We start from the raw sequence: 115,606 nt of genomic DNA, 5'->3' as shown, positions 1-115,606 counted from the left end.
GCAAATTATGGATGACGGAAATCAAGCAAAAAAAGTATTGGGCCGTCGCCGATCCAGAACCTTTCAATAACATCGACGGAGGCTCAGGACACAAACACATGGATGACATTCATCAGCTGTACGAGCCCGGTGGGTACATCAAACTCGCCTGGGTGTTCTTGTTCAAGAAACCGATGCCAACAGTGGACCTCTCCAGCTCCCAGATACCCAGCTTGTGTGGATATCTGGACCGAGAAGCACTTCTTAGGCTGCTACACAGATGCAGTGTGTTCAAAATCCCTGCTGAGAAAAGACCATCGATTGAATACGTATGTCATAAAAGACACATCTTTTTTATGTGGCAATGAGGCTAGTAAATAATTAGGCCCAATATTAACTACGCCGACAAATCACGATTTGTCCCCAAATTCTTTTCAAATTCAAACAAAAGCTGATGACATAAGCTTAATTGTGTGTCTCAAACATATTGTATTTTTCCTGAAGTTTGGAAGTGGGGGTACCGGGGCATATGGCAGTTTGTTTATTGGTCTGCAACCTTTGTGACTGAAGATGAAACAGTAAGATAAACGATTGATCTTCTAGAGACATGAATTTTACTCTTACATGGATTTTGTGCCACATATTCAATTCAATTGAAGTGTCCGAACATGTCCGTAATATTTCCCGCCAATCAAGGCAGAGTGTTGCTGTAGTAACAGCTGATGTGATAGGCACGCTGTTTGTACAAACGACATGACGAAACTTGCGGAAGCTCTTTGAAAAACAATCCTTGTTGCATTATCGTTCATTGGCAGACTGTCATAATTTGTGTATTTTTCTACAAAGAAAGCCGCAGAACAGAGAATAAACAAAGAAAAACTTTCCCGATTGTGGCAAGGATGATGTTGTAGCACAAGCAAAACTGAAGTAAATCAGTGTCTATACTTGTATCACTGTTTGATCATGGATATGGAAAATATTAACATAAAATTTAAACGACTTATATAGAAATGGCAATATATAGAACATATTCAACATAATGGTACATTTCATAGGTTCCATTTTCAGCATGTATTCGCTCCACAATAACAACAGAAACAAACAAAAAGAAAAAGAGTATACAAGTGCAAACAGCAGCAACTTTTTGAGGAAAATGTCAAACGTATTGTTTGTTTAGGTATAGGGAGGGTCAGCACTATCTCCTACTTAAGTTTTTATTTTCTTCTTCAATTCATTAAAGGGAATATACATGATTTGCTTTTGCTGTAATTTTCAGAAATGGATGGAATTGGGGGGTTGGAAATATATAGCAAATATAGTTACACTGACTTTTCAAGTTTTGGGTTCGAAAATGCTATAAAAACCAAGAAAAACAATCATTTTCCTGCAGTCTGGTTCCCTGACTCCATTTAAGAAGAAACAGAGAAGTTTACATATATTGGGGAATTGTAAGGTCAGGGAACCAGTCTAGCTGGCTTGTACCCGTTGATAGGTGTGTAATCGATTGCAAACAAGTGCGGTGGTCAACTGGGGCCAGTATTTGAAAAAAGCCAGTTTTTTTTTGGTAGTTATTTTTTTTTATGTTTGCAAATGTTGTATTTTCCCTTTAAGCTACGCGACGCTCGCAACAAGGTGGCCCATATTCCAGTGGAACTGACTGCTGAACAGCAGGAGAAATTTCTTGCTGATGTTGTCGAGAAGGTGGTGGGAGGTTGCTATGGCTTACTCACTTTACCGAAGTGGGAGTCACTACTTCAACTAATCAGAGAGGTGAAAACTCGACATCAATCACGTTACTGCGAAAACTGCCTCAGCCAAAGATCAGTCATGCCAATTTGTAAAACTATATGCACAACACGTGCCTTGATTGTTTCCGTATAACCTAAACATACTGAACGACTTAAAATGTAGTGTTTGGAATAACAATGCTATAATGAAATTTTATAAAATTCTCCCAAGTTTGTAAAACTTTACGTCAAAATCATTTTTTTCAGCTCTGAAAAAGGAACATTGGAGCAAAATGATGTATTTTGTTTATTTGCTTATATACGCATATTATTTTATCTTAACCCTAACCCTAATCCCCAAACTAACATGTTTCCAAAACATCCTACAAATATAAGTCGACGAATTCGAACCTTTACAGAGTACAATAGGCTATATAAAAAACAATCCAGATTAATGTTTCAGCCTCTGTAAAAAGAAGAAGAAATGTTTCTATCCAAAGTGATTAACTTAACAACTTTATCAGTCACATTTGGAATGAGCAAGTTTGTTTTACCCTTCTTAATTAATAATTAGGTGAGGGATCAGCATACCACGGTCAGAGTAACCAATGAAGGAAGACAGCGGGACAGTCCAGATGAAGGAGCCTTCAACGATGTTCTTACAAGACTCGCGGGTCTCAACATGTGAGACGGAGTTGCTGGGACCAATGGTGACAGTCATCCGAAGTAATTGATCGGGGTTTATATGGACCCGTACGCGAGTTTTCTTTTCCCAAACGAATCGGATTTCTTATATTTTTATTTGTCTGTTACATTTATATCTCATGTTTTGTTCTGGTAACGCAAACCCATCTCTGGTGTGTGTTGTGGGTTACAGACGGCATCAAGTCGTCGCCGCGTGAGGAGGACCGAAAACATGACTTTTATTTTCAAAGTTAAAATGTTGCAGTCTATCCCATATGCATTATTGCAGTGGGAGGTTTTTTAGGAGTGATGTTACAATTCACATTCAAAAATATATAAGACAGTTCACCCATTCCTTATAGTCGAGAGCCCGTCACGTGACCGGTTTTAAATAAGGGAATAAATGTGTGCTCCGGAGGTTTTTATCACTCTGTTTAATACCACTTAGAGTCGGGGTGCTGATAATTACCCGAGCCGGAGGCGAGGGTAATTATCAGCACCCAGACTCTAAGTGGTCTTAAACAGAGTGATAAATACCGACGGAGTACATATTTATTCCCATTCATAAATACCTTTTCGGTAAAAAAAAATCATATAATTCGTTCAAAACATCCCGATTTTGTTCAACAAATTCACTTTATGCTTTTTGAAACATCCCTCCTGCAAAATAATGGAGTGTTCAGCTGGCGAGTAAGATGAAAACAACCCTTTTATGGAGATTGACGCGCGCGTATCATGTTCTACGCGATGTCGCGCAGAACGCACCTGGCGCGTTGCGTTTTGAATTTAGAACTATAAAATTCTAACTCCCTGGTAGTGTTGCGCATGCCTACGTGAGGATTGTGAACGTTCAACCAATGAAACGATAAGAGGCACTGGATTTTTAGGAGTCCACATTTTATTGTGACACTGGAAAAGTGTTTAAGACCAGCTAGCCATGTCTTTATCATCCGTTTAATACCGGCCACGTGACGGGCTCTCGACCAATAGGAATGGCTAAACTGTCTGAGGTATTTATGAATGGTCGATAAAAACAGGCTGGCAGGTCTTAAACACTTTTCCAGTGTCGCATGAATTTTGGACTCCTATATGAAAGCCGGTGCCTTTTACCCTTTATTGGTTGAACGTTCACAATCCTCGGTTAGTCATGCGCAATACTACCAATGATAATATAAGTCCGTACTTCATAGTTCTAAATTCACACTACATGTGCACCAGCACAGCTGCGTTCTGCGCAACATCGCGCAGTACGATGCGCGCGCCAATCTCCATATAAGGAGTTGTTAACGACTTTTCGCGATATAGACACACCATAATATAGCTAGAGTGGGTTTCGAAAACATAAAGTAAAATATAGTAACCCATGCAAGAAAGCCATGTTCCAGACGCGCGCGTCATATGCCAACGTTGCGTGTCGGACACCGTGCCTGTGATTGGTCCAAAACACCATAGGGTGGATAATTTTAAGGATCGGCCCATCAAATGAATGCATATTTTAACTTAATTAACCGGAAATCCCTTAGGTTAGGTTGGTAGTTTAAAACGTTATTCACATTTCTGGCTTCAACAATGCAAATGTACCAGTACTAATTGCGCCCTTAGAACAATTTGCATATTTTCAGGCAAATCAAATCTTGAACAATTTTAACTTTCATACTTTATTTGAAAAACTACCATGCTTGTAAATAGAGCTCTACATATACAGAAAAAAGTAACTAAATTTACGTGCTTACCAATCATCTATTTTTACATTTTTAGTAAAAAGTAAATCATTGTAAATAACTGAGCTCTTGAAATTTATTTTACAATGTATATTGCTTGAGGATCATAAGCAATTTATTGTACTTTTATAACGATTCAAATGATGAGCATCTGTACTTTTATAACGAATTTGAAAACCTACCATGTTTGTCAAATAACTACAAAACTAGGATACAGGAAGCGCGTTTCCCACCTAGGGATGCTATTTGAAACGAGGTTGCAAATAAAGTGACCCAAGAAAGCCATGTTCCAGTCGCGCGCGTCATATGCAAATGTTGCGTGTCGGACACGTGTCTGTGATTGGCCCAAAACACCATAGGGTGGATTATTTTATGGACCGGCCCATCAAATGAATGCATATTTTAACTTAATTAACCGGAAATCCCTTAGGTTAGGTTGGTAGTTAAAAACGTAATTCACATCTCTGGCTTCAACAATGCAAATGTACCAGTACTAATAATGCCCTTAGAACAATTTGCATATTTTCAGGCAAATCAAATCTTGAACAATTTTTACTTTTATACTTAATTTGAAAAAAACTACCATGCTTGTAAATAGAGCTCTACATATACAGAAAGAAGTAACTAAATTTACGTGCTTACCAATTATCTATTTTTACATTTTTAGTAAAAAATAAATCATTGTAAATAAATGAGCTCCTGAAATTTATTTTACAAAGTATATTGCTTGAGGAGCATGAGCAATTTATTGTACTTTTATAACGAATCAAATGATGAGCATCTGTACTTTTATAACGAATTTAAAAACCTACCATGTTTGTCAAATAACTACAAAACTAGGATACAGGAAGCGCGTTTCCCACCTTGGGATGCTATTTGAAACGAGGTTGCAAATAAAGTAACCCAAGAAAGCCATGTTCCAGACGCGCGCGTCATATGCAAATGTTGCGTGTCGGACACGTGTCTGTGATTGGCCCAACACACCATAGGGTGGATTATTTTATGGACTGGCCCATCAAATGAATGCATATTTTAACTTAATTAACCGGAAATCCCTTAGGTTAGGTTGGTAGTTAAAAACGTAATTCACATCTCTGGCGTCAACAATGCAAATGTACCAGTACTAATAATGCCCTTAGAACAATTTGCATATTTTCAGGCAAATCAAATCTTGAACAATTTTTACTTTTATGCTTAATTTGAAAAACTACCATGCTTGTAAATATAGAGCTCTACATATACAGAAAAAGTAACTAAATTTACGTGCTTACCATTATCTATTTTTACATTTTTAGTAAAAAGTAAATCATTGTAAATAAATGAGCTCCTGAAATTTATTTTACAAAGTATATTGCTTGAGGATCATAAGCAATTTATTGTACTTTTATAACGATTAAAATGATGAGCATCTGTACTTTTATAACGAATTTGAAAACCTACCATGTTTGTCACATAGAAAATCGAGTGACTAAATTGCGTGCTTAATTTTTTTGGTTTTTTATGCTAATGAAAATGTACTTGTTAATGAGCATCGTGATGTCATTCTGGGCAGAAACCTCAATGTTACAGCTATTTCAGAAAAAAACTGTTGCTAGAATTTTGGATATTTTGCTGTCATGAATTTCCTTTTCTTTGGTGATTCGTTGTCGTGTAAAAAATGACAGTAAGCCGATGAGCAACCCCTTCTAAATTTTTTTCAATGAGCAAATTTTTGAATAGCTATTTGAACAAAAAAAACCCCTAAACTGAACAGTGTCTTCTTGAAATGATATTACAGCAACAGCGCCCTCAATCGTCAGAACTTAAAAAGCATGGAACTAAAGAAGTGCACTTTTCAATGAAATTAACCAAAAAGGGATGTCAAACAGTTTCCATACATTTCAGAGGAGTAGCAAGTTGCACAAGATGTGTTTTTCAAGATAAATCACTGTATGCACCCTAGAAAACTTTTGCCTATAAATGCCTCTAGCAAAACCTGAACTCACTGAGAATTCAGGTTTCCAAAATTATGCACCCGCTGTCCCGACTGTGCACAAACCAACAGTCAGTAAATGGCTGTGCTAGCCGTGGGGCCAATATTGCGCGGAAAATGGAAATTCCCAGATGAAGACCATCAACATTATTAATTTACTAATTTTAGAACACCAACATTTTTTTTCTGGTATACGTTTCCGCCAACCAATGATATTCAAAGTCTGAGTCGACGATGGAAGGACTGGGAACTAGTCTAGTCGGATTGGAAATAATTGAGACGGCATACACTGAGAGAGAGTCTATAGCTCACCGGAGACAACAATAGTTGCGAGTCGGTGCCATGGCAACTACTGACTGCTGTTTTGTCAGTTGCTATGTAGGGTCATGTGGGGATGTGAAGGACACACGGGTCCAAAATTTAACAAAAAGAAAAATCAATACACAAATCATTCGCATGAATTGAATGGTACGTATCTGCGTTATACACTACCCGAACACAATATGCAGACCTCACACGAGGTTTTCCAGTCAGTACAGTGCAGACACGATTACTTCCAAATGCAAGTTACAAAGTCTCTGGTATATAATTTGACTGTTGTTTGTGATTCTAAAAACAATTTTAATTCAACAACATCACTTAAAGGGGCATTATGGCCTGAAATCCCCTAAAATTTCATGTTTCGGATTGTTTACTTATCCTTTTTCAAAGGTCTGGTTTAAAGGAAACCAACCTAATGTCTTAACCATTCCCGAGAAAACAAAAGCCAAAGAAAACGCGATTGTTTACATCAGACGCAGCCGACATTTTGTGGCATATACACATTTTCAGAATGCGATGCACTGTGCAGCAGGCGAATTCCAAAATTAGCACTCTACAGCTGGAATTTTACCCTCGAAATTCGTTCTCGCATGAATAACCCCAAAAAACACCCACCCCAAACAACAACAAACGCCCAGTCTTTAAAGGTGGTTGTGTCGACGTTTATATCCTAATTTGAAATGCTCTTTCCAATTAACATCATTTCGTTTATACGCGTTTTGTATCCCTTAAAAAAAACACCTTTAGCCTATGATGTTTTTTAATTTTTTAATCAAAAAATGGTTGGGAGGCGGAAACATTTGCATGACTTAAAAACCGAACCTAGTGTGCACACCTATTGATGGTGGAATCAGAGATTTTATGTGGCAAAGATTACGCTATATACGCGGCGCTGTAGGTTTACGGTCTCTGCGTCTTTGCACGCGGAGAAATTGTGTGAAATGTCGCGACAGTCATGCAGGGGCAAGTTAGTAATTTTTGACAGTGTATTGTATGGTGGATCTAAAGAAACATACTTAAACGTCATTTATTTTACGACATTGAGTTTTTTTTTCTCACGTAAAAATTGCAGTTCTGAGAGAAGAAAATGGGATCAAGTAAAAGTGTTCGCTATGTCTTGAAATGTGCGATGGCAGGAAACAAAATGGCAGTGTACTGAAAGCTTTGCGATAACATGAAAACAATCACAATTAACGTGTGTATTTCCGGTCTGAGCCACCGTAGCATATTTCCGTATACAATACCACAGCGGGAGACATATTTTACCACTTTGGTTTTCGATACCATACGGTTATGACATCACCATGGCGATGGCTGACAAAAATGATGTAGCGTTGCTTTACCACGATGAAAAACATGACGAAAGCATGAAAGCGAAGATGCTGCGAGAAGCTCTAGTAACCAATCACAATTTGACAGTCCAATGCTACGACGATTCGAAGTTAGGGCAGTATCGTCAGAAGAGTATTATTTAATTTTTATTTAATTTTATTTAAATTTATCCACATCCAACAGCAGAACAAACCGCCAATTACAGGACTGGATAAAAAATATTATACAAGTATTAAAAAAAAAAAAAAATATATATATATATATATACACAAATATGATCAAAAAGAATCATTATAAAAAATATATATTGATGATATATAAAAACAAACTAAAAACAAATTATATGTATATAGGGATGAAACGAGCACTGTGAATTATGTGATAGGAGATGATTTCATTGGATATGCATATATAGATATATAAAATGCTAAAAAGTAATGGATAAAAAAAAAAACCAGAAGACACAACGCACATATACTTGAGACAAACACAAAGACAACAACAAAACAAACAAAACAAAATAACAACAAGAAGAGAAAAAAGGAGAGTAAAACAAAACAACAAACGTAAGAAAACAAAAACAAAAACAAGACAAAACAAGGAAAACAAAGTAAAACAAAAACAAACGGAGCAAGACAGAACAAAACAAAACAAAAATCCAAACCAAGCAGAACAGAACAAAACTGACCAAAGGAAAACAGAGCAAAAAAGTAAGAAAAAAAATACACTATCTAAGAAAAAACAGGATAGCAAGAGTTTTGTTACAGAAATAAAAATAATAAAAACAAATCACATGAAAGAAAATAAATTTGGAGAGAAGTGATGACGGTATAAAAATATTAAAAGGAGTTGCAAAAAACGGATGGTAATACATATATTTGAAGTAATCGATGACAATTCATTCAAGTGAGTTAAAAATGAAAGCAACAATGCATTAAAAAAGTAAAACATTCATTCATTAACCACTTGAAAGAGCACGGGACACCTGTCTACGAAAAGAATGAAGAGACGGTGCACCGAACACATCGCATTTCCCATGGAGCCCATTGTAGGTGGTAGAGATCCTAGAAACAAATCCACGCTTTGTCACTTCAACGCGACTCCATGGGACATGGAAGATGTGTTCGTGTGCATGCCTTGTCCGTCGTGCTGGAGCGTGTAACTTGTATGGGTTGGCATCTGTAATATTATAACAGTTATGGAAATGTTTATATAGAAACATACAATCATTGACATCTCTTTTATGCTTCAGGGTAGGGAGTATATACAGGTCGCATAAATCAGGATAATCCAGGTTATTAACGGAGCTCATCAAACGAAGTTGGTGTGCGGTGGTGATCCTGACGGATTGCTTTCTCGAAGACGCAGACAAAGTGCGTGAGCTTTACACTGCCCTCGAAAGCAGCACCAAAACCGGTCTCCATAAAATCTTCCTGGTCGATTATCTTAAAGAAAAGAAGCTGCCTGATGAATTAGAATTAGAGAAGATAGACGGCAGCAAAATGCCTCGGCCTGAAGATCAAGCTGCAAAAATTTACCAAGGTGAACAAAGAATCAAACAGGTAGGTTAGTTTAAACATTCCATGGCCAAAAAAATGATGTTCTTTTGACTAATCACAGTGTTAAAATGCTGTCATGCAGTATTGACATGATTTTAAATTATACGTGACATTGGTAAGAGCCCCCCCCCCAAAAAAAGAATGATTTGTGGATTCTGTTTAGAGGCAAAGATATTTGTTTTGTTTTAATTATCAGAAGAGTTAAGACGATTTTTAATCGATCCTTTGGATTTTCCTCATCCGCTTTACGTCTGCAGATTCATGAAAAGAAAGAAATTAAGGAAAAATGAGGATCCCGCTTTTCGAATGGTCTATGCTTCAGGTCCAAAGTTTCCAAACAAATATTTTATTGTTTTTTTTAATTCAAGACGTTTAGAGAATTTGTTTGTTTTCGCTTGTTACTGTTGTTGTAGGAGAGGTTCTCTGCGGATGCCTCTGTGCGAATTGAAGTCAAGGAGTATGTGATAAAAGCTCTGCAAATTCTCCACCTGGCCACGACGTCTCTCGAAAAGCATTATAAAATTGACGAGAAAATGAGGGATCTTCATGAGAAAATGAAAGGTGTGGTTGACTCGCAAATCTCCGACGACTCCCCTGATCAGGAGACCGACAGCGGATGCTCGTGTCGCAGAGGCGAACTCTGGAAAAAAAGAAATCAGTAAGCAGGAGTATTGGGTCGGACGCCCACGGCCATACGAAGGTAACATAAAGAAACATAAAGCAGACCCGAGTAACAAGCACACGGATGATGTCCACAAGCTTTACATGCTAGGTGGGTATATCAAACTCGCTTCTGTGTTCCTGTACAACAAGCCTCGATCACGAGACCTATTCCACATTCAGAACATCCTAGAATGTCTGGATAGTAATGGCATTCTACAACTTCTTAAAAGATGCAAGGTGTTCGAAACCGGAGAGGAACCACAGATCCGCCTGGCAAAAATACGTGAGGTATATTAAAGTTAAATTATTGTTTGCTTTAATTTATCCATTTCTATTGGTCGAGAGCGCGCCTCGTGGTCGGTTTTGAAAGGTTGACTATGATGATGATGGCTATTCTTAAAGGTAAGTCAATCAGTTGCTTTGCAGCTATTGTTGAAGCTTACTTGATTTAAATATTCTTTCTATCGACTACAAAAGCTGTCCTCAAAATCCGATATTCATTTCACTGGTTTTAAATTTAGTACTTTTTGTGTGAGTCCAAAAGCCTAAAGAGGATAGTTGCTCTATTATAATACAACGAGGCCCGTAACCGTACACAATCACCTTGATTGTTTTTTAAGATGTATCGTATTCGCAACAAGTTGGCCCATATTCCCCATCTTGGCTTGTCGACGGAGGCACAGCAGCGGGAACTACTCGATTCTGTTGCCGACGGGGTAAAGAGTGCTCTGCACACATTACTGTCATCTGAACTCTACGAGGATCTGAGAAAAAGTATTCACAAGGTAGGTGGGGATATGTACTACTTTAAATTTTGTAAGTCCAGACGTTCGTATGGTATAATATTAAGGCCACTATACGCGGCGTGATATCTGTTTCTACGCGGCGTGATGACATGTGTCTCTACCAAGGGCAAAGAGGGCCATGCCCCCCCCCCAAAAAAAAACGAATCAACTTCTTCTTTTTTTGTGACTGCGCAATAAAGGCAGGCAATGAGTACACCTCCATCCGTTTCTTCAAAAAAACATTGGTTAAAGTGGTCAGAGATTGCCTCAGCTCGCACCACAGTGCATCTAGAATCCAATTATTTCGGGGCCCTTAAGCGGGCCCCGAACCCCACGCCGTATTTTTTGTGGACACACTTTTGGGGGACCAAATTTTTTTTTTGGCCCCTCCCCAAAAATATTGTGTTCTGGATCCGCCCTTGGTCTCTACGCGGCGTGATGTCTGTCCTTACGCGGCGTGATGTCTGTCCCTACGCGGCGTGATGTGTCGCTACGAGGCTTGATGTCTGACCTTAAGCGGCGTGGTGTGTCTCTACGCGGCTTGATGTCGGCGTGAAGGACAGCATATCACGCTGCGTAGAGATACACACCACGTACCCCCCGTAACTCGGACAGACATCACGCCCTGTAGAGACACACACACCACGCCTAGTGACAGACACCAAGCCGCGTATTGTGTCCTTAATAGTACACCATAGAATCGGCTATATTCATTGTGTAAGTTGCCTGATAATGCTTATGGCGGAGCGTCACGAGCGTGCAAAGAGCGAATAACGTTCAAGTTATTTTTTTTTTCCGGAGAGAACCCTTAATTCGCGTACCACAATATCTAAGATGATTCATTGTGGTACTAGTGAGTTCAACCTTTTATGAGGTAAAAAGCCTGATGTATATTTATAGACAAACAGAGCTTAATAATAGAACACGACTTTTAAAGATGCGTTGTAAATAGATTGTTTGTTTTTTTCTTTTTTGCTTTTAAGCAACGTTTTTCACTTTTGAATGAGACACTGGAAAAAAACCAGCCCACTGTCATTTAAGTTATCTATTTAATTTTCCCCGGCTTACCTGGCTTAAGCAGGTTGCGGATGCTTTGCAGCTGTCCCTTGCCCTTGACGGAGGAGGTTGGAGGACACTGCGATGGTCAAGTGCAGCAGTAGAGTAGTAGTATTTAATTTTCTTCACTACTGCAATTCGAAAAATTGGCAGCAGGACAATAATTCGACTCTCGCAGGTCGGGTTATTATTTTGTACACAACGTCAAAGCCCCCGTTCAAACATAACATACAAATTGAAAATTCGTTAGGAGAGAAGAAAATCTATGATCACAAACGAGTGTAAAGATGTCATGTTCACTTGTTCTTGAATGATGTCTCTCCTCTATGATGATCTACATTATCTTGGCGGAAATTGGTGACTTTTAAAAATTTATTGATGTAGAAATTGACCCAACATGAACATTCTTGGTTGGTAATCATGTTTTGTTTAACTCTCCCTGCTTTGCCTTTTCAGGTGATGGAGGCGACAGTTACCGTCGAGTATAGCAGATTGGAGAAGAAGGAGGCGGGAACCACAAAAGGTCCTGATTTCCAAACTGTGTTGAAAAACTTTAAGAATCTCTAGATTTGTGGCCCCGATGCCGCGATGATGGCGCTATTCAAAATTATTATATTCCAGGTAGCAAATTTTAAGTCAACTTTCGGCCATAATTTAAAGATAGAAATACATCACCGCCCACTGACGTGTTTTTCGAACTAGAAATGGAATTTCCCAACAACTTAATGCCAGAGAATTATGAAAATACTATACACCCCAAACTGAAGCCAGAACATCACTCATAGCCATATCGGAGTGGAATTCCTCTCTCACTAAAGCTCAAGTCCATACTTTAGAGAAAGTGCAAAAGAAAGCATGCAAAATCATGTTAGGCAAAAATTATGTTTCATATAAAGATGCAGTTAATGAGTGTGGAATCGAAACTCTTTCTGATCGTAGACATGCCCATCAAGGGCGGATCCAGAACACAATTTTGGGGGGGGGCCAAAAAAAAATTTGGTCCCCCTAAAAAGTGGGTCTAAAAAATTACGGCGTGGGGTTCGGGGCCCGCTAGGGCCCCGAAAATTTTTTGGATTCTAGATGCTCTGTGGTGCGATCTGAGGCAATTTCTGACCACTTTAACCAATTTTTTTTGAGGAAAAGATGGTGGTGTACTCATTGCCTGCCTTTATTGCGATGTCACATTAAAAAAAAAAAAAAATTGGTTTCGTTTTGGGGGGGGGGCCATGGCCCCCTTTGGCCCCCCCCCTGGATCCGCCCTTGATGCCCATTGCCACAAATTTGCTCAGACTTTGGCCAATTGCAAGCAAACAGAAAACCTCATCCCCTTCCAGGAAAAACACACATGTAAGACTTTCATGCAAGATGGCCAGAGCTTCCTGTGCACTCGCACTTGTTTCAAGCAACTTTATGATTTCACCATTTTTATTTCTCAGCGGTTTGAGTTGCAGTACTTGTGCGGGTAACTTTTGGATACTTCCATGGACAAGGTGTTTTTTCAAGCCTCCCATAGTCCGAAAAGACAAGATTTGCCCCCAGAAATGAACATCATAAAGAAGAACTTTTGCTCATGTATCAACCCTGATATTACAGCATAGAGAGGCAAATCGATGCACATAATTTAATATGCTATTAATCTAAGTCCAGTCTTCAAGCATGGAGCTCTCTTTAGCTACATGCTTCAAACTCAGACTAGCTGACCAGTGGAGTGTCACGGCCTAGCGGTTAAGAGTATCGGACTCATGTTCTGGTGTTTCAGAGGCAACAGTTACGTGGGTTCGAGCCCGCCAGCGGACACTTTTGCCCTTAAGCAAGGCACTTAACCATTCTTAAAGCCGTAGTTTCCGTGTGTTGTATAATTCACGTTGAAGAACCCAGTAACACTTGTCGCAAAGAGAAGGGGTTTGCCCCGGTGTCCTGGCAGTGGCCGCAGCACCTTGTACACCCTTATAAGGTGCTATATAATGGGTCTCATATTTCTCATGTACTTCATTCATCTAATAATAGACATAACCTCCAGTGCCTTGAGTATATACTCCGTTGCGATAATGCCTGAATAGGTTTCTGCAACGTAACCATACAGAAACAGATACAGATAACGTGCTTGATTGTTACGAGGTACAATTATTAAAACTGTTTCATCTTTCAGGTGTCGCATTGGAGATTGCCAGCAAGACACAGCTCCAGACACCCAGGACCCCGGCCCGTCAATGCTCGGCAGCCTGAGTTTTACCGTAGGAGAAATGGCTCTAGGAGAAATGGCACCGTAAGTCATTCAGGAGTGATCAGGGTTGGCGATTTTTTTGATTTCTTTAAAAAAATAAAAAGAATCGGCTTTATTTGATTTAAATCAGATTTATTAAAATTTAAATCAGTTTGTGTTATTTTTTATCTTTCAAGATATTGAAACGTCTAAAAACGTGTCTAAATCTCACCATGCACCCTTACATCCATCACTTAAAGTCTACAGGTATAATACCCATCATCCACAAATCTCCATATAAATTGATAAATGCTTTTGAAAAAAATTGTAATGAGTCAGTGATTAACAAAAGTCGCTGATTTTATCTACAGTACCGGTTGTCAACCTCAATTGTCCAACTCTCATTGGTTTTGTACACGAATCTCAATCGTGGACCTTTTGTCAATCGTGGACCCTCTGTTGTTCAAGGTCCACGATTTGAATGCGTATGTTCACTATCTATTGAGACCAGGAATGGAACAATAGAGCCTGAAAGTACGCACGGGGTTGCCCTTGCTCTAGCCATAACTTTTGACGGATTGATTTCTAACCGTAATCACCCCAAGAAACATTCATGTTGGCATTTTATCTTGGCATTCCTCAAGAAAAAAGATGAGAAATCAGTTGGAGATGGGTATACTCGAACGAGTTTTGCTCACGACCTTTCACATCCGGCATTTTCGTACCCAGGTCTCCTTGTTTATTCACGCTTATTTTCACATCGCGTATACTGACTTGCTTGAGAACGAAAATGTCGGGTTGGCTTTAATACAGTTCTTATCAACGGTCATTTTAGATTTGTTTGTAAAGGAGAATTAGTCCTTCAAGATTATTAAAAAAATTGGGTGTCTCAAAAGACATTTTATTCTCCTTTTTAAATTTCAGTTTTCACCCAATGACCGCCACAAAATTATTTCATTAAATGTCATCTTTGTACGAGTGTGCCACGTTCAACTGGTCTGCATGCATTTCAGATTTTCTAAATTTTATTTTGGCACGATATTTCTCTTTCACGTCATGCCGATTTTTCAGTTTTCATAAATTGAGAAGATTGTAACAGTTTTAAAAGGCCTTTTCCGAGTGAGATTTTGTACCAAAAATAATTGTAAAAACTCTGACCTTTACACGCTACTTTACTTTTCTTATTCGAGGGGTCCGGAAGCGCGCCACATGGGGTCAAATTTCAGGCGCTGAACCTGTAAACAGTCAGAGAGATGATCAATCCACAGAACAAGGATGTAAAACTTAACACAGAGAGTTTTACCTACAATCAAAGCTCTGAGGGTTTTTCATTCGCTCATCTTAATGGAAGAAGTATACATGTATATCATAAATACATTTTCAAACTAAATATTAATGTACAGAAACACGTTTAATATCATATGTTTATTATGATACGTTTTGCGATGGTTCAATCGCCGACAATGAGAATGAGATCACCTACCCAATAACTCCATTGTGAGGAAAGACAGGAACCGGCATGGTGGTAAGGTTGCCATGTATATCCGAAACAGTTTGATTTTCATTCGTCGTGAGGATCTCCAAACAGATGATATCGAATGCATATGGGTTGAAATCATTTATAAACAAAGGCAGTCTGCTCTTATCAGTTCTATTTTAGACTACCTTCAAGCCGTGTTGAATTTATAGATAAAGTCGGATAAAGCCTCCTTTGAATGTAAAAAAACTATTGTATGATGTTTCGGAAAATGATGATTGTGTAAATTGGGACCCAATTACATCTGACCTTAATTTGTTTCAAATGACGCAACCCAACCTGGGTTACTGAACCCACAAACTACAATCTCATTTTCAGCTCCCAAAAGACTATGGCATGGTGTTTTACCAGTTCTAATAAGTGACCACTTGTTGATGGCCCACAAACACAATGTAGTTGGAAAGCTTTGCCCATGAATCTTTTCACACCACTCACACAGATTCGTGAAACAAGACAATCAACTATAAGGCATTGAAAGTCCATTTCGCCAAAAAGAATGCTATGCCAAAAGTTTCGCTGTGAGTGGTGCAAATAATTATATGGAATAATTTACATGAACAACTGAGAACTATGGATTGCTTACGTACATTCAAATCAACTAAGCAAAGCCGTCAGTAAGTGATATTACTGCCAATAAAAACCACACATGTACAAAATGCGCTGATCTACGGAGTTATACACTTGGTTGCCAACTTGACTTTATAAATTTGGAGCCGGATTGGGAATTTCCCCGTGTTTTTTTTCCCCAAAGGGTTTGTGTGGGGTTTTCGCCCATCCCGTGATCAGTAAATCATGTCTTAATTGTACTGGAATGTTTAAAATGAACTAGTGTGGTGCATATAGCTTTATTTCTGTAAGATTTCTGAAATATTGTACTTGTAATCTATTTGTTATTTTTTCATTGTATATAAACCATATGCACTTGTCCTTAAAAGTTTAACTTTACTTAACGTTATTGAATAATTTGTAATGTTTAATGTATGCAGGGCCCAAATGGAAACTAGTTTTTAAACTGTTTGGGCATACCCTGGGTAAAGAAATTGAATAAATAAAGAGTAATTCCGACTCCGCTCTTTCAGATATGAGTGAGCTTTGAAAGCAACACTCGTAGTCACATAAAGAACCTTCATGCGAGGTAATATAGAGGGCGTGGTCGAATAACATGAGTAGGTTTTTAACAACCTGATGTTGATTAGTTTCCTTTTCTTCAAAATCTTGAACAACTATAATTTCATATTTAATTTGAAAAAACTACCATGCTTGTAGAATATCTACAAAAAGAACTAAATTTACATGCCAACCAATTTCTACTTTTAATGTTTGTAGTAAAAATGAATCATTGTACACCAATCATGTCCCGAAATTTTACTTTAGACAATATTGTTTAAGGAATTTGCAGATTTTTTAGTTTTATATAAAGGCAGCGCCAATAAAAGAATTGTTATTTCAAACAAGAATGCTTCCAAAATATTCCTTAACTAACCATCACTTCTGGTAGTCTGAGTATCACCCGTTATCCACAGAGCCCAGTCCCCTGCCTAACGTCTGATATATCAAACACGCAAATTTATGCGATCTCGCGCCTCAGCCAATCGGAGTCGACTTTACTAAATCGTGACGTCATTTCATTCCCAAATCAGGACTAAGTATTTGATTGGTCAATTCGAATGCAGTGTTTTGTAATAAAACAACAGCCGGGCTTGTATGTATCGCGTAGCATAATACAGAGCGCGTGGCCACAGCCTTTGTTGCTTTGTCTAGTTTTTTTCCTGTCCATACGTTTATGATGCAACAACGGGCGAATGACCGAAGACCCGACATTTTGATTGGGGTATACTTCGTGAATAAATTTCCCAAGTTCACAAAATCCGGCCCAAGTTCCTTTGGTATAGGGCAAATGTGACTTGTGACGTCATCATTGTGTTCGGTTGATTTAGCGCATACGCCAACTCCACACCCACATCCCATTCAATACTTCAATAATTGATAGGGGCTACATAATTTGGTTATAATATGAATTAATGTTGATGAACTTGGGGTGGAGGACCCGTGTGTCCTTCATATCCCCACAATGATCCTGCGCGCACATCTGACGAAACAGCAGTACAATGGCATGGACTCGCACCTTCTATAGCCAGTGTGCTAGTAGTCTCCAGTCCCTACTTCGTCGATTCAGATTTCGATTATTTTATTGGAAAGTCGTCTCAGTTGGAATTTCCCTGATAATTCACGGAAATGCGGAAAGCGGATGATCACTTTAACTAAATGCATTCTTCGTGCTATTTCGAGTTTCCCCTCGACTTGTGTTTTTCAATTTCTGTTTTACTAAGGGAATAACAGTGTGAGGAGCCGGTCTTCACTGCGTGATAATGACCGGGTGTGGGGTGACCGCTGTTAATGGACCGAGACGAAGTCCATTAACAGCGGTCACCCCCACACCCGGTCATTATCACGCAGTGAAGACCGGATCCTCACACTGTTATTCCCATTAATAAATACCTTTTTAACGAAATAAACAGTTAAAATGCTCCAATTTTGTGACTTTCTTTCGGCGATATTTCCAGACTTTTTGTGTTCATGTTCATGGGCCATATTTAAGCTTAACAGCTATAACGACGTAAACTCAACAGAAACTGCTGCCATAGCGAAACAAATTACAACACTGTTTTCATATCTTTACCTGATGGAGGAAGCTGAAATCTCGTTTACACATTCCTTGTGTCCGGAATTACAAAGATGCTTGGTTCAGGAAAGGTAAATATGTCGGTGGGTGAAGTGTTCAAAGAAAATAAATCGTAGATCTACGCTTTCGTCGTAAACATCCTCAGTATATACTGCACTGCTGTACGATGTCGTTTCAAAACTTCCTTACGTGCGCGTACGCACGCATCCCTAGCAACTGCGTTGCGTACGCGCGCGTCAGTCTCACGCGATGGGGGTTGAGCGCATGTGCAGTGTTCTATTGTTACAAGCTACCGCAGGACTGTTACTATATTTTGACCAATCATTGACTTGCATGGGGCTGAACGGGGCTGGATCAATGCTGGTTCAGGGGCCATTTATTCGCTTGCTCTTTGAAGCCGGTCCATTATCGCCGTTAATGCCCGGCCAAGTGATCGAGTCTCGACCAATCAGAAACCATCAACTCTCCAGGGTATTTATTAATAGTCATTCATAAATACCTCGGACAGTTTAGCTATTCCTATTGGTCGAGAGCCCGTCACGTGCCGGTCCTAAACGGATGATAAAGACATGGCTAGCGGTCTTAAACACTTTTCCAGTGTCACAATAAAATGTGGACTCCTAAAATCCAGTGCCTCTTACCGTTTCATTGGTTGAACGTTCACAATCCTCACGTAGGCATGCGCAACACTACAAGCGAGACAGAATTTTTGTCTGAGGCAAACGCGCCAGAATATAGCCTAGAACTCCGCGCAATGATGTTCTTTTCAATTGTTTACGTCATGTAAAAGCAAGAGCGCGCGTGCTCAATATGACGCAAACAATGCAAAACGGACGGGCACATTGTAGGGCGATAGGATAGCACTGCACACCATGTCTTCGTACTTACATAAAATACGTGAGTGGCATGTACGGGCACATGCATTTTGTAGTCAACTGAGCAACCATCACTGTACTGTATGTAGGCGGTCGACTGAGCAACTCGAATAGAATATGGTATCGCCCTACAACTACGCCCAACAGTTGAAGGGCGATACCATATTGTCCAGTAGGGGTAAATATCAGTGCCGGGGGTGACGACATTTTGTGCGTTTAACTTGCGAGTGTGCGTTCACACCATTGAATAATGTGCGTTATTTGCACGAGCTGCAGTTCTCAACTGCCCCTTCCGAACACGCACATTTTCGACTGGCCCTGCACTAGTAGTTCTAAATTCAAAACGCAACGCCCCAGGTGCGTTCTGCGTGACATCGCGCAGAACATGCTACGCGCGCGTCAATCTCCATAAATGGGTTGTTTACATCTTACTCGCCAGGGATTTTTTGAACGAATTATTTGATATTTTTTTACGGATAAGGTATTTATGAATGGGAATAAATATGTGCTCGGTCGGTATTTATCACTCTGTTTAATACCGCTTAGGTTCTTGGTGCTGATAATTACCCTCGCCTACGGCTCGGGTAATTATCAGCACCCAGACTATAAGGCCAAAAAAAAAGTCTCCGGTTTCTGGTATGCGCGCGCGTCGCCGTAGCCATGCGCGTCGGCAAAATGAATTTTTTTTTTTCAATACAAAATGATGTTTCAAGACCGCCAAACTCACTGGTTTGACTGGAATTCTGCTGCTGCACAATTTTAACGTGTTTTTAGATGGGATTATGATCGAGAATAAGATTTATGTGGCCTCTCTGGACTCCCATATATTTGCACTAAGTTTAGTCGGGCACCATTTGCAGTCATCAGCCGACATTTGAAGCCAAAAAAAAAAAAAAAAAGGTAAAAAAAAAAAAAAAGCCGCGTCGCCGCACCACTTTTGGGGCAAGCTCCATACCAGAAACCGGAGACTTTTATTTTTGGCCTAAGCGGTATTAAACGAGTGACAAAAACCCCTCGAGCACACATTTATTCCCTTATTAATCATTCCATTTTGTATGAGATTAGTTATTGATTTCTTTACATGGCGGGAAAGGCAAAGTTCAACGAAATTCACTGACAAACCAAATTGAATTGTCTACGAATAATGATGTCGACGACGAACATGTCTTGTTTGTTGATCACGTTTGTGAATATACAAAAAAAAAACTGGCGCATAGCATGAACCCGCCATGAATTCTTGTTTCGCAAGCCCTTCCCATCGTAATTTTTTCCTCTTAAAAACAACAATAGGTTTTCCCGGCTATTTTCAAACGTAAATCATTCAAAATCACTTTGTTTAATATTCAAATTTGTCCATCAACATCGATTTAGTACTCTTCCAATGTTTAATATCGTCTTCTGTCAGACAATTTCAAATTCAGTTCTAGCAGATTCAAACAAATAAGCACACGTTTTTGTCCCGGCGTATTAATTCACATTCATCTCGTCTACGCCAAACCCTGTTATATTCAGCAATCAAATCAATCTAAGTGATTGATATAAAGACGAATTCTATCACTGAATGCTGCCGTTCGGCAACAGCTTAGACGAATTTGATCTGTAATGACGAATATTCTCGACCCGGTGACTAAAGAGGATGACATGCTTTGAAATTGAATTGGGAATGACTAAATTGACTGTCTTAAAAACGTGTGATTTTTTTCGTGGCCGAAATTGAATGATAGAGTTTGTGAAATTGAATGAAAAATCTTTTTAAATAGCCGGGAAAACCTATATTATGTTCTTTATTAAAATGTAGATGCCACAGGCTGGCAGTAGACGTACGTACGTAGCCGTATAGTTCCAGAAGACGTTTACGTATTTTTTTTTCTCGGTAGCATACGTCGTATTTTATCCAATCACATCACGCACCCCTACATGAATATTTATCCAACTGGGTCATGGAAGACATTTCTCTTAGTGTTTTCCTTTAATTAAACTTATTTTCCAACGGACAAAAATATTCAATGAATATGCACATATAGGCACATGACACGAACATAGATCTTGCGATCCATATAGTTCATTCCACTGTCCACTATAGGCCACTGTGGCAGCTCGACGAAAGCCGTTCTTTGAAATGCTTTAATGTAGGCCTACATGCAGACATGCATAACTGACTATGATAGCAATGGTGTGACGTCATTGTTATTTTCTTATGAATAAATATCGTCTAGCTGAATAATCATGATCCATTGACGATGTGTGCTGCAATAAAACACCGCAGCCCTTTCCGACACGGCACCGTTTAACTTTGAACTTTGAATTGCGCATGTTCGCACCTATTTATGCCCGACATGCAACTGATGGTATGGTATTAATGCGTGACCGTATATCCTGTTCGTGTTTCGTGAAGAATCACAGGTGGCATATCTGAAGATACCGATGTGAGAAGGCATTACAATCTAGATTTTCGTCGTGAAGCTCATCATCATTCGCCGTATGAGTTCATTATAATTGCCCGTGCGAATTACAGCAGAACCACACGCGGAAGTAATCATGCCTGGCAGCAAAGAAAACGACGTGTGTTTGTTTTACAATGAGGCTGATGAAGACAAAGCCAATGGCATCAGAAGCGAACTTGAGAAACTGAACATGAAGGTCCAATCGTATGGAGAACTCATAGCCGGCCAAAGCAAGCTGAAATCTCGCACATCGCTCATACTAAACTCCTGGACCGTCGTCTTGATTGTCACCGATGCCTTCGTCGACAATGGCATGAATGACTATGAAACTGAAATGACACTTATGGTGAAAATCGAGAAAGAAAAACGGCCCATGGTTGTCCCGGTGAAGTATTGCAACACGTCAATTTTTCCTTCTTCCCTTGGAGTATACAACGAAATAGAGGGAATCTCGAGGACAGGTGATCTGAAAGCATTTGACACCATCGCAAAAGAAATACAAAGGAACGTTGAATACAACAAAAATCAGGTACAGTACCCATTCGAATTCTCTCTTTAAAGTGTATTTCAGTTTGAAATTGTATAGCAGTACATGGTGTACATTATGTAGGTATATATAGTACAATAAGAGATTTCACCCAAATTGCCTGTGTGTCTCATTTTCCATAGGCTGCCAAAACGGCACAGGACAACCCTTTGCCGGATGGAGCTCGTAAAATGCTGAAGTCCACTTCTAAAGCACTGATTAAGTACTTCGAAATGGATCAGAAGCTGATAGATCTCCACAAAACATTGAAAGAAAAAATGGAAAACAATGCTGCAGGTGGTGCCGATCGACAGGCCCGTTGGATTGAGCTCATCAATGTGAATATTAAAGGGGATTGGAAACAAGGCCGTAGCAAAGGCTTATATTTTGAAAAAAATGTGAGCTCAACGATGAAAGATAAACATCCCGAGGTGGTGGACGGTCTCGATGGACCAAAGGGATACCTCTGTCTCGCCTTCTTGGATGATTTCAATAAGTGCGCCAACTTGGCTGAGTATCTAGACCCCGATGCCATCTTGGAGCTTCTGAAAAGATGCCCTGTCTTCCCTCGCTGGAATGATTCGCAGAGGAAGGCATTCGATGATGTAAGTGTTCTGATGTACCAACCAGCATTGGTGCATTTTATGAGAGATTTTAATGTTTTACGAGCGAGAATCGTCCAAGACATTGTCAGAGCTACAGAGTGGATCAGTCAGCCCATAGCTAGCCTTCTGAGCGGTGGCTCTTGTTTTTTTTAACTAAAAAATTGGCATTTTTTAAAAACTGTACTTTAGTTAGAAGTTGTAAGAGCACATGATGAAAGAATTTGTAATGAAAAAAAAAGCAGAAAGTTATTAAGATAACAGAAAGAACGGCTTTAAAATTAGACCCATTTCGACTTCGGGGTGGGTCGGTCCACAGATCTATAGAATAGTTGGTGTACCCCTCCACTGGTTACGAGCTGGTTTACGCAGACTTGCTGTTTCTCTCTTCTTTTTTTAAGCTGAAGAATGACCGTATTCAAGATGCGCACCGATCGGTGAGCGAGCCAGCTGAGAGAGAACAGAAACTGATCAACAGCACTGCTGACTCGGCGTTGAACGTTTTCGAGGAACTTTTGCGGTCTCCTTTCCAGGCGGAAATTGAAGAGGTAATTTGGAAGTTATGTTGTTTGTCAAATTATCTCTCGTGTTTCTCGAGATTGACCTCAAGCAGCCAAAAAATTTAAAACACTATAATTTTAGTTTGAAACGATTTCAAACAGAATCAATCCGGTCGAAACTCGAGCAAAAACTCGATCCATTAGATAATTAATGTCACTCTACTAAAGTCTTGTCTAGTTTCAGTAGAATAGAGTGAAATGATTTTCTTCGGAAATATGATAACCTTGATATACATCTTGCATGTAGGTACAGTTTTCAACCAGATCCCCCCCCCAAAAAAAATAGGCCCTAAATAAACAAAAATGGAACTTTACAAAACTATGACATTCTGTTCATACATTGTCTTTTTTATGGTATAAGTAAAGCCTGTATATACCTGTTCATCTTCACGGTTCGTACAAAATCAACTAGTGACTACTTCAGATATTCACCAGAAGTTTTAACCATGAACCGCACACTATTGGGACTGGATTCCTGTGAGGACCTCATAATTCTGGCGGTGGAATTGTTCTTGTAAATAATTTTGTTTTGCTCGTAGTTTTAAACGTTCTGGCGATTGAACTTGCTACAGCGAAGTGTATCATCAAAAATTATGTATTATCGGATAATTTGAGCAGCATTGTTGCTTCAAACGAAAACTAGAAAAGCAAATGATCACATGAACCTAAACGTGATGTCTGGAATTCATGATGTTAATGAATTGTCATTTTCAGCTGAAGGGGGCGCCCCAAGCACAAAATCAGTCCGATGCACCAGAGGATCAACAAGATGACACCAGGCGCGGTTCTAGAACCAATATTTTTGGGGGGCTAGCACGGTGGATCCAGATTTTTTTCAGGGAGGCGTTCTACCGGTTATTTTTTCCAGACACTATTATCTATATTTTCAATGGAGAGCGCCTATAAAATCCTAAAATCATTCACACTATATTAACTAATGCACCCTTGCCACGGCTATTTCTTCTTTAGGGGGAGACCGTTCGCATGTACATTACAATCCTTCTTTTTGCTAATGCAATTTTTTTTTACGGAATTTATTTTTGGGGGGCTAGACAAAAAATGTGGGGGGGGGGATACAGCCCCCCCGCCAGCCCCCCCCCCCCCCCCCCCGTAGAACCGCGCCTGCCGCATCTTAATTTGAAGGTTCTACTCCTGGACTCCGCTCCGATCCAGTCATCAGGTAACAACACGCATGCGTAAAACGCATCACGTGTGGTAATCTCGTCGCATTTATTCATTATTAAAAAAAAAAAATTATACCCCCCAAAAAGAGCCAAACATATTTTTATTTCATAGAACGAATTGATTATGGTGACTAATTAGGGAAAATATTCTTATGGATTTTAGAGGTGGATGCAGGAGTTTCAAATGGAGTGGTTATAAAATGCTAAAGTCTAGGATTTTTAAGGGTTATTACTTTATTTAGTGTAAATCTTAGTTGCTTCGGACAGTACATAAAGACAAAAGAATCAGTAGAAACAACATTGTAATCAATGGCTGTATTTTACCGTTGTTTGAACGTTAGATAGATTCGGCTTCTCTCATTACTTATTTTAATTAAGTGTATCTGTTAAAATCATCTGTATCTGTTAAAATCATCAGCAAAATCAGCTGGCCTAACATTTTGGTTGTATGTTATTTCGGTTGTGTAAAAATCAAACCGTTGTGTACTATATGAATCTAGCAACCTGTTGTGTAAACTGTTGTTTACACAACTTGTGTAAAATATTACACAACTTGTGTAAAATATTACACAACTTGTGTAAAATATTATACAACTTGTTATTTTTTTTTTTTACACAACTGGTTGCTAGGTTCATATACATGTAGTACACAACCGAAATAATATGTAAGACCGTTCTTAAAGACAAACGTTCAAAGAAACAAAATGACAGTGGTACAGAAACAACCGTGTAGGGGAAAGTGAACAAAAGCTTGCAAGCCCAAAAAGGAGAAAAACACAAAAGAGGGATTAAACAGGGCAAGGTATCAGAGAATCAGAGTGGCGCCGATATGTGAGGGAATAACGCAAGATAAACTGGTAAAGGGTGATAGGGAAAGTGTGGCCCGAACAGTCAAATGTGTGACAATACCAATGTGGAGTATTCGCACAGAATTCCCAGGAGAGGGGAACAATCCAAGCTCGACCAACTCAAAAATGTTAGAGGCTTGAAAATTGCAGATTTAAATGTGCAAAGCCTCTTTCCAAAAATTGAACACTTGTGTCTCCTTTTAGCAGAGAACCCTATCCATCTACTCACCCTTAGCGAAACTTGGCTCCATAGTGGTTATCGATGATGCTGAAATTAGCATCGAAGCTTACACTGTAACTCGTAATGATCGTAAGGGATGGAGTTACATGTTACATCTCTAACTCCATTGCTTAATTATCACAATGATGTCACAAATTCACAGCGTCATCGAATCTTGCTGGATAGATGTTTAAACAGAAAAACTGTAACCCGATTGTTTAAGGTGTTATTTACCTCCAAACAAACGTTGTGAACATCTGCTAAATCTTAAAAAGGTGATGAATCAAAGTAATTTTGGGAATCAGGAATTGCTCATAGTTGTGACTTTAACCTTAATATATTCGATTATGTAGAGCGTTCACAAATTGACGATTTCTGTTGTGAATTTCAAGTTGAGCAACTGATATTGGCAGTCCAACAAGAGTCACACCAACCTCCAGCACAAGTATTGATCTTGTTTCTTCCTCACAACTCAAGGCAAAATAAATGTCTCTAATGTCATTCCTCTCGGGCTAAGTGATCACTCGATGGTTTTCCTTAACAGGACAACATATGTACACGATGTACTTCAATAGTATTTTATGGACAGTGTTTGTGGCTTTGTTGGTTAAACTTCAATTTTTCCAAACTGCAGTTTATGTACTAATTATTTGTTTTATCTCAATCGTGTACATGTGTGCCTAAATTTCATATGCCATGGACTTCTTGCAGTTTAATTTTTATGAATGTATCTTAAATCACTGTATTTTTATGAATGTAGAGGTCACAGTGAAAATGAGCTGATGTTAGCTTATTCGTGTTATCCTCGACAATGCCTCGGATTATATAGTTTTTTGTGACCCTTATATTTCAAGTTCGTAGCACCAGTGGAATTAATCATTGCTGTTCTAATTTTGAGTTAAACATCAACGAAGAACAAAAAAGTTGCCCTGAAGTTGCCATAAATTGCCATGAAAGAATTGTTTGCGACCCAACAATAATTCAGTCCTTTTTGTGTTTGCAAACCACCCCAGCATAAAACTATTTTTTCCCCAGATGATTGCAGACGCAGAATACATGTATAGAGATTCATAATTTTTTTACATTGAGAATTCGGAAGAAAAAACAAAACAACATCAAAGACAAACATGAGCTTGTGCGCATAGTGGTTTTATTTGACTGCAACATATATCAATAGCTCAAAAATATCAAGGGGTTAAAGTCCAAATTTGCTCAAAACACCACACTGCATTAATACACCAGAAAATGTATGTTAATTTATTCGACCAGGAAGAAGCGTTAGAATAAACATGAACATGTCGCAAAAACTGCAGGTACATTTTGCATTCCTTTTTGGGGAAATTTTACTGTATATATATAGTTTATACTAATTCACCATGAATTTTGATCGGTGATTTTAAAGGGCCCATGCAATGAGTAATGTATTTTATGCGATTCTTAAAAATGCACTTTTGTGTCCCATTTGTATTTTTTGTTTTGCCATTTCCAAGGGTATTCACGTGCCCTGATGTCAGTTCAGGCTAAAACCTCACTGCTACAGCTAATTAGCACCAAAAATTGCCAGAATTTTAGATGTTTGCTGTCGTATATTTGTTCTTTGGTTGTCATGACATGGCAGTTTATCCAATGAGCAAACGTTTCTCACAAATGTTTTCAATGAGCAAATTTTGGTTTCACAATTTGAACAGAAAACCCCTAAAGTGAACAGTGTCTTCCTGAAATGACATCACAGCAACAGCGCCCTCAGCTGTCCAGAAAAGCATGGACAATTTTTAAATGTTTAACTATAGAAGTGCACTTTTCAATAAAATTAACCAAAAAGGGATGTTGAAAGTTTTCATACTTTTAAAAGCAGTAGAAAGTTGCACAAAATGTGTTCCCAAGAAAAATTCATCTCATGGCCCCTTCAAAATGTATTCGGAAATGGTTTCATTATGTAACCAGTACTAAAAGTGCCTTTTGGGTATTTCAAGTGAACCAAATTATTAACAATTGTACTTTTATAATGAACTTGACAAACTACCATGCTTGTAAACTAACTACAAAATGAAGTCACTAAATTACATGTTTACTAATTTTCTACTTTTAAGTATTTGTAGTAAAACTGAATCATTGAAAATAAATCATCTTCCGAAATTTTATTTTAGAAAATATTGCTTGAGGATTATCTGAGTTTTTTCTATTTTATAAAAAGCGGCAATAAAAGATTTCTGTTATTTTTTACTTCAAGCAAGAATACAAATATTCCTTAACCAAACATCACCTATGGTAGCATGCTTCAATAAATTCCATTTTCCCCACACACTGTCGAGTGTAAATTTCAATGATTTTCCGTAATGACTTCCCTGAATATCTAGGAAACTTGTTCCTATGTCTCCAACAGGAAACCTGAAGTCAGAATTTTCACATTCCCAAATTATAAGTACCTCTTTCCCAAACACTCTTCCCAAATTTGAATATTATGGGAAATTTCAAACATCCTCCATGTGTGTTTGTGCTTCTTTTAATGTAAACATCAAGTTCCTATAATTAGTTTTCCAATTTTTTTTTGAAAGTCAAGAAATTCTTTCCTTAGTTCCAAACAGAAAACCCCACCTATTTTTCCCGGAAGACTCAATACTAGTTTTCCAATTACAAGGTGACCCCCAAGAAAGTTGTGCAAGCGGACATCTTTAAATTTCTCAAAATGTATCCAACATCAGCATTTCATGTTGATGGAGTATATTGTTTGTACTCTTGTGTATAATCACAGCAAAAATGTGATGAAAATCTATTCATGCAAACCAGAAATAGAATAGATTATAAATGGCAATGTGTTTATCACCCGCTCCAATGTGATTTACAGAGTTAATGAAAAGAGTGTGATTTCTAATGCAATGTGTACTTCCCATTGGAATGGTATCCTTTTATAATCTGTTACAGCTCTGGTTTGCATGAATGGGTTTCCATGGAATTTTCACTGATTATACACAAGAGTATAATAAGCTTTTTCGGATTTCCAACCGCGCGCATTCGTAACCTGTGACAACGCACATTGTTTGTCTCAAATGCCCTTTGACAGTACCCACAATGCACAAACAGCCTTTTTGTAAAGTCAGTGGCGCGATGTTGTCAAAGGCCATTTGAGACAAACAATGCGCGTTGTCACAGGTTACGAATGCGCAGTTGGAACTCCGAAAAGGCTTATTAATATGCTCCATCAAAATGAAATACTCATGTTAGGTACTTTTTGAGATATTTAAAGATATCTGCTTGCACAACTTTTGGAGGGCCACCCTGTATTTTCTCCCCAGTTTATATGAAGGAGTTCTACCCATCCCCTGCCAATTTTCCAATGATTTTTCACAATGAATAAAGAAAACATTCTTACAGGAAACCTCATCAAAGTATGTTAACTTCCCAAATACATATCAATTTCCCCTGGCTTTTCCCCAAAAATGTCCTCTCTATCCAAAGTATGTTTTAACTTCTGCAAATTTCCATGATTTTTCCCAATGAAAGTCTGGGATTTATTATTTTTTCCCGTGCCTCTAATGGGAAAACCTCATCTCCGGCATGTAGCCTAGTTTTTCCGTGCCTCTGATATAGGAAACCCGCTATCCAAATTTTACATCTGCAATCTTCAATGATTTTCCCAATGAAAGTCTGGGAATCAGTATTTTTTCCTGCGCCTCTAATAGGAAAACCTCATCTCCGGCGTGTAGCCTAGTTTTTCCAGGTTAGGCATGCAGGCGTAGTTGATCATGGGCGGCGGTCCACACATCAGGATGAGGGTGTCGCTGCTGGGTGGAGGCATGTGATCCCGTAGCATTTCCTCATTGACGAATCCCCCGCTGTACTTCCAGCCTATGGGAAAAAGTATCGGAAAAAAAGGCCATTTCTCAAACTGCGGATGAGTCACCAGCTGTGGCTTCCTTGCTTAGCAAATTCGTGAGGCGTTCTGGCAAAATGAGGCAAAACTGGGCACAGGTCATAGTGCAGAAAAATGCAAAAGAAAAACTGAATGGGGGTGACTTTTTTGGATTTTCAGATTTATTGATATTTGTAATCTTTGATGTCCACTACACATATTTTTTAAAAATAGTACAAAATATGCAGAATAACAGTGTTTTTAAGAAAAACAAATTTTAATTTTCACCACTACAAAACTTGACACTTTAAAGGCCGTTTTCTCAGTACAAATGCATTTTACTTTTCTGACATTTCTACAAGCCAGGAGGCCCAAAACAAAGTCTCCGGTTTCTGGTATGGAGCTTGCCCCAAAAGTGGTGCGGCAACACATGTTTCCCCCCCCCCCCCATACTTTTTTCTTCTTCAAATGTCGGCTGATGTTGCAGATGACGCTTTGATCCCCTTAAATCTGTCACAAATATCCTTTAGGGTGGAGCTTGAGGTGACCTCAGTAAGGCCTGAGAATTTTGCACCCACTTACAATCTCGACCAACACGAACATTCTTTGGGAAATTTGGATAGTCAAGACAAAAATAAGTAATGTCAGACCATACAGCGACATCGAGATCGTGCATGTGCTGCCAGGCTGGTCATTAGTCTGCTCCCTTACATATTGCACTAATTACAAAGCATTTACAGACGACCATCGCTCCCTCAGTCTGGCTTCTAGATGCACAATTACAAAATTACAACACCGTCTGCAAATGGTGCCCGATTAAATTTGGTGCAAAATATATGGGAGCCCAGAAAAACATGCTAAAATTGTGCAGCAGCAGGATTCCAGTCAAACTAGTGAGTTTGGCGGTTTTGAGACATCATCTTACATTGAACATTTTTTTTTAAAAATTTGCCGACGCGCATGGCTACGGCAATGCGTGCGCAGACTAGAAACCGGAGACTTTTTTTGGGGGGGGGGGGGCCTAACTTGTCAACGAAATGTCCGTTTGAATATTTATGTGCTAAGCAATAACGAGCAGGGACAATGACATGTGATCAAGGCCCCACCAATCGAATGACGGGGTTTTTTACCTTCCTCCGGCCTGTCCAGTGTGTACCACAGCTTGAAGCGGTCGCCATGTTCCTGACTGATCTCCTCCAACTCAGGCCGCAGCAGGATATCCTTCTCAGTCTGCCCAAGAAATCAATTCAAGACATCCGATTGGTTAAAGAGTAATTCCCAAAAGAGACACAAAACCAAGGGTTTTTGTTTTAATAAAATAATGTTAAAGGTGCGCTCCCCTGCTATTATCGAGTTCCATCCTGAAAAACAGATTCCTTTTCTAAATTGCTTTTTTTCTAGCAATACAAAAGGTATTCACTTATGAATAAGACATTGGGGGTGGGGTGCAGAGGGGATATTTAAGACTTTTCTCTATTGAGTCTAAACAGTCTGAAACCATCTTAAAAAAATAGGGTTTTTTTGTTTTATGCCTGCATCAAGTGCTGCCGGGTGGGGGTGGGGTGGGGGAGTGGGCAACCACAGGGGCGTAGCATGGTCATTTTGATTGGGGGTTAAATTTTTTTTGAAAAGGGCACTTGCACATCCACTTATTACAAAATATTGGGGGGGGGGGGTTAAACGTTGTTGAAAAAAAGGGCATGTGAATGGAAAAAGGCAGTCTTTAAAAAATATTGGGGGGGGGGGTTAAATATCCCCCCCCCTCACTGCTCCATCCAATATATTACTGATGTAAACTAAACAGTAATCAGGACAACATAGTCACATTTTTTGGCCTGTCAAAAAAACCCAAATAATTCCTGGTACCCTGCATCATTGGTTCTCATTGCCTTACCTGGTTGGCAAACAGCAGCCATAGTTGACTCTTATCATCAGGGTCCTTCAGGACTTGACGGACCAGCTGCAGCATCGGGGTAATCCCTGGATACAAACAGAAATAACTTGTGATGCGATCAAGCTAAATGAGTCGTTTGTCAGAAATTTTTGTGTGGAGATACAGACCAAAATAGGGCCACTTCATCACATCACTTCATCACATCTCTTGGTGTTTCGACTTCCGTAGTTTTTGAACTAAAGATGGTATCAGCATGCGGTTTTCACAGCAGTAATGCTGAGATCGTGCTCTTTTGAAATCAGTAAAAAAAAAAATTAAAAAAATTAACCAGGGTCCACAAACGACTTATGTAGCTTGATCGCAACACAATTTTGATTTAATAATTTACAATTACTCCATCATTTTTTTGGGTACATTTTCACACAGTTCCCTGTTGAAACATTGCCGAATAGCGTGGTGAATTCCCCTTTATAGACCTTTATCATGCTGCCACCATTTCAGTCATGTTCCCTGTATCCAATATCGGTACTGAATGATAATGCGCAAAAAGGAACCAGACTATTTTTCCTTTCAGCCTCGCTTTGGTTACATTGATTTGAAAGGGAAAAAATCAAGATGGCCGCAACATGATAATGGTCTATAGCCTGGGCTGAACTCTTGACCCAGATTTAAGACCCAAATTCCAGACCCCTGTCAATTTCATCTCCTATAGGATTTGTATTGTAATTGGTAATACCACAAGGCCTAGCCCTTCCTTTCACGAGACTGGTCCCTGAGTGCATACATATTTTATTTGATTCAAAATGGCTATTCATGGGAAATCTGTTCATGCATGTGGTCTACTAGTGTAGGGTTGACGTTATGGTTTGATACGCAATAACCTGCCGCCGTGATAACCTGCCGCCGTGATAACCAGCCGCTGCGAGAGAGCAACAGGGAGGTTTCGCAAGCGAACGGATACGCTTACACTTATACGTTTAGCTATCCGTATCCGTTTTTTACTTACGTGTAGCAAGCGAGATATGCGTGTCGTCTGCACGTTTAGCGGATAGTGAGTGGCGTATGACGTAACTGATGACGTATCCGTCGCACTCAACGTATCCGTTTGCATGCGAAACCTCTCTAATATCACCCATGAACCGGTCACGAACAGCATCTAGGGAAATTCATAAAATCTCTCTCCCCCCCGAAAAATGGGGAAACTAGTGTGCATGCGCTACTTCTGCAGGCAATTACGGTCCATTTTCAGTCCCACACGCACACTACACACATTAAAAGAGCTGACTTGCACAAAAGTCTTGCATCTTTTATACTACTGGAAGAAATTTAACAGATTGGTTCGGAACTACAATGAAATGTTTTGAATGCGCGCTGCATATATTAGGCCAAATGCGCGCGCATTACACAGCCAGTACGAATTGGCCTAGACCTTGTTCCTGACAGATTCATGGGTGATATTGGTTGGTTGTGATAACGCCCTCTCGCGGTGGCGGGTAATTGCGGCGATGGGTTATAACGTATCAAACCATAACAAACGTCTAGCCTCTAGACTAGTGGTCTACACAATGGGTCGGATTTAGCCCATTCATTGGTGTTACAAGGTAATCCTATATGATAGCACTGCCCGGTTCACAAGTGACAGTCAGTCAATGAGTCAAGTCAGTGAGAAATGTGCAAAGTGGACACTACGCTGGCCCTCTGGGATCCACCAAATTGCCACTGATAATTGGCCCAACTTCGATGTCAATATCTTTTGTTGTTATCAAAAGAGGGCGCTATAATGCGCTTACCTGTTCCGCCAGCGATCATCCCTATCTGCTTGGCATTCCTGGTCACAGGCGCTGCCTTCTTGTCTTCCCTGATGCTGAACTTGCCTGCAGTCAATGCACCGAAACAAAAAATCTCAAATGTGGAACAATTTGATAAATTCGGACTGGAACGTGAGCCCCAATGACATGAAAAACGGGGGTGAACATTTCTTGAAATGTACTGCAAGGGTAGACCCAAGAGGGATGATTGGGATGGATATCCCCCCCCCCCTCCACATCCCCCCTCCCCCCTCCACATCCCCCCTCCCAGGACTGAGAATGATGGACGCCACTTACCGCATCCATCGTACACTAGGAGCCCATTAGGCCCTCGTACGTCGATGGCATCTCCGATGGCCATGTTGTCCAGATACTGAGACATCTTACCCCCCTCAGGGAACTTGGGATGGACGTTCTTGAAGTACACCTAGTGGTGAGTAGTGAGTAACAGGAAGTGAGTATTGAGTAACCCTAACCCAAACCCTAACCCTATAACATCACCGATGGCCATGTTGTCCAGATACTGAGACATCTTACCCCCCTCAGGGAACTTGGGATGGACGTCCTTGAAGTACACCTAGTGGTGAGTAGTGAGTAACAGGAAGTGAGTAATGAGTAACCCTAACCCAAACCCTAACCCTATAACATCATCGATGGCCATGTTGTCCAGATACTGAGACATCTTACCCCCCTCAGGAACTTGGGATGGACGTTCTTGAAGTACACCTAGCGGTGAGTAGTGAGTGACAGGCAGGAAGTGAGTAATGAGTAACAGGAAATGAGAGTTGGATCCGAGAGCTCAATCAATCTGAACCTCGCGAGTCACACTGATTCATAGCATAGAGCAAGTTCGGGCGCGAACTATAGTTAAAGGCAGGGTAGATATTTGTCATATGTGAATTTTGTTTACGTTTGAAGCAACAAAACTGCTCAAAGTCTATAGACGGATGCTTAACAACTAGCTTAATGAAGTTTTAGCTCAGCGAATGCTGTATATTCTGAGAAAACAATATCCTAGGATCTCAATTTCAATTCAAAGTTACCAAGTCATGTTTTGAATTGCACCCAAAATCGGGATACAGAACACATTTTCATTCAGCTAATTGCAGGGACGGGATGTCACGCACCGAATCGATAAAAGCAACCGCGCGTGCGTGCTCCCATTCACAGATTTGCCAAATTACAAATAGAATTTGACGTCGTGAAATATTCGTTGAAAAGTTTGAAATATATTCGACTTTTGAAAATTCGTAGTACGAAAACATGACATGACGTCACAAATTCACATTTTCGATTGCGCGGAGTATGATCAGCGGCCTTTTACCTGGTTGCTGGCTATACCACTTAAATCACTTATCTCCTTGTAAAAAATCTGGATAGCCCGATATCTGTTAGAAATGAAGTCATTGTCCACCATATTACCATTTCATTATAGATTTTTAAAGAAGATGTTACATGTATATAACTGACATGTTCACTTTTTTACTCAAAATATTATTTTCTTGTAATCAAACAAATTAAAATGGCAAAAAATTTATTTCATATAAATTTTCTGTTTAGAAATATAATGTTTCGTATGCTGCAATACGGTTCCATTTCAATTTGTTTTTAAACAGTGGGAGTGGTTCAAACTGGTTCCCTCTCCACATTTGAATGGAGGAATCGGTTGGGAACCAGTACGTAGCTTCACTTGTTTGTACAGCTAGGGGCAAGTTCGCGCAAGGACTATAGTTAACCATTGGTCGACTAACGCTTGCCCAAACTCTGTCTAGTCGACGATGGTTAACTACGCTAGTCGACTACTTGGAACCAACCTACTGGGGTTGGTTGCTTCGCTGGTAACCATAGCCGCGCGCGTTCATAACGTACAGCAGGGAGCCAGGATCTAGACGTTTTGCAATGACATTTTGACCAGCGTTTGACTAGAGACGTTCGCACGTTGCTATTAGTGCGCAGGCGTAAGGTACGTCACAAATCAACCACTAGTCGACTAATGGTCCTTGCCCGAACTTGGCCTTGGAATGGCTAATGAGCTATGCAGATGTTTGACATGGAGATCATCAGATGGCTATACCTTGATAACAAGGTCCATGTATCCTTTATCATCATCGCTAGTCACCGGAGTGTAGGGTCGGATGACCAGCTTTCCATCGATGCGACACGTCAGATAGATGTGCTGACCTGCGGGTCAATTCAGCAAATAAAGGAAGACATAACTGATTTTTCAATCTTAACTCTTAGTCTTAGGAATTTGTATTAAATTGTTTGACACTGTACTGACTCCTACATGAACTACTGAAACCAAAGAGTGCGAGGCGATTTGAGGCGGACTTAGGAATAGCAGGCAGCTTGGTTTGGGGTGGTATGAAGACCAATGGGTTAAATCCTTTTGTGTAAAAACAAAATCAAAAACCAACCAAGGGGAGGAGTCATGACAGGTGCGGTTCTAAGGGGGGGGGGGGGGGACTTTAGCCTCCCCCAAAAACGAGGGGCCTTGTAGCCGAGTGGTTAGAGCGTGGAGCTATGGAGTGGAAGGTTGGCGGTTCGAATCCCATCCGTTGGCGGTTCGAATCCCATTCGGACCAAAAACTGGAAAACTCTCTCTGACAACCCAACAGTAAAATGGGTACCTGATTCGTTCAGGGATGGTAAGACGGCGAGAGGAGAGGACTGGGCCCCGCCACTCATATGCCGCGCCCAAGACACAGTGGACCTCTAACATCCCACTGCCCCTACGGCCAGTAATGGCTATGGGACCTTTACCTTTTTAAAAAGTTGTTAAGCCCCCCCCCCCCCAATAAAAAAATCCCTTAAAAAATATGGTAGTGGCATTTGATTGATTTTCGGAGGCCTAATAAGTGTCCCAAGAAAAAAAACTGTCTACATTTCAGCACGCCTTCCTGCACAAATTTCTGGATCCACCCCAGCTAGCCCCCAAAAATATAGGCTCTAGAACCGCGCCTGAGTCATGAGCCGTTGGATTGAAACAATACAGTCACTCTTTTGAACTAGCTTGTACTTTGATACAGGATGATGCTATCGTGACTTCACACAAGTATGCATGCACATCTCTGTTTCAGGGTTGATGCTCATACAAAGTTTGAAGTTCATGCATTGCTCCTTTTCAAAGAAAAGCTGCGGACAATTGTTGTCCACTAACTGCCCACAAACACAACAAAGTAAGAACAAAGACCAACTAAAGCGTGATAGGGGTTGATCCCCATCATTACAAAATGGGGAGGAGTCAGATCCCTTTGACCCCACCCAAAATCAGCAAGTGTAAAGTTTCAGATCACCCTCTGTACATGTATTTTTGCATAGAGTTGACAACCAATTGGGTATTTTAGAAACCTTGGTTTCGTCTGCAGCTTTTGCTAAATGCCAGGCTTCAAGAATCATAGACGCCTTTAATGACAAAAATGAAACTGCTCTAAATGTTGGCCTCGTGTTTGGCCTCATCAAATTTGCGGATTTACTGTTTCTGGAGCAGGACGTGGACATCTACTCAATAGACCAATCCATTAACCCCCGCCCACTAAGTTGATCTGCAATGCCAAAGCGCATGTTCCAGCTATGCGCGCCATTCAGGCATGTCAGACTTCATGTGCACACATGCTGGACATTATAACGGCTGTTATTAATAATAAGGAACATTTGTAAAGTGCCGGCATCCGCCTAAAAAAGGTACTCATGGCGCTTGAGGAGAAAGTCAAGTAAGGATTGTGTGTTGTGAGAGTAAGCTTGTTTGTACAGGTGAGATTTTATGTTTGTCTTAAATGTGATGGATGGAGATGATCTGATAGCCAGAGGGAGTTGGTTCCACACTCGGGTTGACGCTGCAGCAAAGGATCTGTCACCCCAAAGAGTGGAGGTCCTGGGCTCGTGAAGCATCATGAGCTCACTGGAGCGGAGTCCGGTGCGTGCTGTTGAGTACGGGTGGATGAGGTCGATGAGATACTCCGGTGCATTGTTGTGGAGGATTTTGAACACGAATAGGCCAAGTTTGTATTTGATTCTGTATAATACTGGAAGCCAGTGGAGATCTGCTAGTACAGGAGTGATGTGAGAATGTTTACTAGTGAGAGAGATTAGTCTGGCACTGATGTTTTGTAGTCGCTGCAAACGGTTTAGTTGATTTAGGTTAATGCCATACAATAGTGAATTGCCCATGTCAATTTTGGATGTGATGAAAGCGTGATCAAGTATTTCAGTTGTGTGTTTGTCAAGATATTTTCGTATGTGTCCGATGTTACGGATCGACATGCAGACTGATCTAGAGATTGATGTAAGGTGAGGTTCCATGGATAGAGATGAATCAAAGATAATGCCGAGATTTCTGACTTGTTTAGATGGCAGGATGGTCGAACCACCAACCCTTATGGATGGAACATGAACTTTACACGATTGCTGCTTTGAACCAAAGCACCATTAGGCAGGGCTTAGATCGGTGTATTAAGTTGCCTTTACTGCCTGAGTCAAGGGCCTTAACATTTCCTGAAGCCAAACCTGGAGAACAAAGCCCAAATTTCAACAATGTTGACTCACCGACTGGAAGACCCAGGATGTGATCTTTGGAAGGCAAGGCAAAGCGGAAGCGTCTGGTATCATGACTCACAATCTGACAATTGAAAGAGATAAATGCAAAGGTGTCTGACTACAAACCAACAAAGGCCATTTTCAAAAACTCGGCTGCACATGTGGCTTCGGCTTGTTACCAGTTCCATAGGAGATTTTCATTCTTACACTGAATAGGCATACTTTAACATTGGATTTCACACTATAATAACAATTTGATATTCAGCAAGTATCAGAATATGGACCCAATACTGAGATTGTGTCCTATGACAGGTGCCTAAAATTATTAAAAACTGGGCCTAAAACCACAGCTGGAAATGAAGCCAAGATTTTGTAAACCCCAATAAATTCAAAGTTGGGAATGCACCTGATGGTACATACACTCGAAAAAAATAAACCAGTTATTGTCCCCGCCGCTTCTTTTTTTCCGGTCAACTTTTATTTTTTGAATCGTCCATTATCAATATCTTTTGTCTTTTTATTTGATTCCAGCAAAATTGTAGCTATGATGTATGCAAGTTCAGAATCATGGTAGAAAGGGCCACGGCTCCCTTGGACACAAACGTATCCGGAAAAGAGTCGAGAAAATGCAAGAATCCATCTGCTATCTTGAAAAATGCCATTTAAGAACAAAAAAAGGGCTGCCTTCTTCCTTTCTCCAAAACACCCGGATGAGAAGCTATTTTTTTTTTACTTCCTTTTCATTTAATTGTTCATTCAATTGTACATAGATTCTACACTGTATGTGTGTGTATATTGGATAGTTGTGCTATGGCATGGATGTCTACGTGACTCAGACTCCATGGAGGCCAACGATCCTAATCTTTTTTTAACTCTTTTTATCTGCAGTATTTCCACCAAGTACTTGTTGATCTAAATATACGACAAAAACCTGATAAGGAAAATATTTTTAAATACCAGCAGATTTTTATTAGGCATTAACTTTAATAAAATCAATATATGTGAGTGGTGAGACGACCTCTAAGCCCCAAAACGCTCAGATTGGGCAATTCCAGCGTTAAAATGAAGTGTAATGTCCATGACAGAGCCAATTAACCATGATATCTAGTTCATGATTCAGAGAAATGATCCAAACTCCTAGTCTGTAATTTCCTTGACCATTACTAGATGATGGATGTATCAGATTTGTAAAATGCATTTTCAGATTTATTCATTGAGCTCTTAAAAGCTGTCATGGATATTACATAATGCTGGATTGCCCAAATGTTATCATTCCTATCAGCAAAAATCACACCACAAAAAGGCTGAGAGCGTTATTCTTTATCTAATCCCTCCTTCCTCCCCGACTAAAAAATTGCAAACAAAAATGTTTCCAACTCCATTTGCCATTAATGTCTTACCTCCTTGTCGACCAACTCAAATGGGAACTTTGTCTCTGGGTCTTTCAGGGCTCTTGGCGGGCCGGCCGGCTTCCGTTTACCCCCCAGGAAATATTTGCCGATGATGATGGTGGCGGCGAGAACACCGAGGCCCACCAACACTGGCACACCGAACTGCAACAAAATGCACATGAATGAACCAAAAAAGGAATGGAATAGCAAATCTGTGCTCTGGTGAAATAAAAAATGGTATACAAATAATGAATGTTTATGAGTGCAGTGGTGAGAATTATTTTATGAGAAGACAGATGCATTTGCCCTCGTGGTATGCAACATTCCACCTGTCACGAATGAAATTATTCTTTCCATTGCACGAATCTGAACCATTCATTACTTGTTTTATACAACACCTGAATAAATCCTCGTTATCTGTTTGGTCAGAGCCACAGGTCCGTTTACCATTTTTGCAGTGCGGTCAGGCCATGGGTTTGAATGAATAATTCAATGACATGTGATCAATGACCCACCAATCAGATGACGGGGATTCATTCAGGTGTTGTATAAAAAAGAACCATTTCATAAATGAAGTTATACCATTGCACTCATAAACATTCGCTCTTCGTATGTAACATAATGCAACAAATTTGGATATAAAATAGCTCCTAAACTGAAGTCAGAAAGTGGCTGGGTGCCAGTAAAACTGCCCTATAAGCCTATATGTTACAGACCAGTAAATAAACTTCCATAGACCCCAATGGTAAATGCTCCCACTTCAGAAATTCGGGGAAAAAACACAACTCTCCAAGGTGTTCGAGACACACATCAAATTAAAGCTTATTTCATCATTTTTCATTTTCTTTTCAATTTTCGGGGTCAACTAATGACTTTTAGGATCAAATTTCCATCCGAAGATGATCACCCCTGAAAATAGTCCTGAAGCCCATTGCCATTTTGAAAAACGATGCCTACACTCCATTGCAAAATAGAGCGCTTTAAGGGCCCCAATTTCATCCAAATTGAACGGAACTACAAGCTCACAGTCCTGTGCACGGCTTCCACCCATATTTTTTACAAACCCTCAAGTTCATGGCCCACAGCATGCTCAAATACTGAAGATTTTGAGGGCATGCAAATCGTGATTTGGCCGGCGTAGGCAATTTCGGACCAGTATTAAATATCAGCTAAATTCTGGCAAGTACAGGGTGCCAGCCTATCTGCTTCCTCTCGGATGACCAGCATGTTCAGCTATGCCTGACAAAGTTAATGAGGCAGTTTCAAGTTGAGCATGTTTGTCATTTATCTGACTGAACAATGCAAGATCCACATGGCATCTATTTGTTGAGGTTCACTCAACTCACTCAAGCATACTACGGGAGTTTGAGCAATTTTTTTGTTGCTAAAACCCCCCAAAATGCAACGACAATAAAAAATATATAAAAAAAAAATTATGATTCTCAAATGTACCATTTCTTTAAGTAAATTTTTTTTTTTTACAGAAATTAATCCTAACCCTCCTGATGAATCTGTAGTTAAATGCAAGAAACCAATAACACAGTCTTTATTCTTTCAAAGGGATTCAGTCCGCTGGGCTCTACCTTTTTTTCAATCTTACAAAATCTTACAGAATTCGGTGGAATTTGATGGATATCTTTTCATTTTCGAGGGTTGCAGGCCAGTAAAAAGACCCGAAATTGCCTACGCTGGCCAAATCGCAATTTGTTTTGCTATTAGAGCATTTAATGGACCATGAACTTGCAGGTTTGTAAAAAAAAAGTGGATGCTGTTAATAGGGCTGCCAGCTCATATTTTTGGAGAAATTTGGACGAAATTGGGAGCTAAATTTACTCTATTTTGCAATGGAGCACAGGCATCATTTTTTCAAAATGGCGATGGGCTACAGTACTACTTTTATGGGTGATCATTTTTGGATGAAATTTTCTTCCAAAATCTTTGTTTAACCATAAAGAAAATTGAACAGAAAATGAAAGATGAAAATAAAAAATAATATTTCATTTGATGTGTGTCTCAAACACTTTGGAGAGTTGTGAGTATTTTTTCCTGAATTTCGGAAGTGGACGAATTCATCACTGTGGTCTGTGGCAGTTTATTTACTACTGTACTAGTCTGCAACCTAAATAAGGGGGTACATGTACTATGAAATCCACAAGGATACAACCAAATGTACGGTAGTTGCATTACATGTTGGAAAATTTATAGCCATGAGAGTAAACCATAAATGCGTAGAGCTGGAGTCAACTTCATGGCGCTGCTTAACAGTTAGCAGAAAAGTTGTGCTTACTTATCATGCTTAGAGCAGAAAATTGTGCTAACATTAGCACTCATGGCATGGATGTGCTGACGGTAATTGGGTACGCATAGAGATATCTATTGTTTAGTCACTGATTTCTGAGCAACTTTTTCCTCTGAGGTAACGAGCCTTTTGCCGTGCTTACTGCTTACAGTCTCCGTGAAATAGACAGACGCTCTGTTAGCAGAAAATCATGTGCTTATGATAGCAGTGAGAAAGGGTCATTTGTAAAATCTAGGCTCAGTCTTCAGCTATGGCTTCAGGCATCATTCTCATAGCATCATGTCCTTGACATTTCAAACTTTGACTCACATCAGGTCCATTTATTACAACAGGAAAGCCTAACTGTACCAATGGACCGATCCAGTAGGCACCGCCCCATGGTGTTCAGGCCAATCACAGCCGTCATTTAGGTCCGACGTGCGTGCACAAAAGTCCGACATGCGTGCACGCGCGTATGATGCGCGCAGCAGGAAAATGCAGTGTGGCATTGGAGAGGAGCACGTGTTCATTTGCCCAGTGCGCAGCGGGCGGGGCTTACTGGATCGGTCCATTGAATCCAAAGTGTGGAGTACTTCTGTTTTAGTTCAAAAATGAAAGGATATGTACCAATGGACCTGGGACAGAGATAAAAACCGAAGCTGAGAGCAAGGCCAAGGTTTCAGAAATGGCATGGGTATGGGCCTACCTTCTGTGCAGATGGTGATTGTTTGCATTCAGGATGGAACCAGGGTTGTATTGGGATGTATTGGCACAAACAGCATGCACGTGGACAGCGAGGAAGCATGGAGGTGGAAAAAAGACTTGATATTAATCTATTACGCAATAATTTAGCACTAATTTAAGGCCAAATAAAAAAACCAAACATGTTTAGCATCCCCGCCCGCTTTCTTTTTTATTATATTTCTTTTTTGAAAAAGAAATTGAAGAAATGATAAATTTGAAAAAATTGACTTCATTTTGGCCTCTTTGTCTATTGCATCTAGCCGGTGGCCATTAAAAAATAAAATCTGGCGGCCATCTTGAAAAATAGCCCGACCGGTCGTTTTTGAAAAAAAAAAAAACCCTCCTTCCTTTTGTTTCAAAAAGGCAGGACTCTAAACATGTTCTTTTTTTTATTTGGCCTATTGATTGGGACCTTCATTCTCTACAGAAAAAAGGGCACAGTTTTACTCATTAGGCTGAGTAAACAAATAAAAAGAGTTTCTCGTCCAGGTTTTCCGAAAAAATGAAGGAGGCGGTTGCTTTTAATTATTAATTTTTTTCCAAGATGGCCGATTTTCCAAGATAGCAGATGAAATGAATTCTTCCATTTTCTCGCCTCTTTTGCTGATAAAAATTGTGTCCAAAGGGTCTGTAACCCTTTCTTTACAGCTACAATTTTGTTGAAAACAAATAAAAAGACAACATGTTGATATTTGCAAAAAATGTATTGCAAATATACGAATTAAAAAAAAAAAGATGCAGGTGGGAAAGAAAGAAGCAAGCAGGGACGAGAACCATGTTTATATTTTTTACCTGCCTTATTTTCAACCAACAAAATTCTTCAAAATAAGGCAAAATTGAGGTATGACAAAATGCGTTTCAGACTCATTCCAGCTAAAGAGAGTTTTGGGCGAATGCATCATTGCATGAACAAAACACTGACAAGTGACACAGTAACGCTGATGTGTGATTTTCAAAGAAAAAGCTTGATACATTGTAATTTGTATGTTGTCAAAACTGGTGATGGGGGAATGTGGGGTTAACAAGGGATTACCAAAATAAGGAAACATTTCGACAATGAAATGGAAAGTTTAAAAAATATCTGAAAATTAACACATTCCCTAAATTTTTAAAGGAAATAAAACAAGTATTTCATGTATTGCAGTGATGAAAAACAATGAAAACAAAGAACTTGCTAAATGATTAATAAATTTTAGGGCATAAAAATATTTAAAATATGAAGTGGGAAAGAATGTTCATGATGTTGCTTGCAACCTAACTGCTTTTTTCTTCAAATATCATCTCAATGAAGGTCAGTCATTGCAAGAATAACGATAAGACATGAAGCTGGGACTGAGAAATATTTCCAGTTTTGTTAGGAAATACTTTAAAAATGTTCTTGACTACTCCATCGACTTTGTACACATGCAACCGCTGAAGCAGCGTCAGGTTGCAACATTCTTTAAGTTAAATTCTAATTCTCCATGATGCAAAAGAAAAGATGTCCAAGTCTCTACTAAGTACTATTACTAGTAAAATGGCTATGCAGTCATGCAGTCATGCAATAACTCCAGCTCTAATGCGATAGGCATTAGAGCTGGAGTTACTCAAATTAAGCTAAAAAGTGCAGAGCAGAGTGGCCGGCCGGCCTACGTGCATTTCCAGCTAGCTAGCGACCTTGCCAGCGCTCTTTTTGTACTCGTCTTCTCTTCTCAATTTCAGCAAAATTTTTGGTCTGAAAATTACGAGTTCATGCACCAATGCTACTTGCAAAATCAATACATTTTAACCACTAAACTATAATGAGAATAAATAACAAACTATTCACAAGAAATGTACAAAAATGATCGGAATTTTGGCTCACCAAAGACTCGTCCAACCCCATTTTTGCAGATACCGAAAGACGGGGTCAAAGTTGAAGGAAAGTTGAAAAGTAGATTGAATACATTATCTAAATAAATATTCATAGCGTCTGGAAAAACACAGAATGGCTCTTCAATTTTTGATAAGTAGAAATTTATTTCCTATCAATCAATTTTATCTCTTATAAATATATTTAGGGTAAGTAACAGCTAGAAAAAAAGAGATATCTAAGCACAAAATATCCGAATAAATGGAATTTATAGGTTTGCGTTTATTATGAATATTCATGACTGGAGAACATTTTCAAGATGGACGACATACAGTTGAATGCGGCGAAGATTGTAAGTGGAAAATCCTTATTTATACTTATTTTATCGATGTTGTTAATTTAACAATGTAACTGTGGTACTAATTATGCAAATGGGATTGTAGAAAATGAATTTCTTACCATCTTTGGTCGGAAAGTCTGAGGGATATTTGGAGTAACTTCAGCATTTTTGAGAAATCCGAAATTGGCCCAATTTTGGCAGGTCTGGTATCCTAGCGCAATGTGTTCAAAATGAATAAAGATGCTTCCAGGGAGCAGGCTTAGGCGTCCATAACAACGAGTTGAAAAGTTAAAATTAATCTCCATGGGTTGATTCAGTGATATTTATACTATATTTATAATGAAGGTTGCTAAACCTAGTTCATGAAGTTAAACATATGAAAACAATATTATTATTAGTTTTATTACAGTCGTTTTCCTAGTTCCGGAAATTCCACGAATTCAAGTGACATTGGCTAAAAAGTTTACCTTGACTGATGGAGAGACCACGAAATAATTTTCAAAATTTAAGCTCTTTTTATTCTGATTTTATGACATCAAAAGTACCGATGTCACTTTTCCTACATAGTTCTGGATCGGTTCAATCAGTTCCGAATCGATCAAAACTGCTTCACGCGAAAAAAAAATCATTCGAGAAAATCTATTTTTTTCAGCCAGAACCAACCAAATCAAGCATATGTTCTGATAAAGTACTATTTCATTTTCCAAAAATAGTTCATTCAAGAGAACTCCAGCAAATTTTAAAAAGAGAAAAAACGTAAATGATTTTGAAACTTTTGTCTGCAGCGCAACGGCTCGAACTCACGCATGTCACGCATGGACCGAAAATCTTTGACCCAGCACAGAATACGTCACACAAAATCGATTAACGCGCGTGTAGTTGGGTCGTAAGTGCACGCACTATCCGGAACTAGGCAAAAGCATACGGTCATTCGTTGGCGAATTTTCAAAAATTAGAGACTTAACAACTTATTTTGATTCAACAAGCATTCGATGGAAGAGTTTATACGACAGTAGTGCATGAACAAAATATTCGAAATCACACGGTACAAGTGATATACCGAGGAGAAAAATTTTCGTCGATTCGCAGCTCCCGCGATTTTCTACAAACCATCCAAACATGTCGAGGTGCAAGTCGAAAATCTGGCCAAAATTCATCTTCTAAAGATTTTATCGGAAAAATCTTTGTGCATCAAGGAGCTTAAATTTTGCTTTTTAAAATGCACATCGTCAGAAATTTTTTTATTGGAGACTAATCCAAAAGAGGTAGGTTTTTACTTGAAGCTATCCGGAACTAGGAAAAATCCGGAACTAGGAAAACGACTGTATTAATCATTTCTGGTAATGAAACCAAGGATTCCTCAAAAGCGCCCAAGCCTAGCTAGGCACTGTAGCTCGCAAGCCTGAAGAAACCTGTGCTGTGGAGAGAAGACAATGAGAAGAAGTTACAGTTTTAGAGGTGGTAGGAAACCCCAGAAGAATATTCTGGGGAAAACCCACGGAATCAGGTAGGGACTGAAAACCCAATCCACATATTGGCCCAGGTGGGATCCGAACACTGGTCACAGCAGTGGAAGGCAAGGAATGTACCGTTACGCCAACCTGACTCCCCTAAACATCACCCTGAATAAAGGGGCATATAAATAGTGTTCAGTGGTCAGTGATATACTATGGTGGTTTTTGAACATGCTGAAGGGACATCACAAATTGTGATGATGACATGACAGTTTTGATAATACTCACACAAAAATTCAGGACTTGCCTCAATTCCTAAATCACGAATATTGATGTCAAAATTTGCGTAATAAATTTCACGTCTTGCTCTACAGTCGCAAATGCTCCCTGGTCAGAAATAATATTGTCTCAATATTCACGCCAAACATTTCACGGCTTGCTATCGGTCACAAATTTTTGTCGAAATGTTTTATCTAGCAAGCGAGGCAGGCTTTCATCATGTACATCTGAGTTAAACCTGTAGACTTGATTTTGTGTTGGTTCAGTTTGTACAACGCTACAATCGGCAATGCCAATGGGCGGCACCCACGGATAAACCCGGACTTCATGTGAAGTCATGCAAACTGCAATCCCCTGCCATGTAACCGCTTTTCAATCCCCATTTACCGGTATCCCACCTGCCCCTTACAAATAGATTATACCGCCCTCACATTGACGTTTAAAAACTCATATGATCATGATCATGGCGTGGTTGTACTGCAAGTCATGATTTGCGATGTCCCTTCAAAGCCACCATAGTGATGTGCTCTTCGGTCCACCGAAACTTAAAAAAAAAAAAATATCCAAAGTAGATTGTTAAACCCAAAGATTGTTACTTGTTAGCCTAAGCTGATAATGTTACAATTGGACCATGTGGACTGGTCTAGGATTGTGCAAAATCAATTTTGTTTTATTAGTACAACTGCTACAGTGACATGATTGATCACGTCAATTAAAACTTACTGTCCTACGCTAGCTCTTTATTTATTATTACCATTCTCCTTACTGTATGTGCAGAGCCTATCTCCTTGTTTTTACCCTTAGATTGCTGCACAGAAGAAACGGAATAACCGGGCCAGGTCTCCTGAATCAGAAAGCAACTGGGACAGCTCGGAACCTGAGGATACGCTGCCGAACGTCAGCTCAGAAGAGGAAGTCAGCGTGGTGTCTAGTCGCAGTAGGGGAAAGGACAAGAGTCACATACCACAAGGTATACATAATCCAACCCAAATCTGAGACCTCAATTAATGTGGTCAATCTATGATCATTTCAGGGTAATGTTATGCAAACCCGACCTGAGACTGACCCGACCCGAGACTGACCCGACCCGAGACTGACCCGACCCAAAACAGACTTCAGGCTGGGTCGGGTCGGGTTGGTTTTTTCCATCATTCAGTTGGGTTGGGTCGGTTTCGGTTTTGTGTTTGCGATTTTCAGGTCCGGTTGGGTCAGTTAGGACGTCATGTGAAAACCCCCAAATAAACCGAAATAAACCTCCAAAACCTGAAACATTTCGGAAATTCACGCGGTGCAATATTATTGGAGAGTTGCGGTATGATCAACGTCAACCCACCACACAAATGTGCATGTGGTTTAAGGTCGTCACGCACATGCAGTGTATAACGTGTAGTCATGTAGGTACACCAGAAGGTAACGTTATGAGTCTTCACGGTACCGTACCGTATGATTCTCTACTGAGAGACGATGATTTTCATGTGACGCGCGTATAAGTTCAGGCACGAAAAGCGATAGGGTCGGTTTTATGGAGTTCAGATTGGTTTCAGTCTGGATTCAATTTATATCTAGAATGGTTTGGGTCGGTTTGGCCTGGTCAACCCGACCCGGCCCGATGCACAACATTATTTCAGGGTCAATCTATAATCAGTTCAAAATACTTGACTCCTCTATTCCCCCATATATAGCACCAAGACAAGACAGCAAGTCTACCAGATCCCAGTTCCAGCCACACAAACCAGCAAAGTCCAATCGACTCGCAGTGAACGGGGAACAGTTTTCAAACAAATCGTCACCGGTCTCTAGCATCCGAAGGTGAGTGGTGGAGGGCGTTACCTTTTCTACAGAAGTGGTGAAGGGGGGGGGGGGGGTGGAGGCTAATGGTAGTGGCATAGCAAGGGAGGGGAGGGGTACGGGTACATCTCCCAAATAATTCTCGGTGCCCTAACCACCTCCACCCCCCTCCCTGTACAAAAAAACATATTGACCCAGATAACATAAAAAATGTCTGTTATCTGCCCCCTACTAGTAAAATATTCATAGGATGTTATTGCTCACGTTGGCGTTCCACTGCAAAATATTCTGCCTAGATGCTTATTGATGTCGGAACATTTTGAATTTCCTGGAAACGTACTTACGGATTTAACAAGAAAATACTTGCTGAAGATAGGACTGTTGCCAAATACCCTGTGAAATGATTCCGCCTGAAATGGTTTCAAGTTGAAGAAAGCAATCATTGATGGTGGTTAAAGAAAATGTGCTTGCTGGCACGTTATTTTTTACGTCAGTTAATTAGCAACGAAATCCAGTACAAGAACCCAAACATTTTGCATACGTTTTTACTGTTTTCTTGAATGTATAGTATCCACTGAGCTGGAAGTTCAACAAGTTGTGTAGTTGTTGTGCACCCAACTCTTTGAAGATTTTGAGAAATTTTGTCGCTTAAAACGAAAAAAAATCTGCAAAAAGCAAATGATTCTATGTGCCTTTAAAATCACAAAACCCTTTTTTTTTTCTTTTTTTTGCTGCTGTTGCCTGGAATGATAACCTAATAAATTTTGTTTTTACTGCTAGTGGAAAGGTGACAAAGGCTGGTGTGAATGTGTTCATTGACCACGGTACTGGGGATTCTTCAGATGAGGATGTCTCCGTCGCCAGCAGGAAATCGGCTCCGCGAAAGGAAGAGCGCCCTCCCTACGATTTCAGAAAAGCACTCGATGGTACGCAAAAATAAGGGGCCACTTTCACTCAGTTATTAAGGCATGGAAAATGTGGTTAACACTAGAAATAAGCCGTGTCCCAATTGCTTGGCTGCGGCTAGAAATTACACACGCGCCTATAGAAGCGGCTGCAGCCACTTCACATAGACACGTGTGTTATATCTAGCCATAGCCATTAGGATGCAGCCATATTTGCTTAGCAGAGACTGGTTACCGGCCAAAGTGACATGCCGTGTAAAGTGATTGTGACTGGTTCCCCGATGGCTTGTTCAGCAGATAAATGTACCTAGGGCCCGTCCCAATTCATATCTGGGACGAGTTCCGGACAAGTTGCAGGTAGAATCATTCACTTTGTCCGGAAGAAGCTCTGCGTTTGTCCCAGACATGTTCCGGGGAAATTTTCATTAGCAACTGCTTGACTCACCAATACTGATAACTTCATTGCGGGAAGATTGCGGGGAAGTTGTTCAGAATCCTGCAGCTTATACCCGATACAATGTGTGGAACTTGTCAGGAACTCGTCCCGGATATGAATTGAGACGATTCCTTAAAAGAACTTGTTTTTGCATAAAAGACCACAGCAATGGAGCCATTAGGTTTAAAAGAACCTCTTGTTTGAAACAAACGTCTTTCTTTAATGAAATGAAGTGCATGGTTTCCGGACATATAACCCTGATTATGGTGGTATGCCTGACCCCATGTAAAGCATAATCAGTTTACTAGTGCAGTCCTCATCCCAACAGAATATCCAACAAAACAGGCAGTTGGATTTTTGAAGGATTGGGGTGGTTAGGGATAAAGATTGGGGTGGTTAGGGATAAAGAAAATCTTTCCATTTGGTGTCATATAGTTAAAACAGCAGCAAAGTTGGAAGTTTTCCAACCCTTCCAATTTAATCTTAGTTACTTGTAACACTCAAGTACTATTGTTCCATTATTTGACATTTTTATGATACAGATGCTCCAAGAAATGAGGACCGAGCGTCAGATCGACCTGGGAAAAGTAGAAAAGGAAAAATCTATGATCCAATGCCTCCATCAGGCCACAGTCCTCGATCAGGTATCGTAGTATGATGTCACTTTGTAAAAAGTATTTGGTTCTGTTGTCACAATAATGTCGATGAAAGCCTAATCTTGTTTGAAAAAGCCGTAACGGAAAACTTATACTTTGCAGAAAACTGCTTTTTGTTGTTAATTTATGTAAATGAGGGGTGAGATGTGTCAGCTTTTTTCCTGATTTAAAGAGTTTAAAAAAATGTCTTTGGATATCTGCACTTATACTGAGGTTTTACTGTAACATGTTTTGTGTATATAGAACAAAAGTAAAGAGTATTATAAGGGGGGCCTTTAGGTTAATACAAACATTATACCATAGACCCTACGTTGCTCTGAGGCCGATTATTTCATGGATTTTTCATTTCCCCCAATCTCACTAATGTTAAAGTTACGCTTATTAATGACAGCCTAATCAGTAACACAATCCGTGTAGGTTTTCAGAGATGACATTAAACAGAGTGTTCCAAAAAAGTTTACACTTTTTTTCTGAAGCAGATTCTTGGAATTGGGGAGACAATATGTTAAAACTGTTTTAAGATATTCCATAACTATTGTCGTGGTATTTGGTGAAAACAGTGCTGATAGTAAAGCCTAAATTAAGAAATGGCGATGGTTTAAATTAAGATGGTCAAAAACCAGTTCGTCCACAATTAAGTCTATGATGAGATATGGTCAATGTAAATTAGGTCTACATGACTGCCATAGACTTGGACAAACTAGTTTTTTATCATATTTTTCTCCAAATGGCTGCTATTTTTTCATTTGAACTTAATTTTCAACGACGTTTTCACCATATACAGCCAAGATCTTGTAGAGTAGGAATAATTTAAATCAATTTCAACATGTCTCCCCAATTTTGAGAAATTTGCCTCTGACAAAAGTGTAAACAAAATTTTGGACCACCCTGTATCATCAAGGGTATACTACTCAAAACAAACTTGCAAACTTTCACAGCCGTAACCTATTGGTACATCTTCCTGGATATGCCATGTTGTGAAGTTATGGTAACCCAAGCAAATTATGGAAGTTGTATTTGAAAGCGCAGCATAACTGATAATCTCTAAATTTCCGTTAACAATATTTTTGTGTTATCGCTGAATTCAGACCAAACGCAACTCATTGTGGACGCCCCTGACCGTAGGAAAGCCACAAAGAACAAATGGAAGGTGAACCAGGGATTTCAAGAAGACACGGAACATCCAGCCACGACGACAGACAACAACAACCTTGGAGAGTTGTCACCAAGGGATGCTACCATGACAACAATGATGTCGACCACTGCATCAGACGTCCGACTGACGCAGATGGAGAAGAGCATGATGGGAAGGGTTGAGGACGAGGTCGACGTCAGAAGATACGATGAGCCAAGGATGCAAGGGTCACACTTACTTGTCCAAGAGAACACCCATAGGTTGGTAGCTCAATTAACTTTTTAAAAATGATTTGTGACCAATCAGTGGTCTCTGTGCACAAGTACCCCCTCAACGGTAGGAAAGGGAGAGTTGGGGAGACCACTGGGAGAGACATGCGAAGGGATTGCTGACGACGCCTGACGCTCATGTAAAGTTGCAATGACTTTGTGCACATTCAAAATACGATAAAATAAGTCATGCGCTCTGCGCGCTATACACTTGTGAACCAGAATTCACACATTGTGTGTCCTGGACACTAAAAGGGGTGAAAAGGAGCTCCCTGTGCGGGACACATTGTGTTCTTGCAATGGTTCTTCACATTGAGAGGTCTGCGTATGGGCTCTGTGTGCCAACAAAAGAGGGCGCGTTTTTACCACTTTTGAGAGCCCGTGGACAGGACACACAGTGTGTGTGTACTGTACTGTACTGGTTCGCGCGCAAAGTACGCATGACTTCCTGAATGTGCCAAAGCTATTAGCCACAGCGTCTTCGCGTGAGCGTCAGGCGTCGTCGACGTGTGAATACGTCTGAATTTAACTTGCGATGGTCTCCCAGACTAATCCCGGCCCCCAATAACTTGGATTATTCAAAATACGTAGGGATGGACCGGGAACCAGTCTAGGTCTCCCCCAACTCTCCTTTTCTGGCCGTTGAAGGAGTACTGGTGCATGGAGGCCATATCTCTCGCCCTAGTCTTAGAACTTGACGTTCAAGTGTGAAGAGCAGTTGAGGCAGAGCCACACTACGTCTGATATACCCATGCAGCCCTGCTCAGCCAATCGGAGCCGCGTTCAGACGTTGCAACGTCAGTTAGAGTAGAAATTCAGCTAAAACTGTTGATTGGTCAAAAGTCGCCATGTTTTTCTCAGACAACATCCTGTTACAGAAGACATGACAGAAGGCGCCCGCTGAATTGGCAGATTGTGGAGGTCTAGACGAATTAGTGTTGTTTTGAATAATCTGCACACATATATCACTATTCCATAGACCAATCACTTTCTTTTCCACTGTTGAAATTTTGTTTCTATAATTATCGCAAAAAAGATTTTTCCGTCCCAAAATTTTGATTTGTAGAAACTTTCTGTTCTGTTCTCCCTGCAGGTATATATACCACTACCAACATGGCAACACAAAGTACTACGACACCCGTCCAGTCAGGAATGATGTGTATATGACAGGCATAGCTGACAAGTAAGTACCATTAACCCTAATTCATAAATACCTAAGACAGTTTACGCTTTCCTATTGGTCGAGAGCCCGTCACGTGGCCGGTCTTAAACGGATGATAAAGACATGGCTAGCTGGTCTTAAACACTTTTCCAGTGTCCCAATAAAATGTGGACTCCTAAAAATCCAGTGCCTCTTATCGTTTCATTGGTTGAACGTTCCCAATCCTCACGTAGGCATGCGCAACACTACCAGTGAGTCAGAATTTTATAGTTCTAAATTCAAAACGCAACGCGCCAGGTGCGTTCTGCGCGACATCGCGCAGAACATGATACGCGCGCGTCAATCTCCATAAAAGGGTTGTTTACATCTTACTCGCCAGCTGAACACTCCATTATTTTGCAAGAGGGATGTTTCAAAAAGCGTAAAGTGAATTAGTTGAACAAAATTGGGATGTTTTGAACGAATTATATGATTTTTTTTACGGAAAAGGTATTTATGAATGGGATTAAATATGTGCTCCGTCGGTATTTATCACTCTGTTTAAGACCACTTAGAGTCTGGGTGCTGATAATTACCCTCGCCTCCGGCTCGGGTAATTATCAGCACCCAGACTCTAAGTGGTCTTAAACAGAGTGATAAAAACCTCCGGATCACACATTTATTCCCTTATTAAATACTCGCAATGAAGTCTGTTGTGTGCGTGGACTGTAGAGGGCGCTGTTTAATTAGCAATGATGGTGGAGAATGAAGGGCACTTCTGTTTCCTGAGGATGAATTTAGAGAAGAAGAAACTACAGAGCCTTGTGGCTGTCCCAATTATACCGAATATTCAAATGTTAGATCATCAACCGAATATTCAAATAGCTTTTTGCCAGTTTGAATGTTCAAAAACAAAAAAATTCTGCACATACACACAAGACTGGGATGTTACTTTATCATAAAGTTGCAGCGTTTTGTTGTCAAGTGCTACTTTTTTGTCGACGGTAACTTTTTGTCGACGGTGGCTCACTGTTACTATTCCTATTAGCCGGTTAAAGCCCTGTACGGTTATATACTACTTACTGCAAAACACTCCATATTGATCGCCGCATGCAAATCTTAACTGGCGCGCTCTGCATGCAAATTTTGACCAGCGCAGCACGTAGTTGCAGCTGGCAGTTTCAAATATCAAAATATTTGGTAAAATGCAGTTTCGAGTAACCTTTGGCTGACCATCGTTGGAAAAACCTGATTTTATTTCTCCAATACTGCCCCTTATTTTCCAAGTTTAGTTAGTCCTCATTTTGTTTGCTATATCTGTTACACATCGTGAATGGATGCAAGCCAGCTAGTCTGGTTCCCCTACCTGACAATTCCTCGGCCTCTGTAAATTGCTCCGTTTCATCTGAAGTAGGGTCAGGGAACAAGACAACAAAAACAGATTCACTTTTTGTTTTTTCCAGTATATGAACTCAAAACGTTAAATAGGTCAGCGTAACAATATTTGCTAAATACTAACCCGCAAATCCATCCATTTCTGAAAATTACAGCAAAAGCAAATGTTGTGGATCCATCTTTTGCCTAATAACCAAGAATTGGCTTTAGAAATATTAATATCACAAACATCCATGTGTACAACTTTAACCACCATCCTGTGAAAAATGTGGGGCCGTATCATTAGTCCGACACCTCAGAGGTCCGACGCCTCATAGGTCCGACGCCTCATAAGTCAAAAATTTTGGACTTACGAGCCGTCAGACTTACGAGGCATAAAATTTATTTTTTTCGCCTCATAGGTCCGATGCCTCATAAGTCCGACACCTCATAAGTCCGTTGTCGGAAAAACGAGGCGTTTAATTTGTCGGACCTACGAGGCGTCGGAGCTATGAGGCGTCGGAGCTATGATTCGTCGGACTTATGGGGTTTTATTTGGTTAGGGGATGCGATTTTGTCGGACTTATGAAGCGTCGGACCTTAGAGGCGTCAGACTTATGAGCGGACCCCAAAAATGTTACAAATAACTGAACTGTCTGGTTTGGATTGAAGTGTTGTTTCTACACATTTACATTTTTGTGCTTTTCTGGGTTTTTTTTACTCCAAGGTCGGAGAAACTTGTCCGTCGCGGTGTGCAGGAGTTCTTTGCCGCTCTACGCATCATCGTTGACTTTCTACTCATAGTGATACTCGAGCTTCTACGTTTCCTGGCCTATAACGTCCTCGGTTTGCTCTTCGTCGGACTTCTGACCACGTTTGGCGATTATTTTTTCAAGCCTGTCCTGGCGGCCTTGTTCAACAGTATCCTTCAGCCCCTGGCAGTGTTTCTGTACAACACTGGTGTTGCGCTGAAGACAGTATTTGATCCCTTGATCGAGATTATACGGGGATTGTTCATACAAGTTGCAATGCTGCTGAGAGCGTTAAGGTTGGTGGAGGTAAATTGGAGGGCGGGGCCTCGAGATTTAAGGGGCGTCGAGGAGGTTTAACCCTCACCCTCCAATTAGTTTCTTAAAAATCTGGTTCGAGATTTTAGAGTTCTTTAACCAAGAAAAGAAAAAAGGTACGCGAAGGGCGGGGAGAAAGTTCAACACGTTTAACAGTTGTAACCATCACAAAAATGGTAGTAATGTACTAATGTAGGTTAAGGCTCCTATTTTATGCACACAATCGTTATGTACCTGTATTGTAAAACACACATGTGCATGGCGCCCAGTTGGGGCGTCATGGATGAATGGGCATGCCATCGCGACGCATAATACAAGGTACGGATAATACAAGGCTGTTTTAATAGTCCGCTGGAGCTCGTATTAACAGTCCTAGACTGCACCACCACGAGAATAAACATTGTAAATATGCAAATCAAATGACATTCAAATACAGAGGTAAGTGTTCTAAGCACACAGGTTCATGTAGCGCTACACGCCCAGCACATTATAACATGGGGATGAGAGAGAGGGGGAAGTCAATGTGCTGTCGAAATACAGGGGTGTCGGAACAAATCTGCATAACAATAGAGACATGTGTGAGGTCAACTTACCCTTGGCCACAAGTTTTCTTGGCCCTGGCCCTCTAGGTCATGCATTCCGCTTTGCAATTTAATGCAGCCACTAGCTAGGATGATCCTAGTGTTATGTTTAAAGCGCTATCTGTAATGCTAGGGAGTGCTGTACATCCAATGGTTACAGTGTTCAACTCACATGCCGTGGTACGTCAGTTCATACCCTGACAGGGAACGTTGTGCTTGTGTTCTTGGGAAAGACACTTTCACTACAATTGCCTCTCTCCACCCAGGAGTAGAAATGGGTACCTGTGTAGGGGGCGTGCATTCCGCATGCCCCCCCCCCCCCCCCCCCCTTGGCTAGTGATAAGAATAAAGGGGTTGTAGGGATTAACAAAGATCCGTGACACGAATCTTTTCATTACACACAAATTCTTTCCACTACTTGTGCTTTTACGTTTGTAGTTTGAAACAGGGTGTGGTATCGTTAAGTATATATAGCTGTAACATCAGAAATTATATTTTAAAGACATTTTCACACATTTTGTTTATGTTTCACGTAGATGTTGTTTGTATTGTGTAATAATTGATCTTATTTCAATAGATTCTTGAATGCAAGTTTGTGTGATCATATAACAGTTACTATACATTTAAAGATATCAATGCTGAAGTTTTTCATCTGTTTATCTCTTTTATACTTTCACAGTAAATAAGCAATGTTTTGTTTTAGTAAGCTTAAAAAGAAAATATCTGGGGCTGAATAGGTGTATTTTTCTCAGTCGAAGAGTCTAATTGAGTCACATAATTTCATATGGAACTATTGTATTAAAAAGTTGGACTTATAAGTAGAATGTACACTATTTGGTTCTCTGTGGCCAGGTCTTAGGATTTTTTATTGATTTAAATTCTTTTTTCAAAGGAACCACATAGGAATATTATATTTTTTTTAAGAAAGAAGGATTCAATCCTTTTGAACAAAGAAATTGACTGGAGCGGGTTTTGCACCCGCGACCTCGGGATTGCCGTTCCGGTGCTCTACTGAGGATATTGAGAATTTGGGAAATGCCATCATAGGGCTGGATAGCTCGGTTGGTAGAGCGCCGGAACGGAATCCGGAGGTCACAGGTTCAAATCCCGCTCCAGTCAATTTCTTTGTTCAACCTTAACTTTTTTTTTTTAACTACGAGGCCCTATTCATTGGGGTGAGGTTTCCAACCCCACAAAGTTTGTTATTTTTTTCTAATATTTTTTTAATTTTAAAAGTGGTCGCAGAAACTTGGAACAAACCTCACTTATTTTTGACAGATTAACTTAATCCCATTTTATATTGCACCCTAAAATTTCTCTCAAGTTTCACAACTTGAATACTTTTTACCAAGCAAAGCTTGAAATGTTTGGAAATTTACTGTTGACTAACTTTTCAAAGTTTCTGGTAATTCCTGAATTTTCCCTGAATCCAAAAAAAAAAAATCCCAATTTTTTTTAAATACAACATTTTTTTCTGAATATCACGTCCTGTGTTTTTTTTTCAAACCCCGCTTCGCCCAACCACAAATCTAAACAATAAAATGTTCTAAGCTTATACCGTTAAAAGTTGATGTTTTGTTATTAAAGTACCAGTAGCTAGTGAAGTTTCTGTCCGTCCTAGTAATTAAGTTTATCACTTCCAGTTGATAATTAGCAGCTTGTTAAAGCAGTTGTTTTATATTTCTAGTTTCTCAAAGTGAAACTAGTATTTATATATTATAATTAGGTATATAAGCATCGTTTCTGTTTTGTTGTGTGCTATTCTAAACTTCAAAGGGTACCGGTATCTCAAGTGTGAAAGGAAGACAAACACACACCTCTATATATTATTCGAAGAAAAAAAGCTTTATTTCATATTTGTATTCATACAAAGTTTAGACACCTCTTTTTGTTCAGAGGACGGTCATTTGATTTATTTGGCCCCTGAATTTTTTTTTTCAAAAGTTACATTTCTTCACCTTGAAAATGCCTCAGGTTTAAAGCTTAAAAATAAAACACTTTCAAAGTTTGCCTCATTTGTATACAAAATTGTTTTATATGTTTTAGACGTTAGGCTGAAACATTGTTCTTATCGTTTGTTCACTGTCAAAAGGTTTTGTTATGAAACAAAATCTCAGAATTAAATAGTTTTATATGTATTCGTGTTGGAAAGTTATATTTGTGGCAATAAAACGAACAATTAATGTACCATATCCTGCGCCAATTAATTTCTTTTTAAGACCGGGCATCACTCATAAAGCCAGGCCGTGGCTTTTTTCTCGACGGAGTGACTAAACACATGCCAAACAAAGTGCGGGCATTTATGCTATTGTTAGGTGTTTATATCGTCCTCCGGCCTCCCCCCCCCCCCCCAAAAGCCTCGAACACAAAACATATTCAAATTCTAACATGAAAAAAGTAAGACTGCTGCAAACTGCTTACTGACTGGGTGGACCTGAAATATATAAATCTAAAAATTAATGTGGCCTGACGTTGCGAACTTAGCAAGTTCTTCTTCAGAGGCTAAAACAGAAATGACAGAGGTACATACATTAACATGGGGGTGCACACAAACATGCAGGGATGAAAGAAGAAACACAAAAGGAGGATTAGGTGCGAAAGGTGTGGAAAGATGCAGGGGAGGGTGGATGAGAGAACAAAGAAACAAAGGGAGATGGCAAACCACAAGGGGTCTGGTATGAACAGGGGAGGGACCAGAAAGGGGAAGGATCAAAGGTCACAGGGAGTGGGAACGGACAAAAGAGTGTGGGAGTGAAGGGGGATTATGCGGGGGGGGGGGGGGAACAGTATGGAGGTGGAAAGGGATGAAAGATGGGGAAAGATGGGGAAACACAAACAATGAAGACCAGGTGGATTATCTGTAACAGAAGACAATGGAGGAAGAAAAATATTAATCATTTCCAAGTTGGATGTTGAGACCATGTGGTTGAATAGTTCGAAGACGATTCATCCACACTTTCTAATTCTAACATATCACAACACAAAAGACGGGCAATCATCAACCCCACCCATCCGAATCATGCATTATTCATGATTTTGGCGCGGATCGATCAGCGTGGTCACGTGACGGAATTAATTGACAATCTCGTGGCCAGGGCTGTGAGCCTTTTTTATGTGCGCTTTTTAATGTGAACTCGCGATCTCATGCGCGATATGCGCGTGCGCTGCACGCTCACATTATTTTCTGGTGCTTTTTCGGTGAGTACATGTTTCTCAATTTGTCCTCTCAAAAATTGTCTTGAAAAATGGTTAGAATGTGAAATTTCATTTTAAGAACAATTCAGTAGATAGTGTGAACCTTATAGATATAGCAAGCATGTGATATTTTCCAGAAATGCATGATTAATTCGATGTTTTTTCCCTTCAAAACAGGTGTTGTTCGGTGTTTATTGCCTTTGTCGAACAAAAGGTGCGCATTGTAACTTAATTTGGCAAGCGTGGCAAGTGTACGTGGAGTAGTCATGTAAAATGCTTCGCCTAGTTTTCGGACAGCTGGACCGTGTTTATATTCAGAGAAAAGTTCCTTAATCTTTCCTCAATGGTTTTAGCAAAAAAACCGAAAATAAATAAATGCAGCAGCCAGCACCACTGCAGTAAAAATGTTGCAACCTGAAAGCTGAACGACCTGACGAATGTCGGTCGTTTCGTACCCAAGTCGTTTCGTACCCAGGTTGTTTCGTACCCAGGTCGTTTCGTACCCAGGTCGTTTCGCACACAGGATTCATGTTTGTCTTCTACGTGATTTTCTTTGGTTGCTTTTCAGTTTTTCGAATTGTACTTTTTATAATTAGGCCCAAAAAAAAAGAATAGTTCTGCTTCCGGTTACCCGACCGACCCTATTTTTAGGCTGCAATTCCAAAAAAAAAAAATAAAAAATGATTGAATAAATAAAAATAAAAATCTTATGTCTTGTCTGTCTTTACAAAGTACCTCTCAACAACCCTTTTGCATCAAAAAATGCTTGTATTTATTGTTTTCTTACTTACATTCGCTGTTTTTTCAAAAGAAAACTCCGTTATTTTTACAAATTCACTGCGCGATTCAACTACATGTACTTCGCAATTCGATGTCTATAATCACGTGCATAATAAGCGCAATGCGGCGACGACTGGTTCCCGCCGCGCCGCGCAGGGGCCAATGATGAAATGCGGTAACTAGTCTGTGCACAGCTATGCGATCGATAGCGCTAGCATGGCTATGCAGGCGCAGGCACGTGCTCAGCGCTCTGTCAACTGGTCGGATTCGACATCGTAAAAATGCTGAGAAAGACATCGTAAAAATGCCAAGAAAACACCGATGGAGAAAGAACATTTTTGCAAGTTAATTCACCGATTTGATCTAGCTTGTCTGTGTATGTATTTTCCGTGTTTGCATGACTGGCTTAATCTCCTTTGTGCATCATAATTGACTGGGTACGAAACGACTTGGGTACGAAACGACTTGGGTACAAAACGACCTGCTTCGGACCTGACGACGCCAAGTTTTTTCTCATTTTGGCCAAGGCGAAAATATAAAGGCCAAGGCGAATCCCCCAGCTTGTGCAATAATATGGTAGTATTGTAGTATTGCACACAACAAAATCCCCCAGCTTGTGCAATATGGAAGTATCCTGTGTCTGCCGAAATCTCCCATAACAGGGGTATAGATTTTGATGGATTCGGGTACGTTAGGGTTAAACTTAGCTCTACTGAGTGGAGCGTTGAATTACGGGTACCCCTCCATACAAACGCTCCACCGATTTGCCATACTTTGGTAGCACCATACACAGTCGTCATAACGGTATGCATTTTGTGCATGCCCTCACGAGGACAAGGCCCAAAAAAACTGATAAAGAAAATACAAATGAGGAAGACAGTAACCCTGGATAGATCCACACATTCATGACATTCCATATGACCCCTCAAATTGTTTCAAACAACCGGTAATTTTGAAAAAAGAACAAAATAGTCTGAACTTACCGCTCACAATTAAATGTGTCTGCCGAGTTGCACAGTCTATTTCACTGACATGACTGATGCATAATTCATTGCGCGCGTGTGTGACGTCACTATTGAAGAAAAACAAGTCGCGCTTAATCAATGACTGTTTCATGTACTGATATGTGCCCCGCACCAAAAACCCACAGTCAGACGGCGCGGGGCACATATGACTACATAAAACAGCTATTGAGTAAGCGCAACTTGTTTTTCTTCAATAGTGACGTCACACACGCGCGCAATGAATTATGCATCAGCATGTCAGTGAAATAGACTGCAACTCGGCAGACACATTTAATTGTGAGCGGTAAGTTCAGACTATTTTGTTCTTTTTTCAAAATTACCGGTTGTTTGAAACAATTTGAGGGGTCATATGGAATGTCATGAATGTGTGGATCTATCCAGGGTTACTGTCTTCCTCATTCGTATTTTCTTTATCAGTTTTTTTGGGCCTTGTCCTCGCGAGGGAATGCACAAAATGCATACCGTCATGACGACCGTGTATGGTGCTACCAAAGTATGGCAAATCGGTGGAGCGTTTGTATGGAGGGGTACCCGTAATTCAACGCTCCACTCAGTAGAGCTAGGGTTAAACTTAAAGATTTTGATAGTTTTGATTGTGCCAAACAATCAATGTTTGCTGTCAAAGTTTGGACGTGTACTTTGTGTCATCCTGGAGGTCCAGCATGTACAGTGGCTCCTGGATGGTGCTGTGGTGTCCTTGCAAATTGTTTCGCCTTGGCCTATAATTTGAGATGTACATGCACTTTTCTTTGAGCAGATAGTTAAGCAACATGTCTCACCACTCACGAGCTGATCTGGACTGCAAGGTTTACGTCGGTAACCTTGGCGACTCGGCCGGCCGACGTGAACTGGAAAATTCCTTCACGAGATTTGGTCCCCTCAAGAATGTCTGGGTTGCCAGGAACCCGCCAGGTTTCGCTTTCGTCGAATTTGAAGACCCGAGGGATGCCGAAGATTCAGTGAAGGCTTTGGATGGACAGTAAGTTAACGCACATCCTCCTAGAATCCCTCAAAATACATCAGGTGTTTGTAGGATTTGTAGGATTGAGGCCGATTGAGCCCAGCTTCTGTTACTTCTTGCTTGCTAAGTCTTCTATGATCCATCAAGTCCAAACCAAACATCAGGTTCTTAACTTGACCCTAACCCTGCCAGACGCAGCACAGATTGAAAATGCTACCAACACCAGTGCATGAACGACCACTTCTGAGACACTGACAGAAAGTCCCAATGAACAATGCCACAGTTGTATCCTGCTGCATTCAGTGACCACAGACTCTGAGGCAGTTTGGCCTGGAGGCTTTTTACCTGATGGATCATGCTACACTGGGCAGGCTTGTCACTTAGACAAGTGTTGCATGTTGCTGCGTTTGGCAGGGTTTCTAGTCAATATACCCTAGAGGGTGAGAGTTAAAGGAGGGGCATGTGTTAACAGAATAATGTTAACATGAAAAACTGGAAGAAGTTAAAGAAATCAATGTCTTGGAGTGAATGCTTCCTGCACACTGGATAATTTGGACAATCCTCCAAAATAATTTCCTTGTAAAGCATAGAGCAGCAATTGTTGGCCTGTGATCACAAACATAAGATGCACTATTTCCTCTCTTGTTTAGCACTATTTGCGGTCACCGCGCCGTTGTGGAATTGTCCAACGGGGAGAAACGCGACAGGAGGCGGGGCCGCGGCCCGCGTCAGGCCAACTACGACGACAAATGCTACTCGTGTGGAGAACGGGGGCACTTCGCACGGGAATGCAGGCAGAAATACAGCGATGGCGGTCGGTATAGTGGCGGCTCTTCCAGCCGACGCCGACCGGCCCGCAGATCTAGGTAAGACCCAAGTCCTCTTGGCTAAGGATTCCCTCTAAATGAGCCAGATTTCTCCATGGTTCATTACCCATTTTAACATAACCCTAGCAGTCTAACAGTTTCTGTTTGTGAACAATACGTTTCCTAAATACTGAATTCACAATATTTCTGAACAGTTACAGGACCAGCCAGAATTAATGACAGTATCCTGTGGTATTTTATTTATTTAAGTTGTCTAATTCTTGACAATACATCTGTGCACTTTTCTCTTTAGGACAGTGTCTTCAAAATGGCCACTGGGCATAGGGCGGTGTTGAATCATAAAATATTCTGATATGTTGATGCTTGAAAAACTATTTTCATTCTTTTTTCCCCATTCATCCAGGTTATTTTTTCGAAACCAAAAGATTAACAGAAGAAAATCTGTTTCTCAGAAAAAATATTCTACAAAATTTCGGAAGAATGTTTCTTTTGCATGAGACATTCTTATCAGCTTGTAGTATATGTCACACAAAAAAAACCCAGCTAGCCTTAATTAGTCACAGATCACAGGGTATTTAAGCTAAGAACTTCCCTGAGTATGAAAAATCAAAGATTGTGGTTGTAAATCACTTGCCTTTTTTTTTACTTTAAACAAAATTGGTTCATGCAAATGAATGAAGAGTTAAGTCTGCGTTCCCTGATCAATCACAAATCCTGCAAAACGAAGTGTTGGAGTTTGACAGATACGGAGTTGTAAGAGTTACTTCATGACCTCTTTTGAACCTTAAAACCTCAAAATTACAATTGCCTGAAAATTGGTGTTCTTGAATTTACATTTCAAAAGAAAAAACAGAAATAAGCAGGAAGAATCAGAGAACTTGTTTAAGGTTTTACATATTTTTAAAAATGGTTTTATTTCTTTCTTTTGTTAATTGTAAGTCACAGTCACTGTCATTTCTTAGGGCTGTTTTTTTTGGTTTAAAAAACAAACAAACCAGTGAGTCGCAAAGATGTTCAGCTTGAAAGAGGAATTTCAAGGAGATATTCAGTGGGGTGTTTTTTGGTCCTTGGACTGTTCAGAACAAATCTCAATTATTTTCATCATTTTGTGTTTACACTCGCCCCCTTTTTGCAGGATTCCCCAATCACCATTAACATGGCACATGATCGGCATGTGATCGCCACGTGGTGCCCCATGTGATCAGCATGTGGTCCCTCAGTCATGTGATCTGCCTATGCACCAATCAGAAATCGGCCCGTCCCACAAGTTGTCTGTCGGTCGGCCAAACCAGCACTGCAGGCCACAAAATGCCAACCAGGGCAGGCGCGTCTCAGCTCGTTTCACAAAATTAGCCCAGCACACAAAGTTGCGACCCTACGGCACGTCCAAAATTCGACCCGCCCAAGCCACGATACTGGGGGCGGTATTCGTCAAGGGTTTCAAATGGTGGAAAATCAACCAAGATTCATGTCAGCTTTTATCAAACGGCATCAACTGCCCCACTAGCACTCCATGGCTGCACCAGCAATTCAAAACCCCCCAAAATGAGCATCGCTTCAGTCGACGTTCGCCAATAGTTTCACATACACCAAATTGAGCACTCGTCTCTGCTCATCTGTATGAGGTTGTTGTACAAACTTTATTACTTGTATGTAGTTTGTTTTTTTCTTAAAGGAAGGTATTGCATTGGTAGTCTTTGTTGCGAAACTTGGATTTGAGATTCTTGTGTATTTGCAAGTAGTAGCTGGCACAGTATCCCAGCTGATGTGCATTTGAGAACAATAATGTTTCCATTTTTCTTTCATGAGATTATTTACCCTTTGTCATCAACTTTTTTCCAGTGCCTCACTGAAGAATAATTTAACCCCTATTTCCTCGGTCTACGAACCCCACTTCAGAATCCTCCAAACTGCCAATAATTTCTTTAAATAATTGCTTTTAGAAAATCCTTCAATCTTCCTGTTCACAATGTTGGTTTTCACGAAATCTTTTAGACAGGATTCCATTAAATTAAACATATGCATCATGGTGAACTGAATCTATGAAAAAAAAAAAACATAAGCGATTTTCGAGGATTTGGGGTGGTGAGGGTTCATCAAAGAGATGTACCTGTGTGTTACTCATAATTAATTGTTTACACTTGTTTTTACTACAGTGTTGAATCTCAAGATTGGTATTACGATGGGTGGTGGTTGAGTAATGTCTGAGTTTTGTGAGTTTTCACCAGGATTTCTGTCTCATTTTATGATTTGCCCCAGGTCTCGCTCTCGTGATCGTAGCTACTCCCCTCGGAGGAACTCGGATCGCAGCAGGTCTCGCAGCCGTAGCCGTGGCCGAAGCCACAGCCGCAGCCGAAGGTATGCGTATAGCCATCAGTACAAATGTAGCCATAGTCTTATCCTAACTGACATTCCATACAGTGTACGGTGCCAGAGTTGATAAATTAGTGATCAAATAATGATCATGTGACTTAATATTGCTGCCCTCTTCAGTGGCAACCAGAAGTACAATGTTCTGTTCCACCCTCACATTGATGTTTGACATCAGCCTGTTAATTTTGGTACAGATGTCAATTTGTGTACCACATAAGGTGTAAAAACCTCAATGAATAACCTTGTAGAATTTCTCTATAGGCTCAGTGTACTAGTACATGTACCCCCTTTACAGTAATAGGAAGATAAAAGTGAAGAGACTACCGGGAGAGACATTCTTGTCGTTGACAACTGATGCTCAGGCAAAGACACCATGGCTTTCTGCACATCAGAATATTCAAAAAAATCGATGTACTTAGAGCTGTTCATGCTGTCTCATCCTTGGGCTGTCCAAAGTGGTTTTCTTGTTCTTGCTTCAAGCCTGTTCATTACTGGTCATGAAACCACGGAATCATCAAAAGTGTCCAAGCTCACATGCCTCAAGAAAACTATGGAGAGGACATGATGAGAAACGTTTAGTTTCTGGAGTGGGGAAAAATCTCGTGTGAATACTCTGGGTAAAATAAACAGTATTATTGAAAGAAAACCTTATTCACTTGTCCGGTGGGATTCAAACCCGGTACACAGAGTTGAAAGTCTAGAGAACGTAGCGATCTACCAACCTGATAACCTGCATTTCATTCATTCGTTGCTTGTGATTCTCTTACAGCCGATCCTACTCCAAAGGACGCCGCCACAGCCGAAGCTCATCTAGGGATTAGAACCACAGACCAGCCAAGTGGTGGACAGGAGGACACACCCATGTACATTAACAATGCTTGAATTTTTATCCTGGTGTAAACCTCTCATGATAAAGAAAGAAAATCTTCAACTAGAGAGGCATTTAAGTCGTGCTCATTCTTTGTTATCTAATCGAGATTGTGAGATCCTTATTTCAGCCGTACAGATTGATGCACCAGTCATTTCTGCATTGACTCTATTGGCTTATTTTTTTAAACATTGAGTAATGAGATGCATAAAGCCTCAATAAATGTATAAACTGCCTCGAACTGAAAAACAAATTATACCAAGATAGTTCTGTTCAGGCACATGACTTAATTTTTAATTCTTTGTCGTGTTTCAGTAATAAGCATAACTATACAGTACATATACATGGAAACGTTCCAAGTAACCATTCCCTTCGACTCTTTACTTAAATTCATGATAGCTTCTCTTTTTACATGTTATTGTGTGACTTGAACCTCCAGTGTATGGTTTCATGCGCCAAACTTTCTGAAATTAGAGGATTTAGTCTCGTACTGAAGCAGAAAGTGAAGATTTTCCCAAATTCTGATTTTTACACTTTCAAATTCCCAACACTCTAATGAACTTTGAGGTTTGGTGACGCGGTATGTGCTGCATTTGAAATGTACCATATCATTCAGTGTACATGTATATGTATAAGCCTTCATATGTTTCCAAATGTAGTTCAGAATACTGTGGTTCATTCATATGTAATTAATATTCATTTATGTTTTGGCTTTGTCGTCGCACATTGAACTATCTTGGTATCAAAGAATAGAATGAGGGAGTTAAATCTGTCCATTCACCCACCAGAACACTTTTTATTCAAGCTACGTATTTTAGACTTTTTTTTGTATAAATAAATCGGCGACATTTGAGTTCAGAAAGAATAATAGTTTTGTAGCTCAACAGAATTTAAGTTTAGATTTTTCTCTCTGTAATTGTAAATATGGTTCTCTTCAAAACCCTGGTTAATTTTGTCGCTCAACTTGTCATTACAGAGGTAGGCACGGACCCCAATTGTTATTGATATTTTGGGCAGAAAGTATCTGCGTTTTGGACCACATTTTTGAATTTGTAGAGGTGGGGCAAGAGTTGTGAAGCTATATTTTTTTTTGCAAATCTTGGTCCAGTTTCATTTTGTCTAAGTGTGAAATATTAAAATCATCTTATAAAAATCCAATGAATGGTGTCATTTATTTATTTATTACTGTGGTTATAATTTCTTCAAAAAACATAAATGGGGTATTAATTTTTTTGGGGGGGGTCCTTAGCAATATTAATTTTTATTCCTGTGGTTAATTATAATTTCTTCAAACGACATTTAGGCCAAAAAAAAAAAGTCTCCGGTTTCTGGTATGCGCGCGCGTCGCCGTAGCCATGCGCGTCGGCAAAATGAAAAAGTGTTTTTTTCAATGAAAGATGATGTCTCAAAACCGCCAAACTCACCGGTTTGACTGGAATCCTGCTGCTGCACAATTTTAACGTGTTTTTAGATGGGGTTATAATCGAGAATAAGCTTTATGTGGCCTCTCTGGACTCCCATGTATTTTCACTAAGTTTAGTCGGGCACCATTTGCAGTCATCAACCGACATTTGAAGCAAAAAAGTCAGGTAAAAAAAAAAAAAAGCCGCGTCGCCGCACCACTTTTTGGACAAACTCCATACCAGAAAGCGGAGATTTTTTTTTTTTGCCTTATGGGTATTACTTTGGGGGGGGGGCCTAGAATTGTATATGGAATGCAAGCAAGGAAGATCTCGTGTTCCACCAAATTCAACAAAATTGAAAATTGGGTCCTCAAAAAGGGGCCATCTTGCCAAAAGTCTGGGTCTTGACTAAAATGAACATTGTCAATTTCCAGAAGTCGATATTGAGAGTCCAATTATGCCCAGCCTGAATGTGATGGAAGTGCTTATCCCCCCCCAAAAAAGTATCTCAAGAATTCCTGAGATTTTGGTAACGCAATGACCAAAAACAAAAGGGAGGGGGGTTCATGGGTCAGGCATCGGCCACTGGGCTAATAATATGATGGCCTCCTTTCAAAGCTCGGGTTCGTTTCAGGTTTGGCTTTATCTTAAGAAGTTTCTTTATTCAAGATGCCACATTGTTGCCAATGATCCAATACTGCCAAACACAGCGAAACAAGTGAAAACACTGAAATTCACAGACTCTTTTATTTTATTTGAACACATCAACTAGAAAACGACCACAAAAATGCACAAAATATGTGGCTAAAATACACCAATACAATAACATAAAGGGACTAAAAATGAGAAAAGCATGATAAAGAATTTAGAGATACATTATGTAATAATTGGGTGCGAGATTTGGACAGAAAATATCCAGAATGATTTTCTAGAGGGCACTTTTTCCCAAGTTTTCACACATGATAATGTATTTCAGTGCTGACACATAAAAAAAAATTACCCATAAAAAAACATGGATTCGGATTATTGTTGAGACGTTTTGGGTCACATATACCAATGCGGGTTTAATTTAACATGCTGTTTAAACATAGAAAATAATTGGCAAAAAGAAAGAACATTTACAAGCAAAATCTCATGCAGCAATGTCTCTTACAATTGGTTCAATTTAAAGTTGCTTAGTTTTGTTCTTCTCCTAAGCATCTTGAAACTGGGCTTTCTCTTTTTTGGCTCACGCCTGCCAATCTTAGAATCAAATTTCACAGAATAGTCGACTCTCATTAATACACACTCAGACAGGCCTCGCCAAAATGTTTTGTTGTATCTCATATCATTACATGTACGAAGAACACCGCCTCATTCACTGTGCACACAGTGAATGCACAGTCGAGACCAAGGCTTTATGTTTGCTGTAACAGAATTTGTATCAACAGAGTTTGTATTAACCAGAGCCAACAGTAAATGTGCTGCGATCAAGCTAAATGAGTCGTTTGTCCGGAATTTTTATTTGGAGATACAGGCCAAAGAAGGGCCACTTCAACACATCTCGTGGTGCTCAGATTTCCATAATTTTTGAACTAAAGATGGTATCAGCATGCGGTTTTCACAGCGGTAATGCTGAGATGTGCTCTTTTCAAATCTGTAATACATGTAATTTTTTTTTTGACCAGGGTCGACAACGACTCATGTAGCTTGATCGTATCACATATGCTTATAGAACTATCAGTGCGTCAGAGCATGGGACATGTATAATTAACAGTGATTACTACTTTCCACTAATGTCGTATCAATTACAAATATTACATTCCAACAATAATGTTTAAGGGCAATCCCAGTGTTACATATCTTCGTGTCAGTGCAACAAGGTCATAACTTCATTCTGCAACAAAGTCGTATCCTACACAAATACGCGCTGCGCAAAAAGGTCCTTTTCTCAACGTCCATTGACTTTGTGTGTACATCCGGGTTATTTTAAGCGAGATACGACCTTTTGACATTCTGAAACTCGCGTTTCAAATGAAGATACTACCTTCTTGCACGGACACGACGATAATGTCTGTGGCAAAGCTTTTAAGAGCTCAGTAAAAACAAATCCAATCTGTTACACCAATCATTCAGTAATGGTCAAGAAGATTACACTAGTCGAGTTCCTTTTCATAATGCTAGAATTGCCCGTATACATGTAAAGCTTAAATCTTTAAAATGCTCCTTCACTTATTTTAGTTTGTAATGATGTGAACCCTAAATAACAGAGCCAAGAATAAAAACAAGCTCTTGTTTTTTTGGTTTTGGAGGCTGCTCCGAGGCCGAGGGCTCGGCCAGAGGGCTCAGCCAAAGCTTCAAGTCGCTACTCCTTCTCGTGAGAAGAACTACGACGGTGATGCGAATGGGACCGGCTGGAGAAAAAAAAAATGTTCAAACAAAGGAGAGAATTTGTTACCAAGATAAACAGTCATGAGAGTTTTTGACGGTTCAATGGAAGTTGCAAGGGTAGGACAGAAACATTGGAAAAGTGGAAGTGACATCATGGGGGGTCAAGGTTGGGGCAGCTGTACTTTCCGGGTTCCTAGCTCTTTATGACGAGTGATCCACGGATCGCACGTTGCCTTTTTTCACGGTTGATCCCTATATGTTTTGTCTTTAAAAAAGTCAAACTTTGTGTATTTTTAATCAATGACCTCCAATAACCCCTAGATGAGCTTTGACCTCCAGTTTCAGAAGACTTGTGATGAACCCCTACCCAAGGATCACTTCATTCAAGTTACATTAAAATCCATCAAATTCTTTAGACAAAGAAACATTTGAAGGATATTTGAACAATGACCTCTAACGACCTCTACATGACCTTTGACCTCAGTAATCCGATGATGAATTGTGTCTTCCCACCTAAGGGTCATTGTATTCAAGTGTCATCAAAATCCATGGAAGCATATTTACAATTTTTTTTTAAACTTAGACTTTAATTTAACATGGATACAGGGATACAGACGACATCATGGGAAGGACTTGTGGAGTAGGAGCATTGTTGTCATTTTATCCCTTTTTCTAAAGATTTCACTTGTGGGGTACCATCCCCTTTGTACGAGTACACCACAAGTGGTCCTGGTCAGTACAGTCCCCCAAAACTTAGCGACACAAAAAGAAAGGTCCCCAGACTTTTCCCCGAGATATTTCCAAAATTCCATGAGAAATATTTTCACTTTAACGAGGTTGCTGGGAAGTCAAGAGGTTGTGTGGCACAGCCGATTCTGTCTGGAGAAAGGTGTGTAATACTCCACAACCAGGACACGTGGCACAAGACACACCTACTAGGGAGTCAGGTTGGCGTGGCGGTACTTTACTTGCCTTCCACTGCTGTGTCCTGGGTTCGAATCCCGCCTGGGCCAACATGTGCATTGGGTTTTCTGTCCCAGTCTGATTCCGTGGGTTTCCCCCAGAATATTCTTCTGGGATTTTCCTCCCACCTCTAAACTGTAACTTCTTCTCATTGTCTTCTCTCCACAGGTTTCTTCAGGCTTGCGAGCTACAGTGCCTAGGGTGCCTTGAAGGAATCCTTGGTTTCATTACCAGTACCAGAAGTAAATAATGACAATAATAATAACAACGCACAAGACAATTTTTTTTCTAGAATTATTGTCTTAGATCTTTGCCCATTACAACCACATGGGAATAAGCTGACAACAGAAATAGTCAGAGCTCTGGAAGCCAGTTTCAAACACGGCCTATGAATTAACAGAAAACTCCCAGTATGCATTGCCGTACCTTCTGCTGCGACTGCGGGACTTGCTGCGGCTATCCCGACGACGTGGCGAGTAGCTGCGGCTACGACTACGGCTCCTAGAGCGAGACCTTCAAAAAGTGACAGGGATGAAGTAATGTGAGTCACTTGTTACAATTCTATTGATGTGACACTCTGCACTTTTGAAAAGGTTTTCTAGCTACAGCTACAATCTCATTCTCAAAAACTGACTGAGAATTTAGCAAATTCAGAAGCCAAATTATCATCTTCAAACAAACGGAAAAGTACATACAGCACTTGAAATGCAACTATTCGGAGTGCCTTTGCCTTCATTTTTCCAATAGTAAAAGGAGAAACTAGTACACTGATAACTGATGTAATTATTACAAAAAGTTGATTGCGTTTGTCGGTTTTAAGCTTGCATCACATCTGCTCAAGATTCCAATGTTAAAAAATATCTGAAAATCAGAATTTGCAACTACGGACGTTTCTCTGCAGCTTTAGTCTTCAGTTTTGTTTTAAGTTTTGAAGAAGACCACAGGGAGTTTTTACCTCATGAAAGTTCCTATTTGCTTATCCAGTGAATTGTTTTGGTCAACTGGTGAAATTAGAATGGCTTTATCATTCATTCTATGTTTGGGTTTTTTTGGTTTGCTTCATTCACTACAAATTGTAAACAACTTGGAAGAGTAAACAAAAACAAAATAATAAATAAACTAAGGAAACCAAGAAAGTTTAAAAACAGACCCCTTCTTACTTAGCCAGTCGGAGGCAATGTGCGCAATTTGGCGATTTCTCTCTTTATAAGAAGCATGATTGTGTGATAGCCGATGCGATCTCACAAAGAGACGCAACACGACGCAAAACTCTTCTCTTTCTCGTGAAAGAAGCTCTCATTCTTTGAGGTATTTGACGGAGGAAGGAAGTGAAGGGCCAATTTGTAAAACCGCCGATTCCAAAGAACGACTCTTCAAGGCGTGCAGCGGCGTGACACCTAACCTCTTCTCTCATAAAACCCCCTCAACCGGCGATTTCTTTCTTTCTTTCTTTAATCGACGCAAGGCAGGTTGGGCGTGCATGTGTGCTTGGGGGCTGGGGGAGGGCGGAACGCCGGCCTTATTTTGTGAGACGGGGATCTCGTTAAGGTCACAAGTGCGACTGACAATAGAAGAGCACCCTGTAACAGAAGTTGAGCGTAAACAAAAGTCAGTTTACAGAGAACTGAAATTTAAAAAAAACATTAAGTCATTATCATCCGTTGTCGTCTTATCGTCCAGGTTCTTTTGTCTTCAGGAGGAAAAGGTTACAAATTGAACGAATCTTGGATGAAATTCACAAACATTTGAAGTTTTGAATGAGTGGGCGTCCAGGTTTGAGAAACATTTCATGAAAATTGCTTGATAATCACATGAACTGATTCAGTCTGTATGCTTGGACTTTCTTCAGGACAAACAGGTCAAGTGTATTAAAAAAGAAAGGATTTGGGATTTTTTTTAACACTCAAATTCTACACTAAAAATGGGACATAAATCAAGTTTAGTGATCATCACAGCAAAATAAAAAAATGAACAAAAATCTATTCCACCGTAAATATTCAGTCTTGGCATATTAAGGGTTTCTTGGAAACCTTGAAGAAAAACTTTCATGACTTAAAATTGACAATGTATACCTAATTGATAACACATGACCAGCTTACAAACATGCCCAATGGTCAATCCCGAGTCAATTTGATGTCCATGTCCAATTTGAATAGCCTACCTGGATCGACGACTGTCTCGGCTGCGCCCCCCATAGCCGCCACCCCCACCCCCACCACCGCTGTAGCGTCTACCGCCACCCCCTCTACCGTCGTTCTTGGGGCATTCCCGAGCAAAGTGGCCGTAATCGCTGCAGAAATAGCACTTGTCGTTTCGGCTGGCGCGGCGGGGCGGGGGCCTGGAACCCCCTGGGCCGCCGAAGCGACGATTCTTGCGCTCACCGCTTGACATTTCCACGGTCACGTCACGGCCACAGATTCGCCTGGAAAGGAAAGAGAAGGTGACATTTATGAACATCTATGAATATCATTTATAAATGTATTAATACTCTTATTTCCAGCAATAAACTACTCCAGTGCGGGCTTACTTATGGGCGTCTTTCATAATCTGTGCACTGACGACTGGCAGAACAGATACAAATTCCGCTCGCAATACAGAAGCCATTGAATTCGTTGAAATTTAATTTTAAATAAACTCGGAATTTGTAGGGAAAGATCATCAGAAAAAATGGACTTTCGGAAATATATTTGAAAAATCAGAATTCTGTGTTAACCAGTTCACGCCGGGATTATTTTGAAAGTGACCGGACCCAGGCGCGGGTTTGTTTTTTACTAACCTCGATGCCAGACGGGTTCAGGCTGCCATCTGTGGCAGCCTGATATTTAACCTTTAACCAATGAACAACTGTACTTCATTATATTAACCCTCTCCCTCTCAGTGACAACATGGAAATATCCTATCCGTCAAAATCTATCAGGTGACAAGTTTTAACTGTTCTGTAAATTGGCCTCATATTGGTACAATTCACAGGCTATGGTAGTTTTGTTAACTGAGGGTACCATGCCTTGACTGACATTGATAGACGTGGTGGGTCAGCGCTGGTGAGAGCCTGTCAAACTGGCCTCATATTGGTACAATTGACATGCTGGGGTAGGTATGTTAACTGAGGGTACCATGCCTTGACTGACATTGATAGATGTGGTGGGTCAGCGCTGGTGAATGCCTGTCAAACTGGCCTCATATTGGTACAATTGACAGGCTGTGGTAGGTATGTTAACTGAGGGTACCATGCCTTGACTGACATTGATAGACGTGGTGGGTCAGCACTGGTGAGTGCCTGTCAAACTGGCCTCATATTGGTACAATTGACATGCTGGGGTAGGTATGTTAACTGAGGGTACCATGCCTTGACTGACATTGATAGATGTGGTGGGTCAGCGCTGGTGAATGCCTGTCAAACTGGCCTCATATTGGTACAATTGACAGGCTGTGGTAGGTATGTTAACTGAGGGTACCATGCCTTGACTGACATTGATAGATGTGGTGGGTCAGCGCTGGTGAGTGCCTGTCAAACTGGCCTCATATTGGTACAATTGACAGGCTGTGGTAGGTATGTTAACTGAGGGTACCATGCCTTGACTGACATTGATAGATGTGGTGGGTCAGCGCTGGTGAATGCCCGTCAATGATGGGTTTAGCTCAGAACAATGAATGCACATAAGGTTCACTCATGCATTCCAGCCAAACAAAGGCATCGCCCCTTAAAATGGCTGCTACGCAAGTTGTAGCAGTATTCAAGGTCACCCCATCTATCAAACCTCTTCTACAGACTTTGACCGTTAAAACAGTTGAATCCATGGGGGTTCTGGCAGTTGGTGACCAGCGTGTACAAAAGCTATGGGAGAGGAAGTGGATAGATTTTTTTGATGGTTGAACCCTAACCCTGCCAGAGGCAGCACAGTGCATCAGGTGGAAAAGTCTGGTGCACTTTGATGCATTCAGCTACCAACTCCAGTGCATAAACGGCCAGTTCTGAAAACAATTAGAGCTAGTCCCATTGAACAATGCCACAGTTGTATCCTGCTGCATTCAGTGACCACAGACTCTGAGGCAGTTTGGCCTTGAGACTTTTGGCCTGATGGATCTTGCTGCACTGGGCAGGCTTGTCACTAAGTCCAGTGTTGCATGTTGCTGCGTTTGGCAGGGTTTCTAGCCAAAATACCCTGGAGGGTTAGGGCTAATGTGATATTTCTTACTTTCTGTGCCCTCTCACGGCGTCATCCGCGTCCAAAGGATCTTCAAACTCAACGAAGGCGAAACCTGGCGGATTTCTTGCCACCCACACATGCCTCAATGGTCCAAAAGATTTGAACGATTCTTCGATGTCATGTTTGTCAAATGAAGATCCTGAAATTTAAAACCAAAAAAATCAATATAAATTTTAGTACATTTCTGAAATGAAACCTTTAATGTGGTTATTACAATTTTCCTGAGTTGTCCAAAAATACACAATGGTACCTTTTTTGCTCTTGAGTTGCAAATGAGACACTGTCACTGAATCCTATGTAGAGTAAAAAGTGGATGAACTACGGTAAATTTCTGTTCATCAAAAAAATATCTGAATAGCTTTTTTTCAATTTGAATAAGATAATGAAAAACATCCCTGATGTTCTTTAACCCTGATCTTCCCTGATACTCCAAAATCCTCTTTGCAAAATGGAGGTTTTTTTTGCAGAATTGAGGTTATATGGCAAAAACATGTGGCTAGTTTTGGAGGATGTATCAAGGTCTTGGGCCGGACCTTGTGTCGTTTATGCTCAGCTGGGCATAAATTTAGGCGTAGATATACATGTACTTGAAATCCTCCGCACTGCTCCAGGATGTCACTGGCTCTGCCTCAACATATTGACAGTGCTTGCTGGAGGATTTTGCAGGATTGAGACAGTGGCCGCCCCTCCAAGGACCACATTCAAGAAATAACAGACGGTTCGGCCCAAGACCTCGACACAGTGCATCATTCGAAATCATCCACACATTTTTGCCATATAGCCTCAATCCTGCACAATCCTCCATTTTGCAAAGAGGGTTTTGGAGGATTTGGGAAGGTCAGGATTAGTCTGTTTAAAAATTTCACAAACTAGGTGTTGCTTTGAGTGAAAATATAACAAATTTCTGAGAGAAAAAAAAACAAGGCTTTTTTTTTGCGGCTGGCAAGCACAGAAAGATTCCAAACCTAGGAAATATGAACTCAGCCAAGCCAGGTTACCAGCTAAAATCTCCTGTGGTATTATGTGTGACTGGTTCCCTGCAATTAAAGTCACTCTGAATGTGAACAATCCTAAGGCATCTTCCCGTTAGTGCCAGACGTCGTCGGCAATGCATTTGAATGTCTCTCGAGCAGTGGTCTCCCCAACTCTCCCTTTCTTACCCTTGAGGGGGTACTTGTGCACTTGAGTTCACATCGCCCCCCTTTTTGAAAATGTAAATCTTGATAACCTACCCAGTCCACCAACGTAGACCTTGCAATCTGGATTAGACGACCGACTGTCGCGACTGTCACGACTGCTGCTCTGGTAGCGAGACATTCTCTCTGAAATTAGACATAGGGGTCAAAGTAAATCATGTTTCCATCAAAAAAGCAAAGTTATAATTTCCTGTCATAATTTGTTGTCAGATCAGGCAATTTTTACGAATTCCGCATGTCCCTGCTACGGAGATTAACAAATGTAAGAGGGCCCTGTTTGTATCAATTTCGCGGTGGTGAAAGCACATGCGTCTGGTATGTAGACTGGTTCCCGCCACAGCGCGCTGTAGAGATAACTGGCACAGTGATGATCCAAAGGACTGAGACGTATGGCATATTGGTCCAATTTCACATTGAATGGCCTCTATACTAAGTCACTTTTGGTGGACTGTTTTTAAATTAGACAAAAACAAGGGATGAAAAGCATCGAGGGCGCTGCACTAGTGGCAACCAGTGGTTTTGGTCAGCTCTATAAATTTTATATATTTTCTTCTATTTTTACTGTGTTTACTGTGTTTTACGTCGTCCTTTGTATTTGGGAATTGTGCAAGAATCATTCAGATGATTCACAATGAACATGGACATAAGTTTTATATTTACTTGACTCGTAATTTACTAAGGCCGAAAAAAAAAAGACTTCTGCTTCCGATAACATGCCTTTCAAAAATAGGGTCGGTTGGTCGGAATTTCTTTGGGGGGCCAATTTTTTTATGCAGATTGAATGGGGTATTCAATTATATGCGAAGTTTTAGCCTGAACTATTTCCATTGCACTACGAAAGCTATACACAAAATGGCCATAAAAAGTGAATAAACCTACCTTAATTATTGTCAATATATTTACGCTCGACAATTCGTAAAAAATAATGGAAAATTCAGGCCGTTCGCATCATATGCACAACGCTAGTCAAGACGGGAAGCTGGCCAAAACTCTGAGGTGTGTGATGCACTGTGCATGTGTGGCCCGCGGCCGACAGACCTCGTTTTACGGTCGAAAATTTCCGGAAACACGCTGCATGTATCACTCCAAATACGAGTAGTGCGATCTCAAAATTAAGTCTTGAACACGGAAAATACATACACAGACAAGATAGATCAATTCTGCATTCTGTGAATTAACTTGCAAAAATGTTCTTTCTCCATCAGCGTTTTTCTTGGCATTTGTACGATGTCGAATCCGACCAGTTGACACTGACAGTGCACATGCCTAATGCATATATAGCCATGCTAGCGCTAGCGATCGCATAGCCATGACAGACTGGTTACCGCACTTTCATCATGTCTTCTCAATTGGCCCCTGCGCGGCGCGGCAGGAACCAGTCGTCACTGCATTGAGCAAGGTTTATGCACGTGATTATAGTCATGGTGACATCGAATTGCGAGGTATGATAACAGATCGCAAAGCGAATTTGGTTTCTTTTGAAAAAAATAGCGGAAAAATTCTGCCAACTGATCACCACTTACCTGCCGCCAAACATCCAAATTTTCACCTCACCTTGTGATTTCAACCAAGAGGAATCCAGGAAAGAGTGGACATGCGAAAAAAAATTGGTAAAAATGTGTTTTTGGAGCACATTTCGCATGCACATGTAGTGCAGATCTGAGTTGAAGCAGCCGGTCAAAACTGATTGAAGTGTCTGGAACAGCGGTACGTTATACGCATGACATCGATAACCATGACGTCGCATGAGCCGGCCAATGATAGTGCAATACGTCATTATCAATATTTATTTTCTCATGAATATTTAGTTTATTTCAATGGATACTTCAAATACGTCCAAAGATTGATCATTGCAACAGCGATCGTGCGCGGCCTAGCGGTTAAGAGACTCGTGTATCAAGCAAGCGTCCGAGGTTCGAATCTCGATGAAGTAAGTGACTGATTAATAAATAGAAATTAAGGAAAGGAGAGGGTGAGAGTAGAGGAGGGAAAGTGGAGGGAATAACCATAAAAAGAGGTAACTTTTGGCGCTAGAAAATTAATTGAAAAAAAAGGTGTCCGGTTGGCATAATTTTTCCAAAATAGCGAATGTAAGTACGAAAACAAATAAATACAAGCATTTTTTGACGCAAATGGGTTGTAGAGAGGTATCTTGTGAAGACAGAAAATACAACAAGCTTTTATTTTTATTTATTCAATCATTATTTTTATTTTTTTTTTGGAATTGCTGATAAAATGTTTAGGGTCGCAGCCTAAAAATAGGGTCAGTCCGGTAACCGGAAGCAGAAGTATTATTTTTTTTGGCCTAAATGAGCTGTCCAACCATATGTAATTGCCTTTTTAAGAATAAATAAAGTATCGTCAGTCCACCTAAAACGACGAGGTCATGTTTTGACGCACTCGTAATCGATTTGCGTTGGACAACGCGCGCACGTTGCAAGCATTATCTGCGTCAATTATGGTGACTCGATAGCTGGAGTTACCCAGCCCTGAGTTTTTTCATTGGGTTGTCTATTAGGGCTGGAGCGCATTTTTTCTCAAAACTTGTAGTATTTGCAAAAAAAATTTGGAAAATGTTCAATTTTGTCCCCGTTACACACTAATTGCAACTGCAACTCACCCCAAACTTGCCTGGAATAACCATTACACAGGTCCTTGAAGTAAAAAACGATCCACGATGAAGATTCAGCCTACAATTGCAGTGAAAACAGGAGGAATAACCGCTAACTTGACAACCTTGCTGGATTGGCCAGGACCGCTATTGGTTTGTGCACACAAAAAATTGTGTACAATGAATGGCGGTCGATTAACAGGCACAGAGAGCGATCGCTGTCAACTACTCGTTTTGCCGGCTGCGCTGGCTGTTGGCGCGTGACGTCACGCGGAAGCGTAACACCCGATGACTGTTTCATGCACTAGTATAAGGTTTACCACTCGCATCACAGCTTTGGTACCGGAACCGCAACCAATAGTGCATGAAACAGTCATCGGGTGTTACGCTTCCGCGTGACGTCACGCGCCAACAGCCAGCGCAGCCGGCAAAACGAGTAGTTGACAGCGATCGCTCTCTGTGCCTGTTAATCGACCGCCATTCATTGTACACAATTTTTTGTGTGCACAAACCAATAGCGGTCCTGGCCAATCCAGCAAGGTTGTCAAGTTAGCGGTTATTCCTCCTGTTTTCACTGCAATTGTAGGCTGAATCTTCATCGTGGATCGTTTTTTACTTCAAGGACCTGTGTAATGGTTATTCCAGGCAAGTTTGGGGTGAGTTGCAGTTGCAATTAGTGTGTAACGGGGACAAAATTGAACATTTTCCAAAAATTTGTGCAAATACTACAAGTTACGAGAAAAATTCGCTCCAGCCCTTATAGACAACCCAATGATAAAACTCAGGGCTGGGTAACTCCAGCTAGTGACTCGAGGATATTTTGAATTTGAATTTGAATTGAATTTGAATCATCAGTAAACAGTCCACCAAAACTGACAACTTGTATAGCATACAGCGCGCAGTGTAGCTTATTCTGCAAGTCAAGTGCGCGCTCGTTTTTAAGAATGCCCGCTCATTCTTAAGATTGCGCAAATTGTAACTGTAAGAAAGCACACAACATTGCCACAGTCATGACAGTGTAGTTCAAGGCAAGGCTCCAGAGGATTTTTTTTAAAGGGAAGTCCGAAATTTCGGAGCAACTATAGAATGCAGGGCCACGCCGAAGCAAGGTTTTTTATTTTGCCTGGAGGCGTGGATGGAATAGGAGTAATAGATATGCAAACCTGCAAAAAAGTGCTAAGTACAGCGAAGGAATGCACTGCACTTGTCTTCAAAGCTTCTCATGAAGGATCGGAAGGGAGGGCGTGCTTGTAAATGTGTTGGGGGCACTGTCTGGAGCGGCGGAGGCGCGGAGTCTTGGAGTCGCAGAATCGCGGAGACGCGGGGCACTGGAGTGGCGGAGGCGCGGAGTCGCGGAGTCGCAGAGACGCGTACCGATAGAGGGCGCAATTCTCGGCGGAATCTTTTTGAGAACGAAGCATCCATATCCAATTTAAATGGGCGGGCCAATTAGGAAGGGGGGGGGAGGGCGACAGGGCACTGTCTGGAGTCGCGGAGGTGCGGAGTCGGGGAGTCGCAGAGTCACTTTAAATGGGCGGGCCAATTAGGAAGGGGGGGGGGAGGGCGACGGGGCACTGTCTGGAGTCGCGGAGGCGCGGAGTCGGGGAGTCGCAGAGTCACTTTAATTGGGCGGGCCAATTAGGAAGGGGGGGGGAGGGCGACGGGGCACTGTCTGGAGTCGCGGAGGCGCGGAGTCGGGGAGTCGCAGAGTCGCTTTAATTGGGCGCGCAAATTAGGAAGGGGGGGGGGAGGGCGACGGGGCACTGTCTCTCAGTGGTGGAGGCGCGGAGTCGCGGAGTCGCAGAGACGCGCACCGATAGAGGGCGCAATTTTCTGCGGCTCCACGACTCCACGATCGATTTTCAGAGGTAGGTCGACTGCGGTTCCACGCCTCCACGCAGCTGTACGGAGGCGCGGATGTAGAGTAAAGTGGCCCTGCATTCTATAGTTGTACCGAAATTTCATTAGGTCTGATTCCCGCCCCCTGAATACAACATCACGACTATGTAAGCACAGAACCAGACTCACTAGGCAACAAGGCTACGACTAACGAGCAGTGTGCATGTGACGCGCATTGCCATGATTGCGCGTGCGATCGGAAATCCCCATTGATTTGCGTGCATCATGTATCATCATCCATTCAGTTCGACGTTTCGAAAAACCAATCCCCAATTTTGAAGTATATTTCTCGAATTTTGACGGACGTTTCTTCGTTTTTTATTGCAATAAACACATCTATAACATTAGGAGTATTACTTGTCCAACAAAATTCTGGCAAGATATATTCCTCAGTTGGAAAATTTTGAGGTTTTGGAAAGAAAAAAAATGTAAGCTACTCACGTTTTAATGGTTCCGCGTCTAAATGCTAAAACATCGGTAGAGGGCGTCCTACTATATTAGTAAATTTATCGATAATCGATATTCAAATTTCAACCTCGCGTGCATGATTGATCGAGCGCGTGAAATGAGAACGATCCCATATACATGTATTCTGTGCATGTTCAATTCAAGTCACGCACTATACGTAGACCCTTTGGCAAGGTGGCCCAATTTTCATCATTTTGTTGACGAATTCGGCACAACACACAAGATTTTGCTTGCTACATTCCATAAATAGTTCTAGGCACTCCCAGCCCCCTCCCAAAAAGAAATGCCCCATAAACATGGTAAATGGTTGGGTGTTTTTAAAGAGATTATTATTAACCACAGCAAAATAAATAAATGACACCATTCATTCCTGATTAAATGAGACGATTTTAATATTTCACACTTACACTTGGACAAAATGAAACCGGCCCATCACAAAAATAGCTTCATAACTCTTGCCCCACCCCTCCAAAAACGTGCCCAAAATAATGAAAATATCCGAATAAAATTGGGCCGGGGTGTGGGAAGAATGTCCGTGCCTACCTCTGTAAGAGCAAGTTGAGTACATGTAACAGCACTTTATATCGATTTGGCCAGGTCTTGACAAGAAACATATTTACAATTACAGACAACTTAAGTTGTGTTGACCTACAAAAGTATTTCTCCTTCTCTAAACTTGATCAAATGTGACTGATTTATTTATTTTAAAAAGTCTAAAATACGCAGCTTGAATAAAAAGTGTTCTGGTGGGTGAATGGACATATTTAAGTCCCCTAGCTACTTTCGTTCTTTGACACCAAGATACCGGTAGGGTTAGGCTAAAAAAAACACTATATTAATATTATACATTGTATGAACCACAATATTCTAAAACTACAATTTGGAAACAATAAAGGCTTGCGCAAAACTAATTAACTAATGCAGCACATACCAAAACACTGATCTCAAAGCATGAAATTATTGATTACGTGGTTTTTACGAAGAGACATTGCAGTTTGTGAAAACAGAATTATCTATTGACAGGTTTTTGTTCTGCAGTTGTACGTTCAATGAACAGAGTGGTTTTGTAAAGTTTGACAGAAGTCAAATTGACTCCATGTCGCAATCCTAGATATTCAAAGACATCTTCACTTTCTGCTTCAGTATAAGAGACCAAATCCTCTAATTTCAGAAAGTTTGGAGCATGAAAATGAACAATGGAGGTTTAAGTCCCACAATAATATGTAAAAAGAGGAGCTTCTCATGAATTTAAGTAAAGGGTCGAAAGGAATGGTTACTTAGAACATTTCCATGTATTATGTAAAGTATAATTATGCTTATTACTGAAACACAAATAAGAATTAAAAATAAAGTCATGTGCTTAAACAGAACTATCAGGCATGCAACTGGGAAATCACAAATAAAAAGAGGAAATTCAAATTTTTCCCAGACTTTGTACAGTGTTTTTCTATTTTCAATGGCACACATGGGAAGTAAAAAAAGAGGAAATCAGCTGATCCGAGGATAAGTTGCATGCCTGAACTATCTTGGTGAGAAAACCTTTCCGCTACGAGGCAGTTTATACATTTATCGAGACTTTATGAATCTCATTACATGTACTCAATTATTATTATTTCATAAGATAATAAGCAAGCCAATAGTGTCAATACAAAAGTGACTTGTGCATCTAAATATACCGCTGAAATAAGGATCTCACAATCTCGATTAGATAACAAAGAATGAGCAGGACTTAAATGCCTCTCTAGTTGAAGATTTTCTTTCTTTATCATGGGAGGTTTACACCAGGATAAAAATTCAAGCATTGTTAATGTACATGGGTGTGTCCTCCTGTCCACCACTTGGCTGGTCCGTGGTTCTAATCCCTAGATGAGCTTCGGCTGTGGCGGCGTCCTTTGGAGTAAGATCGGCTGTAAGAGAATCACAAGCAACGAATGAATGAATGCAGGGTATCGGATTGGTCGATCGCTACGTTCTCTAGACTTTCAACTCTGTGTACCGTGTTTGAATCCCACCGGACAAGTGAATAAGGTTTTCTTTCTATAATACTGTTGATTTTACCCAGAGTATTCATATGAAATTTTTCCCCACTCCAGAAATTGAACATTTCTCATCATATCCTCTTCATAGTTTTCTTGAGGCATGTGAGCTTGGACACTTTTGATGATTCTGTGGTTTCATGACCAGTAATGAACAGGCTTGAAGCAAGAACAAAGAAAACCACTTGGGACAGCCCAAGGACGAGACAACATGAATAGCTCTAAGGAAACCCAACTTTTTAATCCTGAATGTGCAGAAAGCCATGGTGTCTTTGCCTGAGCATCAGTTGTCAATGACAAGAATGTCTCTCCCGGTAGTCTCTTATATCTTCCTATTACTGTAAAGGGGGTACATGTACATGTACTTGTACACTGAGCCCATAGAGAAATTCTACAAGGTTATTTGTTGAGGTTTTTTCATCTTATGGTACATAAGTTGACATCTGTACCAAACTTAATCGGCTGAAGTCAAACATCAATGTAAGGGTAGCACGGAACATTGTACTTCTGGTTGCCACTGAAGAGGGCAGCAATATTAGGTCACATGATCATTATTTGATCACTATTTTATTAACTCTGGCACCGTACACTGCATGGAATGTCAGTAACGATAAGACTATGGCTACATTTGTACTGATGGCTATACGCATACCTTCGGCTGCGGCTGTGGCTTCGGCCACGGCTGCGGCTGCGAGACCTGCTGCGATCCGAGTTCCTCCGAGGGGAGTAGCTACGATCACGAGAGCGGGACCTGGGGCAAATCATAAAATGAGACAGAAATCCTGGTGAAAACTCACAAAACTCTGACATTACTCAACCACCACCCATCGTAATACCAATCTTGAGATTCAACACTGTAGTAAAAACAAGTGTAACCAATTAATTATGGGTAACACACAGGAACTTCTTTGAACACTGGTGGTGAACCCTCACCACCCCAAATCCTTGAAAATGTCTCATTTTTGTAAGATTTTCATAGATTTAGTTCACATTGATGCATGTGTTTAATTTAATGGAATCCTGTCTGAAGGAATTTCGCAAAAACCAACATTGTGAACTGGAGGACTTTGAAGGATTTTTTATTAAGAAGCAAATTTTTTTTTTGAATTATTGGCAGTTTTGGAGGATTCCGAAGTGAGGTTTGTAGACCGAGGAATTAGGGGTTAAATTATTCTTCAGTGAGGCACTGGAAAAAAAGTGATGATAAAGGGTAAATAATCTCATGAAAGAAAAATGGAAACATTATTGTTCTCAAATGCACATCAGCTGGGATACTGTGCCAGCTACTACTTGCAAATACACAAGTATCTCAAATCCAAGTTTCGCAACAAAGACTACCAATGCAATACCTTCCTTTAAGAAAAAAACAAACTACATACAAGTAATAAAGTTTGTACAACAACCTCATACAGATGAGCAGAGACGAGTGCTCAATTTGGTGTATGTGAAACTATTGGCGAACGTCGACTGAAGCGATGCTCATTTTGGGGGGTTTTGAATTGCTGGTGCAGCCATGGAGTGCTAGTGGGGCAGTTGATGCCGTTTGATAAAAGCTGACATGAATCTTGGTTGATTTTCCACCATTTGAAACCCTTGACGAATACCGCCCCCAGTATCGTGGCTTGGGCGGGTCGAATTTTGGACGTGCCGTAGGGTCGCAACTTTGTGTGCTGGGCTAATTTTGTGAAACGAGCTGAGACGCGCCTGCCCTGGTTGGCATTTTGTGGCCTGCAGTGCTGGTTTGGCCGACCGACAGACAACTTGTGGGACGGGCCGATTTCTGATTGGTGCACAGGCAGATCACATGACTGAGGGACCACATGCTGATCACATGGGGCACAACGTGGCGATCACATGCCGATCATGTGCCATGTTAATGGTGATTGGGGAATCCTGCAAAAAGGGGGCGAGTGTAAACACAAAATGATGAAAATAATTCTGATTTTTTTTCCTCCCAACAATTGGAAGATAAAAAACCCAATTTTACATTAAAATTCCTTGTCCTAGCTTAACATCCGTTTTATTCATTTTTTTTTAAAGCACAGATCTTTCTTATTTGAAGACCTCGTTATGCTTGTTAAATTAAATAGCACAATTTTCTCAGCCATTCAAAATAGCGTGCAATTTATCTTCAATTCCCGGTTTATTTTGTCTGATTTATATCTTTCAGGGTTTTCACCCCTTGCTCTTCCGAGTTTAAAATCAGAAAAATGAAGCATTATGGATTGTCAATAAGTTCTTGTAAAACTTATGAAGTTGACAAATTCCGTTTACCCCAACCCTCAACCGAAGAAAAAGCCCTAAGGAATGACAATGGTGCTGGGTCTGCCACTTTCAATAATAATTTTTTAAAAATGAAACCAATAAAAAAATATTTAAAACCTTAAACAAATTCTCTGATTCTTCCTGCTTACATGTATTTTTTTTTTTTTTTTGAAATGTAAATTTAAGAATACCAATTTTCAGGCAGTTGTAATTTTGAGGTTTTAAGGTTCAACAGAGGTCATGAAGTAGCTCTTACAACTCCGCATCTGTCAAACTCCAACACTTCGTTTTGCAGGATTTGTGATTGATCAGGGAACGTAGACCCAACTCTTCATTTATTGCATGAACCAAGTTTGTTTCAAGTAAAAGGAAAAGTCAAGTGATTTACAGCCAAATTGTTGGATTTGTTTATGGAAAGTTTTCAGTTTAAATACCCTGGGATCTGCTAGTAATGAAGGCTAGCTTCTTTTTTTGGTGTTTTTGGGGTACTTTTGTGACATCCTACAGGCTGACCTGAACGTCTCAGGAGAGAAGAAATATTCTTCCCAAATTTTGTCAATTTTTTTCTGAGAAACACAGGTTTAAAAAAATTACCTGGATGAATGGAGAAATGGGGAAAAAACAATGAAAACAATCATCTTAAGTGTCAACACAACTAAATATTTTATCGTTTAACAAAGCACTGTGTCCAGTGGCCATTTTGAAGACACTGTTCATGAGAAATAGAAAAGAACACAGAAGTATCGTCAAGAATTCGAAAACATAAAAAAAGGCAAATGTATCGAACTCCGGGTGGTCCAATAACTGTTTATAGATAAATACATATTGTGTTTTCAGTATTTAGGATATGTATTGTTAAAAAAACCTGTTAGACTGTTATGGTTAAGGTTAAAATGGGTAATGAACCACAGAGAAATATGGCTCATTTAGAGGGAATCCTTAGCCAAGAGGACTTGGGTCTTACCTTGATCTTCGGGCCGGTCGGCGTCGGCTGGAAGAGCCGCCGCCACTATACCGACCGCCATATTTCTGCCTGCATTCCCGTGCGAAGTGCCCCCGCTCTCCGCAAGAGTAGCACTTATCATCGTAGCTGGCCTGACGCGGGCCGCGGCCCCGCCTCCTGTCACGTTTCTCCCCGTTGGACATCTCTACAATGGCGCGGTGGCCGCACAGAGTGCTAAAAGAGAAGAAACAGTGCACCTTATGTCTGCGAGCAAGGGGCGTATATCATGGCTCTGCTAACTGTAGAAGAAGCCTCTGTACTGATGACGTCACACTTTGTTTACTCATGCACATGAGTATGGGGATACGAAACGGTCGTCTCCATCAGGTTCCCGTAAGAAAGCACACGTGTAAACAAAGTGTGACGTCATCAGTTCAGAGGATTATTCTGGCCCAACAATAAGCCAGTTCGGTATTTCAACTGCGCATGTGCATAATGATATTGGTCACTGTCATTTGGGATAATCAAACGTTTCAAAGGCGCATGAACGCGGGCACACGACACTTGCGCGTAAATTACCAGCAGAATGGACTTGCCTGTTACATCCGGTAACATCACATCAGCGATGTTATCCCGAATGACCTCGGGTCATTGAAATGCCGAACTGGTTTATTGCTAGTCTATGCTTAACGAGGAATTTTTGAGGAAAATTGAGGTCGAAATGAAAGTCTTGCCTGATTCTGAGGCAAGAGGGAAGGGGAGGCATCCTCTGTGCTAAAAGGCCTTGAGGGTCAGGTGATCCTTTAACCCCCAGGCATCGTTTCTTAGACCCTTCCTCCAAAATTCTCCAGCAAGTCAGGAACCATTGACACATTCTTTGATTTCTTAACTTTCAAGGGACATCAAGTCCGACGTAAGTAAAAACAGTGACTAGTTTCTTGTCTGGGAATAAGGCTACTCCTTTCTTTTCCCTCTCAAAATTTTCCAAGATGGCGGATGGATTCTTCCATTTTCTCTACTTTCTTGCTGATAAATAAATTGTGTCCGAAGGAGTCATCATCCCCTCAACATAGCTACAATTTTGTTGGAAACAAATAAAGAAACTATGTATATTACAAAAGTTGCAAAATATATTCCAAATGTATGAATACAATTTTTTTTTTAAAAGGAGGCGGGCAGTGATGAGAAAATGGTATACTCTTTACTTGGTTTAACATCTGATGTATTTTCAAGCATTCTAGGAGGATGAGCGTTAACTTACTGTCCATCCAAAGCCTTCACTGAATCTTCGGCATCCCTCGGGTCTTCAAATTCGACGAAAGCAAAGCCCGACGGGTTCCTGGCAACCCAGACATTCTTGAGGGGACCAAATTTCATGAAGGCATTCTCCAGTTCACGTCGGCCGGCCGAGTCGCCAAGGTTACCGACGTAAACCTTGCAGTCCAGATCAGCTCGTGAGTAGTGAGACATGTTGCTGAACTATCTGCTCAAAGAAAAGTACATTTTTATTTCAAATTATGTCGTGCGCCAAACAGTTAAAAAAGTCTACAGGCATCTACCCTGTACAGAAAAAGCCTACACGCATCTACCCTGTACAGAAAAAGTCTACATGCATCTACCCTGCACAAAAAAAGGTCTATACGTATCTACCCTGTACAGAAAAAGCCTACACGCATCTACCCTGTACAGAAAAAGCCTACACGCATCTACCCTGTACAGAAAAAGTCTACACGCATCTACTCTGTACAAAAAAAGGTCTATACGCATCGACCCTGTAGAAACAAAGTACAGATGCATATGACCTGAACCAAAAAAGTCTACACGCATCTACACTGTACAAAAAAAGTCTACACGCATCTACACTGTACAAAAGAAGGGTCTTCACACATCTACACTGTACAGAAAAAAGTCTACACGCATCTACCCCTTCACAAAAAAAGTCTACACGCATCTACCCTGCACACAAAAAAGTCTACACGCATCTACCCTGCACACAAAAAAGTCTACACGCATCTACACTGTAGAAAAAAAAGTCTACACGCATCTACCCTGCACAAAAATAGTCTACACGCATCTACACTGTAGAAAAAAATGTCTACACGCATCTACACTGTAGAAAAAAATGTCTACACGCATCTACACTGTAGAAAAAAAGGTCTACACGCATCTACACTGCACACAATTGGTCTACACGCATCTACCCATGTGTGTTGTTTCTACAGGGTATGTAGACCTTTTTTGTACAGGGTAAATACGTGTAGACTTTTTTGGTGCGCAGGTCGGATGCATCTAGATTTTGTTTCTACAGGGTAGATATGTGTAGACCTTTTTTGATCAGTGTAGATTAATGATGTGCAAACTCGACCCGAAACCGAAACCAACCTCTGGGCGGTTTAGCCATCTTTTGAAAAAAACGAAATAAACCGAAACAGTTGAGAAATTTAGGTGATGCAACATTATTGACAGTCACTGTGACCGCAGCCCTAGTGTGGTGTGGCCACCGAGCGCACTATCAAGTTCCCACGGTATTAATTTCTCCAGCCGGATGGGACTGACAGTGAAATAGATACATTGTAACAGTTTTCATGATACCGCGTGATGATACCATGCGTTTGTTCAATAAGCGGAGTTACTCTCGATCAACCCACTGAGTATGACACACAGAGAGAGACGATGGTTTTGCAAAAGAATTCATGCCACGTGGGTAAGGGCAGGCACCAAAAAAGTGATCACTTTGTCCAAGCAAGGTATTTGGGTTTTTTTTCGGGTTTTTTCGGGTCGGGTCGGTTTTACCTTCCTTTTTGTCGAGTCAGTTTGAGGGAGTTAAGATCGGTTTCGGTTCGGATTCGGTTTATATTTCTAATGATTCGGGTCGGTTTGGCCTGGTCAACCCGACCCGATGCACATCATTAGTGTAGATGCCTGTAGACTTTTTTTTTGTACAGTGTAGATGCATGTAGACTTTTTCTGTACAGTGTAGTGCGTGTAGACTTTTTCTGTACAGTGTAGATGTCTGTAGACTATTTCTGTACAGTGTAGATGCCTGTAGACTTCTTACTGTACAGTGTAGATGTGTGTAGACTTTTTCTGTACAGTGTAGATGCGTGTAGACTTTTTCTGTACAGGGTAGATGTCTGTAGACTTTTTCTGTACAGGATAGATGCCTGTAGACTTTTTCTGTACAGGATAGATGCCTGTAGACTTTTTGAATGGCGCACGACATAATTATGTAGATGTACCGGTACATGTAGTCTTTTTTTCTGGAATTATAGACAACGGGTACTAGTACGTAGACATGGGTATTTTGTGCAGCATAGTTTTTTTTTTGTCTGATGAGAGCGCTTTATTCTGGTTTTTATGTAGAGTGTATGTAGCTACACACGTACCAGTCCAATTTTTTTGGTCCCATATGTTGCATGGTATAACAGTTTTGGAACAGTGGAAGTATCATTTACGGGAAAATGTCCATACTCGATCGCCACTTTAACCTCCGCCAAACATATCAATTTTCACCTCACATTTTGGATGCACACGTCGTGCAGAACTAACTTGAAGCAGCCGGTCAAAACTGATTGTAGTGGCTGAAAGACAGCGGTACGTTATACGCATGACATCGACAACCATGACGTCGCATGAGCCGGCCAATTGATAGTGCAATACGTCATTATGAATATTTATTTTCTCATGAATATTTAGTTTATTTCAATGGATACTCCAAATACGTCCAAAGATTGATCATTGCAACAGCGATCGTGCGCGGCCTAGCGGTTAAGAGTCTCGTGTATCAAGCAAGCGTCCGTGGTTCGAATCTCGGTGAAGTAAGTGACTGATTTAATAGAAATTAAGGGAAGGAGCTAGGAGAGGGTGAGAGTAGAGGAGGGAAAGTGGAGGAATAACCATAAAAGATGTAACTTTTGGCGCTACAAAATTAATTGAAAAAAGTGGCGATCGAGTACGGAACTTTTTCCTCATTTGCATTACGATTACTTCAAAAATCTTGCACATGCAAATGATCCAATTCCAGGGTGAGAGAGCAGGTAGTGGTGGGCGCGTACAGAACTGCTCGACGTCCTGGGGACGAGGTTGGAGGCTTACTATTTTGATTGAAATGAGGTTGGAAATAAAGTAAGCACTGGGGACGAGGTTGAGCTATAGCCTAATTTACGAACATGAAATTTTCGACAATGTTTCGAAAACGAAATCCCAGTCTATTTCTCATATTTTGACGTGCGGTTCTTCTTGTTTACTGCAATAAATACACCTATAACATCAGGAGTATTTGTTCCCCGCCTAACTTCTAGTGTAAGTAACATTCCTCTATTGGAAAATTGAGAAATTTGGGAGAAAAAACTGTCAAGATACTCACGTTTTTATTCTCCGCGTCTGATGCTGAAACATCCACAGAGGGCGCTCTACTTTTCAGAGACGACCGCGCCGTGGGATGCCGCGCTTCACGCGGCACCCGCTAGGTGGGTGGAGTTGACTATTTCGTCAGTAGGGTCATTCGATCCATGTTAGACTATGGTCAGACCAACGCAGTTTTTTACCTCATGGCTTCCGATTTTGATAAAAAATGCTGTGCTTGTAGGTCCTGATGAGCAATTAATGCACACCAATGTTTTAGCCCGATATCCGACCATGGAGGAATAAGAATTCCTCCATGCTCATATCAACCCTTTTTTCAAAATTAAATTTTGTGAAATTTTGTGACCTAGTTTGTGTACTAATTTACAAAATTATTATTACAGCCAAATCCTGGGTGCGCCAAGCATGAGAATAGGGGCGGATCCCGGAATGTTTGCATGGTGGGGTTTTTATCGGCAAAAAAATGAAATGGGGGAGCTCATAGTCATACCATACTTTCAATGGGGGCGCTGTTCGGTCACTTGTCCACCGTAAAATCAAAGGGGGGGGGGGCGCTCATACCATACTTTCAATGGGGGCGCTGTTCAAATCCAACCATTATTAACACTATATCACAAAATAATGTACATTTAACCCCTCACCAAGCTGGCTCTGTACGTATTTTGTGCAAGGCGGACAATATTAATAGCAAAGGAATTTGGGGTGTCGGGGGGGGGGGGTCGCATTTTATTATCTGCGCCTGGAGAAATTCCCAAACCAAGAATAATTTTAGTAACAATTGAAACAGAAGAGTGAGTTCTAAGTTAGTGGATTTCTAATGTAAAGTAATTGACTCATTTGTAACCTACCAACTGTACAAAAATTGTTGTATAAAATTTGGAAGGTGTAAAAAAAAAAAGTGAAACACATGCGTGTGTACGTTGTATCTTCGTCATGGTGACCGTTTTAACGGAATTTTGGCTTAATTGACAGAATTTTTCTTATTTTGTACAGCGAAAAAATGGGAAAGAAAAACGAGTTTGTCTATATAAGGCCAATGGAGCTTGCCCAAAAAAGTGGTGCGGCGACGCGGCTTTTTTTTTTTTTTACCTGTTTTTTTTGCTTCAAATGTCGGCTGATGACTGCAAATGGTGCCCGACTAAACTTAGTGCAAATATTATGGGAGACCAGAGAGGCCACATAAAGCATATTCTCGATCATAACCCTATCTAAAAACACGTTAAAATTGTGCAGCAGCAGGATTTCAGTCAAACCAGTGAGTTTGGCGATTTTGAGACATCATCTTTCATTGAAAAAAAAAACTGTTTCATTTTGCCGACGCGCATGGCTACGGCGACGCGCGCGCATACCAGAAACCGGAGACTTTTTTTTTTGGCCTTAGGAAAGGGTTTGACAGATCAGCAGAATTATTTTTTTAGCAGATTCCAGAGCAGAATTCTGTGAAATTGGTGATCTAACCGAAAAATACGGAACATTTGAAAAACATTACAGCTGATTAGTTTTAAACACCAGGAGCCACGATTTTACAGGATGCTTTGGACAGTCATTCCCTAACAATCCAGTAACATATTTCTTGATAATTTGATCATTTCGTTTTTTGATGTTTGCAAATGTTGTATCTTTCCTTTAAATCTAAGCCAATTTTGATCGAAGCGCATCTAGCAGAATTTTGACATTACCCTACGGTCACCCTGATCTTCGACCGCCATTCATGTGACCGTTTTAGCCGATTTTCGGCTAATTTTGACAGCTTTTAAAAAAAAATGAGTCAGGTGACAGAATGGATTTTTTTGGCAAATTTCTGGCGTAATTCTGCAAAAATGGATATTTGACAAGAAAAACAGCCAATTTGGAAATTTTTTTTTTAAAAAGCTTCAATCGTTTCAATCAAACCCTTGCAGTTGCAAAGTAGGGCAGGTTGACTGGACTGGAGGTGCAGTGCAGAGGTTCCTGGGAATGGTGAAACCATGGAGGTAGGAAACAATCCTGCCGTTTTGCCTGAAATTTTTATGCAATATCATAACTTCTTTATAAGACTATAGATTGTTCATAATGTAATTTGAACCTTAATTAAGGCAATATTACAACATCTGCATTTGTTTAAGTGTTTATTCGAGTAATTCGGTGGAATTTGGCAGATTTTTGATAAATCTGACAGATTTTTTAAGTGCATTTAGCAGAATTTGGCCATGACCTTACGGTCACCCCGCCGCCATTTTAGGAAGCAAAAAATGTACAATGGCGCGGTGGCCTAGGCCTTCTTCGAATAGGGGGCTTTTAAAAACCAGCTGTTCGGCAATAAAATGCACCAATCGGCAGACAAAAAGACCAGATTTGTCTTTCTTTAGATTTCCATCGAACGAGGAAAGGTAATTAAGAAACTGATTTATTTACTTTTTATTTGAGCATGACGATTGAGCGGCAAAATTCGGAATTCAAAAGCGGTAAACGGTAAAACGGTAACTTTTGGGCACAAAAACCAACACTGACCAAGGAAAGACTGTAGCACATGAATCTATCTAGAGTTTCTAGACGTCACCGTGACTTCGTGGAGACAATCGAAATTCTGGAACTAAAGTTGAAATGCCTAAAAATCCTATATAGTATTACTATTATAGTAATAAATTTATTGTCAAGAAAATAGGAAATCATTTCTGGGGAAAATGTTGCAGCCTGACATTGACACCACCACTTCAGCGGTTGTGTACAAAGTCTGTGTGTTGCCAATTTGCTGGACTAGGCCTACCTCCGTAAATAAACATGATTAAAGGCCACACTTGGAACATGTACAAAAACATGTCGAACTTTGTCAAATTTTGATTTTCACATTTAGGCTTTGTTCAGGCCCTAGGCCTAGGCTATATAGTTTATTTTTGCTTTAGAAAGTAGACCCGTGAATGTGGCGTAGTTTACAAGCCACGTTCACGGGTCTATTTTAGGAAATGCATACTCACCTATAGGCTATAGGCCTAAATCAGAAAGTGCTGCCTTTTTCAGATGTCTATTTTTCGTGAAATTTCATGTTGAAATGTTGGGAAAGATTTCCATATATACGAAGTTCACTCAACACCCTGTGTACAAAGTAAACAGTATGAGATTGGACTGAAAAATTCTAAGTGTTTTCTAAGAAAATGCTTGTATTTTCTCACTGCTCAAATTGACTTTGATGACATGAAATTGCTATCTGGGGGCTTGTTAGTCAATACAGAGGAAAATTAGTGAACTTCGTATATGGAAATCTTTATGAAATGTTGATACGCAAATGCGTGCAAAAAGGAATCTGGAAATTTCACGAAAAATAGACATGCAAAAAAATAGTTTAAAAGTGGCCTGACGTTTCGACCCTAGCAGAGTCTTTCTCGAAGGCTAAATGACAAGACTATAAACATAAACAGGTACATGTATACATTACTGATGTAACAAAAGCAGTCAAGTGGAAATAGATGATGCAGAGGAAAACACACAGAGAAAGCAGGCGGCTGAACAGAAAGGAGGGTAACAAAAGGGAGGGGGATTGGGGGAAGGGGATGGTTGACCACAAGAGGTGGGGAACACAAAGGACAAAGTCAATGATGGGGAGAGGGAGAGAAAGGTAGTTCAAAAAAAGGAGAGAAAACAAATGGGAAGTAAAAACCTGTGGATGAAAACAGTAGATAAAACATTGCTGAGAACAGATAGCAACAGTTAGAACAACCTGGAACAAACAACCTGTAACAAACAAGACAAAATGTGACTATAAGAACAAGGGAGGTGAGGAGGATCACCAGAGGGATACTGCAACAGAAAAATAGACATCTGAAAAAGTCAGCGCTTTCTGATTAGCCTATGGGCAATGATGGAAAGAGTTCCATACTGGGCCACCACTCATTAATAATATTCCCTTATGACCTGAGAAGTACCAATATCTGTCATGGCCCATAGACTTAGTGCAGGAGGTCTGAGTGGTGGCCCAGTATGGAATTCTTTCCCCTTTATTTACGGAAGACCTCCGTAATCCATAAATTTGACACATTTATGGGGCTATGGAAAGTTGAGAAATTTCTTAAGTAGGGCACCCCCCCCCATTCTGGATCCACGCCTGATGATACTCAGACATGTGAGATATTATTATATTTTCTAGATTGTGAACAGCACTGTATTAACCTCCTATGGAAACATGCATTGTCAGCCTTGTTATTACTTGGGTCAATATTGGTCAAGACCCCCATTGGTTTGTACACGGTATGCCAGGAGGTGAGATACAAACATTTTGACCATTGGTGACCTCTTAAATAGTAGGAGGGTTAATTACTAATTTAGTAGGCCAAGGCCCCTTTGATTGAAAAAATAAGTTCTTAGGAAAAACCTCCCAAAATGAATTTGTGCATCTCCCATTTTTCACTTTCTGCAGATGTCTGAAATGGGTCGAGAACGCCTGTCGGGAAGATCTGCTGAAGAGACCAATGTCCTACGTGCACTTGAACTGCCTCTTGTGCTCTCTACACTTTGAAATTCACCAGTTTACCAACAAATCTGCCAAAAATCGTCTCAACTGGAATGCTGTCCCAACCCTCTTCGATAATGTTCCAAATCCCCCCAAACATCCGGCGCCTCAACACAGGCCTCTCAAGGAGAAATATGAGGTATCAGAAGTCAAACCTCAGGTAGTCAAAGGTATTTTAAAATATTTTTCAATTTGGTACGTGGGACCATAGAGCTGGGTCCTAGCTCTATGGTGGGACGCAGATATGCAAGTGCTACATTTTCCGTGTTCCACGAGCGCGAGTGGGACAACAAAGTTATCTTCAAGCAAACTTTACGCACGAAAAAGATGGCCTATTAAAAAGGCCTATTCTGAACATTGTGTTGGTAGTGTTTTGTGGTAGTCACAAAGAAAGGCCTGTTGTTGCATATCAGTAACTCTGTTACTGAATGTGGTCAATACCCAGACCAACTGTTGGCTGAAGAGAAAAATTGATAACCGTTCCCAATTTTGTGTGAGACAAAAAATTATACAAAGGGATGTCTTGTTTTACTCACCCTGAATATATGTTCATGTATTGTCTTCTTTGGCATAGATTTGGGAAATGGGATTGTTTTGCTTGCCTCATCTTATTTTTTGCATGACATGAGAGTGATTCTAATGTCTGGTTTTGTTGCAGTACCTTACTCTGTGCGGGCTGAGCATTCATACTCCAAAGCTCCTAAACAAACACAATTAGTCGACTCTTCAGTGGAATCATCTGGCACTGCTGACCACACTGATGTCCACACTGATGTCCACGCTGACGGCCACACTGATGGCCACTCTGACGGCCACACTAACGGCCACACTGATGGCCAAGCTGATGTACATACTGATGGCCACACTGATGGCCACGCTGACGGCCACACTGATGGCCCTGCTGACATACTCACTGATGTCCACCCTGATGGCCACACTAACAGCCACACTGACAACCACGCTGACGGCCACACTGAAGGCCACGCTGACGGCCACACTGAAGGCCACGCTGACGGCCACACTGAAGGCCACGCTGACGGCCACACTGAAGGCCACGCTGACGGCCACACTGAAGGCCACACTGATGGTCGCTCTGACGTCCACACACACATCCACAGACACGTCCAAACTGACGTCCACACACCTACTAAAAGGGAAAGAAAGCTAAGCAAGCTGCTTAAGAAGGAGCGCCGACGAACTTTCAGACTGAAAAAAAAGGTACGGCTTCTGAAGAAGTCAATGAAAAAGCTGACTGAAGCTTCGCTGTCGATTAACCCTCCTGCTACAAACAGTCGCAAAAAGTCAAAACTCACTTCCACTTTCCCTGCTGTGCTTTTAACAAAGGCTAGTCACCAGCAGTCATATCGTTTGTCAAGCAAGCACTGTGACTAGTCAACTTGGTCAACAGACAAAGCAGGCATGTTGTGGTCACAGCTGTTTTATCACCCACCCGGAGTCATATCAAAGCACAGCTGTATCAAGTTACTTAAACAGTCCAAGGCAGTCAATCCTGCTTTATGTGGGCTGGGAATTCTGAACTCCTTTACACAATCACTTGTTTGATCCTGGGTGAGGCATGCCCAATACTACTAGCGAGTCCGTATTTCATAGTCCTAAATTCAAACTACACCGGCACAGCAGCATTCTGCACCACATCGTGCAGTACGTGCAGCGTGCATGCCAATCTCCATATAAGGAGTTGTTTACGACTACTCATGAGAGGAACATACCATAACATAGCAAGAGGGGTGTTTCAAAAACCATGAAGTAAACTTGTTGGACAAAATCACATTTATGAATGGGAATAAATATGTGCTTGGCCGGCATTAAACACTATGTTTAAGACCGGTTTGGAGTCTGGATGCTGATAATGATTCGGCTCAGGTCGATCATCAAATCGTACTGTTCACTTGTTCAATAGGGCTCTCTCAAAGACTGTCATCTCTGTAGTTGAACTGCAACTGCTGATTTTTTTTACGCAATCAAGTACGCATTGCGCAGTGTTGAAAATGTTCCAAACACGCGCTTGTTGCTCAAAATGTGTTCGAAATACGAAGCAGCCCTTGCGCGTTATGGAAGTTGACGCTCAAAATGCCGATGCACATTGCTGGTCGGTAGGAAATGATGTCATTTGAGAGAGACCTATTGGACAACCAAACTGACTAATATTGTAAACAATTTGGAAAAGTGTCGAGCGAAGAAAAAGATGAATTGTAGCTGACAAAGCAGAACACCACAACATGAACAAGAGCTTGGATATATTTTTGTTCACTTTATTCGGTTTAATGCCTAATGTAGATCCAATAACACTCCACTTTGGGTACAATTTTAAAATTTTAATTTTTTTAAAGATAAACGCGTGCCCTGAAGACGTCACTAAAGACTCATTTTAAGCGAACTGGTTCCAAACATAAATGTCACAAAAATAAGCGGCTCACAGATACCGCCATCTTTGTGGTCACGTGGTATTTTCAGGGGGCATTCATTGAAAATTATGTCTAGTCATGCTCGGTATTGAGATAGTATGGTATGACGGGACGTAAATTTCCCTGAGATTACCACGTGACCACAAAGCTTGGCAGTATTCGTGAAACGGTCCATGCATGTGAGATAAACGTGGTGACATTCTTCAATCCGAAAACAAGAAGAGAATCTGTAATGAAGGAAAATGTTAGGGCGCCATCTAGTAATTATACATGGTCACTGTCATTTTTACAAATGATGGGATGTTTTCAAACTCCGGTTTGTCTCCAGCTAAGGCTTAGTCGACGTTCCTTAAACTGAACATGCACCAACATTGAGCCAGAATCCCCCAAATACTGAAATTCAATGACCTGTATAACTTCAACTTGCGTAAATTTATGCTTAAATTTTAACATGAATTACTTTCAGTAAAATCCAATAACATGTTTACGTTGTCTTCATCAGTACATTCACATGACACTCGTGGGGCAGCTAAGGATAATTTCTACGGAATAATTTAAGGATGGATTTGAAGCAGTCAATCAGACAACATTCTTTTTCAAGGAAAATGAAACAATGTCTCTTAAAGGGAATGTACAACATTTGCTTTTGCTGCAATTTTCAGAAATAAATGGATTTGGAGGATTAGTATGTTATAGAAAATATTGTTACACTGACTTGTTTCACGTTTTGGGTTCGTAGATGCTGGAAAAACCAAGAAAACCAATCATATTATTGTAGTCTGGTTCCCTGACCCCACTTAAGATAAAACGGAAAAATTTATAGACTTTGGGGAATTGTAAGATCAGAGAATCAGTCTAGCAGGGTTTTAGTCTTCCAATGTGTGTAATCAATTGCAAAGAAAATGCAGACGAACTAAATATAAAAAAGTAGGAACACTTTTTGAAAATGGCCAGTTTTCTCCAACGCTGGTCGGCCGACCATTGTTGGAAAAAAAAACATTTTTCTTGAAAACGTCAGCACCTGTCACCAGGAGCCACAACTTTACAGGATGCTTTAGACTGTCATTCCCTAACAATCCAGTAAGATATTTCGTGATAATTTGATCATTTCGTTTCTTGATGTTTGCAAGTGTTGTATCTTCCCTTTAAGCACATATGTGCAGAACATCGAAAGCTTCTCCAATATTGATGGTTCTAGTGGTTTTGTTTTTAAACAATCATATAATGTAACCTTGTCGGGTCTCGCTTAAAGGGAATTTACATTTTGCAAACATCAAAAAAACAAAACTACAAAATTATTATGAAATACCTTACTGGACTGGTAGTGAATGACAGTCTAAAGCATTTTGTATCAATTTCCTACGCTGGTTGGCCGACCAGCGTTGGAAAAAAATCTAGTGTCTTGTTCCATGTAGGAAATGTTTTTGTGTTTCTTTCACGTTAATACATATTTAAGCTTAAAAGGTATTGCTTCATTATTATCCCTACATGTTGGTAATTAGCCGATTAATTACTTGTGTAAATAACTGTAATTTAATACATTCTATAAAATGTCTATTTATTGTTGTAAATGTATATTTTTTACCGACATGAAATAAACATGATAAATGTTGAACACTTTTGAAACACTGAAGTCAGGGCCTTAAATTACCTGAAGCCAAAGCTGGAGCAAAACCGAGGTTTGGAAAATCCCTCTACTAAGACAGCAAACAAAACAAGTCATTCAATAAAATTGGGGTCCACTTTTTTCCTGTCCCTGTTACATCTGACATGTGCAATATTGTATTTTCTGAATGCACTCCTTAACGCCTTTCCCACAAAGAGTGATTATAAAAAAGCAAACTACCTACTCAACAAATGAGAATAGTCATTCTTGGTACTTGGTTGGTTCTTCTCAGTCCTAACTACTCCGCAGGGGAGTTTTAACAGGAGGCCAGAAACACCGGGGGAAACCCCTTCTCTTAATAGAGATAAGTGTTACTGGTTTTTTTTAATAAAATTGCATTACATGGGACCTACGGCTTTACGTCCCATCTGAAGGATGAACAATATTGGTTAAGTGCCTTGCTTAAGGGCACAAGTGTCCAGACCCTTGCCCAAACCCACATTCTGTTGCCTCTGAAACACTAGTGCGGTGCTTTTAACCGCTAGGCCATGTCGACATTCCGTAATAATATATCTTAATGATACTTGAATCGCAAATTACAAATTTCAGAGGTGACAGGGAAAGGAAACAATGCCACACTTTGGACCCTAAATTAACAGACTGACCCACACGTTAAAATCAATAATAAATATAGCATCACTCGATTTGCATAAAATGGTCCAATGTTAATAAATCACCCATTCTACTGAATTTAAAAGAAATAAAATCTATTTACAGAATATTAGTTAAAATCTAATAGATTGAGTAAAAAGATGCAAGTTGTGAGACCCAGTTGTTGTCAACAATCTTTTATCTTCCGACCTCAGATGCAAAAATTTCGGATGGACAGATTTTGATTTTGTTCATCAATTTCTGTGGCGTTTATAGCTATCTCATTTAGATCTTTGGTCGTTTTTATGGAGTTTTGGGGGCACTTGTTAGCTACAGCAATTTTTTTTGACACTAGAGAGTGAAAACTGCTTTACATTATTATTTTAGGGGGAGGCCAAAAACTCCACTTATATTAATTAGCTCTTTACACAATTTTCATCACAAATTGCAGTTTTACATGTTTGATTGCTTGGGGGTTTTTTTTGGGGGGGGGGGTGGTGCAACAACCAAAGCCAGGGTAACCTTGGGTGCCAGGAGCGTCACTTCGTGACGGGCATGAGCCCTATACAAGAGGCCAATATTGTTATTATTACTTCTTGGCATTTCAGTATAAGTAATAATTCTAACCCACGGTATAATTCTTTCAAGTTTTAAGGTATTAGTTGGAATATTAAGAACAACAATTCTCTTCTCTATACATTTTCGTGACTTCATACGTTCTCCGGATCATTATCCTCAAAAAAATACTTGTTCAAGATCACTTTAAAACAATGTTGCCAACACATTTCTCTTGTCTTTCTGAGGGAAATTTCTCTTTGGAAGATACACAACTCGCACGTCAAAGATCTAATGACCTTGTTTAAGATAATTATACATACAGGTAAAACTCGGCTAAAATCTTGTGTGCTACCTACACATGCACACAATTTCAAAATCTTCATAAAGTATGGTTATACTGGATTTTTATTAACCCTAACCCTCCAGGGTAGTTTGGCTAGTAACCCTGCCAAACGCAGCAGCGTGCAACACTTGTCTAAGTGACAAGCCTGCTCAGTGTAGCAAGATCCATCAGGCCAAGAGTCTCAAGGCCAAACTGCCTCAGAGTCTGTGGTCACTGAATGCAGCAGGATACAACTGTGGCATTGTTCAATGGGACTAGTACATGTACATGTACTAGTACATGTACATGTACATGTACATGTAGCTCTCATTGTCTCATAAGTGGCTGTTCATGCACTGGTGTTGGTAGCTGAATGCATCAAAGTGCACCAGACTTTTCTACCTGATGCACTGTGTAGCGTCTGGCAGTGTTAGGGCATCCCAACTCCCTGCTGAGTTTTACTAAGAATAGTACCAAGTCCTACAAAATCCATCACTGACTCTGCTTCACAATGCTTCAGGACCAAATCTGCCAAAATCCACCACAAATCCACCACTTACCTACCAAAATCCCCCTAAACATGCTAAATGGGGGGATGGATTTTGATGGATTGTGAAGGTTAGGGTTAATGGGATAATTTATCAAAGCTCCACACTTCAACTGATTCTGTCCTCATTACTAAACTTTTCTCAGCATTTTCTTCAAAAAAAAAAATCTACTTTCCAATTCTAAAAATCAGCTGCAAATCAAAGTAAATGCTGTCTCTGGATGCAAGTTGAGTAGTTTTTCTATTAACACAAAATTTCACGCAAGTTGTCTTTCTATGTACAGTTGAGGTATTTTCATGGTTGGTTTTTTTTGTCTAGGTTGATGCAATTGTCTAAGTTTTGTTTCTCTCAGATTGTGTATGTTCAGCGTCCATTTGTATATCATGCAAATGGACATTATTTCACAAGCTGCATTGACACGATTCTACCGCGATAGGTTATTGCTTATGGCACATTGGTAAAAAATAAGGTTTGAAACTTATACTCAAAACAAATCAGTAGATCTTATGCGTTGCAGGTATCGCAGAGCGTGTTCTATGTTATTTCCTGTTAGTATCAATAAATGCAGAGAAGGTCTACTCGTGCTAATCCACGCAAGACAAAAACCATTGCCCTCTAACTCCGCCTTAACGTATAACGTCTATTGATGGATTTTGGAAACATTTTCATTCATTAATGGTTTGGATTTGAGTCTTTTCAGGTTCCAAATTTGATAAATGCTGACAAGGATTTAGCAATATCAACACAGTTTCCTTAGCACGGACAAAGCATACTGTCTGAAACAGCAACATTTCACCGACCTTTTTTCAAAAACAAAAACATTTTTGCAGAAGATATATTTTTCCACAAATTTCCAAATATAACTCTCATAATCAGCCTCTGTTAATTAAGACAATTGCGGACTGAAAACTTTGAAAAGAAATCCATCCCTATAATTCAACCCACGGAATCAGGTATAATTCAACCCAAAACTTCCCAGGGAGTCAAGTTGGTGTAGCGGTACTTTCCTTGCCTTCCACCGCTGTGACCCAGGTTCGAATCCCGCCCGGGCCAATATGTGGATTGGGTTTTCAGTCCCTACTTGATTCCGTAGGTTTTCCTCAGAATATTCTACCGGGCTTTTCCTCCCACATCTAAAACTGTCATTTCTTCACATTGTCTTCTCTTTACTGGGTCCCACAGGAAACCAGTGGATTCCACTGAATGGGCTACCCAGTTTAAATAAAAATAACATCCTTTGAAATTTGCGAAGAGGTTTTGGCGGATTTTGCAGGAAGATATTATATGCCCAGTATCTATTACCGACATGGATTTAATCTTCACAGATTTTAAAGTACTTTTTAACATCAATGGTTTTGGATTTTCAAGTTGCGTTCCTCGTGCTCTTCAACAAATTTGATTTCTTTCTCTCGATAAATTTTCAACTTGTATGTTTTCTTCCAACCTAAAAACCTTTTTTCCCTCTTGTTTGGACACAGGCGAACCTCTGAAAAGACTTTTTTGTTTTGGGCACAAACAGATCAAATTTGCGAACAGACTGGCTCCTGGTCCATACATTATCAATAGAGATTGAGGGGCAGGAACCAGCCTACCCTGTGGAAACGGAATCAGTGTCCGGCAACCAATAATTAAAATTGTAAAGTATATGACAACACTTGGGCCAATTTTTCAGTTGGCGTCTCATTCAAAAGTGAACAACTTTTGTATTGCTAGAAAAATAGCAATTTACAAGAGGAATCTATTTTTCGGAATAAAGCTCGAAAATAGCACAGGGAACGCAACTTTAATCTCCAATATAGCAACGTTTTTTTGGTTTACACAAGCCTGCTTATCTGTTGATAGTGAAAAATATGTTCACTCAGTTTTCTTTTGTTTTTTCTTCGTCTTTGTCTTCATCTTCTTCATCTTCTTCATCTTCGTCGTCGGTGGATGGCAACGGAGTCGATGCCCGGGAACTGGATGGAGAGGGCGGGGCAGAGGCGGGCCGAGGATATCGGATGGTCTGAGGGAAAAAACAAAATTGTGATGAAATTAGTAACAAGAATAGTCACAGAAAAACTTACATCATTATGAGCATAGCAATAAGAGCTGTACTCAAGTCCATCACGAGTTGGTCACAAGTCAGTCACAAGCCTTGGTTGCAATTAAGTCAGTCACAAGTCAGTCACAAGCCTTGGTTGCAAGTCAGTCACACGTCAGTCACAAGTCGGTTGCAATCAGTCACAAGTCAGTCACACCTCGGTCACAAGTTGGTCACAAGCCTTGGTTGCAAGTCAGTCACAAGTTGGTTGCAAGTCAGTCACAAGTCGGTTGCAAGTCCGTCACAAGCCTTGGTTGCAAGACAGTCACAAGTCAGTCACAAGTCGGTTGCAAGTCAGTCACAAGTCAGTCACAAGTCAGTCACAAGTCAGTCACAAGTCAATCACAAGTCAGTCACAAGTCAGTCACAAGTCAGTCACACGTCAGTCACAAGTCAGTCACAAGTCAGTCACAAGTCAGTCACAAGTCAATCACAAGTCAGTCACAAGTCAATCACAAGTCAGTCACAAGTCATGAGTCACAAGTCAGTCACAAGTCGGTTGCAAGTCAGTCCCAAGTCAGTCACAGGTCAGTCACAAGTCAGTCACAAGTCAGTCACATGTCAGTCACACGTCGATCAGTCCTAAGTCAGTCACAAGTCAGTCACAAGTCAGTCACAAGTCAGTCACAAGTCAGTCACAAGTCAGTCCCAAGTCAGTCACAAGTTGGTCACAAGCCTTGGTTGCAAGTCAGTCACAAGTCAGTCACAAGTCGGTTGCAATCAGTCACAAGTCAGTCACAAGTCGGTTGCAAGTCAGTCACAAGCCTTGGTTGCAAGTCAGTCACAAGTCAGTCACAAGTCAGTCACAAGTCGGTTGCAAGTCAGTCACAAGTCAGTCACAAGTCAGTCACAAGTCAGTCACACGTCAGTCACAAGTCAGTCACAAGTCATGAGTCACAAGTCAGTCACAAGTCGGTTGCAAGTCAGTCCCAAGTCAGTCACAGGTCAGTCACAAGTCAGTTACAAGTCAGTCACAAGACAGTCACACATCATTCACACGTCAGTCACAAGTCTGTCACAAGTCAGTCACAAGTCAGTCACAAGTCTGTCACAAGTCTGTCAAAAGTCAGTCACAAGTCAGTCACAAGTCAGTCACAAGTCAGTCACAAGTCGGTTGCAAGTCAGTCACAAGTCAGTCACAAGTCAGTCACATGTCAGTCACAAGTCGGTCACATGTCAGTCACAAGTCAGTCACAAGTTGGTCGCAAGTCAGTCACAAGTCGGTCGCAAGTCAGTCGCACATCAGTCACAATACGGTCACAAGTCAGTCTTAATTCAAGTCAATTAGAGTCCGGATCACATGTCGAAGTCACAAGTCAGTCACAAGTCAGTCCTAATTCAAGTCAATTAGAGTCGATCACATGTCGAAGTCACAAGTTAATTCACGAGTCAATCGCATGTCAAGTCCGAAGTCAAAAAGTCCATCACAAGTCATTACAAGTCCTTCCCAAGTCAACAACTCACCATCCTTCCTCCGTTCTCATCGCGGACTTCAAATATTTCCGGGTGAGTCTTATGCAGAGCCAAGTAGCGTGCTTTCCTGTAATACTAGAAGACCACAGAGAAAAATTTCCCGTCAATTTTCACAAAGTAGACAGCTTGATGCAGTGGGTATATTTTCCACACAAAACAACATGTCGATTCATCCTAACTCTTTGAAACCCCCATTGTTTCAATCTAGGATTTCATGGTCAGGGAACCAGTCCGTATGTGGTTAGGCAAAACTTTATTTTTTTGCATAGCGCCCTCTGAGTGCGTGCCCACAGCCAATAGGATTAATGTCTTACCACGCCTAGGCTTTTCCAGTCTAGCAGTTCGCTGAGTCGCTCAGTCCGGTTCCTCTGTAGAATGCGCTGCCTGCGGGTCAGCTGGCTGAAGTCGTACATGAACTACGCGTACAAAAGAAAATATAATCAAGATTTTACCCTTTGACCTTCCTGTGAGTTAACCACACTCTCTTGTAGTCATTCTGGATACATTGTCATACATTGTGTTAATTCACTGATGATTCCATAAAACAATAGAGTGCTCAGACGGTTTCAGACGCTACAGGGAGTACATTACGTGAAATACCCATTAGAACCAGACCCGAGTTTGCCTATGACAAACTCGCGGGTCTGTACTCACTGGTTTGGGACGGAGTAGTTTTCAACACGACCTTCCATCTGACCAAATGGTTAAACAGTCCCGAGTGATCCCATTTTAATAGGATTTTGCACACCCCCTTGGGAGTTAGGGTTACGAGGCGTAGACAGGTTGTTTATGGCACCACTGCCTGTGAGTTTACTGACCAAAAATATCTACACAAATCTACTAGGTTGTTGTTTATACTGTAAAGTAATGGAAATAGTGTCAAAAGTTATTATGCAAGCAACTTTAAATCACAAAAATCAACCGAACACATCTTGAGAAGGGAAATAAGAAACAATCAGACTTTTCTCTAATTCTACCTCCATGGTTCATGCTTTTCATGTCAGATGGCCGATGCATTATGCTGTGATTGATAGGGCAATTACCGCAGCTAATGGTCACTGACCCTAGGGACCCTACAGCTGGTATGAGTCACAGTAGTGAAACTGGTGAGAAGAATCCAGAGTTTTTGGCTAAAGGGAGTTTCAAGTAATGAATAGGCAGGGCGGTTTGGGGCGGTACAGTGACAAGTAAATGAGTTAAACTAATGTTTGAGGTTATGCAGTATATGTACATTCAATATGCGGGATTGGATTGTATCAAGTAGGGTTAATCGAACCATTGCTTGATTCTGCATGGTATTCTTTATTCAAATATTGAGAAGAAACCTCATCATTTAAAGTGGGGGATGTGGTCTAGTGGTTAGGGTTTTGACTCATGATGAGAGGGTCACGAGTTTGAATCCAGCTGCTGGCCATACGTTGTGTCTTTGGGTAAGCCACTTCATCTCCACTTGCCTCTCTCCACCCAGAAGTATAAATGGGTACCGGCATTAGCTGGGGAGTAACCTGTGATGGACTGGCATCCCATCCAGGGGGAATAGAAATATTCTCAGTCGATTCACGCCAAGGAAACTGGAGATAAACGCCAGCCTGATGAGCATCGTGACACATTTTTTGTTTGTTTCATCAACAACCAGATATAGCAAAATCTGAGGCCTACCCTAGCAAGTTGGTGTACCGACTCGTCTGGAGCTTTGAACTTTCTGTCGACGATGTAGATTCCGTAGGATGTAGGATCGGCGACGTGTTGCTCCATAAAACAGCCAAAACCGGACAGGTTGGTGGACACGCTGGGAATGCCCATGACTGTACACTCGGCTGGAGAAGAGTTAGAAAAGTTTGTCTGATTCACGACGTACAAATACATGTAACTGTCTCCATCTTTTAATCACTAAATCGTGTCGCTATCAGCAAAATATGTGATGCGATCAAGCTAAATGAGTTGTTTGTCGACCCTTTTTTTTTTTTTTACAGATTTGAAAAGAGCACAATCTCAGCATTACTGCAGTGACAACTGCATGCTGATACCATCCTTAGTTCAAAAATTATGGAAGTCGGAACACCAAGAGATGTGATGAAGTGATGTGATGAAGTGGCCCTATTTTGGCCTGAATCTCCAAATGAAAGTTCCCGACAAACGACTCATTTAGCTTGATCGCATCACACATGTCGCCATGAAAAGCACATCCTAGTGCGCAATGTTGTCCAATCTTGTCTGTATTGAACAGTGCCCTCGTGAGTCAGATGATGAATTTTGTAATCTTTGACAGTTGGAAACCAGAAAAAAATGTTTGGCTACATTTCTATGTTGGGGTAGTCTGGCGGCAATTTTGTTATCAACCCCCACCCCAATACACATACACACACACTCTTGTTTTACTATACTCCCGAGGACAATGCTTTGTGTTTCCCTTTGTCCCTGTAATATAACACTCTCCCATAGACTAAGCACACAAACCTACTACAGAGGACCGTTTTGAACAAAAGACCCAGTTCCCGAGGACTGAAAGGATCTGTTGTTCTCCCTTTGTGTGTCTGTCCTCGGGGCTTACGTAGAACAAGTACACTAATGCAACTAGGTCAGGTGACACCTGTGATTGGTGGTAACAAGTCACATGACTTTGACTCACCTGGCGTGTACCCCCAAGGTTCGTAGTACGAGGGGAAGACGCCCAAATGGCAGCCTCGGACAAACTCCTCATAGTCACAGGCAAAGAGAGGGTTTGTTGCCGTCAAGAACTCCGGGTGGAAGATTATCTGTGAAAGAAATAATTATTATAACCAAAGGAATTGGCTATTTACAAATTTTAAATTGAAACCTCTTCTTAAAATACTGTCATATTTGTAACAGACAAAGAAAGTGTTGAATTTGAGGCATTTTTGTTTGTTTGAGATCTTTTATATTTTGAGCTCTTGCCAAACTCACCTTAACTCGATCATGACTGTTATTGAACAGCCCTATCCGTCGGATGTGGCTCAGCACGGGATCGCTGCTATCATTGTTAACATTGTGCGTACAAACGGGCGGAAGGCCCGGTCGTTGCGCAGCGTAGATACAACGCTTCAACTGGACGGTATCAGCACGCTCTAGAAGCTTGTCTGTATCTGGCATGTCACCTCTGTAAACAACAATCAAACAAACAGCTGTAGAAGTTTTCTTTAACCAGTTTTACGTACCGCCCTAAACTATCCTAGTACTTAGAGTATTTCATGGGTTAGCAATGATGCTTTCCTTGCACCCAGGATTTCGTGCTTACACGGTTAACACAGCATTTCTATGCTTGCACTGTAAGAACAAAATGGTTATCACAAGTGCAAATTCTGTGGTTAGCAGAGATATTAAATTGATCCCGATCTTACCTTAGGATCGACTCGAATATTTTCTTGCCGATTTTGTCCTTGATGTTGGAGACTGTTTCTTTGAAGTGCTGGCTGATGGCTTGACCACGTAGTGACTCCACGTTGAAGTTGTTGGTCTTCGCTGGGAAAATGAGAAATGCCACGACAGTCACCTCACTACCACTGACCTGGAACGAAGAAAAAGAATTGGAAATTCAGCATGTGCAATGGAAATCATGAGGCAATGTTGTTTTTTATTGTGTTGCTGCTGCTGTTGTTGTTGTTTTTGTTTGTGTTTTTGTTTGTGTTGTTGTTGGAGTTGTTATTGTTGATGTTTTGTCGATTTTGTTGTTGCTATTATTGGTGCTGTAGCTGTTGTTATTGTTGTTCTGTTGTTAATGATAGTAATAATACCAGAGTCTTATATTATACAAATATTGAGTGGCTCAGCGTGGAATGGGAGGAATATTATCGCAATGTAAAATCTGGACTTTTCCATTTCACGAGGCGAAGCCGAGTGAACTGGAAAAGTCCAGATTTTACCGAGCGATAATATTCCTCCCATTTCACAATTTCAAGCCACTCAATATTTGTTTTATATAACTGACATATAGATCCTTGTTATTTGATATATTTGAACTTTTATTTCAATACAAAACTGGAGGAAAATGTATTTCTCTCTTCCAAACCACCCCTTCACAAAAATGTTTGAACCCAACGCTGTAGTGCTGGCTCTTTGGAACAATACGCGCAATGCTGAACGTGCACACCAGCATGCATTTGCACACAAATACCGCGTCATGATCCTAACTGTTGAATAGTATTTCCCATTCCCCATGGGCGGATAGTACTTTTGAGCCGCGGCATGAATGGGAACAATAACGAATGTCGCGTGATGTGAGTTCCACCAATCAAATGACAAGGATATGTATGTCGGTTATATAAAGCACACATATCTACCAACAATTAGGTACTCAAGGCACTGGAAATTATGTCTATTATTAAAAACAGGTAAATGAAGTTTATGAGAAATATGAGACCCATTATGTAGCACCTTATAAGGGTGTACAAGGTGCTGCAGTGCATATTGCAGCCACTGCCAGAAACACTGGGGCAAACCCCATGTTCCCACGGTCAGGATTCGAACCCATGTACCACAGCACACGAGTTGAACACCGTAACCATTGGACCACAGCACCCTAGTAAAGTTGTTGCTGTTGCTGTTGTTGTTATTGTTGTTGCCGTTGTTATTGTTGTTGCCAGTGTTGTCGCTATTGTTGCTGTTGCTGCTGCTGTTATGTTGCTGCCATTGCTGTTACTGCTGCTGTTTTTGTTGCTGCTGTTATTGTTTTGTTGATGCTGCTTTTGTTGTTGTTGTTACCGTTGTTATTGTTGTATGTTGGTGCTGCTGTTGTGGATTTTTTTTGTTGCTGCTGTTGATGTTGCTGTTGTTGTTGCTGCTGTTTTTGTTATTGCTTTTTTTAATGTTGCTGTTGATTGTGGTGTTACTCTTGTTGCTGCCTACCTGCAGTAGATGGTTCAGCTTGGCTAGCGACTCTAGGAAGACATCTGCGCCTTTGTTGTGGTACTCATATCTACCGGCCGTGAAGAAGTATAACGTCTTGTCCAGATCAAAGTCATAATGTCTGAAACAAAAAGACAATACACCGACAGAAAAATAGTTCAAATTCTGTTGTACATATTGGGTCAGAATCAACATTGACAAAACAACCCTATATAAGAATTCAACATTAAATTCTTCAGTGGTAAAACTATTACATTTTACTGTTGGTGGGTTCTTTTCACACAAGAGGTGATAAAAGTTTGACCAAATTTGGTTCAAAAACAGTTCCATGCACTCCACGCAATTTGCGATTGGCACATAGACACCTTTAAAAAAGCCTAGCCTGACATTCGCCTGAATGGTCTGACCACAAAACGCTGTGTCCTGTAACCACCATGTTACGCGAACACTCATCATGGGCGCCTCAAACGCGCAAGGGGATGGTTGCGTGACGCGGTTATGGGACGCAGCATTTTATTGCCAGACACAGACAACGTAAAAGCAGGGGTAAGTCAAATCTAGCTATTTGCAAGATTGCTATGTGATGTCCAACCGATGCAAACAGCGCCCTCATAGTTTCTCCACGGAGTCCACAGGCATATGCACTTACCCATGGAAGTGTCCGCGTACGAAGTCATGGATCTTCTCTTTGGATTTGGCGTGGAGATTCTGGAACTCATGCACAGCTTGGAACTTGACGACGTTCAGTCCGTTGGGTAGGACCAGATCTGAAGAAAGAAGAAGCAATAAACAGATTATTACTCAACATGCTAAAGGGTTCGATGTATATATAAGACGTTGTGTCCTTGAGCACACCACTTTACAGCAATATAATCCAATCACGCACTAGTAGAGTAGTAGACACCTTATTAGGTAGTAACATTTGCATGCTCCTCAACCCAAACTCTCTAGGCATTTTTCTGAGAACATAATAAGTAAAGTCTGTCGCGAGCCGATATGGCCCATCAGGCCGGCATTTATCTCTGGTTTCAGTGGCATGATATGACCGAGAATATTTCTACTCCCCCAGTATGGGATGCTAGTCCATCCCAGGTTACTCCCCAGCTAATGCCGGTACCCATTTATACTCCTAGGTGGATTGAGGCAAGCTTGGGTGAAGTGGCTTGCCAAAGGACACAGCAAATGGCCAGTAGCTGGATTTGAACCACTGACCCTCTGATCCTGAGTGACGAACCACTAGGCCACGTTCTCCCACAGAGAACATACCCACTCGCATCCTCTAAAATTCTCCACAGTGCAAGAACCCAAGACCAACGTAAAGTTAAAGTGGCCGGGCTAAACCTTCCTCAATCCTCCAAAATCTGGTGGATTTTGAGGATCTGAATTAGTGTTCAACCGTGTGGAGATTAATAAATGTTCATTGGCATTAAAATTAGGTATAATAATAATAACAAAACTTCTGATGATTCCTGAACAATGAAGATCATTACAAATATTTATTGGCATGACTATCCGGGGTAATAATAATTGTAGTATTGTGGGGACTGTCCGGCGATCTCGTGAGCTTTTCTCAACTGTGATGTTGGGACAGTCGTGAAGACTGCCAGAAACAATTATTGGCATGACAATAAGGGGTAATGATGAGAGTGTATGTGTTATGATAATTACCTGGCAATCTCTGGAGTAGATGTTGGCTTTCTTCGGCTGTGATATTGGAGACAGTCGTGAAGACGTTAGCCAAGGTGGCTGCTGCTCTCTCCATGCAGTAGCGATGGTAGATCCCGCGATCGCCTGCCTCCTTGTCCAGGTTAAACTGATGATTAAGATTGGAAGAAAAGGCTGTCTAAATCACATGGCTACGGCTGGCAGTATCACAGGAGTCTATGGAAAGTGGCTGTAGCCGCTAGCCAGTGGCTTCCATAGGTTTGTGTTTTTTTTTCAATCCGGAGCCAAATGATTCTGACACGGCTAAATATTCAGACTAAGAGACTAGCCTGATCCCACTTCTTGTTTTGGTATAGCTCTGATGCTATGCTGAAAAGGAAACTAGATCATAATGAGTGCAATGATTTCATGGTTTGAAGTTTTAACCCAAATTCTTGTGGGTATAATTCTGCGGGTTGTGGGTTCGAGTCCAGCCTGCGGCTATTGTGCATGTGCCCTTGGGCAAGGCACTTTGTCACTCATTGCTTCTCTCCACCCAGGAGTAAATGGGTACCTGTGAGGGCAGAGATCGTTATTGTGATTGATTTTAGCTGCTTTGCGCCGAAATGGCAGCATCGAGCTGTATACTCCCCAGGGAGCTGAGATTGTCTTTAGAATGTTTCATTGGCTTAATGATCAGGGGTAATAATAATGTAAATCTTAGGTACAAATGCTATGCATTAGTATCCATTATTATTATCATTTTATTATTAATTTGACATGTGAGAGTTCTATAAAAACACTTTATTCTATGGGCTTCCATTTTAAAGGGCGCATGCAATGTAATTTGTTTTTGTTACGCTATCCTTTAAAATGTATCTTGGTGTACCATTTGATTTAAACCATAAACCTGATTTAAATAATCTTTTTGCCAGGTATATAACCTTGGGTATTTTGGTGCCTTTTTTATTTTTATGCTGATACAAATTTCCATATTCATGAGCGAAACTGAGATGTCATTTCAGGCAGAAACCTCAATGTTGCAGCTATTACAGCACAAAAAGTTGCTAGAATTTTGGATATTTTACGGTCAAAAATTCTCTTTTCTGTGGTGATTCGCTGTTGTCTTATAAAGTACATGGCAGTAAGCCAATGAGCAACCCTTTCTCACAAATGTTTTCGTTGAGCAAATTTTGGGTTCACAATTTGAACCCCTATGAACAGTGTCTTCCTGAACTGACATCACAGCAACAGCGCCCTCAGTTGTCCGGAAAAGCACGGACAATTTTAAATGTTTGAAGAAGTGCACTTTTCAATCAAATTTACCAAAAAGGGATGTCAAATAGTTTTCATACAATTAAGAGGAGTAGAAAGTTGCACAAAATGTGTTCCTAAGAAGAAGACTCCTTTAAACTCCAAGACCTATAGGTCTGATGCCAGAAATAGACCTACTTTGCCCAAGTTGTTGTAGAAATCGGTGTTGCCGGCACACAGGTATCGACCCAGCAGTGTGGCGTGGGTGGTGAATATCGTGGAGCAGTCGATGTGTCGGAGATGGCACAGGATGAGTCCGATGCCAGACAGCCATTCATGGAAGTGGGCAATGATCAACGGGGTATCAGACTCTTCAAACTGCTTTCGAAACTGAGGGCAAAACAACGACGAAACGGTAAAAATACTCTAGCTTAATCAAGCCATGGCTTGTGATTTTATATGATCGGTGTATTGTTGATTGAGGGCGCTCCAACTGACTGGCTCCCACAAAATGAGGCTTGAGGACTTACTAGAAACAGCACACTCAGCTCCTCATCTGATATATAACAAAGTTTGTCTTTCTGATGAACACAGATATTATGTCATTAAAAACATGTACAGTTTTGTACAAAGGTTTGTAACTAAAAAAATATTAACTATATTTCATACAGCTAGATTAAAAGCATATATGGGATCATTTGCTTTTCATGCATTTTATTTGTTTCCAATAATAACACCACTCAAAATCCAAATAATGCTCAAAACCTAACCTGTTGAAGTTTCAGCTCAGTGGGTATTACACTTTTCGAGAAAACAGTGAAAACCATGCACAACCTTTTTTTATCATGAAACACGACTTCATGGATAGCTCTCTTTATTTCCAAAAATCAGTCCTTGTCTAGTGATTGGAAATCACCTATATTTCTTGATTTCTTCTAAATGACAGCAAGCCAGATGGAATAATTTCACAGGGTGTTAAGTACCAGTATGATCTTTAATCCAAGTCAGCTTTTTGATAATAATTCAGCAGGTTACTTTCGTTGTCTCATTTTTATTTTGCTTAGTCACTTACATCAGCAATGAACCATGAGCAGAGATTTCCGAAGATGACGGCGTCGTTAGCTTCCCTATCATGCCAAGGGATCCCGATGCGCGACATGTCAAACAGGTCCCTCTTCCAAGTATCTAAGTAGCTGGCCCCCGAGCTGATGTCAAAGAGAATGACCCCGGGGTAGCCGTCAATTAGCCATCTCCCATAATGCACCTGAAACAACGAGAAAACATCAACTCTGTGAGTGTTTTCCTCAACCTTTTGAGGATTTCAATTTGAAACATCAGACTAGACTGGTACAGGTCCATTATTTGGAAACGATGGACTATCTAATAGTCTGGCGGCTCAAATGGCAACATGTATGGAACTAAAGGCAAGGTACCAGACATTTCGTTTGACATACTTTACTTGTGCAATGCTTAGGAAATGTTGGACTGGTTGTAGACACATTTTTGGCGATTGTTTAATTTCGGACCCTGTTCCTTTAAGAGAACAAAATTCCACTTTAAGGTTATTGGACTTACTAAATAGCAAAATTTAAAACCAACAGGAGTGTCGTGGACAGAGGATAGCATTTTGATTGTTTTTCTATGGGAAATTGTGGAGTAGAATGACGATGAAGACGACAAAAAGCAACATAAAAATAAAGATGACGATCACAGCAGCATAAGAAAATTGCATTTTCTACCCCCCAAACAAAATGCTGTTCAAAATTACAAAAAAGTTGAGTTGTTAAACTTAAGAGAAGTTTGCTTTAGGTTTCAGAAGTCATTTTGTAATGATAAAAACACTTCCGACTCTAAATTGACCAAACACTAAAGAAGGGCCCGTAACTATACGGGCCCGTAACTATAGGGCCCGTAACTATAACTATGAAAACTTTGCCGATTGTATACTATAGTACAGTATAGTATACAATCGCCAAAGTTTTCAGCCGACTTCAAACCATCATCTACCTTTATTCCCTTTGATCTCATGCTGTCCATAGCGCCTTTTATCAACTCGTTCTCCGGTTCCATCAGCTCTACTTCCATCTTGACCGTCGCCTCGGTGTACGGACCCATCATGATGCACTGGTCCCCGAGCTCTTCCATGGTTACCGCAGCCTTGGAACGAATGACCGTGTATATACCACCAACTATCACAGGTAAAAACAAGGGTCCAATATTTCTTTGGTCAAGAGTCAATAATGTAATATTATTGAGCTATAAGTCATGAATCAGAATTTTGAATAGCATTTTGAAGAGAGAAACACTGTTAGAGCAAAATGGAGGACATTTTTAATGTTGTATTTATAGGTTTCCTGTTTAATGTGAGAAAAAGAATAACCCCAACATGCCCAAAGGATCAAGCAATGTACATCTGTATTACAAGACTTGAATTCAATTCAAGACCGTTTACAAGACATCACACAAATGCTGTACAGCCAAACTTGGGTCAAGTCCAACAGAAAAGAGGCAAGACTATCTAGGCCTATTAATTACAAAAATGGACACAAAAAAGCTGATGTGTTGGGTAGGTTATTGGTTAATGATTGATAAAAGAGGGGAAAGAATGTTGCATCTTGACACCACTATTTTCATCGTATTATCTCAATGAAGGTCAGTCATTGGCATATAAATCGAACAAACAAGCCAACAAACAACCCCCCTAAAAAAATCCAAAAGAAAACAAACCAAAAAGGCAACAAACAGACAATAACAAAAACCTTTAAAACAAGTTTTTAAAACCGGTGACAAAATGTCAACAATTCCATCACTTGGAATTTCTCGAGCACATCACATTCCCCATTTCTTCACCTTTATTAGCGACTTCCCAAGCTACTTCGAACACCCATCTATTCTCCTGAGCGGCGGTCCGCCCTCGGTCCATCTCCATGCCCATCTCGTCCAGCATGTCCAGCCCGCCCAGCGTCCGCTGAATTTTGGACGAAGACGCCGCACGCTGCATTCTCATCATCGACTGCGATCGAAAGCCGGAGGTCGGTGGGGAGGAGCCAGCCATCGTTGAACGCAGTCCTGCAACAAAAAGGACTTTGCCGAAATGGACCTCCTGGATGGGAAAATTGGGTCAAAATTCTGGGAAGTGTCCACGTCCAATTTCAGGGCAGTTCGCATTGAACGATGATGAAGAGTTTAAAGGTTGCAAGTGCACTTTTTGCAGACGCCAATTTAGCATGGTCCCAATCCCGATGTAAGTAAAACTTTGGCGTAAGATTGAAATGGTACCAGACCACGCTGAGCCCGTAAAGACATATAAAACGTGTAGTTCGTGACTATGACCTCAAAAGGGGGCGTTTCCGCATCGCTCTTTGACAGATAGCCATATTTGAAACGAAAGTGAGGCTTTACGTGTGGTAGGATACTTTCATGTTGTTATTGCGTGGTTATATTTCATGAGAACCCAGTCAAGACACTAATAAAGTGTGTCGAGAGCAAACACCTTCTTTCGAACCATAATTCCAGTAATATTGGGTTGATAAAGAAATATATTATCTATTGTTTCAATGGACATCGTCAACAAGAACTGAAGACGAAATGTTTACGAGTATCATGTGGAGAAAGAACGTCCAATACGTTAATTCTTTTTTCGGTCGAAAAGAAAGAAAAAATGACAAATTTAAAACTACTGTTCACAGCAGAGAGTTTAACAT

The 115,606-nt window shown here is 40.6% G+C and overlaps 8 protein-coding genes and 1 long non-coding RNA gene across 17 annotated transcripts; 4 read left to right on the top strand and 5 right to left on the bottom strand.

Annotated features, from left to right (window-relative positions):
* The first annotated feature begins 21,366 nt into the window (after positions 1-21,366).
* On the top strand, positions 21,367-24,135 carry LOC119731300. Its single transcript, XM_038204449.1, has 4 exons — positions 21,367-22,070; positions 22,211-22,672; positions 23,071-23,217; positions 23,944-24,135. Exons 1-4 carry the CDS (start codon positions 21,636-21,638, stop codon positions 24,133-24,135), a joined length of 1,236 nt encoding a protein of 411 aa, XP_038060377.1. The 5' UTR covers positions 21,367-21,635.
* Positions 24,136-29,003: 4,868 nt separating this feature from the next.
* LOC119724420 (NADH-cytochrome b5 reductase 3-like) lies at positions 29,004-43,890 on the bottom strand. Of its 3 annotated transcripts, XM_038195472.1 has the most exons (10): positions 43,826-43,887; positions 41,945-41,947; positions 38,970-39,122; positions 37,579-37,651; positions 35,108-35,214; positions 33,331-33,460; positions 33,016-33,099; positions 31,226-31,311; positions 30,462-30,561; positions 29,004-29,327 (listed from the first exon to the last, which is right to left on the bottom strand). In XM_038195472.1, the coding sequence occupies exons 1-10, from the start codon at positions 43,844-43,846 to the stop codon at positions 29,155-29,157; spliced, it is 930 nt and encodes a 309-aa protein (XP_038051400.1). In that variant the 5' UTR covers positions 43,847-43,887; the 3' UTR covers positions 29,004-29,154. The 3 variants fall into 3 exon arrangements, with proteins under 3 accessions (XP_038051400.1, XP_038051409.1, XP_038051418.1); XM_038195481.1 differs by lacking the exon at positions 41,945-41,947 and having other exon boundaries at positions 43,826-43,890; XM_038195490.1 differs by lacking the exons at positions 41,945-41,947; positions 43,826-43,887 and adding an exon at positions 39,543-39,569.
* LOC119724412 lies at positions 43,573-57,425 on the top strand. The gene is made up of 8 exons (XM_038195461.1): positions 43,573-44,165; positions 46,691-46,856; positions 47,569-47,695; positions 48,455-48,600; positions 49,558-49,659; positions 50,760-51,066; positions 52,169-52,258; positions 54,318-57,425. The coding sequence occupies exons 1-8, from the start codon at positions 44,133-44,135 to the stop codon at positions 54,697-54,699; spliced, it is 1,353 nt and encodes a 450-aa protein (XP_038051389.1). The 5' UTR covers positions 43,573-44,132; the 3' UTR covers positions 54,700-57,425.
* An 876-nt stretch (positions 57,426-58,301) lies between these two features.
* On the top strand, positions 58,302-66,425 carry LOC119724388 (serine/arginine-rich splicing factor 3-like). 3 transcript variants are annotated; one of them, XM_038195422.1, is made up of 5 exons: positions 58,304-58,436; positions 60,996-61,217; positions 61,850-62,065; positions 64,286-64,384; positions 65,169-66,425. In XM_038195422.1, exons 2-5 carry the CDS (start codon positions 61,009-61,011, stop codon positions 65,218-65,220), a joined length of 576 nt encoding a protein of 191 aa, XP_038051350.1. In that variant the 5' UTR covers positions 58,304-58,436; positions 60,996-61,008; the 3' UTR covers positions 65,221-66,425. The 3 variants fall into 3 exon arrangements, with proteins under 3 accessions (XP_038051369.1, XP_038051350.1, XP_038051358.1); XM_038195430.1 differs by lacking the exon at positions 58,304-58,436 and adding an exon at positions 58,625-58,647; XM_038195441.1 differs by lacking the exons at positions 64,286-64,384; positions 65,169-66,425 and adding an exon at positions 63,162-64,083 and having other exon boundaries at positions 58,302-58,436.
* LOC119724407 lies at positions 58,610-59,908 on the bottom strand. The gene is made up of 2 exons (XR_005270639.1): positions 59,706-59,908; positions 58,610-58,863 (listed from the first exon to the last, which is right to left on the bottom strand). It is a non-coding gene; the product is annotated as an uncharacterized LOC119724407 (long non-coding RNA).
* Positions 66,426-68,944: 2,519 nt separating the features above from the next.
* Positions 68,945-80,477, bottom strand: LOC119724360 (serine/arginine-rich splicing factor 7-like). 2 transcript variants are annotated; one of them, XM_038195381.1, is made up of 6 exons: positions 80,359-80,477; positions 75,444-75,533; positions 74,200-74,350; positions 72,165-72,425; positions 70,430-70,516; positions 68,945-69,063 (listed from the first exon to the last, which is right to left on the bottom strand). In XM_038195381.1, the coding sequence occupies exons 2-6, from the start codon at positions 75,526-75,528 to the stop codon at positions 69,015-69,017; spliced, it is 633 nt and encodes a 210-aa protein (XP_038051309.1). In that variant the 5' UTR covers positions 75,529-75,533; positions 80,359-80,477; the 3' UTR covers positions 68,945-69,014. The 2 variants fall into 2 exon arrangements, with proteins under 2 accessions (XP_038051309.1, XP_038051318.1); XM_038195390.1 differs by lacking the exons at positions 68,945-69,063; positions 70,430-70,516 and adding an exon at positions 71,442-71,583.
* A 275-nt stretch (positions 80,478-80,752) lies between these two features.
* Positions 80,753-90,132, bottom strand: LOC119724376 (serine/arginine-rich splicing factor 3-like). Of its 2 annotated transcripts, XM_038195401.1 has the most exons (5): positions 89,996-90,131; positions 86,891-87,112; positions 85,651-85,863; positions 83,074-83,172; positions 80,753-82,292 (listed from the first exon to the last, which is right to left on the bottom strand). In XM_038195401.1, exons 2-5 carry the CDS (start codon positions 87,097-87,099, stop codon positions 82,241-82,243), a joined length of 573 nt encoding a protein of 190 aa, XP_038051329.1. In that variant the 5' UTR covers positions 87,100-87,112; positions 89,996-90,131; the 3' UTR covers positions 80,753-82,240. The 2 variants fall into 2 exon arrangements, with proteins under 2 accessions (XP_038051329.1, XP_038051338.1); XM_038195410.1 differs by lacking the exons at positions 80,753-82,292; positions 83,074-83,172 and adding an exon at positions 83,825-84,314 and having other exon boundaries at positions 89,996-90,132.
* Positions 89,844-97,603, top strand: LOC119724341 (prosolanapyrone synthase-like). 3 transcript variants are annotated; one of them, XM_038195371.1, is made up of 3 exons: positions 89,844-89,931; positions 94,385-94,647; positions 95,136-97,603. In XM_038195371.1, exons 2-3 carry the CDS (start codon positions 94,437-94,439, stop codon positions 95,867-95,869), a joined length of 945 nt encoding a protein of 314 aa, XP_038051299.1. In that variant the 5' UTR covers positions 89,844-89,931; positions 94,385-94,436; the 3' UTR covers positions 95,870-97,603. The 3 variants fall into 3 exon arrangements, with proteins under 3 accessions (XP_038051299.1, XP_038051290.1, XP_038051282.1); XM_038195362.1 differs by lacking the exon at positions 89,844-89,931 and adding an exon at positions 91,878-91,967; XM_038195354.1 differs by lacking the exon at positions 89,844-89,931 and adding an exon at positions 92,185-92,363.
* Positions 97,604-101,764: 4,161 nt separating this feature from the next.
* Positions 101,765-115,073, bottom strand: LOC119724334 (glycogen [starch] synthase, muscle-like). Its single transcript, XM_038195342.1, has 14 exons — positions 114,753-115,073; positions 113,910-114,091; positions 112,975-113,166; positions 112,101-112,292; positions 110,673-110,817; positions 109,654-109,771; positions 109,005-109,125; positions 107,501-107,667; positions 107,067-107,259; positions 106,771-106,897; positions 105,801-105,958; positions 104,456-104,557; positions 104,133-104,216; positions 101,765-102,590 (listed from the first exon to the last, which is right to left on the bottom strand). Exons 1-14 carry the CDS (start codon positions 114,955-114,957, stop codon positions 102,447-102,449), a joined length of 2,130 nt encoding a protein of 709 aa, XP_038051270.1. The 5' UTR covers positions 114,958-115,073; the 3' UTR covers positions 101,765-102,446.
* Between the last annotated feature and the right edge of the window lie 533 nt (positions 115,074-115,606).

The sequence above is a fragment of the Patiria miniata genome, unplaced genomic scaffold (genome assembly GCF_015706575.1).
Source record: "Patiria miniata isolate m_02_andy unplaced genomic scaffold, ASM1570657v1 HiC_scaffold_1, whole genome shotgun sequence".
NCBI classification, from domain to species: domain Eukaryota; kingdom Metazoa; phylum Echinodermata; class Asteroidea; order Valvatida; family Asterinidae; genus Patiria; species Patiria miniata.
Note: the sequence above shows the minus strand (reverse complement) of the source record. Positions and strands in the feature narration are given on the sequence as shown.

What these genes read in the sequence shown, in the direction of transcription:
- LOC119724341 (XM_038195354.1), top strand. Translation starts at nt 92,233, where the DNA reads ATGGCGCGGTGGCCTAGGCCTTCTTCGAATAGGGGGCTTTTAAAAACC. An exon ending in TTTCCATCGAACGAGGAAAG is followed by an intron (nt 92,364 to 94,384) that starts GTAATTAAGAAA and finishes CACTTTCTGCAG; the next exon opens with ATGTCTGAAATGGGTCGAGA. An exon ending in CAAACCTCAGGTAGTCAAAG is followed by an intron (nt 94,648 to 95,135) that starts GTATTTTAAAAT and finishes GTTTTGTTGCAG; the next exon opens with TACCTTACTCTGTGCGGGCT.
- LOC119724376 (XM_038195401.1), bottom strand. Translation starts at nt 87,099, where the DNA reads ATGTCTCACTACTCACGAGCTGATCTGGACTGCAAGGTTTACGTCGGT. An exon ending in GTGAAGGCTTTGGATGGACA is followed by an intron (nt 85,864 to 86,890) that starts GTAAGTTAACGC and finishes CTTCTCTTTTAG; the next exon opens with CACTCTGTGCGGCCACCGCG. An exon ending in CGACCGGCCCGAAGATCAAG is followed by an intron (nt 83,173 to 85,650) that starts GTAAGACCCAAG and finishes GATTTGCCCCAG; the next exon opens with GTCCCGCTCTCGTGATCGTA.
- LOC119731300 (XM_038204449.1), top strand. Translation starts at nt 21,636, where the DNA reads ATGCCTGGCAGCAAAGAAAACGACGTGTGTTTGTTTTACAATGAGGCT. An exon ending in TTGAATACAACAAAAATCAG is followed by an intron (nt 22,071 to 22,210) that starts GTACAGTACCCA and finishes CATTTTCCATAG; the next exon opens with GCTGCCAAAACGGCACAGGA. An exon ending in TCCAGGCGGAAATTGAAGAG is followed by an intron (nt 23,218 to 23,943) that starts GTAATTTGGAAG and finishes TGTCATTTTCAG; the next exon opens with CTGAAGGGGGCGCCCCAAGC.
- LOC119724420 (XM_038195472.1), bottom strand. Translation starts at nt 43,846, where the DNA reads ATGGGGTTGGACGAGTCTTTG. An exon ending in TTGAGTTGGTCGACAAGGAG is followed by an intron (nt 37,652 to 38,969) that starts GTAAGACATTAA and finishes TTCAATTGTCAG; the next exon opens with ATTGTGAGTCATGATACCAG. An exon ending in ACATGGACCTTGTTATCAAG is followed by an intron (nt 33,461 to 35,107) that starts GTATAGCCATCT and finishes ACTCACCACTAG; the next exon opens with GTGTACTTCAAGAACGTCCA.
- LOC119724360 (XM_038195381.1), bottom strand. Translation starts at nt 75,528, where the DNA reads ATGTCTCGCTACCAGAGCAGCAGTCGTGACAGTCGCGACAGTCGGTCG. An exon ending in GCCGTGAGAGGGCACAGAAA is followed by an intron (nt 72,426 to 74,199) that starts GTAAGAAATATC and finishes TTTCCTTTCCAG; the next exon opens with GCGAATCTGTGGCCGTGACG. An exon ending in CGAGACAGTCGTCGATCCAG is followed by an intron (nt 70,517 to 72,164) that starts GTAGGCTATTCA and finishes CACTTTTTGAAG; the next exon opens with GTCTCGCTCTAGGAGCCGTA.
- LOC119724334 (XM_038195342.1), bottom strand. Translation starts at nt 114,957, where the DNA reads ATGGCTGGCTCCTCCCCACCGACCTCCGGCTTTCGATCGCAGTCGATG. An exon ending in TCTACTCCAGAGATTGCCAG is followed by an intron (nt 109,772 to 110,672) that starts GTAATTATCATA and finishes TTCTTTCTTCAG; the next exon opens with ATCTGGTCCTACCCAACGGA. An exon ending in GTACGCGGACACTTCCATGG is followed by an intron (nt 109,126 to 109,653) that starts GTAAGTGCATAT and finishes TTTTTGTTTCAG; the next exon opens with ACATTATGACTTTGATCTGG.
- LOC119724388 (XM_038195422.1), top strand. Translation starts at nt 61,009, where the DNA reads ATGTCTCACCACTCACGAGCTGATCTGGACTGCAAGGTTTACGTCGGT. An exon ending in CGACCGGCCCGCAGATCTAG is followed by an intron (nt 62,066 to 64,285) that starts GTAAGACCCAAG and finishes GATTTGCCCCAG; the next exon opens with GTCTCGCTCTCGTGATCGTA. An exon ending in AGCCACAGCCGCAGCCGAAG is followed by an intron (nt 64,385 to 65,168) that starts GTATGCGTATAG and finishes ATTCTCTTACAG; the next exon opens with CCGATCCTACTCCAAAGGAC.
- LOC119724412 (XM_038195461.1), top strand. Translation starts at nt 44,133, where the DNA reads ATGGACGACATACAGTTGAATGCGGCGAAGATT. An exon ending in CAAGAGTCACATACCACAAG is followed by an intron (nt 46,857 to 47,568) that starts GTATACATAATC and finishes CCCCATATATAG; the next exon opens with CACCAAGACAAGACAGCAAG. An exon ending in GTCCAAGAGAACACCCATAG is followed by an intron (nt 51,067 to 52,168) that starts GTTGGTAGCTCA and finishes TTCTCCCTGCAG; the next exon opens with GTATATATACCACTACCAAC.